At 39.4% G+C, this 144179-nt stretch overlaps 2 protein-coding genes and 1 pseudogene across 2 annotated transcripts; all 3 read left to right on the forward strand.

The window, feature by feature from the left end:
- Nucleotides 1-57166: 57166 nt before the first annotated feature.
- Nucleotides 57167-92317, forward strand: LOC102493883 (sal-like protein 4 pseudogene; annotated as a pseudogene).
- A 21273-nt stretch (nt 92318-113590) lies between these two features.
- LOC102501759 (5-hydroxytryptamine receptor 1E) lies at nt 113591-114870 on the forward strand. The gene has a single exon (XM_027769927.1). The coding sequence runs from the start codon at nt 113766-113768 to the stop codon at nt 114861-114863; it is 1098 nt and encodes a 365-aa protein (XP_027625728.1). The 5' UTR covers nt 113591-113765; the 3' UTR covers nt 114864-114870.
- A 403-nt stretch (nt 114871-115273) lies between these two features.
- On the forward strand, nt 115274-116592 carry HTR1E (5-hydroxytryptamine receptor 1E). Its single transcript, XM_006143384.2, has one exon. The coding sequence runs from the start codon at nt 115446-115448 to the stop codon at nt 116541-116543; it is 1098 nt and encodes a 365-aa protein (XP_006143446.1). The 5' UTR covers nt 115274-115445; the 3' UTR covers nt 116544-116592.
- Nucleotides 116593-144179: the final 27587 nt, after the last annotated feature.

Here is a 144179-nt window from a genome sequence, read left to right on the forward strand (position 1 = left end):
TCAAGTCCCCAGGCCTGGTGGCAGCTCAGCTTGCTTTCTAACTTTCTCTCTATCTCTCTCATGAGTGCACATGCCCTATAGCAAATTAAAGAACAATAATCATAATAATAAATAAAATTAAGTAATTCTTTTTTTAAAAAAAAAAAGGAGGAGAAGGCATGAGAGAAGGTAAAGGAGGGGACAAATTTCCCCTTTTATAATGAACCCACTCCCACAATAATGGCATTAATCCATCCACTTGGCCTTCATCATCTGATCACCTCTTATTAGGCACTACCTCCCAATACTGCTAAACTGGATATTAAATTTCCAGCACATGCTTTTTTAGGGGAAAGGAACAGGTTCGCACTATTGAATCCTTTTATTTGGATTTTCCTTATAAATAACCAATAAAATCTTAGCTGAACAGAAACTGGTACCTGAAAGAGGAGTCCTAGCAGGAACTTAAGTCAATGTGACATGCCCTAGTGTAGGCAAACAAGCTCGGAAAAGCTGGTTATTCTTGTAATGGGGTAGCAAAGTAATCAGACTCTTATTTCTGTACTTCTAAAGAATGTCTACGTGCTAACAGAAATTTCAGTATTAGGGGAGATGGTTAGCATATTCATAATGACCCATATGTTGGCTCTTTCTTACATTTTTGGCAAAACTGACAAGGTAGAAATAGATCAGAGCTGTGAAGTCCGTAAAATACATAGCTTTAAACGTGTTTTTCTGTTTGAGATCTATGATCGAAGTTGAATAAGAGATCTGTTTGGAAGCCTCCAAAGTGTAAGAACAACCACTGCACCATACTCTCACCCAAAGCAATAATAAGAGATTTCTGCAAAACTGCAGGCTTAACACAAAATAAAATAGAAATAAACTTTCCTTTTTTTGAAAAACTATTTTATTTCATTTCACTCATTGACATTATTTTATTTTATCACAGTGGACCAGAGCAAGAAGGAAAGTGAGAAAACAAGCTGCCAGGTCTAGGACTGCAACTGCGATCAGCCATGTGGGAGTCCAGTCACCTCAGCCACCATGCCACCTGCCAGCCTCGAAGTAAACTTTCAAGCAATGGCCAGACTGAGGTTATGGCTTTCCCCTGGAGCCATTATTTCAAATGTCCTTAAGACATCAGCCACAAAGTTGAAAGAAAGAGTTGGAGAGAATGAGAAAGTCAAAACTAAAGAATGAGACTTTTCAGGCCTTATAATTTGTATCTATGGAAGACCAAAAATAGTATCATCCTTTTTGAAAAGTACATAATGCCACTGCAGTAACCCAGAACTGTGACCTTGAAAGATGTCCCTGTCTCTCTAACTTCTATCTTAAAGAGAAAAAAAACAGCTGCTCACTAAAGTTCAACTGTCTACCCTAAAGCAGTTGTATCAGAAGTGCTACAAGAGAGGACATCTGTTATTGTCTTTCTTCCTCCTAAGGAAGTCTAGCTCCTGTTGACTGGACTAATTACAAATTTGCTCAATTAGAACATTCTTCTGCCTGGACCTAGCTGGCCACTACAATGTTATACCAAAATCCTTGATGCTTTTTGAGCCGAAAGACTTGAATGGAGGTCTTTGACTCTTTTCAAAGAAAGAAAAAAGAAATCTACAAAAGGCACCTATACCAAGATTAAATTTTGCTTTTTTATTTAAATCATAATAAAGCTAAATTTATTAGATATCCCTTACAGTCTTCACAAAGGAAATGAAACTTAAAGGATGGGTAGAACTCAAATGTACTGTAAAAGTTTTCAAGGAGGGAACCAGCAGTTAGCGTAATGGCTATGTCGCTGGACTCCCACGTAGTCGACCGCGGTTCATGTCCCGGACCCGGTGGCTTAAAACTCACGCCGGGCGCGTGTGCGTGCGTGCCCAAGATCCCAAGAGGAGAATGGAGGAGAAGGGATCGCGGCGTGACCATCCCCCCTGGGGGGTGATTTCTCGCTTTCTGTCTCTATGTCTCTCTCTGTCTGTCTGGCGAGCGCACACGCCCTACAGTGAAAATCTCTCCAAAAAAAAAAAAGTTTTCAAGGAGAATAAACAGCATACACAATGCATAGGGGAGGAAAGTCTAAGGCCTGTCCATAGAACAACAGACTGGTTTAACGAAGCTTCAGGTACAGGTAGGATACATTTGGATGGGGCCTTGAGGGCAAAGCTTAGACAACAGTATCTTGTCTTATAGGTTACAAGCACAAGCATTCCGAAAAAAAACAGATAACGTTTGTAAATACTGTTTTAATAAGAGTCATATAGCAATACCCAGAACTATGTCTGAAAGTCAGCTAAACCCAAAGATAAAAGCACCAGTTCATCTAAGAGAAGTGGATAGGCAAAGTAGACTAAATCAGGGCCTTAGCCGGTGATGGCTGGGTTAAAATGAGGTCAGCTCTGCTTTTTTGGAAACAACTCTTCCATTCGTATTTTTACATTATTAGATGACAGTATTGGGGAGACTTAGGGAGCAAATGATGGGTCATTTTTGCAAAATGAGAACTTTTTAAATCTTTCTCTTTTTCTCTCCCTGATTATTTGATAGTACGTTGGCATTGAAATGCATCAAGGATCGTCAAGAGTCAGATTTCTGGCTCATCCATCTAGATTAAAATCTATCCAAATGCATGGCAAAGTGATTATCTATTAATGTGATAGAATTTCCAAACATAAATATAAAAACAGAGACTCTTTTAGGCTTGCCAAGCAACTTTAGACTATTTTTCCCCCATGAATTTGTATGGCACACTCTCTAAAAACCTTAAAAAGATAAGACACAAAACAATGGTTTTAACTCAGTCTCATTTAAGCCCATCAGATGTGTTACTTCACAATGAAAATGTACTAGGATTTCTCTGAATTTCACACAGGGTGATTCTAAGATGGGGTATGATCTCAGGACTTAGTGAACAATTAAGTCCAGTTGAGTCATCTAAGACTCTAAACTCTCAGTGCTAGCTTATACCTTCAATCTGCCAGTTCTTGAAGCTGGGTCAAAGAGAAAGATTATCCCTTACTTTGAATATCAAAAAATAGTATTTTGAAATAATGAGGACCAGCTGATAATGTAGTAGGTAAGGAACTGGACTCCCACATGGTCAGCCACAGTTCAAGCCCCAGACCAAGCAGCTTGAAACTCATGCTGGGCATTAATGTATGTATGCCCAAAATCCCAAAGGAAGAATGGAAAAGAAGAAATTGCTGTGTAGCAATCCCCCTTGAAGGGTGATTTCTCAATTTCTGTCTCTCTTTGTCTCTCCCGTGAGCATATGCACCCTATAGCAAAAATCTTCAAATAAAGAAATAAAACTGGAGTCAAGTGGTAGCACAACAGTAACACAAGCAGACCATATGAAAAGGGTCCTAGGCTCATGTCTCAAGGCCTCCCAGGACACACCAGGAATGTGTATGCATGCAGTGATCTAGGCTGGCTGGGGGTGTGTGTATTGCAGGATCAAGGCCCTATTGGGTGCCTCTCTCTCTCTCTCTCTCTCAGAAGAAGAAAAAATAAGCTTTAAAAATAAGAAGAAGAAGAAAAATGTGTATATTATCAATGCCTTGCTAAGCAACAGGCAAGCTATGCTAACATGAATACAGCAGGAAAGTTACTATCTTCTAGAGTTCAACTTTCTCTTTTTATTTTTTTCTCTCTCCTATTTGATAAAGTATATACATTTAAATTGAGTTTTGCCAAGGGCAAAAATAGTCTTTGTTGGTGCCTTCCCACCTCTAGAAAGAAAATGAAGGTGAGTATAATTTGAAGATGGACAGTACCTTATTTGTTCTGTTGGAATCCTTGCACACTGCAGAGACTTATAAAAAGCTTTAACAATAAGGAAGAAGCCTACTTTCAGTGGTACCATCAAGATCAACATCCAAGGTTATACTGAGAACAAACATTTTAACTCTATGATCTCAGTCCTTATGTTCCCATAGATACAGAAAAACTCTTCTGAACTCAGGCACTTGACTAGTATGGTCTAAGCTTTATAAAGCAGAGAATCTCTATTTTCTTTTTTGCCCCACAAAACAATACTTTTTACTCCTTAAAGGAATGACTAGCCATGAATCAGAAATTAATCAGGTATTTTCATTTTAGCTGGGAGGTTTTTTTAATTAACAATTTTATCTAGACTATGGAACGGTTTTCTCAGTGGGTTAACATACTGTATTAACGCGAAGACGAAGACTGGTGCAGAGCTCTAGGACCTATTGCTAGGTTGCCAGATGTTATGGGTTGAATTGTGTGTCCCTTTACATACATAAAGATGTGTTAAAATCCCAGTCCTCAGTATCTGTGAATGCAATGGCATTCAGAAACAGGATAGCCTCAGGTATATTCAAGTTAAGCAAGGTCATTAGAGTGAGTCCTTATCGAACATGACTGATATCCTGATAATAAGAGAAAAATATCCCCTGAAAAAGAAAGAAAGAAAAAGAGGAACATGCCATGTGAAAACAGAGACACGCAGGAAGAATGCCGTGTGACAGCAGAGGTTGAGACTGAAGTGATGCATGCGTAAGCCAAGGAACATCAAGAGTAGCTGACTCCCATCGGTGTCCAGGAAGAAGCAAGGAAAGATTCCACCCGAAATCTCAGAGACAGTATCATTGTATTAACACCTCGATTTGGGGCTTTTGGCCTCAAAGACCACGAGAGGATAAATTTCCATTATTTTAGCCACTCAGTCTGTGGTGCTTTGTTACAACAACAGAGTAAACTAATATCATCATAGCAGTGAGCTAGTTGGGAACAATGGCTTTCCCTTTTCCTGGGTGAAAGAACTACACCTTAACTTGACTTCCCCTGGAATGCATTCCCCATGGTCTCTAGGTGCTGGGCAACTGACATTTCCCAATGTTCCCTAAACAGTCGTTTGTCTCTTGCTTTCCCAGGCTCCTCTGACTCTGACAGGTCAAGGGGAAGTGTTTATTCACTGGGGCACACCCTCACAGTTAAACCAGCTCAGGCCGAGCATGGAATGCTGAGGACACAAGAGAAGTGTGTAGACCACTAATAGCTGGACTCATCCCAAGCCCTTCACAAAACAGACAATGCATTCAACAAAACTTGGCATTTGAGTTCCATGTTAAACGACATCTAGAGAGCACAGAGGTACAGAGTCCGTATTCTAGAGTCAAGATACTTAGCTTGGGATGCTGTCTTCCCTTACAAACAACATGGCCTTCAGCAATGTATTCACTTCCTTGGCCTGATTTCGTCATCACTGAAATGAAGATGATAAAAATTAAGAATTTCCTCTAGGTGCTTACAAAGATTAAATGAAAAATAAAATATATGTAAAGCAACGTGTACACTTAGAATACAAGTGTTAATTGCTTTGGTTGGTACTTCTTTTACCTGCTCTGAAAATTAAGTAGCCATGAAATTATTCCTTGGGGCCAATGGTGATACATCACCAGTCTGCCAGCGTGCCAAGTTTCAGTCTTCTTACAAGCATCACACAAACCGAACTGTCTCATCATTTTCCCTCTCATGAAGTTGTTCTGAAGCTTCATGTTTTGAAAGACTGCTTCAATTATTATTTTTTTTTCTAAATCAGTTAATTACTTAAATTTTTGTGCATAAAACAGAATTGTCTGAAGACCTGCAAACCCTGTCAACTGGATTGGGGATCCAGTAAATATGACCACTACTCAGTCACTGAGTTGCTTTCTCACTCAACTGAGAACAAATAGCTGCCATATTCTAAGAGGGTTTTTAATTGTCTTCAGTTTAAGTCAGACATATAATTTACATCCATCTAACCAAAATCCTTATCATGTCTATAAAGAAATAAAAAAATATTTTTTAAAAAATATTAAATATTGTGATTTAAATTCATTTTGGTTCTTCACTTATGGGGGGGGGAGAATCTCACCAACATTGAGTTATTTGCAAAGAAAAGAATTGCACTTCACAGCCTAAAATCTTCCTTCCTATCTCATTAAGATGTTACACATACACAAACACACACACATGAGCTTATATTTTAAAATACGAATGTAGGAATTTCATTATCAAATCATAAAAGCATTAGGGGTCAATTTTTTTAAATCACAACATATAATTAAATTTTAGTCAATATATTACATCTAGCACAACATAATAGATCATTATAAAATCATTTCAACAAATCATGCTTTTTCTTACATAATTAAGGAATTAAGAAGTGACTCATTAGCTAAATGGAAACAAATGTCACAATTTGTTCTTATCTATGTAAACTTTTATTACACATTTAATAGAGAAAAAGTAGAGGTACTTTCCACTGACCTAAATAAATACATACAAATATAATAAGTTAAAAATACATAGATAAATAAATAGAAGGTGTCTAGAAGAATGGCGCTTTACCTTTATGTTCCAACTTGAAAACCCCCTATAACATTTAGGAGGGATTCCTCTGTATTACTGAACTGTCTGGAAGCTTCTGCATAGGAGGTAAGGAGCTTCAGTTTAGGGTCTCTGGGTCACTTCAAATGACAAACCTTCTTCTTTTCAGTAAAACAACCTATTTCTCTTTGGTCTTCCTGTTTCTCCTCTCCCTTTAATCTCAGAATCTGTTCCCTTTAGTTCACCAATTGCACCCAGGCCAAGTCTTTCTCTTTCTCTTCTTGGCTTTCAAAAAAAGAGTTTGCCCATTGAGCTTCTCTTCTGTACCTCCAGATCTGGCTGAAGTGGGAGGAGTGGGGAAAGGAAGAGGCCTCATTTAAATCTTGCCCAGGTTGTGTTGCATACAAGACAAGATGAGCAACCACACTGCCAAAACAGACCTCACATGACATGTCTACCTGTGTACCATTGTGTTTCAAAACAAAGGGAGTTCTTTGCCTCTTTTAGCACTTTTTAAGTTGCTATGAATAGCATTTTCTTGGTTACCTGTATTTTCTTACATTTCAAGATCCTAAAATAGAGACAGGCAGAAGTAGGGGGAACACAACTCTGCTCCATATATATTATGGCTATTATTTTAAAATAATGTTATAAGACAGTCTTTAGTATATTCTAATTTAAAATAAAATATTTTTACTTGCATTAAAAGTGATTAATTCCTAAGCAAATTATAAAATGATGTAACTATGTTCAAGAATCAAAAGTTAATTGAACAATGTCACTGTTCCAGACTACTAGAACTACTGTCATGTCCTACCAAGCAAATAATCCTTTGACACTTTTCAAAGATCTTTATTTCTTGATGTCATTGCTTTTTTATTAATTCCCCCTTTTTATTTTTTTCTGGTTTTTGTTTTGTTTTGTTTTTACATTTTTGCCAAAGGACATGTGTATATGCTGGGGAGAGACAGAAAGAGGGAAAATGAGAAATCACCCCCCCAGGGGGTATGGCCATACCATAATCTCTTCTCTGCCATTCTCCTCAGAATTTTGGGCACATGTACACATAAGGCTGGTATGATTGTCAATCCACCAGGTGGAGACTCAAATCGTGGTCAGCCATGTGGAAGTCCAGTGTATTAACTACCATACCACCTGCTACTCATCCCCTTTGCAATTTTTAAAACAGTACTAAGAAACAACGCAATGAAGAAAACAGTAATAAATAAGTCTCTAAAAAGTCTGTGTGTTGTGTGTGTAGTATTGCTATTGCTGACAGCCTCATATGTTGACAGTGAAAATGGCTTTGAAGACCACTGCTATGAACTGAATCATGCCCTACCACAAACAGATTTATATTGAAGCCCTAATCCCCCCTGGCTTAGAGATAGGGCCTCTAAGGGAGTAATTAAGATTGACCAAGGCCATAATGATGGAGCTCTGTTCCAATGGAACTGGTATCTTCATAAAGCAGGAAGGAATATCAAAGATCTCTCTCTCTACCATGCGAGGTCACAGAAGACAGCTGTCTAAAAGCCAGGAAGAGAGGCCTCATCAGAAACTGAATCCTGCTAGAATCTTAATCTAGAATTCCCAGCCTCCAGAACTGTGAAGGTAAATGTCTGTTCTGGAAGCCACCCCGACTATGATGTTCTGTTACACTAACCCAAGCAGACTAAGACAACTTACTGATTGTCTGACAGGGTAAACACAGACTGCATCATACAAACAGTTTGAAAAAAAAACCTGTTTTAAGGACCAAATTGCATCTGAGTCTTAAGAAATATTGATATTTTCTTTTTAACATATTGAGGAATCATTTGGGTAAGCTTTAAAAATACAAATTCCTGGGCCACAGCCTCAGAGATTTTGATTCTGTTACAAATGTTTAGGTACTTATATTCAAAATGTCCTTCTGGATTAGTCTGTTTACTTTCTTTTCACCTTTAAGTAACTCAGATCTCTGAATAGAGGCCTACCCTTGGTAAGAAAGAGTATGATAAGATCAAAACCAAGCCTTGAAACCGTGCCTCTGGAACCTGAAATGTAAAACAAACAATCCAGCAAAGCTGTGATGAAGGTAGAAGCTGGTACTTTAAGAGAGGCAGCTCAGCTCTCTGTTTCCCAAGCATCTTCCCATGGACCTTCCCCTCTGTGCTTGAATTATCTCCCAAGGGACAGACCATTTAGCCTATAACACCAGGGGCCCTTCCTCACAAGATGAGGAGGAAGGAAGGAACTATTAATTCACTGAGGAAAAGGTAAAATGCTATAGTATTCCACAGTTGACACTGAAATTATATTTTAAGTTCCTGGAACTAAAATTTTGAGAAAGACTCTTATAGGAAACTCACTCCATCTATTTTCCTCCCAAAGATTCACCTTGGAAAGCACTTGTTGATAATAGTTTCCAGAACCTGATGTAGCTAAATTTTAAAAATTCTTTTTTTTGGGAGAGGTTTTTGCTATAGGGTACGTATGCTCACCAAAAAGAGAGACAGAGAGGTAGAAAGAGAGAAATTACCCCCCAGGGGAATGACCATGCTGCAATCCCTTCTCCTCCATTCTCCTCTCAGGATCTTGGGCACGCACACACACACGCCCAGTGTGAGTTTAAGGCACTGGGTTCAGGATTCGAACCACGGTCAACTACATAGGGGTCCAGCAACATAGCCATTACACCAACTGCTGACCCCTGAAATCTTCTTTTTAAAACTAGTCTTTTCTGAAAAGAGTGCAGCTAATTCTCTCTATACAGACACACGATACACATGGATTTCTGACGTGGGCCTAATGACCTGTGAGTTCAAGAATCTGGTGCAATCGAAGAAGTTTGGGGGCCCTGTCAGACATCCATTCTTTGTACTCCAAACTCAAATAAAATCAATGTCTCCTTCATACTTCTACTTCTTATTTCAATATTTTTTCCTTCAATACAGGCTCATTCTCTGTCTTCCAGAATCCTAAATGTCCTCATTACATCAGCTTTATATAAATCTTAAGGCTAATGAGAAAAGAACTGGGATCTGATCCAGGACCCACCACTGACCAGATGTGTGACTTTGGAAAAGGTGTTACACATTTTTTGTTTTCTCAACTCATACATCTTCATCTGTACTTAAGGACACACACTATATATTAATATCCAAGGCGTCTACTTGCTCTAAAATCCTCTGAGATACGATAAATAAATTTACACATTTTATTTAGGCATAAATAAAGACAGTGAGAGAGAAAAAGAGAAAAATATTTCCATGGCCTTGAGCAAGTCATCACCTGATTTCTCTACATCTCAAGAGCGGTGCCAGGTTGCTGCTTTCAAATCCATTTTCTTCTTACTGTCTGCAAAGATTTAAGAAAGTTACTTTACCTATTTGACCCAGTCTAGCAACCTAAAAAATAGTGATAATAATAGCTCTTTCTCCATAAGGCTGTTACAAGGATTAAATGAGGTAATGTACATATACAATCGGAACACTGCTGCAAATAGTAATACCTTGATAAATGTCAGCTTCTGTTACCATCCTTAACCATCATATAAAATGATAATAATAACTTGCCTTGACTTCTTCTCTGATTCTTAAGAATCAATTAAAATAATGTATGTTAAAGCAACACATAAATTACAAAATGATAGTTAAAGTTAAGGAATTATTCAAATATTCTTCAACAGGTAAATGGATTTTTTCAAATGTAAAAAGGAAGAACCATGGGTATGGGCTACATATAGATGAACCAAAGACATCTTGCTAAGTAAAAGAAACCAGACACTAAAGACTACATATTTACAGGGAATGTCTAGGAAAGGCAAATTTATGGAGACAGAAAACAGACCAATGTTTTCTTAGGACTGGTGGTGGGAGCAGGGATTGGCTGCAAATGGGAATGAGGGAACTTCTCAGGATGATGGTGACCTTCTACAAGTAGATTGTGGCGATAGCTTCACAGTTCTAGAAATTGACTAAAATCATTGAACTGTACATATACAATGGGTGCATTTTATGTTATATAAGCATTTCTCAATAAAGCAATTAAAATAAGTAAGTAAGTAATAAAGGTAAGGTGTTATTATCACCTATGTTACTTTGTAAACTCTGTTTCTTTTCAAAAACTGATTGACTAGGGGGAGTGCCAGCAGGTGGCATAGTGGTTACATTGCTGGACTGGGACTCCCACATGACCAACAATGGTTCCAGCCTGGAACCCAGTGGCTTAAAAATCATGCCAGACACATGTGCATAGTGCCCAAGATCCGGGGAGCAGAATGGAGAAGAAGGGATTGTGGCATGGCATCCCCCTGGAGAGTGATTTCTCATTTTCCCTTTCACCGTGTCCAAAATGACAAACACAAAGGGAAAGAGAAAGAGGAGAGGCACCCGATATATGTTCTCTAGGCCTTTTAGAAAACATGGAGTGGTTCCTTTGAATCTACAAGAAAGGTTATATTGTAGACATCAAGGGAGTGGGTACTGTTCAAAAAGAATGCTCCACAAATGTTACCATGGCAAAACTGAAGAGTCTACAATGTTACCCAACATGCTGTTGACATTGTTGTAAACAAACAAGTTAAGGGCAAGATTCTTGCCAAGAGAATTAACATGCATACTGAGCATATTAAGCATTCGAAGAGCGAAGACTGGGTCCTAAAATGTGTGAAGGAAAATGACCAGCAAAAGGACGCCAAAGAGAAAGGTACCTGGCTTCAACCAAAGTGCCAGCCTGCTCCACCCAGAGAAGCACACTTTGTGAGAACCAATAGAAAGGAGCCTGAGCTACTGGAACCTATTCCTTATGAATTCATGGCATGATAGGTGTTAAAAATAATCTGTGGTCTATAAAAAATTTTTAAAACTAATTGGAGGGTTCAGTCTGTGGGGTAGAAGTTACACAGTTCAAGTCTCAGACCAGGTGGCTTGAGAAACATGCTGGGAAGGTGTGCTTGTGTGCTCAAAATTCCAAAAGGAGAGAGAAAAGGAGAAGAACAATTTGATGTGACCACTCCCCATAAAAGGTGCTTTCTCATTGTTTCTCTCTTAACCCCTGGTGATATTGTTATTATTATTATTATTATTATTAATATTATTATTAGAGAGGTTTTTCCTATAGGTGTATGCACTTGCCGGAAAGACAGAGAGAGACAGAAAGACAGAAAGTGAGAAATCACCTTCCGGGGGGGTGGCCATGCCGCAATCCCTTCTCCTCCATTCTCCTCTCAGGATCTTGGCACACATGCATATGCACCCAGCATAAGTTTAAGCCACCAGGTCAGGACTTGAACTGTGGTCGACCACATGAGAGTCCAATGACATAGCCATTACACCATCTGCTGGTCCCTAAAATAATAATATTATTAATAAAAATAATAAACACATTTTAAGGCACTTGATGTTTGATCCATTCCCACACATACCCACCCTGTTAAGTGACTGTACTTCCAGGTCAGGAATTCCTGCTTTGGTGATTTGAAATCTTTCCTTCTGCACACACAGCCCATTTATTTCTTTGGGTTTTGTTTTGTTTTGTTTTGTTTTGTTTCTTGAAGCTCTGTTAGTCCGTCTCTGGGAACATTGCAATGGAATGGGAGGAGAAAAACAGGCTTTAAAATCAGTTACAGGTTTAAAACTCAGCTCAGCCACATAATATCTGTGTGGCCTTATGTGAAGTGTCCCAGAGCTCTTCCTTTTCCCTGTAAAATGAGGATGAGTATTTATCCCCTAACTTATTTGGATTGTGATGATTAAATATAACACATAAAAAGCATCTAGTATACATTCAACATGGTTTTTCTCCTGTGAAAAAAACTTGCCATTTTTTTCTTAAAATTGAAAATTTATCATATACTAAATGTGTTGAAAAGGTTTAAAAGAAATGGAGTTTTTCAGAAGAAGCCAAGTCTGAAGGATAGCAGGTATGTTTCTTTGGCTTTGGCAAGAAAATGCACTGTGCGTGATCGTCAAAGCTTCTAAACTACTGAACAGGCAAGCCAATAGGTGCATGATCTTAGCAATGCCAAGACTCTAATGCACAAAAAAAAAAAAAACACTTCCAAGACCAAGAACCAGACTGGAGTATTTTCTTCCCTTATGAAAGCTAGTTATAGAAAGCACAGTAGGGATTAAAGATCGAAGAGACATTTTCCTTCTCTGAATTGTGAATAGCCTTGGGTAAGTAATAAATTAAAGAGAAAAAATTGAAGGACAAGAGCAAGGTCTAAAAGAAGAATTGTAAATATCTTAGAGAAAAACAAAGCTCCAGGAAACGAGTAAATGAGTATCCTAGGGTTAAGCACGTTGATGTAAAATGCAGTTTGAGGAACTAACCCAGAAAAGACACACAATTGTCAATTCCTAGTGACCCCTCAAAAATGTTATCTCCAGCTACTGACAAGACACTATGCCAGGTGGCCTACAGTATCCTCAAACTTAACAGATCCAAGCCTTAACTCTACTACTTTTCCTATATGGTTGTCTAAATCAGAAATTATACTTAACTCTATTCATGATTCATGATCTCTGTTACCATTACTTTTAATTCAGCTTTCCATCATTTCATGAATAAAAGAAGGAACAAAAAGAATAACTAAAAAGTACTACTTGAGAACCATTTTTTAAGGAAAATAGTTTAAAATTGTAATTGGGGAACCAGCAGATAGCATAATGGCTATGTCACTGGACTCCCACATAGTTGACCGTGGTTCGCATCCTGGATCCAGTGGCTTAAAACTCATGCCGGGTGAATGTGCGTGCGTGCCCAAGATCCCGAGAGGAAAATGGAGGAGAAGGGATTGCAATGTGGCCATCCCTCTGGGGGGGTGATTTCTCGCTTTCTATCTCTCTCTCTCTCTCTGTCTGTCTGGCAAGTGCATGCGCCCTATAGCAAAAACCTCTAAAAAATAAATAAATAAATAAAATTGTCAATGGAAATGTCTCACTCAATAAACATTGATTGAGCGCCTACTTTATGCCATGTGCTCTGCTGAGTCATGAAGTGTAGAATATGACACAGCGCACTGGAGCATGTGGATGGGGGGAAAGTTAGAGCTTAAGATGAACAGATTTTTTTTTTTTGGAAAGGTTTTGCTATAGGGCACATGCGCTCGCCAGACAGACAAAGAGAGACAGAGAGACAGAAAGCGAGAAATCACCCCACAGGGGGGATGGCCACGCCGCAATCCCTTTTCCTCCATTCTCCTCTCGGGATCTTGGGCATGCATGCACACACGCCCCGTGTGAGATGAAGAGATATTTTAAGGCTAGAAGTGATGAGAAGGAGAAACCTCCAGGATGAGGGTCCAGAAATGACAGGTGATATAAAAAGCACATAAGAATGGCATTTCCTACCTTGCCATCCCAGGAAGACAAAGGAAGCCAACACAATCTATGCTGGAACTTTGGAGGAAGGACAAGAGGTTTATATAAAGAGACAAAAGATTATGGTATTCTTTTTGGCCACGATCATGAAAAACATGATTAAAACTCTATAATTTTGTGGGTTAAGGAAGCAGAGAAGATTACTAATTCAAATGCCCCTTAAACACCAATCTCAGAGAATATTTATCTAATTGGTTCTCTTTTGCTGCCTTGGATTATTTGCATTTGACCATTTAATTTACTTTGGCTTATAATATCTATGAGAATTTCAAAAGGTTTTTTTAATTCTCCTAGTTGATCAATGTTTATATATGTTAAGTTTGCATATACTAAGACCCCTAGTTTTACTAACTTGTCTATTTTTAACTGCATTATTATGGTAGCATTCTCTTCTAAAAAATTAGTTTAGCCTTATAATAGGTTAAACTACATTAGTTAAAACAACTGTCCTCCAATGAGCTTCTTTTTCAAAGTTTTCTTTGTACTTCTACTATTTATTTTTCTGATATTAGAAAAGTGCATATGTATATGCATGCATTTAAGTCATACTGTACCTCACAAAAGATGTACATTTAATGGATTTAAATCAGAAATAACACAAATAATAATAAAGAATATTTCTTTCTTATCCAAATACATAAATACATCTGCATGTACTGAAGCTTGCTTTTGATCTATTAATAGCATTGGCTGGGCCAGAACAATTGTTGATTTTAGAGATCCTAAGTATAAACAGCAATAACTAAAGGGCCCTCAAAGAAAGAAAAGTCAAGGAAAAAAACTTGGACATAATATTAGGTAAAGAGCTGGAAATGTTACCTGAGGTGCATTCTGGAAGCCAAGGTAGAAAATGTTAAAACTGATAAGTGAGCTAAATTGGTTGCATGGTGGTTTGGGCAGCTGGATCTCACATGGCCAACTGCAGTTTGAGTCCCAGACCCAGCAGCTGGAAACACACAGGCATGTGTGCACGTATGCCCAAAATCCTGAAAGGGGAAACAGAGGAGAAGGTATTATGGCAGGACTAGTCCCCATTGGAGGTGCTTTCTCACATTCTTTCTCCATCATGCTCTGTCTTAGCAAGTACATACCTCCTCCAGCAAATGTAAAAAAGAAAAAAAGGAAAAAAAACGAGAAAGCAAATGAGAACTGAAACATAGCTTCAGAATTGGACAATTACAAAGTCGCTTATGGTTTACTCTAGGGAAAGGTCAGAAACATGACAGCATCAGAAGGTATATTCAGCTTATTGAAAAATGAAAGGGGCTTAAGGAAGGCAAAATGCTAAGCATTGATTTTTTTTCTTTTCATTGTAGTAAATGGTAATAATAAATAGAGCTAAAGATGATAGAGATATTAAGATGCAAAGAAAAAAGAGATAAGTGCAAAGAATAATTAGGCTAGAGAATACCTATTAATATATACAGGCTGAAAAAAAGGAGCCAAAAACTATAGGCACAAACATTGAAATTAATCTAAGAAGTGAATCTCCCTCTTAGTAAAGAAAAAGGGAAATATCATAAGAATAACTAACACCAATCCCTTATTATGTGCTAGACATTGTGCCATGCACTATAACACATTGCCCCATGTGAGAAATCATACGTTTGCATTTCCATCCTAGAGATGTAAAAACTGAAACTAATGTAGTACAGGAAATCGGTGCAGTCACTGCGCACTAAATAGCACAGCTGGAATCTGAATGCTCAAGTTTGACTCTAAAATAGAGTGCTTGACAACTAGCCTTCAGATGGTCAAGAGGGTGGTGAAGGAAAGAAGGGGCCAGCCCTAACACAGAGTGACACAGCACCCAAGTCATAAAAATCCTCCTGCAAACAACACAGACTACCATCTTTGACGAGGACTCAGAAGTTCTCCACCATGAGGAGACCCAATGTGGGATGACCTGTGCATGAGTTGAGTCACTTTTACAGATAGGCACTCTCTTCTTCAGACCAGCCTTTAAAATTCAGTCTGCATACTGCCTTTTTGTGCCTTCATAGTTTCCACTGGTGAGTTATTTATTTAATAATACAGGAGCAAAAGAACTTAATTGTTTAGAACACATGGTCATAGCATGTGGTTCCAGCCTGTTATCTGAAGAGGCTCTGTCTGATGAGTTCCCAGATGTACATGCACATCCCCTAGTGAGAACTCCCTGAAGCAGAGACACAGGAAGGCAGCAAGATTAGCCCTACACTGAGAGAGCCTATTCATATTTCACACACCTTTCCAAATCTAGCTTCACCCCGTTTCCTGAGTGGAAAACTTCTCTGCTCCTTCAGCTTCTTCATGTAGTAATTCATGTGTCTTTATCTGCCTTGGACTCTGTGTTCCTTGAAGGCAGGAACCAAGTTCTCTCTCTTCTCTCTCTCTCTCTCTCTCTCTCTCTCTCTCTCTCTCTCTCTCTCTCTCTCTAGGTAAGGGGTATCAGAAAGTACTTACTGAAGGTGTACAAATTATTTCTACTCATCAATGAATGTGTTGCTTCTCATTTGATGAAAAGGTATATATCACAAGCCACTCGTCGAAACCACTAGAGGCTGGGATTTAGTTCCACCTAGTCTGCCTTACTCATTCATTGTGGGAACAAATACATACATGTATCAACATGGAGGAAGAGCCAGTTTGTGGTCAGAGAATGGAGTTTTATCTTAGTGCAAGGTCAACCATTCCCTGTACAGGTTTTGTTTTGTTTTGTTTTTGTTTTGAGAGATTTTTGCCATAGGGCTCATACACTCACCAGAAAGACAGAGAGACAGAGCAACAGAAAGCAAAAAAAATCACTCACCCGGGGTGGGGGGTGGTGGATGGCCACACTGCAATCTCTTCTCCAGTATCCTCTCAGGATCTTGAGTATGCACACACACATGCTCGCTGTGAGTTTAAGCCACTACATCTGGGACTAGAACAGCAGTCAACCACATGGGAGTCCAGCAACATAGCTGTTACACCAACTGCTGGTCCCCCCTGTACAGTTTTAACCCAGATGACATAATTAATCCATTAAATTACTAGTCTCAATTAATTATTTTGCTCCTTATATCCTGAGGTTAGTGAACATAATTAGCCAATAGAGTCATGTCAACAAATAAGTATTTTAAAGAGGAATGCCTTTCTTCAAAAGTATTGCCACAGGGAACCAGCAGTTAGCGTAATGGCTGTCGTTGGACTCCCAAGTAGTCGACCGCGGTTCGTGTCCCGGACCCGGTGGCTTAAAACTCACGCCGGGCGCGTGTGCGTGCGTGCCCAAGATCCCGAGAGGAGAATGGAGGAGAAGGGATTGCGGCGTGACCATCCCCCCTGGGGGGTGATTTCTCTCTTTCTGTCTCTATGTCTCTCTCTGTCTGTCTGGCGAGTGCACGCATCCTACAGTGAAAATCTCTCCAAAAAAAAAAAAGTATTGCCACAGATTGTTCGCAATAATTTATTCCCAATATTTTGTCACTCCCCAGCTTATCTCTAGAGTCCCTCCCTGAGATCCTACCAGTAAAAGAAGTCTTTAAAAAAAAAATCACCTTCAGGTTCAGCCATGTGATTTGTTTTTAGACAGTAGAATGTGAGCAGAAGTAGCTTACCCTATAATTACACAGAAGCTGTAAGAGTCATTGTGCTGATCAAAACCGCAATGATATTCCACTTAACTCCAGTCAGATTAAGGCAAAAAAGTAAAGTATATGGACCAGCAGGTGGCATAATAGTTAAGGTGCTGGACTACCACATGGCCAACCACAATTTGAGTCCTGGACCTGGTGGCTAGAAACTCATGCCAGGTGTGTGTGCATGCATGCTCAAAAATCTTGAGAGGAGAAGGTAAGAGAAGGGATTGTGGCATGGTCATTCCCTTAGGGGATGATTTCTCACTTTCTCTCCCTCTCTGTCTTTGTGTCTCTGGCTCTCTCTGTCCTTGTCTGTGTCTCTGGCGAGCTTATGTGCTCTATAGCAAAAATTTCTTTTAACAAAAGAAAGAAAAAATGGTAAGTGCTGGCAAGGCTGTGGTTAAAAGGGAACTATCCTACACTACTGGTGGCCACATAAATTAGTACATCCACTGTAGAGAACAATATAGAGTTTCCTCTAAAATCTACAAATAGAATTACCATATATGATCCAGCAATTTCACTCCAGAGTATTTACCCAAAGGATAGCAAGCTTTCAGTTGGAAAAAACACTTGCACACTAATATTTATTGCAGGATTATTCACAATTGCTAAAATATGGAATTAACCCAAATGTCCAAGAACACACAAATGGATTGAAAAACTGTGGCACATATATAGAATACTACTCAGCTATAAAAAAATAATGAGACCCTGACATTTGATTCAAAGTAGACGAATATGGAAGATTTAATACTAAGTGAAGCAAGCGAGACTATGAATGACAGGCATTGTGTATCCCTACTTAATATATAGCAATTGTCTGCACTCTATGGCAGAAACTGAGCAATTGGAATATATAATAGCAGGAAGGGCAACTGTAAATACTAAAGGCAAGGGACCAGTGGGTGGCGTGGTGGTTAAGGTGCTGGACACTCTCACATGGCCGACCACGGTTCAAGTCCTGGACCTGGTGGCTTGCTTTCTCACTTCCCCTCTCTCTCTCTCTCTCTCTGTCTCTCTCTGGCCAAATTAAAATAAATAAAATTAAATAAATAATTTTTTTTTTAAAAAAAGAGTTAAGCAAATTTAAAAAAAATACTAAAGGCAATATAAGAGGAGGTGGGTAAACTAAAGTGAGAGAAAAGTGATCAAGATAAAAAAATATAATAGACACAAGAATGAAAAATTACCTTGCTAATGGTAACATATATGATAGTATCTTTGACTTGACTAATATGCACTGTATTCACACTGGGGAAAACATTTTGTATGCTGTAAATGTGTACAGTGATTAAATGTAACACAAAAGAGTAACAAAAAAAGGTATGATGTTATTCCACTATTACTCTTCTCTCTACCATAAGAATGGCCTGGCTCCATCAGCCTGGTCCTGGAACAAACACATGAAATGAAGCTGTAGCCAATCCATACCTAATACAGACTGTGGGAGATCTATAAACTTGTTTGTAATAAGCCACTAAGATTTGGAGATTGTGTTTTCTTATACAGCATAACTTACTAAAAGCTTACTAATGGAGGAATCCACAGGCATTTCATACTCCCCTGGAGTCTGTCACACCATGGGCATAGAATGCAGTTTGAAGCTCAGTCTTTGAAATCAATAGTAAAGTGAGATAAGAACTATGTCCAAGGGTCCCTGGGATTGCTTGATGGAATGATGTATGGAGAGCACCGAGGATGGTGTAAGATCAGTAAATGTGAGCCCCCTCTCCCACCAGGACTCCTTCCCTTCACATTTCACTCCCCACGCCCACCAGGTTTTGACTCTTCTCTGTGCTGGTGGTGTGATGAACAAGTTATATACAATCCTTGTGAAGGTTGCAGTCTAGCTTCTAACAGAGAAATGCAACATGTGCAAGCTTGCTGCCTCGTATTTGAAAGTGAGGTTCCAGGGACCAGCAGATTGCATAATGGTTATGTCGCTGGACTCCCACATAGTTGACTGCAGTACAAGTCTCAAACTTGGTGGCTTCAAATTTATGCCAGGCACATGTGGGTGCATGCCCAAAATTCCAAGAGGAAAATGGAGGAAAGGGCTTGAACCATGGTCAGCCATGTGGGAGTCCAGTACCCTTAAGAGCACGGGGGAGTGGTGATTTCTTGCTTTCAGTCTCTCTGTCTCTCTGATGAGCACATGTGCCCTATATCAAAAGTGCCCCATAAAAAAAAAAACTCCCAAAAAAAAAAAAAAAAAAAAAAAAAAAAAAAGTAAGGTTCCAGCATCCATGGGATTAGAATGTGCCTTGGGGATAGAGGCAATCCACAGTTCATCATTTCTCCCACTTCCCACCACTATCAACCACCCCTCCTACACAATGCACCATCACCACCACCACTGCCACCACCTTCAGCAATTACTCCCCGATCCTACAGGCTGGCTTAAATTGCCCTCTTTGAATCCCATAGTACCCTGTACTTTCCCCCCTTCCCCTGACAGTTACTCTGGAACAGATTTACTAATTTGTCAATCAGTCTTTCTACTGAACTCCAGGGTCTATGAAAGAAGAAACTGTATCTTCCTTATTTTATTCCTAGAAGTAGACTCTTGCATGAAATGTGGTAGGTATTTACCAACATGTTTTTAATTTGTGAATTCAATAAATTGATTCTTTCATAATGACTTGAGTTCCCACCGCAAGTTGATGAATATGTTATATCAGGTGCTCCAGACTCCTCTCAGTACTTAGTTTTTTAACTGACCAGGAATTGTCCATTATGAAATAGAGATATCACTTACATAAATCTAGTCTTCAGGCAGTTACAGAGCCCACTGAAAATTCATATGGGTAACCCACAAATTGAATTGTTAGCTCCTGATCAAATAAATGCTAAAATTTATTCCAGAAGTTAAATAATGATTTGAGAATAACCATGAACCTCATGAAGCTGAAATCTGCCAAAAACAGGTGTGTTCTGAGGAAAGTTCAGGATAATTTCCAAGTATATAACACATATTTCCATTTTTCTTACATTATTGAAGAGTAAGTAAGCTAATTTTAAAAAGAAAAAGAAAAAAGAACAGGATTAACTCAAATTGTCTTTGTCTTTTGGAAGAACTCCAAAACTGTCAGATTAGAACCACGCATCCAGTGATGTTTACTCTTGGAGTATCTAAAATACTTCAGTCCTTAAGAGTCTTTTTAAAATGAAGAATGGCTCTTACTCTATTTTTTTTATAACACCTTTATCATCAAATTTCAAAATGTACTGTATCTCTTGGATAGGGAATTCTGTCCACTGAACTAGGTTCTTGGTCTCCTTAAACCTGTTCTCTTAGATGATGGGATTGACAGAAGCAAACCACAATTCAAGGCTATAATTTACCAACCTTCTTTCTCTTGTTCAGTGAAATTCCCCTTACACCCATAGTTAGCCCCTGCTGATCTGGAGAAGCACTAGGGAAAACTGAAGGACATACAACCTTGTTCTTAAAACTGAAAAAATAAAAGGGCTGGTCGCATGGTGGTTAAGGGCACTGGACTCCCACATGGCTGACCATGGTTCAAGTCCTGGATCTGGCAGTTCAAGTCCTGGATCTGGTGGCTTGCTTTCTCATTTTCTCTTTCTATTTCTCTTTCTCTCTGTGTCTCACTCTAGTAAAATTGAAAAATAACAATAATGATAAATAAAGTAAAGGAAATAATTCTTTAAAAACTGAAGAAAAAGAATTTCATTTGTTTAGGAATTCTAAGCTGCAAAAAAGTTTTAAAACAAATTTTTAAATTTTGTATTTTATTTTTAAAATTTACATTACTGTTTATCTTTACAGTGTACCAAAAAAAAAAAAAAGAAAAAAAGAAAAGAAAGAAAGAAAAAGAAAGCCTTCTCAACTCACCATAAGGTTCCACATAAGAAAAAAAAAAAAAATGTGAGGCAGGTGTTTTTGAGAGCATATGGGTTTTGACATGGCTTCCCAGGTCTTTCCAACTTGAAGATCGTATCAGACTGTCTATAAAGCATATTGTCTACACAAGATTTTCTGATTCGTTTTACGGCTCTCCATCTGCCAGGGTTCTGGTTTAAATTATCTGATTTTTTTTTCAGCCAGAATATCAGGGATCTGTGTAAAGCTTCAAGGTTCAGAGTCACCCAGCCTCCCGACAGAAAATAACTACCCAACCCTATCAAAGTTTCCTTCATCCTAGCCAGGATTCAGCAGAGTCCCTCCCAACATAACTTCTCTGGCCTTGCTGCTGAACGCAGCCCCGCTCCTCAATACTAACAAGAGGACAGCGCCCTCTGCCCACCTGCAATGTCAGCCCTCCGCTCAGGGAGAGTTCCCCCCAGACAAGGCAGTTCTAGCAGGCCTCTCGCTCCAACCACCTAGACCACCTACCTCCTTTCTCTGCTTGGCCGTCTTCCCTACCCACTTCCACTTCAACCCACCCTGCGTCTTCCACATCTCCCTCACCCGTTTTTTCTCATTCCTCTCCTTAACGCATCCTCTGGGTTATGACCTTAATTTTCCCCCTGGAGGAAAGCTAATCCACCTGCAGAGGATTTGCCTGGAGTAGCCACAGAGAGGCAGCACCCAAAGCCATCACCTGCTCCCTTTTCCCCTTTCCTTCTGCTGCCCAGGCTCGCCACAGACCTGCAGAATGGGGTCTGCCTCTCCTTGCACCAATTGGCCCCTTCTGCGTCTGGGCTGCCGCTGGCCAAACGCGCGGGAGGTGGATTCCGAGTCCGCATCTCCAACCCGTAGGTCGGGTTTATAGCCTAGACAGCGCTGCCCTCTAGCGGGTGCAACCAAGAGCCCTGAGGGCGCCATGGGCTCTAGGATTTCTTTACAATCTAAGCAAGACCTGGAGCACCTCAGAGCTCCGACCCCAGTTCTCCATCATCACCCCTCGCATTGCACTTCGCCACAGCTTTTCATTCCACCCACCCCCTTCTCTGTTCAGGGATGTCCTAGGTGGCTGTAACCTGCACGGCTGATTTAATAGAACTGCCCCCTGCTCCTGCTCCTGCTCCTGCTCCTGCTCCTGCTACTGCTACTGCTCCTGCTCCTCCTGCTCCTGCTCCTCCTCTTCCCGGCTCTCCTCGCCTCTTCTTCCAGCTGGGGTGCCCAGACTTGGAGAAGCGCAGCTCCTGCCACGCGCGGCGCAGCGGGACTGCCTGTCACGCCGCGTTCCTAGGTTCCTAGCTTCGGTCTCGCTGCAGCCCAAGGGCCACCGACGCGATCAAGGACGCTGGAGCGGAGAGCGCTCCGGGGCTCAGTGGACCCCAGAGCCCGGTGTTGAGAAGCAGTGCTTTGATAAAGCTCGGAAGAAAAAGGAGCCGGTTCGGAGTGAGACTTCTGGAGCCAGCGGGACGCCCCAGTTCGCCCAGTGCGACGCGGCTGCACGCACCGTCCACAAGGTGAGGGGCGCACACCTTCCCGGGACGACCTTGACTTCCCTCTCACCTCCATCCCAGGCCAGGGGCTCAAGCTCTGGCTTGGGTGGTTTTGCCCTCTCCAAAGCGCAAAGGCGGCTGGAGTTGGGGCTCAGGTTGTCGGGAGGGAGACTACAGGGGTCCTGGGCGCTGCGCCTGCCCCCTGGACTTCGTGGTATGGAACGCGTTTCTCGTTCAAGCAATCCCGAGATGTGTGCCTCTGAGTATCAACACTGTGTTAAGTGTGGTTTAAATATTTAATCCTGCTTTCTTGCAAAAGGATTCAAGGCAGCTTAAAGATTGAATTAATCTAAAGGGGTCCAGAAAAAAAAAAAAAAAAAAAAAAACTTGAGTTGAAACCCCGCGGAGACGGTGTTGCTCTGGAGACTCTAGGAGGACGAGGTGATTTCAAAGCCAATGCTGATTGAAAAGGCTTTGATTAGGAAGGACAACATGGTTGCAATGATGTGCTCTCTCCCTCCTGAGAAACAAAACACCCCGGTGGCTGGCGAGGTGATTGGGCTGACTCCTTTTCTTAAATTACAAAACAAAGCTTGGAAGTGCGATTAAAAAACGGGAAGTTTGGTCTTGAGCTATTTCCATCCTGTACTCTAAGGAGAGATCCAGCCCCCAAGATGGTGAAAATAAAAGAGAATGGAGGCTAAAGGGAAGGTGTTCTTGCTCTTACCATAGGATCTTACATGGTTTTGCACTGTTAGACTAAACGCCCTGTGGTACATTTCTGCCAGCATCCAGTTTGGGAAAGGACCTTGTATTCTGCCCAACGCTGCTTGTCCTTGAGTAAGAAAGAAAAGGCAGAGGTGCCAAGCATCCCATCTTAACCTTCCTTGTTGTCCTCTCCTGACTTCTGCACCAAATCTCTCTAGTGGGAGGGGGACCAGGAGGATGTCCAATGGTCTTGGAGAAGCGTGTTTTTGGCATTTCTATTCTTCTTATGTATTCTACCAACGCTCCAAGCAGAGCGTGTTCCTGGTCTGAACTTGGTATTACTTCAGAATATGTATTTGCCATGGTTACATGTTCAGACATAATGTGCCTAGCCTTAAACGCTAAGGGTGGGCTTGTGAGTCAGGGACTTTCTTGACTTAATCCTATGCATGAGGGAAGGAATCAGAGTCTGGCTTTTTGTTCAGCCCTTTTCATGAAGAGTCTATTTGAACTATCTTTGAAATTCATATTTGGAATACAGAGAGAGGATTAGGAGCCAGTCTTCTCTCGCTGGTGCACTGGTTTCCCTGTTGAATTAAATGAGATGACCCTGTCTCCAACAAATAAACGAGTGGAGGCGTTTGAGGCCCACTTAGCAAATGCACCAAATATGCCTTTCTGCTTTTTTCATCCCTTCAGAACTTTAGCCTTCAGCCCACAGAGCTGTGATGAAGCAGACCTCCTCAGGAGAAGTCAGTTTGGTTTCTGTATATGTTTAAAACAGAGCATGTTACTTATTTCCAAAATGGCATAGCACCTCCCAACTAGCCATTTTGCTGCATAGAGGTGGGAGAAGTACTTCTGCCCAGGTATTTCATCACTGAGAGAGCTATAAAGAGAAACTCATTCAACTCCTGACTCATCATTGTTGAAAGAGTTTAACTGTTATGTCATCAGCACCTGATATGGGCTGTAGATACCCTAAATACTGCTTAAATCTCTCTATAAATTGAAATTTGTAATGGCAGAGTTGGAAAGGAGCCTTTAAAAAATGTAGCCATGACTGTGGTTCTCAGGTATGAGTATGTCTGCATGGTCTTTTAGCTGGTGGTGTTCCTTTCATGAAAATCTCCCAGGATGAACACTTTACAAATTATTTTTATGATAAAAAGTATTCAAATTAACAATGTGTGTCAACCAGGTGACAAATTTTAAATTCCATGTAAATCAACAGCACAAATGTAATAAACCCTAGTTTTCATTCTTGTTGTCTTCGGCCCCTGGTGACTTCACTCAGGACATATTCCCAGACCAAGTGCTACTGAGTACCCTCCTCAACACTCCAGGTCCTGGAACAAGTGTCGAGACACAAGTCACAGCCTCCCTCTCAACTCGCCCTGAGGTCCCTGTTGTTAGCCATTCTGGTGTCTGTCCAAAACATTTGCTCTCATTGTCTGGTCAGCAGCAATCATGTGAATAAATTTCCTTCTTTGAAGATGATCTTAAGTCAGGCATTCTCAGAAATGGTATCTAAGACACAAACTCCAAGACACATTTCTAACAGGGTGATACTACAATACATTCTCATTCCTTCCTCTTTGCTGGGACTCTCTGTGGGAGAGGAAGGTAGGATACATCAGTATTATCCCCACATGGCTCAAGCACTGCCCAATCCAAATTGCCTCCACCCTCATCACCAAGATGCTAGGGCTTCAAACAAGTGGATCCCTTTTTCAGAAAACCTCAGGCCCTGAAGTTTTGGGCAATATTTTTATAACTCAAGCATGCAATTGTCTACACTTTACCTTTACATGGATTTTTTTCTGTTTTATTATTATTATTTATATTACATTTAACCACATATATCTTTACAGTGTATAACATTTCTTTTTCCAGCACAATTACCATACATACACAGCAGCAGCAAATAGCTTTTTTTGAAGATTATTATTATTTATTCTTATTTTTTAAATATTTGATTACTATACATCATTTGACTTGTAAAGAGAATTTACCCAACATGAAATACTTCTCAGATCAGTCCAGTTGAGAATACTACACATGGTATCATTAACAAATAATAAACCATTTCTGTGTCCCACAAATGTCATGCCTCTCTATTTTTTCTCCCTGATTTTCTCCTCTATACTCTTCCCTTCCCCCCCCCCACTCCACACTGTCTTCAGCATTTGTTTGTTTCTATTGCCTTTCTTGGAATTTTAATTTTAATTCCACACCACCCTTTAAAAGCAAAATATCTAAGTCTAATTTTTTTTTTTTTGAGAGGTTTTTGCTATAGGGTGAGTGCACTCGCCAGAAAGAGAGAGACAGAGAGACAGAAAGTGAGAAATCACCCCCGGGGGGGGAATGGTCACACCTCAATCCCTTCTCCTCCATTCTCCTCTTGGGGTCCTGGGCATGCACACACAAGTGCTCAGCGTGAGTCTAAGCCGCCAGGTCCGGGATTCAAACAGTGGTTGACTACGTAGGAGTCCAGTGACATAGCCATTACGCCAATGGCTGATCCCTCTAAGTCTAATATTTTAATATAGTGAAGCCTTCCTTTTATTTCTGAAGACTTATTTGCATGAGAAAAATAAGCTCAAAGCTGTTTGGGAGTTGAATTTCAACCAAATAGGAACTTATTATTCATACCATATGTTAACAAGGTCATCTCAGAGCAGAGATGAGTTTATATTCCATGTTTAAGGCTCCTTTCTTTTCTATTTACCATGTTTTTTATAGTGTGAAATGATCTGAATATTCATTCCATAACACTGAAGATGAGTATAATATATGGGTGAGGAAGGACTGGATGAGAGAGCAGGGAAGAGGATAGAGAGAATCACATTGGGAACAGCACAGCACTCTTGAGCACTCTCTAGAGTGGCTAACTTCTCCCTTATTTTTCCTCCCTGGGTCATTTTCTAGAACCAGTATTGTACTCCCTCAAGTTGAAGGCCCAGATCAATCAATTTACCAAAGCGCATCTTCCTGGGAATGAAAAAACTTTCGTCAATATCCCATCTACATTTCATAATTTGGTATTTTCCCCACATTTTGTGAATTAAAATACTAGAAGTCAGGATGAATAGAGTGCAGTCAACCAATTGGCATACCTGTGGATCACAATTACAACAAATTGATATATCCTTAAAAATTCTATTCCCAATACAGCTCAATTTTAGTTTTATTTTTCATTTTAGTTCTTTTATTTTGTATTACCCACTGTGTATTACCCAGTTCACTATGGATCTTGCATTAATAGAATTCAGTGCTTTTACTTCATGGTTATATTCCCCTAAAACACGTCAAATGAAAAATACATATAGCCAATGGAAACTTCATAATCAGTTGTTTGTTAGAACTGCTCTTGTTGAGCAGTTCTCAACACATGTAGTTGTAAGATTAGGAAGACAAAATTCTTTAGAAGCAAGCTATAAAACCCAATCCCTCTACATCATTTCAAACTAAAGTTGTAAAAGGAATGAACATCTCAAGATTCGAGTTATCAGTACAGACCAGGTGGAAGGTTCTTTATGAATGGAAAGCCTTTTTATGGCAAGAAGATGATATTTTGAGAAATAGCAACTGGCAGCAGCTTGCAGTTCCAAAACTCTCAAAATTGGTCTAGACCCCCTCCCCATCTACCTAAAGTATCCAAATAAAATAAAACCAGACCCTGTGAAATGTCTTTCCATAGATGCAGCTGTTCTTTGTCCCTCTATCAAATAATGAGCATGTGTGGTGATATTTCCAAAGGAAAGATCCAACTTAAACATGAAAGTAAAAATTTTGTTGGGACAGCTTGCCCAAGAACGTCAAATTTATGTCAAGAGTTGCAATCTTGGGAGTTGAAGACTAGCCAGAGTGTTTTGTGGAGCAAATTCCACCAGAAAGTGAAGTTGATAGGCAATCCTTCCTGAAAAAGAGACTTCAGTTACAATATCCTAACAATGTTCAAAGTTATAAGTTCATTCATCTGCTCTAGTGAGGGGGTGGGGAGAAAAAGGAGTTAACATACACTGAGTATCCGTATTTTAGGAACTGGTCTAAGAGCTGCACATATTCTTTCATTTAATGCTCGCAAAACACTGCAAGTTAAGTATTATCAGTCTCACCATTCATTCATTCATGTATTAAACACTGTATTTGTCATGCAGCCTGGCCTGCTGTGCTTTTCAGAGAACTATAAGAAATTCAGAGTGAATAAAGTAAACATGTACAAGGTAGAGAGAAGGTTTGAGAAGTGCACAGATTGAGGAAGGGATCCTATAAATGTGAGCTTTACCCTCTAGACCTGGGGAATTCATTAAAGAATTTTAAAAGGCATATATGTAAAGAATAATATACATACAGACAAGTGTGCAAATCCTAAGTGTTAAGCTCAGTAGCTTTCCTCAGAATGAACATACCCAGGTCACTGACTACCACAAAAATAAGAAATGGAACCTCCTCACTGTACAAGTTCCCTTCCTGTCCCTAGTTAGTCACTCTTCAGCCTCCTGTCCCAGTGTGGCACTACCTGCCTGCCAACAACAGAGATTATTGTAAGCTTTATATACATGTAAATCATACAGAATGATATCTTTGTCACTTGTCTCAACTGTATATTCATGACATTCATTCACAGGCATGGTTATACCAGAAAATTGTTAATGGTTTTCTTTTGTTGTGTAGCATTATATTGTGTGAATATGTCACAATTTAATTATCCAGTGTGCTGTTGATGGACATTTGGGTTGTTTCCAGGTTTTTGCTATAAGTAATGTTTCGTTATTGTATTTTAAGCTGTTGACCAAGATCATTAGTTTGGTGTTATGAAGACCTCACTTTAGCTGCAATACGAAAGGTTTGAGGAAACAGTTGTCACAAGGAGAACCTGAACCGATGCAGTAGCAGTAGACATGGAAGAGGGGGAAGCAGAAGCCAGATAAATTCAGGACATAGGAGAAGGAGGAAATGGTAACTATACAGATTAAATAAATGCAAGGAGTGACAGAAAGTATGGAATACAGAACAACTCCAGGGTTCCATAGCCCAATAAATTATATTTCATTTCACCAAGACTGAAAGCAAAATGAAGTGAACAGAATATTTTTATCGGATCTTAGAAAGCTTAAAAGAATTGCTCAGGGGCCGGCAGGTAGCATAGTGGTTAAGATGATGGATTTCAACATGGCCAACCGAGGTCCAAGTCCTGGACCTGTCAGCTTGCTCTCTCACTGTCTCTCTCTCTCTCTCTCTGGTGAGTGCACATCCCTATAGCAAAATCTTTAAAATAAATAATTTTTTTAAAAAAAGAATTGCCCAAAGTGACCCAAATCTGCGCATCTAGTGCAAAGCACTGCTTTGCTTGTCCTCTGCCTTCTACCATGCTTTTTGTCTTACGGCAACCCCTCACACCCCAAATAGCAGTCACCCAAAAATGAACATGAGCGACTCCATATTTCCTGAACTATTAACCTATGAATCATTTACTTTTCCTTTCGATTTTGTCTCTTTTCAGCAGCACAATTACCAAAAAGGAGATGATGATGAATCAGCTAAATCTGTTTTACCTGTTAGACTAAAAGAACCAGGGCAAGTAAATGGAATAAAGGAATCAGAACGTGGAGGGGCTAATCTTGATCTGAAGAGTTCCAAAGGACAGACTCAGTTACCAAAATGTGCAGGGAGAGCGATTCCAACACTTTATAGAACTTTCTAACACTATCTGAGAATACAGAGACTACCATGAGGTATACACTCTGCATTATTCAGGAATGATTAGGTAATGTCTTTGGGGACATAGCGGAGGTTGGGTTCTTGGAGAAACAGACTCAGAATCAGGATTGAGTGTGCAGGATGTTGATTAGGGAATGCCCTTGAGAATTGCAATAGAGGGAGGGAAGGACACAGAATTGAGCAGAGGAAGAAGTTGAAAGGGCCCAACAACAGTTTCAACTAGTCCCGTGGGGCGCTCTGAGATAAAATGATCCAAGCTGAGTTGGAGTGATCAGGGTTTCTAACCTCTTCCCCCATCACTCAGTTGGTGTGGTCTACTCTAGGAAGGGCAGCTCTTTTTCTGAGATTTTGCAAGACAACTCTTTGCTGCCAAAGACATTCCTACAGGGGCCAAGAGCCAGGTTGTTGTGACAGCGATCCCAGCAGATGAGGCTACAAGCCTTTTGTTGAAGAAGGGATATGGGCAGTGTGTCTCTATGTTCATCTCAGATTGTTTTTTGCTTGTTGGTTGGTTTGTTTTTAAAAAAGACTTCAGTTATAGAGGATTAACCTAGGCACTTTGCCAAACTCCATCCAACTCTGAAATCTGAGTTTATTTATTCTATTATATTCAAGTCCCTTAAGCAACTAAAGAGAGTGCAAATTATTGTAAATAATATGTCATTTCACCTTTAACCTCTCCTCCCTCTCATTGCAATAAGTAAATGTATCACTGAACAACTCAGAGTGGATGAAGAGCAGGAATCCTTATAAATATATGTGACCCTTGGACTAAGAACTTCTATTAAGAAGGTAGAGAAGGTGTATTGCCAATTTCCTTCAATGGAAACTTTTTACATGATCATAAAGGGACTGTGTGTGTGTGTACATGTGCTCACATGTGTATGTGTGTGTGTGTGTGTGTGTGTGGTATTTAATGCTTGAAACAGACTTTACTATAACTGTTCTTTCATGACTAGCCCTGCATGACAACTGAAGTGCAATGGAGAAACTGTTCATGAGAAACCTCTCCTTACTATCACTGCCTTTTTAACTCGTAAACATAGTGTCTTGTCACTGGACTCTATGCTGTGCATTTCTGTAGAGAAGCTGACCTGTTGGGTTGAGCAGTCTCAGAGCAGGCTCTGTTGGGGAAATCCCTTGCCACAGTGTGGTATACAGCCTGCCTTCAGACACCATAGAGTATTTTAAGCTTTCTATAGATGTGAACATACGGAATAATTCATTCCTTATCACTCATGTCGGACTGAGCAGCCCTTTGGCTGGAGCAGGTGCCTCTGACTTCATGATTCATTTTGTCTTTGCCTTCTATGCTAGGGCTGCTGCTCCCACTTTTCTCACAGTTATCTTTAGTCAATTTCTACCAAGAGTCCACAAGGTTTCCATGGCCCAGGAAGGACACAATTACACTCCAATTTCTGCATCCATCCCAGCTCCGTTTTGTATAAATATGCTTTCTCCTTCACTTTGGTCTCCTTTTAGAAAGAAGTGTAGCCCGCAGACCCCACTTTAGGGAATATGGATCCACAGGATAGAACATGAGATAAAAAACTAAATGTGTTAGGCCAGCCCTGTGGCTTAGTGTTTAAAGCGGCTAAATCCCAGTGACTGGCGCAGTGATTTGAATCCCAGACCAGCAGCTTGAAAAACCATCTGGTTCAAGAATCTGACATTTAGTAATCAATAAATACTCTCCTGCCATATAGATGAGCATAGTTTAAAGTAGACATCCTGGTCTTCCTCCTTTATAATGCTTTCATATGCGCTATTTCAATTTTCTGATCATTCTGTTCCTCATTCTATCCTTCTTAGCCTAATTCAGTTCCTTTCACAGATGCTCTAAGATAACAAGCATTTAATAAGTCATTTAATCGGTAATTAGCAAATAAATCATTTAGAAAGTACATTCATATTGGCAAGCATATTTTATTTTGTAGACTATCAACTGGCAAAGTAATGTAATTTCCCTGTCTTTCTGCAACCTAATAAGCCTGATTCTAGGCCACCCGAAGCGTCACTTAAAGCCTAAGGCATTGGAGGACCAAAATGCACTGGCTGTTGACCCTAGGGTTTGGTGACTTACATATAAATGAAGTGACTTACTAAGAAAGGATGAAAAGATGACTTTAGAGAAAGAAAAAGTCTCAGAGCTCTCAAGACTTGATTAGTTTTCAGTTTGGTGGCAGAAGCAACTCCTGTGACAGAAATAGAGCAATTTTCTCCAGCACATCTATGGTCGTCTGTACTTTTATACTGAAAAGGTGTTTAGCCAGGTCTCACTGGCCTTTGAGTCATTTCTCACATGGCATTAAGTGTGCTGAGTGCCCTGTTCTCATATATTTACATTAGCATGCATTTAATAAATAATTGATCAGTTGTTATTATGATTGGTATACATTGCTCTTATACAAAAATAGGTAGCATTTGTAGCATACGTATGGCCTGTTTAATAAAATGAGTATGACTCTAAGGGTGGGGAAGCATGGAACAGAGAATGAGGGTCAAAGGGTCTGAGTTAATGCCCCATCCTCTGGCTGAGGGAGCTACAGTCTGTCATCATAATAATGGGGACAATAACACTGCTCTCCCTACCTCAGTGTCATCATTTTGGAAAGCTTTGCAAATCCAAATGTGCTGTTGGAATTCATTGTTCCTCGGAATAAGTCAATCTGCATCTTGTATCTTACTCCTAGGAGGCCACACAGCACGGGGTGCAAGCCCAAGATCTGGAGTCCAGTGAGTCAGGTTTATACCTCAGCTCTGCCACCTATTAATTGTTGGCTCTTAGGAAAATTATGTCAGCTCCCTAAACTTCAATTTTCTCATTTGGTAGATAGAGCTGGTATAATAGTACTACTTCACAGGACTGTTGGGAGGATTCGATTTATATATTAGTTATCTTTTTTTTTTTTGGAGAGGTTTTTGCTGTAGGGCACTTGCAGTCACCAGAAAGACAGAGAGACAGAAAGCGAGAAATCACCCCCCAGGGGGGATGGCCACGCCGCAATCCCTTCTCCTCCATTCTCCTCTCAGGATCTTGGGCACGCATGCACATGCGCCCGGTGTCAGTTGAAGCCACCGGATCAGGGACTCGAACCATGGTTAACTATGTGGGAGTCCAACGACATAGCCATTACGCTAACTGCTGGTCCCAATATATTAGTTATCTTTTGCCACATAATGAATTACACCAGAACCTAGTGGCTTAAATGAGTGAATTTTTATTATCTCACAGCTTCTATGGGTTAGAAATCTAGGAAAAACTTAGCTGTGTCCTTTGTCCCAGATATCTCACAGGCTGCAATGAAAGTGTTAGCCAGGATGGCAAATATCTTGAAAGTTCGATTAGGTTAAGGTATGCTCCCAGGCTCATTCACGAGGCTATGGACAAGCTTTGGGCCTTGGTTGACTGTTGACTGGAAACCTCAGATCTCTGCCATGTGGACCTCTCTGTAGGACGATTAACCACAATGTGCTTCCCCCAGATGTTGCAGCTTCTTCCAAAACAGGGCTGAGATTAAGGGATTTCAAATAAAATCTGTTTTTTCATAACCGAATCTCAGAGGTGACATGCCATCACTTCTGCTGAACTGCAGTCATTAAAAACAAGTCACCAGTTTCAGCCCACATTTAAGGGGAGAGCATTATATGAGAGCATGAATACCAGGAGGAATCAGATCATTGAGGACCATCTTGGAGGCTGCCTGACACAGTATGAAAATACATGAAGAACTGGTTGATAAGGACTCAATTCAGTATCAGCCAGGGGTCTATATTTCATAGCAATGTCCTTAGACTAAAATTAGGTAATCTATATAAAAAGAATTTGCAAAATAGAAAGCTTCACATGAAGGCAAGTTTTTATTTGTTTTATTAATGTTGAGAGTCTAGTTCCATATTGCAGGTAGTAATATAAGAACAAACTATGGATTAAGAGCTATGAATTCTACACTTTGTTTTGTGTGTGACCTTGGAGAAACGGTGTTTCATGCTTTAGTTTTCTCATAAGAGTGCTGATGATAACACCCTTACCAGGATTTTGTATATATAATATGCTGAAATCTAAAGAAATTGGATAATAACTGTGATGCGAATTATGATGATAATGGGAACCAGCAGTTAGTGTAATGGCTATGTTGCTGGACTCCCACGTAGTCGACCGCAGTTTGCATCCCGGACCCGGTGGCTTAAAACTCACACCAGGCGCGTGTGCGTGTGTGCCCAAGATCCCGAGAGGAGAATGGAGGAGAAGGGATTGCGGCATGACCATCCCCCCTGGGGGGTGATTTCTCGCTTTCTGTCTTTCTGTCTCTCTCTGTCTGTCTGGCGAGCGCACGTGCCCTATAGTGAAAAAAGCTCTCCAAAAAAAAAAAAAAAAAGAATTATGATGATAATAAAGATGGTTATATATTTCAGCTACTGTTCTTTGGTTCTTTATTGACATTAAATGAAACAAATGTGATTTTTATCAATAATATTTTAAATATACATATCACATCCAGCTATTCCCAATTTTTACAATAATTTCAGATGGTTTAATTTGATCTTGCTTGGCACACTAGATACAGTCCCCAAGCAGATAAGATTTTTGAAACCAAGACATTAAAATGCACACAGAGGGTTTCCTTATATATAGCAGAATTTTACAGTGCACATGTAAATTAATTACAGTGCACATGCAATTAAGATTTCCAGAATATAAATAATTGGATTTTCTGGGATTACATCAAGTGGTCTAGACTTGGGCAGCCTTGTGTACTACTCTTCTAGTATATACCAAACCTTGTAGTTATTAAAGAGAGAACTTGCTTTGCCTTTTGAATTACGCAAATGTAACCAACTCTTGGTTATCTCAGAGTGTTTTTTTTTTAATTTGATTCTTGTGATTTCTACATTTCTTCTCCCACTGTAAATTGACACAAATTTAGCAGCTATGAAACAAAGTTCAAATGCCTCTACTCAACTATTTAAGGATTCTTTTTTTTCTGTTTCTAACTATATTACTTATTTTTTGTAAAAAATCTGGAAATGCGGGACCAGCAGTTAGCGTAATGGCTATGTCGCTGAATTCCCATGTAGTCGACCGCTGTTCGAGTCCTGGACCCGGTGGCTTAAACTCATGCCGGGCTTGTGTGCGTGCCAAGATCCTAAGAGTAGAATGGAGGAGAAGAGATTGCAGCGTGGCCAGCCCCTATAGGGGGTGATTTCTCGCTTTCTATCTCTCTGTCTCTCTCTGTCTTTCTGGCAAGTGCATGCGCCCTATAGCAAAAACCTCTCCAAAAAAAAAAAAAAAAACAAAAAAAAAAAAAAAAAAAATCTGGAAATGCAGAAAGAGAAGAGAGTTATAATTACTATTATTGTCACCATCAAAGATAGCCACTATTAATATTTTTATGTCTTTCTGCCCCAGTGCTTTTCCTCTAGTAGTAAACATGTTTCTTTGTCAATAAAATAAGAAACATACATATTTTTATTATATCCTACATCATATCTTTAATATTTTGAAGTGTGATTAAATACTATTTAAAACAACATTTCTAATAAGTATATACTAATCTGTTATATGGATATACCATAACTTATTTGACCACTCATTACTATTGAACTTTTAGGTCGTAAATTTTTTTTTAATTTAAAAAAAAAAAAAACCCAGAACTACAACATAAAAAGACATTTTTTACATAAAGCTTTGCCCTTCGCTATCTACTTATCTCAGTAAAAGTAGCAAAGAAGTCCTTGAAGTCACTCAGGAGAAGTGAGGTTTGGTAATTCAAGTATGGGTAGAATTTGTAAGGGGACTTCAAAAAGTTCATGTGAAAAATGAAAATATAGTATGATTTTATTTGAGTGCACAAAATTTTGAAATCTATACATTGTTTTCTCATAATACCCATTTCCCATGATGTTTTTGAAGACCCTTTGTATACACATACCATAGCTTTCCTTTCCCTCTTCTACCACTTCCTCCCATCCCCACACCCCAGCCTAACGGGCAGAAATGTATAGGCCTTGGTGATGGAAAACACTACAATAACAGTCTAACTGGGGTGAAATTCTGTTAGGTTTTGCCCATACGGTTAAGGTAAAACTGAATGCACCCTTAGTTCCAAGAGTTACATGTGAATGAGGCCAATTGGAACATCTGTTCTCTAAGCCATTGTAATTGGTTGAGGGGTGTCCTATGATCCCAGACAGACCAATCAGAATCAGTGAGACACAGGAGGCTTATAGGTGCCATCATCTATTCTGTCAGTGAAGTAAGAGGAGATTTGCCTAGCAGTGCTAGGCCTCTACATAAGAGGAGAGCCTCCTAAGGATAAAACCTTACATGGAAGAAAGAGGAGCCAACAGATGGAGTAAAATTCTTGGTTATATAGTTTGAGTTTCTGGATCTATTTGTCTTATCCACCCTGAACATTGACTTTTCATGAGTAAATAAATTTCCTTTCTTGCTTAAGCTCATTTAAGAAGATTTCTGTCATTTGTCTTGGGGTCTCTACTGATCAGAGAGCCAACACTCTCAGATGAAGAAGAGGAACTGTGGCAGGATAAACGTATACTTTCTAACTTTAGAAGTTGTGGTTAAAAGTCAGATTCTGGAGCCGAACCTTTGTTGCATCACGTATAGCATGATTAAGGGAAAGTTACATGACTTTTCCCTGAATCAGCTTCCTTACCTGCAAAATAAAAATAACATGAAAACTTGACATATATGCTTTTTGAAGGGTTAAATAAGTTAATATGTGATAAGTGCTTACCACAGTGCCTGACACATCATAAGTACTGTGTACAGGTAGCAGCTGCTGCTGTTCTCTGTTGTTTTGAAGAGAGAAAGTGAAACGCAGAAGAGCAAATGACCTATTTCATCTATGCAGGCTAAGCTGAAATTTAAACGTGTCTTTCCTTTTCTCTGCTCAGTGTTCTTTCTCAAGACATAAGGATATTGTCCTCCTTATGAGAAGGATTTTAACATTAAGCTTTCGAAAAATCTTGTCCACTGTATTTCTGTCAAATAGAACTGTTTGAGGGCCAAGTAGGTAGAGCAGTGATAACACGCTGCTCCATGATCTTGGGTCCATCTGGATAAATCACAGCTTCAGTTCCCCAGTCAACCTGTCCACAAGGGGTGCACATTCACACCCATGACCCCCCCAGCTGGAAGGGCTGTGGATGGGAGAACATGGCATGAGACTCTGTAGAGGCTCAGTAGCAAATGAGTCCTTGCAGTCATAGGGTTCAGAAGCGAGGCTTGGTAATTCCAGTAAGGGTAGAATTGGGGGGGGGGCTTCAAAAAGTTCATGTAAAAATGGAAATAAAATAAGAGTTTATTTTGGTGCACAAGAATTTTTAAATCCATGCATGGTTTTCTCATAATAATCATTTCCCATGAAGTTTTGTAAGACCCTTTCTATACACATACTATAATTTTTCCTTTCCCTTTCTTTTTCTTTTACTCTCATGGAAGAAATTAACTTTCTTAGAAAAGTGTTCGTGGTACAGCTGGTACTCTCAAAATACAATAATGTTACTTGCAATGACTCTATCATTAGAACCATAGGTTACTATAATTTGTGACTGAAAAATTACAATTTTATAATAAATTTTAAAATATTTTCATTAAAATTAATATGCATCTTATTGCAATTTCTATTATAACAAATAACTGAAAAAATATTTGGTACCTTTTGCCTGTTTTCTTTTTTGAATAAAATGTACCTTCCCCCTAAACTAGTTGATCTTTGTAGAATGTTTGAGTCATTCAGCTCTCAGTTAGTAAACTCTCGTTACCTGAAGTGTTTGCTGGGGGAGGCAGCTGGTTTCTCCTAAATGTAAATCAGATTTCATCATGTCTGGCTCAGAAAGAATGTGGCATATGGCAAATGAATACACAGCTGCCTAGTGAATTTTTCCATTGAGAATTAGTCTAATATCTAAATGCACAGTGAATAAAACATGTTCTTAATAAGAATATTAAGTTCAAATTATTTTTACAAGAAATATTTATTTAATTTTATCCATTTTTAAAAAAATTTTATGTAGGGTACACGTGCTTACTAGAGACAAACAGAGAGATAGAGAGAGAGACAGGGAAAATGAGAAAGCAAGTTACCAGCTCCAGGACTCAAACTGTGGTCGGCCATGTGAGAGTCCAACACCTTAACCACCATGTAACCTGCTGGTCCAAATTCAAAATCTTAATTATTTCTAAATATTAAGAGCCAGGGCATTCTCTTGAATTATAACAAAATCCCACTGTCACACTTGAAAAAGTACCTGTTAGCTTTAATGTCATACTATGCAGATTCAGGCTGCCTTTAGCTTCTATTATTAAAAAAAATAAATAAAATAAAATCAGGACTAGCCTGTGGTGTGGTGGTTAAGACATCTGGATACTACATGGCCTACAACATAGTTTGAGTTTTAGACCCTGTGGCTTGAGAAACATTCCAGGAGCTAGTGCATGGATGCCCAAAATCCCAACAGGAGAGAGAAATGGAGGAGGAGGGATTATGATGTGACCATTCCCTATGGAGGCTTTCTCACTCTCTCTCTCTGTCTCTTTCTCTATCATCTCTATCTTTCTGGGCCTTAGTTTTTGTCATTTTTTCAAATGAGTAAATTGGATCATAGTCTGTATAAAGTGCCTACAAATCTATGACAATCCCCATACATATTAGAGTAAACCAAAAATGTGTATCAGGGACAAGCCAAGAGACTATTTCCAAAGTTACTTTTCCACATTTCAGCTGAGCCATATTCCTTCTCCAAGGGCGATCACATCTTCAGCTAATAAAGCAGGGTTCACCTGTTCATGACTTTTCATCCATCCAATGCTCAGGATTTTTCAGCAATCCTTTGGAGAAGAGCTCAGTGGCTCATTGCAGAACTTTGCTTACCCTGACAATTTTAATAATGTTGCTGACATTCTTTCAGATTATGTAGTGAACCCATGTCATGATCAAAGGAATCATGACATTCGTAACACATACAAGAGTAACCAATACAAAGATTACCTTGGTTAATGAGGCTTATTAATAAAGATTATCGTTCCCAACTTTGTTAGCAAGGTACACTGTCTGGTTGCATCATCTACTTTGATCAAACTAACTTTAAATTCCCTTATAAGCCTTAACTATGTACTTTACCAATACAGTCTTTGAAGTATTTATGTTTTTCTTTGTATGAAGGGCTTTCAAATAATTTTATTGTAATTTCTGATTTACATATAATCATTATAATCTTTGTAGGGTACAGTCTGGTTTTTTTTAAGTATGTAAATGGTGTAGAATAAAAAATAAATGAAATAAAAATATTAATCACCTTCAACAGTTAACATTACAATATGTTGCATACATTTAAAATTAGCTCTACTGACTATTTGGGAAGTATATATTGAATTGTCAATGCTGTTCTTCACTGTGAAATACATTTCTAAAGAAAAACAAAGCGTGAGACCAGTAGTTAGCATAATGGCTATGTCGCTGAACTCCCATGTAGTTGACTGTGGTTCGAGTCCCGGACCTTCATATGTTAAATCTATTTGGTGTTCTTTGTATTTCCTGGATTTGGATGTTCATATGCCTCTCTAAATTTGAAAAGTTTTTAGCTAATTTACCACAAAACACACTTTCTATGCCTTTATCTGTCTTCACCTTCTGGAATATCTGTTATGCAGCTCTTCATTTAAAGGTGTCTAGGATTTTCTGTATGTTGTCCTCATTTTTAACGGTTATTCTTCCATTATTTTCAGTTGCTTGGAGTAAATTGGAGGTTTTATCTTCAAGGTCAGAGATTCTTTTTTCTGCATGATCTAATTTGCCGTTGATACTTTTGAGGGAGGTTTTGATTTCCTGCATCATATTCTTTATTTCGAGAAGTTTTGTTTGATTCTTTTTCAGGGTGTCTATCTCTTTCTGGAGCTCCTCCTTCAAGTCGTGGAAGGATTTTCTCATCTTCTGAAATTGGTTGTCTGTTTTCTCTTTCATCTCACTGAGTTTTGTTACGATGACTATCCCGAATTCTTTTTCTGACACTTCTATGATCTCTTGTATTGTGCCCATTGTTGGTGAAGAGTTATTATGTTCCTTTGAGGAAAAGATTTTTTTCTGATCTCCTCCTTCTTGAGACACTACTTGGACTGTTAATCATCTGGTAATATACTCACTTATTCCTACTTCTTTGAAGTATGGTTTTGTATCTGTGTGCCCGTGCACTTTCCTATGGTGTGAGCTACTTCTGTGCCATTTTCGCTACTTTACTGTGAATGAGAGTGTGGAATCCACAGTGGGAGTTTTGACTTCAGGTTTTCAGGAGTGAGTTTCTCTTCTTTTACAACTGGGGGAAGGGATATTGTGGGAAGAGAAGTCCTCCTAAACCTCACTGTCTTCTCCTGTGGCTGGAGGCTGAGCGTTATCTTCTGGGCCACAGGAACCAAATGGTGGTCCTTAAAGCCTGGCGCAGCCTCTCCTCCCACACTGCAGGCTAGTTGGGGAATCTTTGCTAATCAGCTCAAGCTGAAGAGCCTTTGCTACCATATTGTTCCTGGATGCCTGAGGGGCATAATGGCATCAGCACAGGTGGGACAGCAGCTCCTACTTTCTATCTTTGACTTCAGTGTTTTTTAAGTTTTTTGCTTAGATGCCAAAGTAAGAAATTAATTTAAATAACATTTTCAAACTAAATTTCTGAAAGCTTTTGTGCACCATCATTATACCAAAATTAGTACTTTTTTCTTATGTGAATAATTGTATCTCTGGTGATTTGTAAACTTCAAAAAGAATTATCACTAGGGAAAAAAGACAGGATAGTATTAAGACAGCATTAGTATTAAGCAGATAGAACATTTAAACAGATGATAAAACCCCCTTTTTTAGAGAGTTTTGTTATAGGGTATATATACTAGCTGGAGATACAGAGAGGGATAGAATGTGAGAAATCACCACTCAGGGGGATGGCCATGCCACAATCCTTGCTCTTCCATTCTCTTCTTGGGATTTGGGCACACATGCACATGTACCCAGTGTGAATTTTAAGCCACCAGGTCCAGGACTCAAACTGTGGTCTGCTACATGGGAGTCCAGTAACATAACCATTACACTATCTGCTGGTCCCAGTAAAGCTCTTTTTATAACATAAGTTTATTTGTTAAGTGTTATTTATATGCATTTTTTGAAAACTACATTGTGGATTGATGAGAGATATTCAGAACTCAATTCAATGGAGGAATGAACAATAGATATGTCTATTTTAAGTGCCCTGAAAAATTAGAAAATATTTTGTTCTAATAGTATAAATGAAATCACACACATAAAAATGTCACTTGAATTTTAAGTAGCACAGAATATTTTTGGCCCCTAGATTGACTACTGGTATCAGTACCAGAAAATAAACAAGAAATTAAATACAGCCAGGCATTGACAAATATCTTTTCATACTTATTGTAAAGAAGCTTATAATAACTATCTCCTTCCTCGTTGGTGTGAATTTTCCTTAGTTGACTGTCTCTTGATTACAAGTAACAGATGCCTACTTCAAATTAGCCTAATTATGAAGGAAATACACTAGAAGACGCCAAGATATTCAGTGGAACTCAAGAGACAGAACTAGTTACTCAGAAATTTCGAGAATATAGAACTAACTGTCTTTGTATCTCTTTTGTTCTTTTTCTTTCCCTTCCTTTCTCTTTCCGTTTGCTAGGCTGGCATTTGGTGTTTCTGCATACATGTGGCCAAATGCAGGTGTTCCTTCATTTATATATTCAAGTCCAAACAACACACAGAGAAAACCAAGAAGCATGTGTCACTCACAGCTCCAGATTCCTAGAAAATAGGTGGGTTAGCATAGTTATATTTAGCTGTCTACCCCTGGCCCAACAACAATGGCCAGGGGCTGAGGTTCTGATTGCTGGGAATTTAGTCGTAACAGGAAGAGAACAGTATGTGGAAAAAGGATGATCAGAGTTGTACAGATACCCAAAAACAGTTGTCTATCTTCATTTTGACTGACACGCTCATGCACATATACACACGTGCACATTATTTCACATGTATGCACACACACATGCCAACCTTTCTTCCCAATTATTAAAAGGTTTTCCTACCATACATGATTTAACCATCTTACATTGAACCACACCACTTGCTGTCTTCCTAAAGGAAAATAATCCTACCAGTTGTATCTAGCAACTAAGTCCAAAAATGGGTTCTTCTTCTCAAAATGAATGATTTCAAGATTAGTCCTTTTTTCCTACAGAGAAAGCTCCATTTTGTGCCAACAGCATTCCTTCGTATCCTGCAACCCAAAAATTAAATGGTGAAATTTAAAAGGTATCAGTAGAACTGTAAACATTCCCACTCAGAAAACCTTAAAAGAAACCAAAACCATCAATGCAAAGCTATACATTAGTTACCAAATGAGACTATATTGTATTCTGCAGAACAAATATTGCAAGAAAAAAAGATAGAATTGACTGTTTTTTAGAGATATTTTTGTTGTTGTTATATGACACACCCACTCACTAGAGAGACAGAGAAAGACAGAAACAAAAACTGAGAAATCACCCCCAGGGGGATGGTCATACTGCAATCCCTTCTTTTCCATTCTCCTCTTGGGATTTTGGACAAGCACACACACACCCCTGACATGAGTTTCAAGCCTCTGGGTCCAGGACTCAAACTGCGGTTGACCATGTGGGAGCTGAACAACATAACCATTAGGGTATCTGCTGGTCCCAGAATTGATATGTTTTATGGGTATCTGCAGGTGGTGAAGTGGATCTCTTGTCTGATAGAATGTTTTATAGCAACGTAATGCAAATGACACTCATCTTTCTACGTAGTGTCCAGATAACCTCAGCCTACCAATTTCATAGTCTCTCTGTAGCTCTGTCAATTGTAGCCCTCTCTATTGATACCATTTTTATCTTAGTCAAGACTTTTTTATTACCAGTAAAAACATATACAGATACAAAACTACGCACTTGAAGTTGAAAAGATACATCTAGAGGAGTTTATTGGAAGGCTTTGAAGATACATCAGTTGGCTGGTACCTCATAACAAATTATCACTAAATGTAAGGGCATAAAATAACACTTTTTATTTAATTTAGTTTTGGAGTTTGGCTGGGTAGTTTTTTCTGGTCTTGTCCAGCTCAGCTGATCTCTGCTGAGATTATTCATGAGTCTGCAAATAGCTGGCAGGCCAGCTACGAGCCAGACGATCTGGTGTGTCTTACGTGTCTGGGTTTGGCAGGCTATCACCTACTGCAAAGTTAGCTGGTGCTGAGGAGAGAACCCCTTTCTTGGCTGTCATTACTAGACTACGCATATTCATATGATAGTCACAGAGCTCCTAAGAAAGCATTGGAAGAAGCTGAAAAGCTCTTGAAAGCCAGACTCCAAACACTATTTCATTTCTTCCATCCTCTACTTGTCAAAGTAATTCATAAGGTTAGCAGAGCCATATCCAAGGAATAGAGAAACCAAGCTGCCTCTTGATGGAAGTAGCTTAAAAGTATTATGGATACTTTCACAATCTACAACAAGGAGTATTTCAAAAATGTCAAAGATAGGGGCTAGCAGGTGGCATGAGACCATGTCTACATGCAGTAGCACCTCAAAAACAGTGAACCTCCCTGTACATGTAAAGAAATTAAACTTGTCTCACAGATACTTGAGAGATACATTGTCATAGGTCATTTTATGCCCAGTCAGGTATAGACATAAAATCCTACCTTGAAAATGTAAGGGACCCCATGTAGAATTTTAGCTCTGCCTCCTTGTGAGACCCTCTGCAGAGGGGACTCAGCTGAGCCATGCTTGGATTCCCACATGGTCAACTGCAGTTGGAGTCCCAGACCTGGAGGCTTGCTTCCATACTTTCCCTTTCTCTTTTTCTCTGTCTCCTGTCAAATTAAAAACTAATAATAACAAATGGAATTAAATAAATAATTATTTGGGAAAATAAGTCAAAGAGAATGTGTATAGCCAGACACCACAAGGGGCTGAAGCGGGGAACTGTCAAGCTGGCAGAGCCTAGGAGATGTTAGTTTTCATACAGGCTGTCTATCTCTCACATGATCTTAGTGCTTCTTTCGCTAAGACAATTAACTCCATTTTATGACTTTCTTCTCTTTCTTTGGTCTTGTACATAAAACCAGACAAAACTACCCCACAATTCCCCCATGTTCATGTTGTCAATTTAAGTGATCTACAAGGACAACTGAATACAGTCTCAGCACCAATTCCACGTCCCCAGGACAGAGGGTCTGTCTCAGCTTTAGGGCAGTGGTTCACCCAAGTTCGTCCATTATGCGTGGATGAAGCCCTCTCTGTAGAAGGAGCTGGTATGGAATCTTTTTCAGAGTATGAGAGAACCAGGTGTTTTCCATACAATATGTCATGATAAAACCTGTGTGCCATGAAAAATTCAACTCTCCAAGTGAAACAAGTATTCTATTACCAAGTCAGTGCCAGGCAAATGCAAGGAAAATGGAAAACATGTTTGTCATTTTCTTTTATCTCCTCTAAGTCTGGAGCACCTGTAAATGTTCTGTTCCTTTAGAAGATTTGGTCTGCAGCAGAATTGTTTATTGAATTTTTTTTTTCAATCTTGGGAATGTCCCCTAATAAGACAAATATTCCAAAGCACCATCACAAGATGTATCTGAGAAATGAACAAGGCATAAGCCAAATAAAATAGATTATTTGCTCCCTGACAATAAACCTGACAGTAAGTTTTCAGCTGCTCCCCTCATCCTGTCTTATGGCTTCCCCACACTTCATTACACTTCCTAGAGGTCCCTCCAAGGTTCTGCTTCCATGCCAGCCTTGTCAAGGCAGGCAGCTTCTCCTGCCCTCATTTTCTACAGAGTCATAGAGAGAACATGAGTTCCATGCGGATTATCTGTCCACTAACCCTTATCAGTCATGTGACTTCAAGCAGGTCCACTCTTCTGCCAACTTTTCTCCTGAAGGCTTTAGAGCTAAAGCATTTTCTCTCACTGCTACATGAGACCAGTCTATAAGCAGTAGCACTTCAAAAACAGTGAACTTCCCTGTACATATAAAGAAATTAAACTTGTCTCACAGATACTTGAGAGATACATTGTCGTAGGTCATTTTATGTCCAGTCTGGTATAGACATAAAATCCTACCTTGAAAATGTAAGGGACCCCATGTAGAATTTTAGCTCTGCCTCCTTGTGAGACCTTCTGCAGAGGGGACTCAGCTGAGCCATGCTTGGCTTTGATCCACAAAGGCTGGCTTTTAAAAAAGAATGATGTGTTCTATTTTATTTACCATTATTATTATTATTATTTAATTTACTATAGAGCTCACCAAAGAGAAATGGAGAGAGAAAGTAAGAAAGCAAGCCACCAGGTCCAGGATTGCAACCACAGTCTGCTATGTAGGAGTCCAGTGCCTTAACCACCAAGCCACCTGCTAGCCCTGAAACTGTTGTTTTAAGCCGCTAAATTTATAGCAATTTGTTACACAGCAGTAGGTAACTAGTACAGTATTCCATCTCAAATCTAAAATAACAGTTTAAATAACAAATTCCTGATTGTGTATGTGTATGCAACTATGTGTAGGCTTGAGTGAGAAAATTTGTATGTGTAAGTGTCTGTTAAAAATGAAACATTTTTCAGTGCAATAATTTTAAAACATGGTTTTCTAAAATCAGAACCGAGGTACTCCTTGCTTATCATATGACCTTGCAGGTGTTATTTACATTTTGTGTGTGTGTTTAACTTGGTTTTAAGTAAGAATAACTCCACCAACCTTCGAGTCTTATGAGAATAAAATGATAAATATATATGAAAAACCCTTTATGATATGGCATATAAATAAACATGTTATTTGGCCATGCTAAAAGATCATCAAGTTAGTTTTTGCTTATTTGTTTGTTTGACTCTATATCGGTCTTCACTGGGTTCGAGGACTGAGTTCTACTCCATGCCAATCTTGTCATTCAGTATATGTAATGATGTGGGATTTGGCAAGCGAGTTGAAACAACCAGGCTTCAGAAATCTAACATGCCTGTGGCACTGAGAGCTTAGTAAAGCAAACCCAACAAAATTTAAGAAGCTTTGGAAACAGATATTTTGGGACATTTTTAAATAACTAGGCATCAGCCCAGGGGAAAATTTTGCTTAAGTAGAGCTAGCATTGCAGGATTTTGAAAAACAATAAGCAGTCAGCATTGTTCAAAGCTAATTGTTTCCTGCCTTCCAAAGTGACTGCTTGAGCAACATCTTTCAAATAATCCTAATCTATGAAAAAGTTTTCATTTTCATTTTGTTTTGTTTTGTTTGTTTTTGCTATAGGGTATGTGCACTTGCCAGAGAGAGAAAGAAAGTGAGAAAACACCCACTAGGGAACTGGCCACACAACAATCCCTTCTCCTCCTCTGGACTCAACCCCAGTTGGCCATGTGGTTGGATCTAGCTGCTTTAACCTGCGTACCACCCACTGGCCCCATTTTAACCATTTAAAAGAGCAATACAAGAAAATATTCATTTGTCTTCTTTTAAAGGCTCTGCAGAATAGCCTCTGTTTACAAGGACATTTGGAAGGTTATTATTGGAGATGCTGGCCAAGATCATCTGTGTTTTTGTGGAACATTGTTAGAATTAAATAACATAATTTGGGATGAGCTTTTCCTTACACTGTCATCTTTCACTCTACCTCTTAACACTTGAGGGACTATCCAAGGATACCATGGTTAGCTGAGCCCCACCATCTCAGTCATTTAGCATTAGGGAAAAAGCACAGTGGGACTTAGCTCCTCAGTCAGTGTATCTGAGTGCTTTGCTAGTTTCCATTAGCTTCACAATTTCTTATGAAATGAATTATTTTCTCAGTAGGAAAAAGGTAAGATTTATATGTATTTGCATAGAAAGATGTTGAAGATGTATTTTCAAATTGAAAATGTGTGGTAAAATGAAGAATCACATGCACAGCAAGATGTCATATGCATGGAAATGCATGAACAAAGGTCTGCAAATGCACAGTGGTCAGTGCTGGTAACCCACAGATGGGGAGTGGAGTCTGAAAGGAGAAGGGGCCTGTCGCCGTTAGTTATGCATACATCCATCTTAGTACATTTGTTTTGCATTAAATACATATTCAAGCATCGTTTAACTTTTAAAATTATTTTAATGGGGACATGTAATGATTGATCAACTGAGGCATTTTTTACATACAAGCCCACAGGGGAAGCCATGTACAGTTAGCCTGTACTTCAGCATCACCTCCTTGCAATGACCTTGATAATCTATCTACGCTCTCCTTCCAGTCTATCCCTTTCTCCCTTTTTTCCCTTACAACATTTACCATAATCTAAAATTAACTTGTATGCATGCTTACTGGCCACTCCCCCAACTAGAATGCAGGCCTTCTCATGGCAGAAGTCCCATCAGTCTTCTTCTGTTTTGATTTGCCAATGTCTAGAAGAGAAGCTGGCATGAGGTAAACTGCCAATAAAAATTTTAATAACTATTTGAACAAATGAGAAAGATGTCTTTGTACCATTGTTCTCAGCTGTACAACTCCAAAGGGGCAGGGACTACGAATAAAAATATGAGGGGCTGGCAGGTGGCGTGGTGGTTAAGGGCACTGGACTCCCACATGGCCAACTGCAGTTAGGGTGCCAGACCTGGCAGCTTGCTTTCTCACTCTCTCTCTCATCTCTCTTACTCTGTCCCTCTCTGGTTAAATTAACATACATACATACATAAATAAATAAATAAATAAATAAATAAATAAATAAATAAATTTAAATGAAATAATTCTTTTAAAATAAATAAATAAAAACAAAAATATGAGTTTGCTCCACTTAAGCTAAAAATAAAAGAAAATCAGTTTACCCAATTTTTTTCTGTTCAATATTTTTATTATTTATTAATATTTATACATTCTATCACTATACTTCATTTAGATTGTAAAGAGAATTTACCCAGCATGAAATACACCTCAGACCAGTCCAGTTGAGAATATTATACACGTCCTCATCAATAGGTAATAAGCCATCTCTGTGTCCCACAAATGTCTTACCTCTCTATTTTTTTCCCCAAATTTCCTTCCTGACACCACTCCCCTCTCTTGCTCCTATTCCACTTTGTCCCCAGTGTCCATAAAACTTTTCGATGTTTTTATGTCCTCCAGTCTTTCAGTTTCTACCATAGAGTGTGGACAGTCAATATATATGAAGTGGAGACATGCTATGTCTCTCTTTCATAACCTGACTTGCTTCATTCAGCAATAAATCGTCCATGTTCATCCACTTTCTATTAAATGCTGGGGTCTTGTTTTTATGGCTGAATAGTAGTTTTACATCTGCTTCCAAAGTATCCCTTTATTTTTTGTTAGAGAAGATACTTATTTCAAGCACCTCAGAGAAAATTTGTCTAGCAGTCACAAACTCTGAAAAGAAAGTGTCCACCACCCAGACTTTGATCTAGCTCTAACCTGTCAGCATGGTGCATGATGAGGCCATACCTTAATCAAAGTTCTCTAGAAAAACAGAACCCATAGTGTGTGTGTGTGTGTGTGTGTGTGTGTGTGTGCATACAGAAAGATTTATTTTAACAAATAGCTACATGATTGTAGAGGCCGACAAGTCCAAAATCTGTAGGTTAGGCCCACAGCTTAAAGACCCAAAGAGTTCATGTCACAGCATGAGTATGAAGGCAGTCTGGAGGCAGAAATCCCTCTCCCTTGGACAACTACCGAAGTCTTTCTTCTCTTAAAGCTTTCATCTGATTGGATATGGCCTTCCACTTTATGGAAAATAATATGCATTACTCAAAATCCACTGGTTTAAATTTAATTTTTTTTTCTAGAGTGTGTATGTGTTCACTAGAGAGATACAGAGAGACATAAAGAAAGGGAAAGGAGAAAATATCCTCTCACCATCACCCATGGGGCATGGTCACTCTACAACCTCTTCTGCTCCATCTCTTCCTTATGCCAGGATTTTGGACACACATGCACATGCATCTAGCATGTTTCTCAAGCTATCAGGTCCAAGGCTTGAACCATGTGGTATCAGCTATATGAGATCTATCTGCATTAATCACCAGGCCATGGAGCTGGCCAAATCTCATCTAAAAGGGTTAAAAAATATGTTCATAACATTTAGAATTGTGTTTGACCAAATATATGTGTACCGTGACCTAGCCAAGTTGACATTTAAAATTAACATTCCAGCCAAGATGATGGAAGTTCAATTGGTTTAAGTAAAATAGAAAGTTCCTGTGATGGAAAGACTAGAAACAAGGGATGTTCATACAAGAATGGAAAGAGATTGGGAAGGCAGAGCCACTCTCACCAGGGGAGAACCTTGTTTCGCAATGCCATGTTGGCCAAGAGCCTGGATGAAATTCCAGGAAGAGGTGAAGTACCTCTGAATCCCCAGTTTGGTCTGCAGTGACACTTTGTCTTAGTGCCACTGTGTTTCTGTGTACCAGCAAGGGGGTCGACCAACTCTCCCCAGTTTCCAGATGAGTGAAGTGAAATGCGGACTATTTAAACAAGCAAACTTCAGTGGCACCCTGGCACGTTGTGCAGATAAATCAGGACACAGTTAGTCAGGGGTCTTGGTCCATTTTGTGCTACTGTAATGGAATACTACAGAGTGAGTAATTCATAAAGAACCAAAATTTATTTCTCACAGTCTGGAAGCTGAAAAGTCTAAGATGAAGACACCACCATCTGGTCAGGGCCTTCTTGTTGTGTCTTTCCATGGCAGACAGCAGAAGGGCCAAAAAAGGGTTGAACACTATGTCCTCACATGACAGAAGAGCAAAGAGAGAGAACCACAGGCTTTTTTCTGTGGCAGCATTAATCTACTAATAAGGGCCGAATCCTCATAGCTAATACCTCCACAAAGACCCCACCATTTAAGACTGGGGCATTGGGGCTTAAGTTCCACTATGTGGATTTGGGAGAACATGGAAACCATAGCAGCAGGCAAGTTTGAAAAGCTTATATGTGGAGGTTACATCATTCCAGCTGGTAAACTTCCTCAGTTACATTCTCTTTATGATTCAACTCGGGCAGATGTTCTGTCATCACAGGTTTTCAGTCGAGTGCAGTGGAAGCGCAGGTGACTGGAGCAGGCAGTTAGGGACGGTGACTCCAGGAAAGTGGGGCTTAATCAAAGAAGACTGGGCCTGGTGTAAGAGAACCTGAATTCTAGTAGATTTTAACACTGAACTTGGACGTTTGAGATAAGTCACTTAAAACTTGTTTCCTCTGATTCTGCCCTGGTCCTGTAATTCACGGGATTTCTGATATCAGATACTCTTCTGGTCATAGTGGCTGCAGATCCAGCTCCTATGGCCTAATATTGGGTCATCAGGAAAGTCATGATGCATTTTTGCATAGAAAAACATAGAAAAGCATATCAAGACTTTCCCAACGACCTAATAATACATGTTAGCCCCCTGTGTGCCTTCCAACATCCACTACTACTGCTGTTGATTTTATTTTTACCACTTAAGGAATGGAAAACCCATATTAAAAAAAATTATTTTTCCCAGATGGTGAGTCAAAATTCAGGTTCTGAATAACTTTACACATACACTGTATGTTTATCTAATTATAAATAGAAATAGTATGGTGACAGTGATAAAAATGAAGCTAGGAACTAACAAGAAAACCTGGTCCTATTTCCAAATACCATTACATTCTTTAATACCCTGGTTTCAAATCAGCTCCCAATATTTGAGGAGTTTTTTCATTGTTGTTGTTTTTAATATTCTTGCGGTTCAATTGATTCAGAAAATCTCTTGTTGCTATGGAAGTCAAATAGGTTTTTTCATCTCCTTTAAAATCGTCTCTTCATGCCTCCACAATTAAAAGTCATACCTAATTATAATGCAAAACCACCGAATGTGAGATCATGATCATGTATTAAAGAAAAGTGAATCTGTTTTCTATGTTTAGTATTTTACCAGACTTTAACTCTTTCCCAATTGAATGAGACTAAAGTGTGACTAAAATCAATTATATGAGTGTAATTTGTTCAAGCTTGGGGTAAAATTTTATTACTCCTTTCCTGAGCATCTGGTTATTCTAATTAATTTTCTTTTCCTTATCAGTGGATTTAATGATTCACTTCCATGCCCTTCTTTTGCCAAGTGCGTCAGCATGATATTGTTAGCCAGAGATCTCTCCATGGCTGTTAAGAAACTCTGACTCTGGACGAAGAAACGGAAGCAGTGCGTGCTAAACAGGAGAAGAGGAATGAGGTCAGGATTCATTCCTCATTAAATATACCCTTTATTTTGGTCTTAGATTTCATAATGCACACACACTTACCTACAAACATATGTGTCCACATACAAATACAGGCATCATCCTATGCTTCCTTACATCAGAAATGAGCAAAAGAAGATCAGAGCAGACTCCACAGTTTTAGCCTCATCTAAATTCAACTCCTTTGTGTCACATTGAGTAACCCTTTTTAAATCCGTGCCCTCCAATTATTTCAGATCCACTTTCTGCTTGGTTACTTGCATGCCTGTGCTGTCATAGCACAGTCATAGGCTGCCATCTACAGCAAGGGAGACAAGTCACAACATGTGAACTTGTGGCAGAAGATGAGGTTCTGGATGTCCATGCAGATGACTGGCATGCAAGAAAATGGTAGGCCTGCTCTGGGTAAGAATGTGACACTGATGCCTGGAATTAAGAATGGAGGCATATTAAATCTGAAACGACGTCCATGGCACCTATCCACCAAAGGTGTGAAAGGTCGCTGTTCATGACAATTCCTCAGTAGGTTTACTTACTCTTACCCTGCAGTCTGTCTGTGTACCTCGCTCAGCCACCTGTAGTGAAAGTTTGCCAGCACGGAAAAGTGTGTGGGGAACCTGATCCATGAACACGAATACGTTCATGTGGACGGGCATTATCACCATCCGAAACTGTACTGAGGCTAATGTCAATAGTGCAGGAAGAATAAAAGGACAGCCCATGCCGTTTAGCCTCTAATTCCCAAGGCTAGTTTTCTATGTAAGAACTGTCTTTCTGAGGGCATCTTTTACTCGTTCACAGGGAATAGTCAAAGAGGAAGGAGATATAAATCGGGTGAGTTTTTGTTTGCATATTGAAGAGAATCTTTTGGTTACAAATAATGGAACAGTCTTAAAATGTGATAGTGTAATCCCCAACCCTAGAGCACATAAAAGAAGAAAATCAAAAACCACTTGCCCAAAGTTTCTTAGGTCAGAAATGGCACAGAGTGAGTACAAATCATCTTAGCTGGCTATGTGAAACCGGTCCTACATAGATGCGGAGAGATTCATATAATGATTTGTTCTATAAATTCCTACAAACACCTGTTATATGCCAAACACTCTGTTAGGAACCGGAAACACAATGTACAGATCCTCCTCAAGGCTCAGCATTAGGGGTAGGACAAACAGCCCCGAAAATTTGCTCTCTAATTTAGAATTTAATTTTAGCCCTAGAAGGAGAGTCTGCACTAGGAGTTGCGGAGTAGAGCACAGGCGTCTTCCCCTGGGCAAGGTGTGCCAGGAAGGGCTTCCTAACTGTATGCAGCCCTTCGTTTCTAAAACGGAAATGTCTTGTGATTATGAAGGACTCTCCTGTCTCCATCTATAGGAATAAAACAACGTGCACTAGAATCACATGCTGGGGTGTCAGGTGGGTTGTACCACTACCACACGAGACATGCCAAGTATATTTACAATTATTCTTTAAAATCCTGCATGTTGCCTGTAAAGCACTGCGTACATGAATATGTGCATAACCTATGTTACCACTACATTTAGTAATAACTATGCCTAAATATGTAGTCCAAGCCATAACACAAGAACCACAGTCAGTGGCAAGATGCTCTTAAAGTGGGGCCAAACGGTGTCATAGCAGTAAAATACAGCACTCTGTGAGGTTGACCCATGTGGGAAGGTTTTGAGTTCATGTCCCGAGACCTCCCTGCCCATGATCCAGGGCTGGCTGAGGCAAGAAGTGGAGAGTGGCTTTGAGACCCTGTTAGCAGGTTGCATTCTCTCTTTTCTCTCTCACTCCAGAGGAGAGAAATAAATTAATATTTTAAAAAGCTACTCTCAGTATGACAGACATAGGAAAATGTGATGAGAGTGATATACTTAACAGTGATATAGCAGAATTGTTTGTGGTATTTGAATTATTTATCCCTTTCACTGATTTTTCTTAAGTGTAAGTAGTTGGATTTATCTAAGTGAAACTTCTCTTTACACTAAAGTTGTAAACTGTGTCTAATTGTAAACTTCTTTTTATTTTTTTAAGGGAGATTTTTGTTGTAGGGCACATGCACTCGCCAGAGAGACAAAAAGTGAGAAATACCCTGTACGGAGGATAGCCATGCTGCAATCCCTTCTCCATTCTCCTCTTAGGATTTTGGGCAAGCACACGCATGCGCCCAGTGCAAATTTTAAGCCACCGCATCCAGGACTCAACCACGCAGTCAACTATGTGGGAGTTCGGTAACATAGCCATTATGTCATCTTCTGGTGCCATAAGTTGTAAAATTCTTTATCCGGCAGTCATAAATTACACTTCAAACAAAAGTCTTTGATGTTTCTTAACAAATTCCCTTAAAGTAATGACTCACAGTACTGAAGAACTAAATTAAGAATAGAAAAACACCTTTACAAATAGACAATGTTTATTAATATTTTAGAATCCTTATAGTTCTAATGCTTTGTAATAATTATTTTATTTGTAGGAATAACTTTCACATAGAGTTAACAGTAGATCATTTAAAATTAATAAATGAAGCAATATAGCACCTTTGAAAAAATCAAAAGAAACATTATCAGAGGCAGATCCTCCAAATTTACTATGCTTCATCCACCCCCAGATTGTGTTGTTTGGGCTGCTGCTTCAAAAGCAACTCTGCTCAGTTAATATCACCTTCTGCCTCTGTTGGTTCACTTCCCTGTCACTACACCCACTTGATGCCCCGTGAGGTTCCCAGACTAGGTCTGACTTAAAAAACTCAGCATCCAGGGCTTTCCACCCCTTGCAATGGAGCTCCCAGAAGGACCGTTCCTTCAATCCTAATTGTGCTCACTGCTCCTCTGATCAGAGCTAGCCATTGACTCCCGGCAGTTCAAAGTCCCGTCACCCTCTAGTAGTGCTCCCTATGTGAGAACAAGGCCCCCATCCCTGGCGTGAAAACACTGTAACTACTTAGTACTTCTAAAATTTGGTTGTACATTTTATTTATCTGCAAAGTTCTTTATCTTTTTTTCTAATATCAGTGTCTAGTCCTCACCTTCATCAACTCCGCTTTAATAACTCTGGAGTGGGTTGGAATTCATCAGCATGTTTTATTAAGAATTATTTCAGGGACCAGCAGTTAGCGTAATGGTATGTCGCTGAACTCCCATGTAGTCGACTGCGATTCGGGTCCCAGACCCGGTGGCTTAAACTCACGCCATGCACGTGTGCGTGCATGCCCAAAGTCCCAAGAGGAGAATGGAGCAGAAGGGATTGTGGCATGGCCATCCCCCCCTGGGAGGTGATTTCTCACTTTCTGTCTCTCTGTTTCTCGAGTGCACATGCCCTATAGCAAAAATCTCTAAAAAGAAAAAAAAAAAGGAATTATTTTATTTAACTTTATTTATTTATTAATCTATTTTAATTAGACCAAAGAGGGACAGAGAGAGAGAGAAAGTGAGAAAGCAAGCTGCCAGGTCTGGGACTCAAACTACAATCAGTTATGTGGAGTCCAGCGCCCTTATCCACTACGCACCTGCTGCCAGTCCCATCATCAGTATTTTATCCAAGTTTCCCAGGAGAGTTTAGTGTGGAACCAGACTTGAGGACCAGCACCCTAGTATGCTCTACCAAAAATAACAGCCTTGCTTTCCCAGTCAATGCCAAATACCAGACCAGTCCATCTAGAGAACCCAGCACACACACACACACACACACACACACACACACACACCAGACTTGCTATAAGTAAATAGCTCAAAGAATTAAAACAAATGGGTGGTCTTCCCCTATAACTAAGTAGTTCTAAATGATACAGCCTTTTTTTGGAGGGTGATAAGGAATCAAAGGATAGAGTGGCTTTATAGTTTTTCAGACTCTGAAAAAATATTGAATAAAGGAAATGCCTTGTGGAATTTGGAAGGGAAATCATATTACCAAGAAGAGGGAGGAGGAAAAAAAAAAAAACCTGAAAACAAAAGTCAGATGAAGTACCTGAATTCACGGAAACATACATAAAACAAAAAGAAAGGAAAAAACGTGAGAGGGAAATAATTGAGATTTTAAGGACAGTTAGTCTCACATAAATTAACAGATTTGTAAATAAAGGGACTCTCCATCTAGTTATCATTAGCATCATTAAATGACTGAGGCCCTGTGGTATAGTGAAAGGGATGCAGTTCCTGAGCTACAATGAACAAACTGAATACAATCGCCACCTCTTTCCAGCTCTGGAACCTTGTGCCGTTGTCAGGGATTTTCCAAAGCTCCCCACAACATCTCTTATCCCACATGCTCTTCTTGCAGTATGAGGTTAGATCCCCTCTCAGTAGGACGCAGGGTCTGTGTCCCCCTTCCCTCGCATCTGCTAGAGCCCATAACCACATGGACCTGACACTCCATGACTTCTGAAACCAGGTTGTGAGAAGCAATGCAGCCGTTCCTGGCCCCCTTAGTGTGCTCTTTTTGGATCCCGGTCCCCATGGTGTGAAGAAGCAGAGAGGTCATTTGTAGGTATTCTAGTCAACAGCTACAGATGAGGTCCCAGGTGGCATCGGCATTAACCTCCAGAGAAAGCCTTTAAATGATCCTTACCCCAGATATCCAGGCGTTCTCAACTTTCAAGTCCTACAGCTGAAGCCCTGGACAGCATGAGCAGAAACAGAGCAAACATATCATTCTTTATCTCAATTCCTGACCCACAGAAGACAGGAATAAAATGGAGGCTCCATAATATATTACGTATGGAGTATTTTGTATATAGCAATAGGTAATTAATACAGCAAGTTTCATAACTTTTTTTAAGGTTTAGTTCCATCACCTTCCTTGTAAAGTTGTGTTGAGAATGAGAAATAGTGTGTGTAATTGACCTAGTACAAAAAAGGGCTCAATAAAAAATACTAATTACTGATGACAGTTACCATTCATTTCTATTACCTATTGTGTCTTTGACACCTGGCCTCTGCCATCCTTCTGTAATCGCCCTTTATGTTTGATAATGATCAAGGATATAAGTAAAAAGTTCTGTCTGACAGATGCTCTTTAAAAATCAATCGTGCATGGGAACCAGCAGTTAGCGTAATGGCTATGTCACTGGCTTCCCATGTAGCCGACCGTGGTTCGCATCCCGGACCCGGTGGCTTAAATCTCACGCTGGGCACGTGTGCGTGCATGCCCAAGATCCCGAGAGGAGAACGGAGGAGAAGGGATTGCGGCGTGACCATCTCCCCTGGGGGGGGTGATTTCTCACTTTCTGTCTCTATGTCTCTCTCTGTCTGTCTGGTAAGAGCACGTGCCCTATAGCAAAAAAACTCTCAAAAAAAAAAATATATCAATCATGCATGAAGACAAGTCCTTTGGTTTGAGGTGACACCAGTCATTTGGCCAACAACTGAATTATAGACAAGGTTACTTTTTTATATTATGTTCTTCTAAGCAATGTAATAAGCACTGATTAAGCAGTGCGCTTTGCACAATGGTACAAAAGACAGAATCCTTGATGAAGGGAGTGAGTAATCTAGTTAAGAAACCAACACCCTCAAATGGCCTTACGAGAGCTTCTAAACTACCTGTACATTTCATACTTAAGACTAACCCTGAGTTCTTTCTCCCAGTAAAAACTGGACTTATGAGAAAGAAAATTGATGAGAGGAACACCCAGTGACAATGGGTGACATTCAATGTGGAGCGAACACTAACTAGGGACTCAAATACATATTGTGAAACGCACCTGGAAAACATTTGACTCTGGTAAAAATCATTTCAAGGGGAAAAACAGGAACAAAGGAAACTCATCCATACTGTGTGAGAAACTGATCAAGGCATTGAATTATCCTCAGTGGCATTTGCTTTGAAAATACTTCTGAAATGAGAATTCATCAGGGTGACTACAATTCTGTTGAAAACCCTTGTGTTCATAAACCCAGGATTAGAGTGTCCACAGAGGTCAATATACAAATAAATGCCAGGAAGCCCTGCGATGGACAGAAGGTAAAACCTTCCCTCCAGGAGAGCCTAGGGTTACTGGCAGTCATTGGAGGAAGGAACCAAGAGTCCCTGTTGCTGTGTTCCCAAGGCCACTGTAGCCTCTCAGTGTCCTCTTGAAAAAAGCTAATGGCTGAAGCTGAGAGCATTCTGGGGGTGCTCTCCAAGGTCTGGAAGAAAGGTCTCCCTAGAAAAAGTTCTGGGGTAGCCATACTCTGGCCTCCTTGCAATGTACCAGCTCTAGGCTTCTCAGATGCTGCCCAGCGCTAGCACCTTGAGACCCAGGGTCCGGGTTCTCTTGAATCAGGCTATGGAGGGGGCTGCACAGCCCGCTTGATGGCTGGGGTTAGGAGAAGGTTGTTGGAAATAGAGATGGAAAGCCACAGAAATAATTTTTACATATTTACCAAATGATCTTGGGGAGGGGAACTGCAAGAACAGCAGCGATTGCTGACACCTTGCAGGTAGTGGGACTGTGGAGGTGGCCAAGAGCCCCTCTGGTCCTCAAGCACTTCCTGCTCCACCTGCCCTCCCACTGACTGCCTAGTTCCTTCCCTCTTCCCTCCATGCTTCTCCTTTACTAACACAGCCTGCCACGTTTTACAAATGTGGTGGTAAGTGAGAAACAAAAAATTAAAAATAAATTAAAGCGAAGGGAAAAAAAAAGACTATTGGAATATGGAAAAATTAGTCCAATTTCTCAGGACCACATATTCTTAGCAGCAGAGCCAACACTAGAATTCATGACTCCTTATTTCCAATCATTTGTTTATTCATTTATTTGTTGAGTGCTTGTTATGTTCCTGCCAGGGGTTCTTCATAGACAAATATGAAACACTGTTTTTAAAAAGGAGCTCATGGTCTGATGGCAGGTACAGATGCAGAAGCAGATAAGCACAGAGCTCTAGAAAAGTGCTACGAGATGGTGTGGAGCAGAGATAGTGAGTCTCCTTTATTGGAGGATGATTCAGAAAGTAGGTGACCTTTAGGCTGAGTTTAGGATGCTGGGATGGAGCTTGCCAGGCAGAGAAAAGGCATTCCAGGTAAGGATAACCGACATTTGCGAAAGCTTGGAGATATGAATAAGCATTTTTATTACACCAGGGTTTCTGAAACTCAGTTTCATACACATATTCTTAAAGGACCTAGAGATTTTTTTAAAAAATTCTTTTACATTATTCAAGTTCATTAACAGACATAATTCTTTGCAATGGAAGACAATACATGGCACATCAAATATACATCTTTTCCAGAGAAACATAGAACTTCTGAATTGGAGGGATCTCAGAGATCATTTATCTCAATCCCCACATACCTATGTACCATGGCTGAGAAGTGATACAGTATAATGAGCAGGAAAACTGTGAATGCAAAGACATAGCTAAAGAGCAAGAGCAATTAAAGGTTAAAATTAGGTTAGGTTATTATTCCCTTCGATGCCCTTCCCCCATGGCATAGCACGAAATAGAAAAGCAAAGAAGAGGGGCGAACGAATGGGAAGACTGTACCCTCTAGCCAGCCTATCACAATTATAACATGGTACTCGAAAGAAGAAAAGACCTTTCAAAAGGGCACCATTATTAATGCCACAAAGAAGGAATTGGAAAGTTGCCGTTTAAATCATTGGTTTTGTGCCCGTTCTCTTTTTTCATATAAATATCAATTCTCACTGTGAGTTATTGCACCTTAATTTAGTTAGGAATACATTTTTAAAATGACTTGCTAAAAGGTGTGATTCAATGGGGAGAAAGTATTATCAAGTAGTGCAATGAGCCATAAATAGCTATTACTATTTAACATTTGTTACACACCCACAGTGAGCTAAGCACTGTGCTAAACTTTGGAAAGATGTGGTTCTTACTCTGATTAAATACACAGAAGAGAAGAAAGCTGAAGTCTACTTAGGGTAAGAGAAATTTATTTTCCTACTCCACAACATTTTCTTGCTTAATTTGTCAAGTTAACATAATTCAAGATATTAGATGAGCACTAATAATAGTTATCACCTACTTGGGTTTAGTGTTGTACTTTACAAAGAATTTTACATACCTGTCTCACTTGGCATATACGCTCTGGATGATATGAGCATAAGAGAGATGGTTTCGTTTCAAGAGAAGAGTCAGCTGGCTTGTCAGACACTAAGAAAAAGCAGTAGTATTTGGTGGAAGGAGAGAGATTTTTCTGCATATGCAACAAACATTGTCCTTCCCACCTCTTTCAGCCACCAGTTTTCTTCCCTGGAGGCAGCCACAATTTCTCTAGTGTAAGATTCCAGAAATTTTAAGTGAGTGTATTAGCACACACTTTACTCATGTGATATCTTACTATATGCACTGTGCTATACCCTACTTTCCCTGATATTTTGAAGATTACTTCATGCTGCATTATTATTTTTAATGAGTACATCTTATTCCAGGTGTAGGTATACCATAAATTTATATTAGTCTGCTATTTTTTAAAGAATTATTTATTTAATTTTAATTATTTATTCATTTTATTTTTTAAATTGACCAGAGAGAGAGAGTGAGAGAGGCAAAGTGAGAAAGCAAGCCACCAGGTCCAAGACTCAAACCGTGGTCGGCCATGTGGGAATCCAGCGCCCTTATCCACTACGGCACCTGCCGGCCCCAAGTCTGCTATTTTTTGAAAGATATTTAGAAGGTTTTGGTGGGATTTTTTTGTTTGTTTATTTTTATAAATCTCTGCTATTACAAACAATAATTCAATAGATACCCTTGTAGAAATATACCTGCGAGGATACATATAAAATTATTTCCTATAAGCAGAATTGCCAGGCCAAATTTTGCACTAACTGGTACTTTTGATAGCTGTTGCCAAATTCCCTCTGGAAGACATATATTGATTGAAATTCCCAGCAGCAATATATAAACATCTGTTTCCCCACACAGTAACCAACACATTATGTTACAAAATTTGGGGTCTTTGATAATCTGGTAAGTGAAAAATAGATTCCATGGTAGTTTCATTCGCATTCCTTTTAATGATGAGATAGCTTGAACACTTGTTCATAATATTTTTTGTTTGTTTGTTTTCAAAAATGTTAGTATTTCCATTTCTGTTGCTTCTTTATATCCTGTCATTTTTTTCTTATGGGTGATTGTCATTTTCTGATAGGTTTTTTGAAACACTTTTAATATTAATAGAATTAGTCCTTAGCACATAATCTGAATTGCAAATATTTTTTTCTGCTTGTGGTGTTTGTCTTTTGACTTTGTTCATGGTGTTTTAATGATAGAATTGTCTAGTTTTAATAATTATGTATTGATCCATTTTTCCTATAGCTTCTAAGTTCTATTTTTATTTATAAGGGTCTTTATTAATGCAAAGTTATTTTTAAAAGGGGGCCAGCAGATGGCATGGAGGTTAAGGCACTGGATCCCACTAAGTGATTGAGTCCCAGACTCAACAGCTTTAAATTATGCTGTGTACGTGTGTGTGCATACCCAAAGGCCTAAGAGGATATTGAAGGAAACGGGACTGCAGCATGGCCATCCTCCCCTGGTGGGTGGTTTCTTACTTTCTCTTTCTGGCAAGTGCACACACCCTATAGCAAAAACTAAAAAATACAAAAAAGAAAAGAAAAGAAAGAAACTCCATAGTTTATATCTAATACTATGACTTTATGTATTACTAATCCCTTTGGTATGTATTTTGATGTGAGACGGGGTTGTAACTTTATTATATTATTGATGACTACTAAAAGGTCTCAATTCTATTCATGAATAATTCACCTTTTCCCCAGATTTGAAATTCCAATGCTTTAATACACTAAATTCTCTTATAGGGAGTATTGCTTTGTTAGGACCATCATTATTCAGTTTTAAGACTGAGAATTTGACCTGGATCAATTCATCAGATTTGATTCTCTGTGTAACCTACTGAATCCAAGTAGATTTGTGTAGGAAGAAATGTTAAAAAGTAATATCCAGAAAAAAGGTAGAGTACTCAGCTGGAATAAAGAGAACAAGTAGAAACCAAAAAAAATTAAGATAAAAATATGAGGCAAAAGTAGAGAAGATTAAAAAAAAAAAAAAAACTTTAATGACATAGAAGGCAATGCAAAGACAGCTATTCTAATTGCCCCCATTAAAAATCCCAACTCCATTACAAAAACATTAGGACATTTTCATCTGGCTTCTACCTACCTCTCTAGCCCAATGTAGATTTCTCAGTAATTGCCTTTTGGATTTCTACTTGAGCATTATTTCTTCAGGACTATATCCCTATCCTGGTCAAGACAGAGTCAGGAACTCCTCTCATTCTGTACATTACACTGTCTAATGGTCTAGTCTCTTAATGCCCTCATCTTGGTTATGGGCATTTTCCTTCCCTCCAAGCTCCTATTCATCTTTCCTATGTAACTAAATTTCTCTCTGAGTAACTGCCCCCTCTCCTACAGGAAGTTCATGTGCTTCTGCTGGTGTTGACTTATCTCCAGCACTGAGGTCCCACGCATATAGTAGTACAAAGCCATTCTGCACAAGTCACTTTCTAAGACCCAGTGGGGTTGGCTTAGAATGGGCATGTGTCCAAACGGAGCTAATGGGACACAGTGAAACTCAGGCTGGGGAACCTAAACAAACACTCAGTCCACAAGTCGTCTTACAGCAGGAGACTGCAGAATGGACCTATCATTGAAAAAGTGGAACTAAGAAAGAGAGAAACTGAAAAAATTATTTGAAGCCCTGTATCAAACCAAAACTTCACCTAATAAATTCCCTATTTTTTTTCAGTCATTTTAGGTTGGATTTTCTATAGCTCCTAACTGAAACTTAACAGCTCCTCAAGGTTACGCTTCTTAAAGGCAGAAATTGTCTTAATACTGTTTATTTCTAGAGTGCCATGGTTGAGGCACAGCAGTATTCAATAATTGTACAAAGACAGAGGGAATAAATAGTCGGACAAAATTATTTTAAATTTTCAAGTACCAACTGTTCTCATGTACATTTGCAAAAGATCATTGAACCAGTTTATGGCAGACTCTGGATTCAAATTCAAGATACAACCTTTTATTTTCTCACCTGCTAAAGTGGCAATGGGCATATAGACTTTGAAGTTTGACATAAAACTGAGGAGGCCAGACTGCTATGCAGTGAAGATGCATGGAACCACATAGGAAGATCCTGGGTTCATGGTCTGAGACACCCTTCTACATGTGGGGCATTTACAGAGACTCAGGGATGGACCATGACATGAGGACCCTGATGGGGGTGACTCTCTCTTTTTCTCTCTCACAGAAAAAAAAAAAAGAAACTTTTAAAAAATGATGATAATAACCACACAGATCAAATATTGATCCTATGTTGGAACTGATTATCACACTCTTTTTCTCCTATAGCCTTATTGTTCTTCAGAATCTTTGTGGATTATAAAAACCACATAGAACTCTCTAAAGTAAAAGGAAGACACCATGGGCATGAGCAATTACTCTGATTTCTGCAAATAAATTCATTTTTACTCAGCTTAAAATAGTCTCTGCTAACAAGAGAATGCAAAGTAGTAGATAATCAAGTCATTGGTATATGTTCAGGGACCTTGTGCTATGATGGACCCAGTAGTAAATTTTCCTTCCTAATTGCATTTTGCCTACTGTGACACCAAAATGAGTTTGGATTGTCTGAGCATATGTTGGCTGGGTGAGAAAGAAGAAAATCATTATGCTGGACAAGAACAGAACACATTTTTCAATATCCTCAACATTTTCTTCATCTAATCCGCAAAGCAGATCATCTACAAAGCAGATAATTGAGTGGTGAATATTAACAGAATTTAAGAAAGTTTTCCGTTCTATTGTATCATTATAGTTTTTATCATAGCATTAAAGTGTCTTTATTTTGCAGTGTAATTAAAAGCATTCTTAGCTACTTTAGTTAGAACTTTTATTAACTGCAAAATTTTAGAGAGTTCTATGTATGAATATTTCAAGTTTCAATTACCATCTTAAAATAACACAAATGATGGCTCAAGCATTGTTCATTCTGTCTGTTCATATTTTAATGCTAGTTACATTCAGTTAGTAAAATGTATTACAAATTGTTTATGCATGTTTTCGACCACCACCCCACTGTCATCACCACCACAAATACACACACACACACACACATTCACACTTATTCTTAGTTGTACAGACGTTAAAGGCCAAATGGAACATTTAAAGATATACTTTAGGTACTTTATTTTTTAAAAAATTACTTTAACTGGGTGTAGTAACCAAGACTTTTTTGGGGGGGAAGGGATATTTTTGCTATAGTGCGCATGTGCTCACCAGAAAGACTGAGAGAGACAGAGAGACAGAAAGTGAAAAATCACCCCCCAGGGGAGTTGACCATACAGCAGTCCCTTCTCCTCCATTCTCCTCTCGGGATCTTGGGCACATACGCACACGTGCCGGGCATGAGTTTAAGGCACCAGTTCGGGGACTCAAACCACGGTCGACTACATGGGAGTCCAGCAACATAGCCATTACCATTGCGCCAACTGCTGGTCCCAGTAACCAAGATTTTAAAGAAGCTTGCACACTTTTTATCAGAGTTGGTCTAATTAAGGGCTACACATTAAGGGCCACAAATGGGAGCTGGTCCCCACATACCCCACTGTAATTTGTAATCTCAAGCCCCAGGTGCTTGAAAAACACCCAGGCACATGTGCATATATGCCCAAAATCCAGATAGGATAGATAAATGAAGGAAAACTGTGGTGGTACAACCATGCCCCATTAGGGGGAGTTTTCTCTTTCTCCCCGCTGTCTCTAGTAAGTGAATGTCCCAAATGCACCCTCTGAAAATTTTAAAAAAAAGAAAAGAAAACAGACACATAAAATAGATATCTCATTGTGGCACTGTTTCATATAGAAAAAATATCTGAATTTCTAACAATAATGGCATATCTGTGATTTTTAAAAATTGTATTTTCAAAGATTATTTTATAGCCAGACAAGACAATTAACAATGTAACTATTAGTAAGTATGACAGCCCAGTTATGGCGGTCAAGGCAGTAGGACACTGCTGTATGATACTCAAGGCATATCGAAGGCCCTCATGGATCCCAAGTCAGCCTGCACATGCCAAGCATACCCATGCATGCTGTGACCCTGGCTGGCTATGAGGTTGAGAAAGGACTGAGATGGGGCTAGACCCTGCCCAAGTTCTCTCTTTCTCTCTGTGTTTCTCACCTCCCTCATGAAAGAGAGAAAAAAGTAAACTTTTTAAAAAAGCAAGTATCTATGTGATTGTGTATGCGAGGGTAAATTAATTTTCACTTTGCATTCAACTTGCTGTAACATCATGAATTTCTTTAATAAATCTGTAAAATGTTTATAAGAATGAATTTTGTTTTAATAACTAGATTGCAATTTCCAGAGCAGGCAGATTAGGTACACAGTCCTCTTTACATGATGCTTTCTAAAAAGAGACTAGGAGACTGGAGCTAGTTTTACAGCTGCTGTTTCCAATTAACTAATTCTTTATCATAGTTGTGCTTCACAGCTTTGTCTATCATGTAGAAATTCTCCAGCATGGTTGAGTACCCGTTTGCAATTCAGCAAAAAGGATTTACTTTCCTAGGGGGTAAAAATGCCTTCCGTTCTACCTTCCACCTGCTCTTCTTAAATCTTCAACTTGAAATACACAGCAGGTCTTATGTTCCTTGGTGGAAGGAGGCTGTTGCAATAGTCTGAGCAAGAAATAATGAGCCTGAACCAAGATTGTGCGTGTGTGTGTGTGTGTGTGTGTGTGTAGTGGAGTGGGAGATTTAACAAGTCCAAGTAGCCCACATATATTCCCTGCCCGGCGTGCATTCTCTTCTGTGCTTGGCCAGATCCTCCTATCCTCCAAGCTCCCATTTGAACAATTCTACTACACAAAAGCTTTCTCTCACGTATAGCTGGATAATATTTCCCTTCCCTTGATTTTTTTTCTTTACCATTTTCGAATATAGTTTCACTTGAAACTATCAATCTTAAAGAAAAGTTGCAAGTACAATACAATGCACTTTTTCTTTTTTAAAAAAAGTTTTTATTTTAACTTTATTTGTTATTATTACTTTCCAATTTGATCAGAGAAAGAGAGAGGGAAAGTGAGAAAGCAAGTCACCAGGTCCGGGACTTGAACCAAGGTCGGCCATGTGGGAGTCCAGAGCTTTTAACCATCATGCCACCAGCTGGCCCTAAAGGTTGTCAAACTAATACCTCACCATTCCTGAGTACTTTAGTGTGTATTCCTGACAAAAATGGAAACATTATCTACATAACCTCAGTAAAACCATTGAAATCAGAAATTAATATTGAAATAGTATTCTAGTCCAGTAATATTGTGATCATAAAAGGATCCTTTTCAGAATCAAGTGTTATGTTTAATTATCATGTCTCTTTAGTCTCATTCCATCTGGAACAGTGTCTTAGTCTTAACTTTCACGACCTCGACACCTAAGAAAATTATAACCAATAGGATATTCATTCATTTGGGTTTGTCCAGTGTTTCTTCATGACTAGATCTGGGTCATACATCTTTAGTAAAAATATCACAGAAATGATGCTGTGTTTTCTTTGAATGGTGCGTAGTTGTGATTTGTTCTGTTATTGGTTGTGTTTACTCTTTTATCATAAAGAGCACATGTACACATAAGAGAGAGAAAGACAGAGAGAGAGAAAGCACTTGCAGCAGGATTCCTTTCCCCAGCCCTTTCCCCGGCCCTCTCCCCAGCCCTTTCTCCCAGCCCTCCTGCATTTCAGGAGTTCATGTGCCCATGCACACACCTGGCATGTTTTCAAGCCAACCTGGGGATCCAAACCTGCAGTCAGCCTCGTCCCTTCTAACTCACCAGTCCAGTGCAGCAGGGACTGCACCACCTAGACTGGGCCATTTATATTCACTTTGATTATTTGATTAAGATGATGTCTGCCTCTTCTCAACGCTGAAATTACTCTTCTCTCCTATGCAATTAATAATATTTTGTGATGACATAATTTGTAACTTTGAACTGTTTCATTCATTTACTTTTTGTCAGTATGAACTCACCATTCATTTTATTCTATGAGCTACCATCTTACTATCATTATTTATTTCAAAGCTCAAATTGACAATATTTAGCCTGTGGGAACCCATTCAAAAGGACTTCTATGCCTGTTGACATATTCTCATCATTCTTTGAGCATCTTCTTGCTTTGCGGCATGAGATGTTCCAAGTTCATAATATTTTCCTTGCCCTAGATATGAGATAATCCATTTCTACAAGGACTCTTAGTTCCTTAAGAATGGCACATCAGGAACCAGCAGATAGCATAATGGGTTACATCGCTGGACTCCCACTTAGTTGACCGTGGTTCAAGTCCTAGACCGGCAGCTTAAAACTCACGAGAGGTGGGGGGGTCAGTGGGGGGAGGGGACACATGTGCATGCATGCCCAAAATCCTGAGACGAGAATGGAGAAGGGCTTGCAGTGTGGCCATCCACCCCAGAGGGTGACTTCTCTCACTTTCTATCTCTCTGACTCTCTCTGACTCTCTCTGGCAAGCACAAGCACCCTATAGCAAAATCTCTCTAAAAAATAATAATAATGCCACATCATGGCCATCCCCACTATGGGGTAATTTCTCATGTTCCCTCTTACTGTCACTCTCTAGAGAGCACACACGCCTAATGTCAAAAGCCTTTTTAAAAAAATTTAAAAGGGCACTTCGCAAAGCTCATGGAAAAAAATAAGAGTTTTCTATGAACTTTTGGATGACTCTTTGTGCTTAGAAGTCAATGACTGAGGTGTAGATGTTCTTATTGTTTCAGGGATGGCACTGCTCTGAAGGTCATTTAATGACAGAACTTAGGAGTCTTGAGAATACATGTATGCACACAAACACATAAATTCACGTGTATTTGCAGCTATACTTAGATACCTAGTGCTGTTTTTTTTTTGGGGGGGGGGAGAGATTTTCACTGTAGGGCGCGTGCGCTCGCCAGACAGACAGAGAGAGACATAGAGACAGAAAGCGAGAAATCACCCCCCAGAGGGGATGGCCACGCTGCAATTCCTTCTCCTCCATTCTCCTCTCAGGATCTGGGGCACGCATGCACATGCACCCGGCGTGAGGTTTAAGCCACCAGGTCTGGGACTCGAACCTTGGTTGACTACGTGGGAGTCCAGCGACATAGCCATTACGCTAACTGCTGGTTCCCGATACCTAGTGCTGTTAAATATTGATTTGTCGGGAACCAGCAGTTAGCGTAATGGCTATGTCGCTGGACTCCCACGTAGTCAACCAAGGTTCGAGTCCCAGACCTGGTGGCTTAAACCTCACGCCGGGTGCATGTGCATGCGTGCCCCAGATCCTGAGAGGAGAATGGAGGAGAAGGAATTGCAGCGTGGCCATCCCCTCTGGGGGGTGATTTCTCGCTTTCTGTCTCTCTGTCTCTCTCTGGCTGGTTGGTGAGTGCACGCGCCCTATAGCAAAAACCTCTCAAAAGAAAAAAAAATATATTGATTTGTCAGGAGACCAGCAGATGGTGCAATGGTTACATCACAGGACTCCCACAGTCAACCACGGCATGAGTCCTGGACTTGGTGGCTGAAAACTCATGCCTAGCATACGTGTTTGCATGCTCAAAATCCTGAGGGGAGAATGGAGAAAAGGGGATTGTGGTGTGGTCATCCTCCCTAAGGAGTAATTTCTCACTTTCTGTCTTTCTATCTCTCTCTGTCAACCGCACATGCCCTATAGCAAAATTCTCTCTCCCCCCCCAAAAAAATATATATACATATATATGTATATATTGGGTTGTTGAAAAAGCCATGATGCATTTTTGCATAGAAAAATATGTCATGATTTTCCCAATGACCTAATAGCAACCTAACAGGTAAGCTGAGAAAAAAATAAGAATTTAAAGTTTATTTGGGCGAACAATTTATAAATAGGGAAACTGCAAACAAGAAGTGTTTGGGGGCTCCACCAAGGAAGCCCAGAGGGAAAGCTTTTATAGGGCAAGCACAAAAATAAAGCAAAGACAATATTTACTTGGTTACAGTTGTAAAGTTCAGTTGGTCCCACTGTAAATTTTAATTGATGACTTCAAATTGGTTAGCCTCAAATTCCTTTCTTTAATGTAGGTATTTCCAAGAAAGGTAAGTTTTTCTCATATCAAGAAATCAAGTAAAGTTAAGGCCACTTGTGAAGGCTAACTGACTTGTTTGTCTGCTCAGGGACCCTCGAGGCCAAACACTATGGATAAGGAAAACCATGTGAGTTTATTCCAGCTCATTTCCTTTCCATGTTTACAATCCCCTTTTTCAATGATAAGATACCTAGTTCCCATTAACCATAATATAGTTTCTTAAACACTTCCTCTATATGTAACTGGTCTCCCATCTTTAAAACTAGTAACTCCGCTGCATTGAAGTCCTTGTTACCGCTTTCAGGGAACACATGGAAGTCCTCCCTACTCTGTTCAGTATCTACAACTATGTGTCAAGTCACTCTTCCCTTCCCCTCTATGCGTATATTTCCTAACTTGTTCATTCTCTGAATACCCTGTACCAGGCCACCTGATGCCATTTGGATGCCCTCTGTACCCTGCTTGGGTGACAATCCACTCCAGGCCATCTTGTATATATGCCCTCCTCCCTGCACAAAGTTGTCCCATATATGAACATCCTCTCACTCAGTTTACAAATAATAAAATTTGTAAATTAAGGGAAAATTTTTAGCCTGGAAACATTCTGATATTTGAAAGTCCTTGGCCAAACCCTAAACGTATTAATGAAATTGAAACACACTCAAAGAAGAGGGATTCCTTTTTTCCTATGCACCAGATTGGCAATCAATATACTCATTATTTAAAAGAGAAAATATGTCAGTTTCTCATTATTACATCTCTTCTTTATCATGAGGATTTCTTTAACTATTGTTCATTCCTCTGTGGATCAAAGAATGAGAAAAGAAAAGCTCACTATTAATATTTGGATGGAAAACACAGCCTAACATATCTGGTTGCTGGAAAGAGTCTTCTGCTGCAACCAGAATGATGGCAGGAACAAAGGAAGTACAAGGAAAGGTTTTTATGGAAGGCAGGAGGGAGAAAGATGAGAAAAATGAGAAAGCAAAGGTGAGAATGAGGAAGGTGGTAAGGAGGGATTGAAAGGGGAGATTTAGGAGGGAATGACAGATATGGAATGACATTATCAGAGAAAAGTGAAAAGGGAGCAGTGGAGTGCTGTTCAGGAGAGTCTGACTTCGCCACCAAATCCCATGACAAAGCGCTCCCGTCTCATTCGCAGTCCCATAGCAGTTCTCTGGCCAAAACTAAGGGGGGATAAAGTATGTGAGTGTGCATGTGTGTATATGTGTGTCTGTGTGTGTGTCTGTGTGTGTGTGTGTGTGTGTGTGTGTGTGTGTGTATCATCTATTCCAAAATCACTGACATGTCTAAGCAGGAAATGGAGAAACTGTTAGTTCATACACTTCCTTCCAAAGTTTCTTGGTTGGTCAAAATGCTAATGAGTAAACTCTGGATTATGTATGAACAAATGGAACACCCACACCATTGAGCATCGCATCTGACTTTTCTGCATTCCACATATCTTGTAACTCATAATATCAGCGCATCTGACTCAGTCACCTACCATCCATCCAGAAGGATGTCTTGCCTAGTGATTGGGTCTTATCAAAACCAGAGTATTAGGCTATGATATTTTTAACAGTTTTGGTTCAAAAACTGTAAGAAACTATGAAGTTATTCTCTACCACTCCTAAGTTTATGGATCTCCAAAATGTAATTCTTGAAACACGGTAGAACTTTGGGCAAAATTTTTGTTCCTTTTAGAGAAAAAAAGAATATCCATTCTCAAAACAACCTAATGGAGATTTATTTCATGGTTTGGTTTAATTAGCAAATATTTAGAACTGAGATAGATGCTTTTGGATCCATCGGGGGAGCGTTAGTTACTCTCCCAGCATTCATTTGTCTTCCTTCCTTCCTAATGTCAATAGAACCCTGATTTTATTTAGCTATATCTTCCCTCACCACCACCCACTCACCAGACTAATGACTAAGGAAAAACAGACCTCATTAACAAATTGTCCCTGCTGAGTTGAAGCCAGTCAGCACATGGCATTGCTCTGACTGTTATAGGGACAGGAAACGTCATGTGGCCTACATTGGTCCGATTATACTTGGGAGAAAGCTTTTCCTTTTAGAATATGAAGACAAAAATCTATGTTGATCAGTTACTGTGGGTAGGTATCTGGCAACCATAAGAGAACCCATCTGAATTCCAAGCTGCCTAGCTGAAGATAACAGAGCAGAAATATGGGAAGAATTTAGGCTCTTGATGACCTTGCATCTGTGAGTCATCAACCTGACCAAAGCTGATTCTACTTCTGGACTCTAATGTGAGATAATAAACTTCCTTACTGTATGATTCTTCATTGAATTTGGCTATTGTACTTTCAGCAAGAGTATCCTAATTGAGCCAACCAAGTTCAAGCTCCAGTCAGAAAGCTAAAATTGCAAGTAGACGTCCATATCAACCTCCTGGTGCTTGGGAAAGTGTTCCTGCAGGTTAGATTCGAGAGTCACAAGGCTTTCTCAATTTCCCTGTAAAGAGAAATCTGAAGACAACTGGAAACACGGCAGAATTTCCTTTCAGATTTTCTGTTCAGACAACTTTAAAATGTAACTATGGACTCCTAATCCTCTCTTTTCTTACATAAGAGAGTATTGATAATGCCAGTTTTGCAGAGGTAACTTCACTGATTTGAGGACAAAGGAAATGATACTAATATTCAACCCAAAAAAGTCTTGAACAGGGACCAGCAGATGATGTAATGGCTACATTGCTGGACTCCCACATGGCCAAACATGGTTGGAGTCTCATGCCCAGGGACTTGAAACTCATGCTAGGCGTGCATGCTCAAAATACCAAAAAGAGAATGGAGGAGAACGAATGCAGTGTGGTCATCCCCCCAGGGGGTGATTTCTCTCTTTCTATCTCTCTCTCTCTCTCTGTGTCTCTACAGCGAGGACACAAGCCCTAAAGCAAAACTCTCTCTAAAAATAAGAGTGTTGGAGAATTCTGACAGTCTTTGACAGTACCTAACCTTTGAATCAAAGTTTGTAGCCCTTACTGATACCAAAATTACGTGTCAAAATCAATTAAGTGTCCAAGATAACATTCATGTTGCTATGTCAACCTCTTTTTTAAGTTAACAGTGGAAGGCTTAAATTGGGAAGTTAATGTTTACCTTTAGCATTTTTTAGTACAATTTAGATTTATCTTAATTTTTTTCTAGAAAATCACCACTAATTTTACAAGATTTTTTTTTTCTGAGAGGTTTTCACTATAGGGCGCGTGCACTCACCAGACAGACAGAGAGAGACAGAGAGACAGAAAGTGAGAAATCAGCCCCCCAGGGGGGGATGGCCATGCCGCAATCCCTTCTCCTCCATGCTCCTCTTGGGATCTTGGGCACGCACACACATGCACCCAGCTTGAGTTTTAAGCCACCGGGTCCGGGACGTGAACCGCGGTCAACTACGTGGGAGTCCAGCGACATAGCCATTACGCTAACTGATATTTTTTCATGAGTAAAACATTCTGTGGTCAAAATCAATTTCCAATTTAATAAGGCAAATCATATGTAAATTTGTTGTATATATGTTCTATGCACTTTTCTGGGAAAGGGAATTATGTTTTCATCTGATTCACAAGAGTCCTAGATTCAAGAGACCAGCAATTGGAATAATGGCTATGTCTCTGAACTCCCATGTAGTCGACCGTGGTTCGAGTCCCAGGCCCAGTGGCTTAAACCCACACCGGACATGTGTGTGTGCGTGCCCAAGATCCCAAGAGGAAAATGGAAGAGAAGGGATTGCAGCGTGGCCACTCCCCCGGGGGGGGGGGCGGTTTCTTGCTTTCTGTCTCTCTGTCTCTCTCTGTCTTCCTGGAGATTGCATGTGCCCTATAGCAAAAACAAAAGAGTCCTTAATTCAAAAAAGTTAAAACTATTTCTGGAGACAAAATAATAACTATATGTGGTCAAAGAAATTACCACAATGGAAGAAAGGAAATAGAATAAAATAAGATGTGCTTTAAAAGTTCTGAAACAGCTGGATATGGCTAAGTGTTTGTATTAATATATGTATTTGAGTCTCTTATAATGTAGTTTGGGAACACAACAAGTATAAAACAAGCTACTAGAGATTTTAAAGTATTTCATCGCAATCTATTGCTGTATGTGAACCAATTAGGCGCATGTCTGTATCAGTCAAAGTCCTGGCAGAAATTCAAGGTACGATCCTAAAGAGCAATTGAAGTTTTTTAAAATGCAAGGACTATTCACAAAAATTGGACATGACTTAGCTGTGCCATAAGAAATGGTGAGGATACCTAGGATTGACAATAGAAGCCAAGCTCCTATGCTCAAAGAGGCGAGAGGAGAGAGGTTCCTTAGATGCCAGTCTAGTGAGTCATCGCTGTAGGAACAGTGCACCAGGCAGGGTATACTACCTCAGGAGAGGGATGCAGAACCTGCCAACCGACAGCTCCTACAGAGGAACCGATGAGCTACATACCTGAGCTCACTCTCTCGCCATCCTACTGACTTTCTGCCAGTGCCTCTCCAAATCCACACCAGATGAGGAGGGGAGGTCAGTTATGCTGTCTGGTGAGGTCTGTCCTTGAGGATCAAGGCTACAGAGGGACCTGGCAGGGTAAACAGACACCACCCAACACAGACCACCCAAATAACAGTACAGGAGCAACTCTCATTAAGAAATGGATGTATTTGGTCCCACAACTCAGGTACTTTTGGCAAAGATGGATATTTAAGAATCCTTTCCATTGGTTAGTGATAGAGTTTAGTCATCGTAATTCATGTTGACAACTGTATGAATATAAACAAATGCATATTTTATAATCACTAGCTTTCTGACAGTAAAAACTAATCCTTTCCCCTCAGACAGAAATATTCTTGTTTTGGCCGGACTTTATTACTGTTAAAGAGTGAAGTGTTTATATAAACTTGAGACAATTACTTTCATTGCATCTCCAAACTAAATTAATTCATATTAGATTCAATTTCTCTTTTCAGTTGTTATGAACATAAAGTGTGTGTGGATGTAAGTGTATAATTTACTGGACAGATTGTCTGTGCACACAGGCAGTCTGAAATGTTACCATGATCCATCACGTCTACGTCTTTTCAGGAATGGATGGTATAGGTTGTGTGGTACACTGGGAAGAGCTTGGGAGTTTTGGTTTCGAGACACCGACTAGGGAAGGGAGAGGGTCCGAGATGAGTCAGCCCTGAAGACAGGTCTGGGGCAAGCGTCAGAGTAGGCATTGTACTCACTCAGACTTGGTGGACCTATCTTATGTCTTCAATTTCATTACCTGTGATTCTTCCACGTAAAATAATTTTAAGTTCTAAAGACCAGTCTGGAAGCTATGCAGAATTTAAAAGATCCTGAGCTAGCTCCCCAGAGGATCTAAATGGAACAAAGAAAGGTTATAAAATAGGAAAGTTCTAAAAATAATAAAATGAGACTGAGTAAATTTGAATGAAAGTCAGTCAAATCTAGGTGGAATATAACATCTTACTGATTCATTATCAGACCACATAATTTAATTACATTCCACTTACCATGTAAATTTTATATTCTAAACCATTCAGGATGAAGTCTACGTTATCTAATTAGAGAAAGATGAAAGAAAGAACAGAGAGAGGACATTTCTCAAGACATTCAAAAGAGGACTTTAGTTGAGGATGGCAGAATGGATTGCAAATTCAGAAACATCTTTAACACAGAAAAGAAAAGAAAGAAATTCCTCTTCTGTTTTCTATAAATGAGTCAAGTTTGATTATCTTAAACTATTAGTATAAATATTTTTCTTTCTTCTTTCTGAACTTGAGCCATTCACAATTTGTGAAACAGAAAGCTATTTTTCAGATATAACTTAACATGTAACTTTTCATTGTTTCAACTGAATTTAGCAAATCATAGACAGAAAATTCTTCCCTAAAAACTTGTTTATACAGTGAATTTAAAATGTGATCTAGAGCCAGCCAGTGGCATATTGAATAAGGAGGCTGGATCTCACATGTTCAAGAGTGTGGTTCAAATCCCAGACCCAGTGGCTTGAAAACATGCCTGGTTGCATGTGCATACATGCCCAAAATCCTGAAAAGAGGAAGAAATGGAGAAGAGACTATGGTGTGACCATTCACCATGGAAAGGGTACTTGTTCCTTTCTCGCTCTTTCTCTCTCTCTGTTTCTTTCCATAGCACACATGTGCCCTATGGTGAATTTGTGTGTGTGTGTGTGTGTGTGTGTGTGTGTGTGTGTGTGTGTGTGTGTGTTTCAAGTGGTATATATGCACAATGCAATACTATTTAGCCTTAAGAAATAAAGTCATTTGGAACAACATAGTTGAACCAAGAGGCCATTAAGTTAAGTGAAACAAGCCAGGTACAGAGAGAGATGAATGCCATATGATCTCCCTTATCTAAAAAAGCCATACTCATTAACGTACAGTGGTGGTACCAGATGTTAGAGAGACAGGGCTGATGAGGAAAAGGGAGACATGAGTCAATACGAACTAAGTTACAGTTGGATAGAAGGAATGAGTTCCAATGTCCCACTGCACAGTGTAATGACTGTTTAAAATAATGTGTGTGTGTGTGTGTGTGTGTGTGTGTTTCAAGTGGTATATATGCACAATGCAATACTATTTAGCCTTAAGAAATAAAGTCATTTGGAACAACATAGTTGAACCAAGAGGCCATTAAGTTAAGTGAAACAAGCCAGGTACAGAGAGAGATGAATGCCATATGATCTCCCTTATCTAAAAAAGCCATACTCATTAACGTACAGTGGTGGTACCAGATGTTAGAGAGACAGGGCTGATGAGGAAAAGGGAGACATGAGTCAATACGAACTAAGTTACAGTTGGATAGAAGGAATGAGTTCCAATGTCCCACTGCACAGTGTAATGACTGTTTAAAATAATGTATGTTTCAAAAGGGCCAAATAAGAGAATTTTAAATGTCTCACCACAAAGAATTAACATATATTTGAGGTAACAGATATGCTAGTCTACTTTAATTATTTTGTAACATATACATGTATCAAAACATCATGCTGTGCCTCATAAATATATACAATTATTATTTGTAGATTAAAAATAAAATTTAAAAAAAGAAATAACTTCTACAAATTGATGATTTAAGAGCCTAAATTAGAAACATATCACTAAAAACTCTTCTGAACAAAATTTAAAGATAACTTTTTCAAAAAATATATACCTCAAGTTCTAGGATAAGGTGGTTTGAGTGACTGAAAGATATTGAGGAAAACATAAAGCTTTTAACTTCAAATATCAAGTCAAACTCATCAGTTTGGTATCTATGCTGAAAACAACTATTTAATTTAGTTCTAACAAATTACATAATAAACATACAAATAATACCCTTAGGTTAATTCTGATGAAATAAATTAACAAGTCAATAAGCACTCAGAAGTTTTGTATTTCTTATAAAGATTAAAGAGTATGTGTTTTTATATGAATGTATGTATTTAAAGCATTTGAAATAATTTATAATGCCCTAGGAATTTTACTAAATGTCCTTTAAAACTGTCTCCAGAGGAGCCACAATTAGTATTTTATTTTAAATCAATTATGCTGTGAACAGAATATAATCTTGTGGAAGGAATTTTTTATTTGTTTTGTTTATACCTCATTCCCAACAACTGAAAGCGTAACTGGTATAAAGTAGGTATTCAGAAAAAAATCAGTTTAAATTAACAAATTAGGGCAAGGTTAATGAGGACAATAAGACAGTAATAAGAACAAGAAGTGGCCCTGGCCATTCAATAAATGTACTTTGTCTCAGAAAGAGAATTAGCAGATGTCTGAGCAAAGGAGTTCAATTCAGGTTTGGGTTGACACTAAAACACTCTGTTGACAACTGTCCAAATTCTGTTCACAATTTTAGATTCTCACATAAATGTTCTGAAATACTGTAGAATTGCTCAACCAGCGTAAGCCCAGAGCCACAACAGCTTTGTTTCAATAGAGAGTTAAGAGATGGCCTATTTATGAAATTTCTTTGTTATAAATTATTCATATGGAGAAATCAACAAAATAATTTCTAATTTAACTGTATTGCTGAACTGCATGATTTGAACAAGAGATTGAATTAATCTTGGAAAATCCAGGAAAAGCGAGAGAATTTGTCAAAGAATAGCACCTCATGGAGTCAGGAGTCTTTTCATAAAAACCCTAAATATTACAAAATCATCAGTATTATATAACATGCCTTAGAACTTACAAAGCACATTGATAGATATTATCTAATTTGATCCTCACAACAACCTGGTGAATCAAGCAATAGTACACAAATATGTTGACTGTTTGGAAGTACTAAACACAAACTTTTGCAAATTAACCAATCAAAATAATAGTAACAATAATCATAATCATAGCTAACTCCAAAATAGTTCCTACTTTGTACCAAATATTATCTATGTGCTTTTACATTTGTTAAAGTGTTTATTCCTCACAAAAAAAAATTGCACTTTTTTCATGTCTCTCCCGAATTGATAATCAAGGAATGATCGCTCTGACATTTCCACTCACTGTCGTGCTGTAAAGCCGAAACAGAGAATTGAGATCTGGAAGAAAGGTTTGCATTATGTGGGATCTTCTTCAGCAGAGCCTGAATGTGTGAACTCTGGGCTCATCTGGGCCCAGGCAGGTCTATGAGCTGAGGAGAAGGAGGGAAGGAAGTGAACGTCAGGCTTGGAGAATCCCACCAACCTCTCACAAGTTTTTGCCATGGTGGGAAATTTTCTGAAAATGCAACTGCTCTCTCTGGAAAATGAGGAAGGTATCTCCATGCTTCTGTGAGAAACTGAAGGGGAAAAAAAATGAATGTTCTAGTCCTCCAATGTCCCAGCATCTTCATTAGCAGGAGGAGGAAAGCTGAGGCTCTGGTCAGTTTAGGATCTTCTTCAGTATCTAAGAACTGGCAAGGAGAGAGGAGAGGACTTCAGCCCCATACTCTGAATACAGAGTCCATGTCATGGTCATTCCACACCACATTGGAAATCTTCCACTCAGGCCCATTTGATGAAAGCTCAAAGGGAAAAATTCTAAAAGCCAAAACTCTGGAACAGTTTTTATTTTAAAATTTACATGCCCTAGCTAGTTCTATTTTCCCATAATTTCTTGTCAAACATGCTGAAAACATCATTCAAATCATTTACTTCTGAGCCAAGCCAAGTGATGGAGGGAACAATATATTTTTTAAAAGACTGTAATTATACATCAGGACATTTAACATTTTATTTAGTTTAACTATGGTATATTTTTGTTACTCAATAAAGAACTCATTATATAGTAGCATGGTGGTTAGGTTAAGGTACTAGATAGCGCATGGCCTACTCCATGGTTCAAGTCCCAGATCGAGTGGCTTGAAAAACATGTCAGGCTTGAAAAACATACCAGGCACATGCTTTCTCACTTTTCCTCTCTCTCTGTCTCTGGCACACATGTCCTATGGCAAAAATCAAAAAAAAAAAAAGAGTACTTATTATAATGAGTAACTGGTTAATATATCTTAGATTCCTAGCATTAACAGTTCTACCAAGAGTACTGATATTTTCTTGGGTGACTGTCAGACTTGGGAGCAGATGCGATGCTACATTATTCTCTTATTTGTATTTTCATCAGTCCTCATTCAACAAATATCAGAATAGGAAAATGCTCATGAATTTACTTTCCACTAAATACATACACACACTTCAAATGTGCTGGTTCATACAGTATTTGCCTTACTGTTTGTTAACAGGCTCAAATTGCAACGTGTATTTGCCCTACTGTTTGTTAACAGGCTCAAATTGCAACGTATGAATAAACGTGACTAATGGTTTCCAGGATAAAGTTCTACCAAACTAGTACAATTAGGAGAAGTTTTTCCTCTAACTTATTTGAGAGTGAGGTGAGTTAATGACTAGCTTAAATGATTCACTGTATTTCTAAAGTTCTTTTTAAGAATTATGCTATGGAGAGGCTGGCAGGCAGGGTGATGGTTAAGGCACTGGACTCCCACATGGCTAACCATGGGTCAAGTCCCAGACCTAGCGACTTCCTTTCTAACTCTCTCTCTCTCGCTCTCTCTCTCTCCCTCTCTTTCTCCCTCTCTCTCTCTCTTTCCCCCTCTCTGGTCAAATTAAAATAAGCAAATAAATAAATAAAGTTAAATAAAATAATTCTTAAAAAAAATACTATGCTATGGAAATTAAAAGTTTACCAGCTAACTCCTCATGTGACCTCTAATCTCTTGAATTATTCTCTCACCAGCAAACTCCCTAACTGATATGTAAATTGTTACAGGAGAACCTGAGGTGTGGTGTGGAATGGAAATTAAGATGATCCCATGAGCCTGCCAATCCTAGACATTATTATCGTGTCCGTGGGAGCAGAGTATTTTTGTTTTGGGATAATGCTCCTTAGTCGAGTAAAAAAAAAAAAAAAAAAAAAAAATAAATGTAGCATAATTTCAAGAGGAGCAGAGTATTTTTGTTTTGGGATAATGCCCTTAGTCGGAAAAAAAAAAAAAAAAAAAAAAAAAATTAAATGTAGCATAATTTCAAGAAGTCATAAAACTATGAGAAAAATCATTTTGATTTTGAAAAAGTCTATACTTACTTGAGATAACATCATCTATTTCATCTGTCTTCTACTTCTTATGGACAAACTTTCATGAACACCCCTTGAAATGTTTCCTGTTTCTAAGTTTATTTGTCCAGGAACCAAATGTGAGTGTGTAATTTTTCTTTTTAAAAGTTCATGAAATGGGGCCAACAGTTGGCGTAATGACTGTCGCTGGATTCCCATGTAGTCGATCACAGTTTGAGTCCCGGAATAGGTGGCTTAAAACTCACACAGAGTGTGTGTGCATGTCTGCCCAAGATCCCAAGAGGAGAATGGAGGAGAAGGGATTGTGGCATGGCTATCTCCCCTCGGGGGAGATTTCTCACTTTCTGTCTCTCAGTCTCTCTGGTGAGCGCACATGCCCTGTAGCAAAAACCTCTACAAAAAAAAAAAAAAAAAAATCCATGAAAGCAGTCCCAAATAACATTCCTAGAACCAGAACAACCCTTTCAGCTAACCCATCTTAATTTTATTTTCCAATGAGTTTGATTAGTTTTACAGTTGCATCTGTTATTGGATTGGTATAGTTTTTCAAATGATTTCATTACACATGAAAATAGAACCAGAACATAGTAAAAGCTTACTAGTCATCAAAAAAATATATTTCAATTGTCTTAGAATGTTTTGAACCAAATTTTCACTCTCTTTCTAACTGATTGCATAAACCTATCCATCTCACTAAGTAATTATCCTTCAAAATAACCAATATGAAGCCCAGCTGCAGGGGCATACCTTGCTAACATGGTGTGCTTTTCAGGGTGGGATCACATGGTGACCCAGGTTCAATTCCTGGTCCAACCTAAAGGACAGACATAGTGAGAGGTTCTTATAAATTCCAGCAACTTGGTAGGCTGAGGTAGGAAGATCAGATCATGGCACACTCTGTCTTTTAAAATAAGTTAATTAATCAAATAACCAATACATAAAACTGAAAAAAGATCAGAGGTTACACCTTTAATTGCAATAATAGTATAGTTATTTTCAAACACATGTACCTGTAGAGTTTTACTTAATAACTCTTTTTTTCCTGATCAATCCCCCTGATTAAATTCAAATTTATATTAACCTATTTATTTTGAGGGTTACTAGAGAAAAGTTTTCCAAGTTAGACTTTTTCTTTCTTTTTTTTTCTTTTAGGTTTTTGCCATAGGACACATGTGCTTACTGGAGAAAGACAGAGAGAGAGAAAGTGAGAAATCACTCACCAAGGGGATTAGCCATGCTATAATTCCTTCTCTTCCATTCTTTCTGAGGATTTTGAACAAAAATACATATGTACCTGTGGTGATTTTCAAGTCACCTAGCTGAGGGCAGTTGAGAGGTTGAACTACAGTCAGTCATGTGGGAGTCTAGCGCCTAAAAACCATGCCACCTGCTGGCCCCAAATTGGACTTTTTAGCATAGTTATCTGTCTTATTGATGTAAGAAATTCCAGTATGATGTTTCCTGGAGGAACCGTATCTTAGTTTCTGAGGCCTTTGCTTCAATCACTTTCAAGTTTAATTTAAAGCTTTACTTCCCTGATACGTTTAATGACTAGTCATATGTATTTACAAATAAAAACAGTAGTTGTTTCAAAATGCACATATGTAAATATAATAACAAAATAGACAATGGGTTTGAACTGATCGATCTACATTCTATCAACCTCCCCTAAAACCAAAGCACAGTTCTCTGAGCTTCAGTCTTTAGAGCAACTTTCTATGGTCTACACAGAAGTCCACCCAGGACTTCAGTGTCTGTATTAGGGTCTAGCAGATGACAAGAATGAGACGCCAACAACAACAAAAAACATACACACACACACACACACACACACACACACACACACACACAAGGGGCACCAAATTTAAAGATGTGATTACAGTTCTTTATTAGTTGAAGTAACTCTATGTTTTAAAACAAATAAGCCCTGAAATGTCAGTGTCTTAACACAGTAGAAGTTTATTTCTTTCTCAGAAATGGTCCAATTTAGTAAATCCTGATTGGGAGGAAGCTTTTCTCTACGTGGTAATTCAGACACAGTTTCTACCATTCAGGGCCTCCTCATCTGCTTTCAGCCAGTGGAAGAAAAGATCACGGAGAAACAGCCTTGCCTATTAAAAGCCATGGCCTAGAAGTAACATTTATCACTTTGCTCACATTTCATTGACATGAAATAATCACAAAACCAAACCTAGATTCAAGTAGAGTGGAGAGGACAGGTGGAATGCACAGTTAAACAGACTATGGAATGGGAAGCACATTGGTGCATAATGAACCATCATTACCAGAAACATCATCAAACAAGAATTTATCAACACCTGTTTTCTCTGAATACTATATTAATAATCAAATAACTTATGCCAAGTGATATTAAAGAACACTTATTCACCCAGTCATACCAAATGCTTATTAAACATCTACTGTCTGCCACTTGCTGGGCTGTGAACTAATGAAATAGAGGTGACGCTTTCGGTCCATAGTGGAGTACAGGCCTGAACAGTGCTAGGTTCCCCAAAGCAGACTGAGTATATATTTATGATGCCAATGCAAGAACAGCTAAAATAGAGACAAAGGTAAAAGAAACCTTTTGAAACAATTTGATGATCAATGTGCAATTAAATGGTCATCAAAGCAACAGTGAAAATGTTGTGAGATTTCTTTGTACTTACAATTGCTTTTCATTTTTTAATCACATATACAGGAAACATCAAAATAGTTTTAGAATGCCTGAGCCCTTTAAAGCCTCAACCTACTTCTGTATATTTAAACAAATAACTGTAAAACCTCACAAATGGGATGGAGTTTGGGTCACTTAAGAATAGGGCTCTCTCCCACTACAAGATGGCAGGTGAAAAAGCTGCAAAGCAGGACAGTAAGGAGAAGAAACCTGAAGCCAAGAAGGCTGATTCCAGTGGCAAGGTTAAAAAGGGTCACCCAAGGCCAAAAAGCCCAATAAGGGGAAGCCCCATTGCAGTGGAAACCCTGTCCTAGTTCAGGGCATTGACAGATACTCCCGGTCTGCCATGTATTCCAGGAAGGTCGTGTACAAGAGGAAATACTCAGCCATCAAATCCAGGATCAAAAAGAAAAAGAAGGAGAAGATTCTTGCAACTGTCACAAAACCACTTGGTGGAGACAAGAATGGTGGTACCCAGGTGGTTAAACTGCGCAAAATGCCTAGGTATTATCCTACTGAAGATGTGCCTCAAAAGCTGTTGAGTCACAGCAAAAAAACCTTCGGTCAGCATGTGAGAAAGCTGAGAGCTAGCATCACTCCTGGGACCATTCTGATCATCTTCACTGGACTCCACGAGGCAAGAGAGTGGTTTTCCTGAAGCAGCTGAGCAGTGGCTTGCTACTTGTAACTGGACCACTGGTTCTCAATCAAGTTTCACTGCATAGAACACACCAGAAATTTGTCATTGCCACTTCCACGAACATTGATATTAGCAAAGTAAAAATCCCAAAGCACCTTACTGATGCTTACCTCAAGAAAAAGAAACTGCGGAAGCCCAGACACCAGGAAGGTGAGATCTTCAACACAGAGAAGGAGAAATACGAGATTTCAGAGCAGCGCAAGGTTGGTCAGAAAGCTGTGGACTCACACATTTTACCAAAAATCAAAGCTGTTCCTCAGCTCCAGGGCTACCTGCAATCCGTGTTTGCCCTTACAAATGGAGCTTATCCTCATGAATTGGTGTTCTAAATTTTTTGCCAAGAACCTAATTAAATAGCTAATCATATATTTAAAAAACAAAAGAAAAGAATAGGGATCAAATGAACAAAAGAAATGAGGGAGATATCCAGATTAAAGAAACTTCATCAAAGTGGTAGTCAACAGATGAATAGTCAGGACTGCCCTCATGGCTCAGAATGGTTGATTAACATGGGGTGAGGGTCTCTTTTTCAGCCCAGTGTCACTCAGGTCTGCCCTCCCTGTGAAACTATGAGCACCTCAAGAACAAAGACCACAGTTATCCTTATCACCAGTAGTGTCTGTCCCATTATAGGTATCTACCAAGGTTTCGAGAATTGAACAAAATTAAATGTAGGCATTCACTTGCTGCTTATAAACTCTACAGTGTGCATTACAATCAGGGGGACTTAAAAATATATGTTGAGTCAGAAAACCATGTGTTGTTAGATATTGGGATAGGAGGGATATAATGCTCTAATCTATCTGGTATTTTAATGCTTCTGACCTTTATCACGTATGATATTTCCTGGAATCTTTTCTCCTCTGCACATTTCTAATTCTGTCTCCCTTCTTACTTTGTGTGGTAAATATGAGAATTTTTTTCTCCACCTAACCTTTTCCTCAGAAAATTGTTATTCTATCAGTCCTAAACATCTCAAGAATTGGCAAAGCTATTGGTTAAAAATTTATGGTAGAATTCTTCACATTTTGCAAAAAAATATCTAGTAATGTTTCCTCTTACTCTTTAGGAATTATTTATTTAACTTTATTTATTATTATTATTTTAATTTGATCATAGAGAGAAAGTCAAAGTAAGAAAGCAAGCCATCAGGTCCAGGACTTGAACTGCTGCTGGCCATGTGGGAGTCCAGCATCTTAACCGCCATGCCACCTGCTGGCCCTATAATGTTTATTCTTTCCAGTATCTAGAGATTTACTATTTACCATTTATGCTATTTGAGGAGAAAAAGTTATATCAATACCTTGTTATGCTTCTTATAAACATTTTAAAAGTATCACAAAGGGTCACAATTCCATCAGATTTCTCATGAGAGCTTGAATCCATAACATGGGGGTTGAAAAAAAAATGTATTTCTCTATAGCCAGAGCTGGGATTGAAATTAGATTAAGGGCCAGCCTCAGAGCCTAGTGGTTAAGGGAGACAGATCCCATATGTCTGGCTGCAGTTTCAATCCTGGCACTGACAGCTTGAAAAACATGCCGGGCTCATTTGCATGCATGCCTAAAGTTTCAACAGCATGGAGAAGTGGAGGACAAAGAATTGCGGTGTGACCACACCCTCTTGGGAAGTGCTTTCTCCCTCTGTCTCTCAGTCTCTGTATCTGGTGAGTGACACACCTTCCAGCAATTAAAAAAAAAAAAAACTAAGACTAGACTAAATCGGATGACACTCCTCAAGAACTTTGTTGTCTTTTGGAAGAATAACGGTTTTTATTACCATTCATTTTTCATGCTAAATAAATAAAACTATTTTGGCTCCTCAAATTACAGTCAAGGATAGTTACTAGTGATTGGTAACCATCCAATCATACCTCTTTCTTGTTGAGTTTAGACACCACCTGTAGATCCTCAGCCCAGCACTCTAGCAGCAAACACTTTTTTTTTTTTTGCTAGTGTGTACTCGCCAGAAAGACAGAGACAGAGAGATAGAGAGGTAGAAAGCGAGAAATCACCCCCCCCCAGGGGGGATGGCCATGCTGCAATCCCTTCTCCTCTATTCTCCTCTCAGGATCTTGAGCACGCACGCACACGCACCCAGTGTGAGTTTAAGCCACCAGGTCTGGGACTCCAACCACGGTCGACTACATGGGAGTTCAGCGACATAGCCATTACGCTAACTGCCGGTCCCTCCAGCAGCAAATACTTTTGAATGGGAATTTATAGGAGGTGAAACTATTTGCCTTTACTATTATATCTGAAATGCCTCACTTGTAGCAGTTTAAGAAACAAAAATAAATCTAACCCCATAATATTTACAGAGATATTAGTGCCCTTTCAAATTCCAATTAATGCTCCTAATCCCTGAAGACCCTTTCAAAATTTTGCTGAAAATAGTGGAATCTAATTAACTATATTCTAGAAGGGACTGGGGCTAATAGTAACTTAGCAACAAAGAACGCTCACCAGGAGTAAGAAGAACCATAACAAAGTCCCTTTGGCCTCCTTAATAACCATAATATTGAGGAAGGGAAAATAAAAGAAGGCCAAAAGTAACAAACTAAATACAGTAAATTTGGGAGGCAGACAATATAACCATGTCTAAACAAAGAAAAGACAAACCGCATGAGCTTTTTGAAGCAAGACAGTGAAATACAACGTAAGCAAATATAGGACAAAAATGACAACTATATAGGATGCATGCTCCAAAAGCCCTTCCCACACCCATGACGAATACCAGATCACAGCACTACCATGCTGAATTCAAATGCAGCTGCAGAAAGTTCAACACAGCAGTCAGTATAACCACTGATATCTGACATGAGTGTAGTTGTGTCTCCAGTCGTGTCTCCATTACCAAACTCCTCTTAGGTTTTTTCCTGTATATAGAAAGCTGGGGGTCTCCATGTCCCACATGAGTCTTAAAATTTGCCATAAGCTAGCAGTAAGACCAATGAGCTAAGATTATCCAACCTCACAATAATAGCAGAGGAATGAGAAAACTGTCTTATAGTTCTGCACTTTATAATGTATAAAAAGCTTTCTCAGCCCTGTCTAATAGAATTTTGAGCAGTAACAGAAATGTTTTATGCTTATTCTATTTAATATGATAGCCATTAATTACATGTGCCCATTAAGCATTTGAAAAGTGGCACTAGTAGGACCAGCAGGTGGTATGGAGTTAAAAGTTCTGGATCCTACATGGCCAATTGCACAGTTCGAGTCCCTGATCTGGGCTTGAAAATGACACCAGGTGCATTTGCTTGCATCACCAAAATCCTGAAAGGAGACCAGAGGAGGGATTGTGGTGTGGCCATCGCCTCTGGGTGGGGGAAGCGATTTCTCACTTTCCCTCTCTATCTCTGTCATTTTCTGATAAGTGCACATGCTATATAGCAAAAATGAGAGAAAGAAAAAAAAGAATAAAGAAGGAAGAAAGAATAAGAAAGAGAGAAGAGAGAAAGAAAGAAAAATGAAATGAAAGAAAGAAGAGAGAGAAAGAAAAAAGAGAGATAGAGAAAAGAGAATAAAGAAAGAAGAGAGAGAAAGAAAAAAGAAGAGGAGAGAAAGAAAGAAAAAAGAGAGATAGAGAAAAGAGAATGAACAAACAAAAGACGGAAAGAAGGAAGAGAAGAAATAAAGAGAAAGAAGAAAGAAAGGAAGGAAGGAAGAAAGGAAGGAAGAAAGAAAAACAAGGAAGCACTAGTATAACTGAGGAAATTTAATTTAATTTATATGTAAACAATCACGTATGGCTGCCATATTGGATAACAGAGGTATATATTGTCTTATTTGATCTTCACAACAACCTTGTTAAGCAGGCCATTCCATTAAAAAGAGAAGGAAAAGAGGCACAGAGATATTAACTTGCCAGTATTACAAACTGGAAACAATTTTCATTAGCATTTTTTAAATCCCTTTGTTTTGTTTTCTGGTTTTTTTTTTTTGTTTTGGGGTTTTTTTTTTGTTTCTTGTTTTTTAGAGGTTGTGCTATAGGGCACTTGCACTCACTAGAAAGACAGAGAGAGACAGAGAGACAGAAAGTGAGAAATCACCCCCCGGGGTTGATGGTCATGCTGCAATTCCCTCTCCTCCATTCTCCTCTTAGGATCTTAGGCACACACGCACACGCGCCCAGCATGAGTTTACGCCACTGGGTCCAGGACTCGAGCCACAGTCAACTACATGGGAGTTCAGCAACATAGCCATTACGCTAACTGCTGGTCCCTGTTTGTGTAAGATAACAAATTCGCATACTATTTTTATGAAAACCAATAGAACACAGATGACTCCTAGATCAGAGAGTAAGCACTTTATTACTGACAGAAAATACAGTGATCAAAGTATCAGCATTTTCTTGCACCAATTTCCCAAGTCTGAATTCTCGCAGAGTGATACAAAGAGGGCTAGATGAATTCTGCACGTGGGTTGCATTACAGGTTGCATACCAAGCTAAGGAAACCCAAATCTTTTATAATGGACAGTAAATATGTCTGCCCCTTCCACCAAAGGGAGGTGTTGTCTTTATCATATTAGGTAGTAAGCACGGCTTCGTTTCCCCATCTCTATCTTCCAGGGATGTTTTTGATCCAAACATCTTTGGAATGATAGGCTGAATCAAAGGCAATCTCAAGACATGTGTAAATGTGACAGACCACCCACCACCCAGGACAAATAATAAGCCAGGAGAAAATCAGCAAGAAAAGAGAGCAATGACTATCAGCACAAAAGACAAAGTATAGGTATAACTGGGTGTCTTTGACTTTTAAAATATCTGTATTTTCGGGAGCAGTAGTTAGCATAATGGCTATGTCACTGGACTCCCATGTAGTCAATCCCATGTAGTCCGGCATTTTGAGTCCCAGACCCAGTGGTTTAAATTCACTCCAGGCACGTGTGCGTGCATGCCCAAAATCCCAAGAGGAGAAAGGAGGAGAAGGGATTGTGGTGTGGCCATTCCCCCCCAGGGGGGGGAGAGGTTCTCACTTTCTGTCTCTCTATCTCTCTCTGTCTTTCTGGTGAGTGCACATGCCCCATACCAAAAACCTCTCCAAAAAAAAGAAGATTAAAAATCTGTATTTTCAAAGCTAAAACCAAAAAGTAAATGTTAAGCCATAAAACAAACATGAACAAAAATTTGAAAATAATTGTACTATATACATGTGAGGTATCATTGACTTATTTATTGGGTGACAATAGTACATTAATAACTGTAATTTACCGAAAACCCATTCACGAGAATGTTTATTCCTGGGAAGCCCCATAGCCTAGTGGTTAAGGGAGCTGAGCCCACATGGCCAATTGCAGCTCAAATCCCAGTCCAGCAGCTTGACAAACACACTGGCTGTGTGTGCGTGTGCTCTCAAAATCTTAACAAGATGTTGCAATGAAGAAGGGACTGCAGCATGGCCACACCTGCTAGGGAATTATTTCTCCCTCTCTCTCTCTATCTCTGTGTCTCTCTCTGGCAAGTATGTGCACTCTCTGGCATTTTTTAAAATATACTCACTCCCTTGTGTCTGCCCCAAAGTCACAGTGTTCTTTCAAAGATTTTTTTTAAATGTGTGCATATACAGAAAAGAGCTCTGTATGAGGAACTGAGGAATTTAGTGCTTCAGCGGTGTCAAGCTGGGTCCAAAAAAAAGTCACTTCATTTTTTAAAAAATATGCTCATACAATCGCAAACACCAGCCGTCTGAAATGACAGGCACTTTATAAAGTTCATTTTTATTATTCTCAACTCAAAGGTAAATACCACTCCTACAGGTGTCCTTCATATCAAAAGGCTTTATTTGCCTGCAATAGAGACTCTCTATTGACTAAAGCCTTATCTGTATTTCACAAGACAGATTGTTTTTCCCCATCACCTTTTAGAAAGATGTTGTCAGTCCACATAAGACAAAGGGAAGCAATCTGATAAAAGAGATGGAGCAATAAGAGCTGGCTGAAAGAGCTCTCAATGACCAAGCTGGGCCAATTTAAGCAAAAACAAACAAACAAACAAAATGACCTACTATTGGACTGTAATCCAAAGGATTAAACGAATAAATACTCATTAGTTTATATCTATATAAGTATGACAAGTATTACAGTTTGTTCGTTTGGTTTTTTTTTTTTTTTGAGAGGTTTTCGCTATAGGGCGTGTGCGCTCGCCAGACAGACAGAGACATAGAGACAGAAAGCGAGAAATCACACCCCAGGGGGAATGGTCACGCCACAATCCCTCCTCCTCCATTCTCCTCTCGGGATCTTGGGCACGCACGCACATGCGCCCGGCGTGAGTTTTAAGCCACTGGGTCCGGGACGCAAACTGCGGTCGACTACGTGGGAGTCCAGCAACATAGCCATTACGCTAACTGCTGGTTCCCTACAGTTTTATTTATATAAAAGTAAATAGGCATTACTAACACATTTATCAACATACTTCCCATGGTGGTTAAGGTGCTGAATCCCACATGGCTGACTCTGTGGTTCAAGTCCTGAAAAACTTGCTGGGCAGATGTGTGTACATGGCCAAAATCCCAAGAGGAGACTGGAGAAGAAGGGATTGCAGTGTGGCCCTCTGGAAGGTGATTTCTCACATTCCCTCGCTCTGTCTCTCCAGCAAACACTTGCACCCTATGGCAAAAAATTAAACAACAACAACAACAACAACCAAAACGCCTCTCTCTCGTGCATGTTCTAATTTAAAAAAAAAAAAAAGCAGTTTCCAATTCCAGCATAAATTTCCTCCAAAATGGTATTACTGAACTATAAAACAACATTATCTAGTTTCTTAAAATAATTAATAGATGTGACAAAGTCCAAGAATTGTTACATAAGATGGTAGTTAAAAATTCTGTTGTTTCTGAATACAGAAATTACAGTGGACTCTGTCAAATTAAGGATGATCTGACTTTAGTCTTGGATGTATGGGCTGAAAACTAAAGGCTACAGAAAGGTTTATTTTTTTGGAGCTTGGTATAGGGTATGTGTACTCATTGAGACAACAGAGAGAGAAGTGAGAAAGTACCCCCACTCCCCTGAGGATGACACTGACATAATCCTTTTTCTTCCACTCTCTTATATTTTGGGAATGCAAGCATTCAATTTTAACATTTTTTTGTTTTGTTTTTTTTTTTTTTTGAGAGGTTTTCGCTATAGGGCGTGTGCGCTCGCCAGACAGACAGAGACATAGAGACAGAAAGCGAGAAATCACACCCCAGGGGGAATGGTCACGCCACAATCCCTCCTCCTCCATTCTCCTCTCGGGATCTTGGGCACGCACGCACATGCGCCCGGCGTGAGTTTTAAGCCACTGGGTCCGGGACGCAAACTGCGGTCGACTACGTGGGAGTCCAGCAACATAGCCATTACGCTAACTGCTGGTTCCCTACAGTTTTATTTATATAAAAGTAAATAGGCATTACTAACACATTTATCAACATACTTCCCCGAAACTATAGACTACTGCCCCTGTGGGCCTGAATTATAAATAACGCACAATAAATATCTATATAAGTAACTGAATAAATGAAGCAGGGAAGAAGAGATACATCTCCTTCACAAAAGAATACCAAACAATATGTGTACATATTCCTCCCCCTTGCAGGAACTGGAGCCTAATTCTTTACCTTTGAAGTAGGCTAGACTTAGTGGCTCTCTTCTAAAAACAGAACAGAGAAAGGGGAAAACGGGGGCTTTATAGAGGAGAATCCTGGCAGGTGCTACCGTAACCAAGGGATGAAGGCTAACATCACCAATGATGTGACGTGAGCAGCATGTTCTCTGATATGATGTAATGAAAAGGACTTTCTCCCTCTGAAGTGTTTTTACAAAAATCCTAACTCCAGCCTAATCATGAGAAAAACATCAGATAAACCCAAACCAGGGTAAATCGATTTTACAGGTTACCTGGTCAGTGATCTTCAAGACCATGAAAGTCAAGAAAAACACACAAAAAAAGGATTGGAAACTGTCACACCAAAGGAGACCAGGGAGATCTGACAGCTAAATACAGTGTGGAGCCCTAGACTGGGGAAGAAAGAGGTTATTCGTGGAAAAACTGGTTAAATACAAGTAAAGTCTGGACTCGATTAATATTAATAAACCAATGTCATTTAGGTAACTTCAATAAATATACTAGGGTAACGTAAGGTGCTACTGGGCAAAACGAGGAGAGAGGTATAGGAACTGTGTACTATCTTTACAAATTTCCAATAAAAATTAAATTATGCCAAAATAAAAAGTTATTTTTAAAAATATATGGCTAAGTACTGGGACATGCCCATTCTGGCCAAAGGGAGTAAATTCCCCAACTTCAGGAATTATGGAAGAGAGGACAAACAGCCATGACTCTCTGGGCGCCCGGGTGCTGGCAGCAAACAGGCATAACTCATCAGTACATCTACCCAGAGGTCAAGTGAGCAGCCGCTGCAGCAGCCAACCCCAGAGGCAGCCCCAGCCACGGCAGGAGCAGGCGAGCCGGTTGCTGCAATGAACCGGCCCAAGGAATAACGTTGAAAGGGATCCAGACCAAGCAAAGGTAAAGCGACTTCTCTGAGAGGAGATTCACAACTGTAAGAAATGCCGGGCAGTGTTCTCTAGCATCTCGGAATTCTGGGAATATAAAAAAACTGCACTAAAACATCACCTGTCATCGTGAACAAAAGCAAAGGGCCAGTGCCTTAAGATGTCTTCTTTGGGCTGTACTGACACACCAGCCTCCAGTCCCTACGAGAAGGACGGTGACAGGCAGAATAGTCGTAGCTCAGGGGACATGAAGGAAAATCCAGATGTGGGGTCTGTCGTGTATTTAAAGACAGAGACGTCCCTGCCACCTGCACCTGAAGATATAAGCTATTAATCCAAGGCAAAGTGGCCAACACTGATGTGGCCCATCTGACACTATGAGGCACCAAGGTAGCAGTGACCCAGAGGAGTGGGGATGGGCTGCCAACCCGCATGCCCAGCACAAAAGCATCCCATGGATCCTTGGACAGTCTTGCTTGCAGCAGCAGCTGCTCCAACAGATCTAGCTCATGGAGCAGATCCGCATTCAAGTGAACATGTAGCCCTCTCATGCCCTTCCCTCAGTGTTGCTGGGGCAGATTCCCTGAAGACCTTTGGCAGCTGTGTGTCCCAGCAGGTTTCTGTGGCTGTGGGTCTGCTCAGAAGCCAAAGTCTGTCTTTGGACACTTTGATGCCCATCTAGCTACCTCATGCCAACATCCCTTCCACCATCACCTATCTGTCCTCAGGCTGATGAGCTGCACCATGCCCAGATGGGACAAGGGTCCCATGGCATGTCATGGCTTGCTTCCCAAATACTTTGCTCCTTCTGGACCTGGGTTTTGTGCTCTTCCTGAGTCCTTTCTCCCAGGTGGTATCAGACCCATCCAAGAAATGGAAGGAGAAGCTACCCAACATCTCCAGTAGACATCAAACCCAAAGATGAGACTGCTCTCTGCAAGCCCAAATGCAAGTACTGTAAAGGTTTTTGGGACAGATAGCTCCTTCTCTGCTCACACACTGGAGAGAAGTCCTTCGTCTGCTCTGTCTGTGGCTATTACTTCACCACCATGGACAACCTCAAGGAGCCCTTTCATCAACTCCCTCAGATGAAGACCCATATCCCTTGGTTTGCAGTTCCTGGACAACATGGCAACAGGCAGAGGCATCCCTTGTGTGCTTTTCTCTGTGCCTGTCCCCCATGGAGGAATTGAATCTCTCTTCAGACAGAATACTTTTCCTTATAACCAGGATTCTCTCCATAGGTTACCTCAAAACCCACCTCCTGGGTCTAACCCCAAGGATCTCATGGATGGCCCATTACCCAGTGGTCTATAGTCCAGGCCTTCTCCAGAAAGTGAGGGTGGGTCACAATTTCCGGGCTAAGACCAAACCATAATTCTCTAAGGGTTGGTGGCTTCCATCCCCAAAGCCAGGATCAGAGACCCTGAAATTGCAGCTAGCGAAGAACATTGACAAGGCTTCCACCAACCCCAACAAATGACTCGTTTGCGTAGGCATCACCCACCCTAGGTTTACCATGATGGCTGCCCAACATGCCCCAGGGAGGCAAGTCCTGCCCCTTTTGGCCCTGCAATGGCTCAGGGGAAAGCAGTGACTTGACTAACAACTCATCCTCACTGATCAGAGACCAGACATATCAGAGCCAAAGTCTCGACACCACAATAACCTCGTCCCTCTGCAGTCTACCCAACTGATAGCCAAGCAAAAAACATCAAGTCTAAGTCTCCAGATGCTGGAGCAAAGCAGAGAGCTCTCAGAACAGCATCAGTGGAGGGTCTGTTCTGAACGTGTACCTGAGCTCTCAGCCAGCCTAGATTAAAGTTGAAGTTCCTGGCACATTTGTCCTTAGATATGACACTGCTGTTTATCAGCCACCTCAGTGAGCCAAGCAACACCACCATACGTGGTATGGGAGGAACTCCACTAGGGCTCTGCGAATTCCCGAGCTGGCTCATGCTGGAGAGAAGCCTGTGTGTGCAACGTCTGCAGGCTGTTAGTATCAACAACCACTTGACGGTTCACTCCATGAATCCAGCAAACAATAAATAACTTGGCAAACTGGCCATGGAGAACACCATGGCTCTGTTAGGCACAGATGGAAAGGGAGTCTCAGGAATGTTTCCCAAGGATCCCTGGGCCCTTCCGTGAATGTGGGTCCTGTCCGCTGGAGCCAGTACACCAGCATGCTCAATGGTGGGCTGCCAGATGAATGAGATGAGAGCTCCAATATCCAGAGTGTAGATCTTGTGCTCCCAGTTTTCCTGGGGCCAGTTCATGGGTGAATAACACCACAGTCTCCACCGTGGATAGCTCCCAATCAGGCATTAGTGTCAAAGTGGAAAAACTGAGGGCTGGATGGTGTTCCCAAATACTAGTTTCTTGCTTCTTGGAAGAAAACAAGACTGCAGTCAGTTGACCTGTGAGAACTGGCATGAAAGGAGAAAGGCAGGTGGAATTAATGCAATCTCCAGATCTGTGGGGGGTCTTGTTGTTATTGGTTTCTTAAAGAACCCATCTCCTCTTCTGTTTTCTTTTGTCTTACAGATATACAAATGGTGTTTACAGTTTTGAGCTCAACCTCAGGCAGTCCTACAGCCACGATTGTTGCTATGCTGCTTTGCAAAAAAAAAAAAAAAAGAAAGAAAGAAAGAAAGAAAGAAAGAAATTCAATTTAAAACAAATAGACTACACTATTTTGGAAAGAAGTGGGTCTTACAAAGTAGCTTTGTTACTTGCAACAAGCTGTATACTTAGAAACTGTGTATAAGCAACAGTGACTATTTCCAAAAACTTGCTTATTTCAGTTACAAACAGTTGGAATTTAACCGAACACAAAGGAAAAGACAACTAAGTAGCCTAGTTGAGGATGCTATTTGCTTGCATGGTAACTCTAAATGGACCAGGTCTGTCATCCACTTAGGGACCTGTTTTTAATACCTCCCAACCCAGCTTTCTTTTTTTTTTTTTTTTAATTTTTGAATGTTCTTTTTAAAAAATAACAGCAAACTCAAAAGTTGTGGAATTATAAAATTCTTTCAACCTTAGATCCACAAATGGACATTAGTCCTCAAGGACTAATATGTGTGTGTCGCTTCTTACTTAAACACAGTCCAGGTGGAATCCCAGCAGTGCCACTGTACCTCCTGCTCCCCGATGGCTTCATCTTCTGGAACACCTGAAGTGCTGAGTACCTGAGCAGGGAATGTCAAGTGACTTTAGTTCACCAGTGCCTACTCTATTGAAAAACTGAATTTTTATTCTTAAGAAGAAACTCATGAAAGGGCATGTTTCCTATCACAGGTTAACATATTAACTTTTTTTCAGTTTCCTTGGTGAAACCTATGCCAAGTAATTATCACATTTTTTTTTTCTCTCTTGCATGAGTATTGCATGAAGCCTTCAAAGTTAAAATAGACAAGTCCTGGGTATGAAAGATTTATTTTATCTACCTCAGTATCTTTTAAATTTGTATAGTTGTTATCTCTATTTTTCTATTTTATAACCACTAAAGTATTCTTGGGCCCTATCTTAAAGAGATAACATATTGATGAGGATGGCTAGACATTCAAGATAATTCTGTGATTTTTTTTAAAAATTCCTTTTTTATATATGTAATACAATCAAAATGTTACCCAAATGTCTTAACAAGAAGGGAGAAAGAAAGACCCTAACTTCTGAGCAGAGAAGTCTGTCCCTTCTATGTGGAAGGCCCTTACAGAAATGTCGGTCAAGACTGTTCCTTGTCTGCATAGTCATCACACCTGACTTTAGGATCCAAAACTTATTTTTGCCAAGTCGTACCTTTTCTTCTGGAAGTGTAAGTGGACACAGAATAATACTTGTGTACTCTGTGAAGCAGGGATTATCAGCGATAACACACCAGGCCCTTCTTGCTTTTGAGTTAAAACCACTTTGTGAATGTATGATCAAAAGAGAAACTCCTAGAGTTGTACCTGCTGATCCTGTCTGTTGGAAAATAAATTTTGAATGTTTGATTTTTTCCCCTAAATAAACAAATGGTAGTCCAGCCAAGATAGTGCCCACTGGACTTCACTACTCTTCAGACTGAGGCCACATGGAAGGCCCAAATTCAGTTCCCAACCCAATGTAAAAAGCTGAGCATCGCATGCATGTAGTTCCAGCCACGAGGAAAGCTGAAGCAAAACGATATCTAGATTAAAGCCAACCTGAACACCTTCGCAATACCTTGTCTAAAAGAGCTCATCATGGGGACCAGCAGTTAGTGTAATGGCTATGTTGCTGGACTCCCACAAAGTTGACCGCGGTTTGAGTCCCGGACCCAGTGGCTTAAACTCACACTGGTGTGTGTGCGTGCGTGCCCAAGATCCTGAGAGGAGAATGGAGGAAAAGGGCTTGCAGAGTGGCCATCCTCCCTGGGGGTGATTTCTTGCTTTTTGTCTCTCTGTCTCTGTCTTTCTGGTGAGCACACGCATCGTAAAGCAAAAAAAAAACTCTAAAAATAGAAGAGTGAAATAAAAGAAAAGAAAAGAAGAGAGCTCATCGTGGTGGTACACACATGTGGTCCCAGTTGGTCCAACTCAGGAGGCTGAGGCAGGAGGATCATATATAGCAAGACTCTGTGGGGAAACAAAACAAAACAAAAAACACCTATTCACGTGCACACACAAAACAGATGGAACTAAATTATCATAGTGCATACTCCTGCCTGGAGCATGGCGGAGTTTCATAACTAAACAAATGATCACATCCAAGAAGGACAGTTAAAGACAGCTCAGGAAAATTAGCGTTCATGAGGCAGGGGTGGAGCAGGGACAGCAAACTGTGGAATGAAAGGAAAGGCAACGTTTGCTCTCTACTGGATAAAGCATTATGTAGTGGTCTGAGAAACAGAATATGTTCTGAACATAAAGAATTGAGGAAAGTAAAAGCCCACACCAACAAACTGAGCAGATTTTCACAGAAGCATAAATGTGTTCTGGCTAGTCAATAATTAGTAAGTTTAATACTAGGAAAGACTCCAATTACAAATTAAGTTTTAGACAAACTCTCTTCAAAGCTAGAAAATGTCTCTAATTTTTTTTGTAAATTATTTAGGATACCCCAGCCATATCTGATATTTTATATTTTTATCTCAGTAAAATAATTTTGCCAATAAATGTTATCACCGTCTTACCAGCCGGTCCTCTAAATGACTACTTTTCCCCCTCATGCCATCCTCTGCTTTCAGCTCTGAGAATTTCAGTCTTTATTCAAATCATTCCTCTCTACTTATTCTCTCCACATCTTCTAGCCTTAGGAAAGAAATTGCAACCACCCTCTTGCCTTTGATCCCTGTTTTTAGATTTTTCTTCTAAGTAATTCTATAAATAAATGGAAACTAACTTAATGCAGAAGGGGACATCTATCTGCCTTCCACATAAACTTTACATAGATGGGGGAAATTATCTATATAACTTTTCCTTTTCTCCTCATCTTTTCATGTGTGTTTTTAAAAAATACTAAAGGATGTCTAGACAGAGCTTGAGATACATGTGGTACAGAATTTATTAAGAATAGTTCTTAAATTCAAATCCACAAGCCCACTATGAATGTTTACTAAGAAACTATGCTGAGTGAACTAACAAATGCATACAATTTTGATCAATATATATTTGGTTTACATTTTGTTTTATCACTTCAGATAAAGAATACATTTTCGAAGGATGGAATTAAACATTCAAAGATATAAACACAAGTAAATGCCTCTTAGTTCAAATGCGTGGAGATAACAAATCCATTAATATATCACTATGAACATGTTCACAAATGATAGATGGAACAAATGTTTATTGAGTACCTGTCAGGTGACAGGAATTGTGCAAGCGCGTTGGCATATGTCTCACTCAATTCTCTCTATAAACAGGTAAGGTAGATATAATTATCCTCCTTTTTCAAATAGTGAAACTGAGCTTCCAAAGACGAGTACTGTACCAAAGAATACTTGATGTGTTTCTTAAGATAAATAATATTAGCTCCAAATATCAGTGACTTAACACAATAAAACATTATTTCTTGCTCATATCACCCTCTAATGCAAGTCAGTGGTAGGGATGACAGAGTATTTTGCTCCACCTGGTCCCTCAGGGATCCAGCATACTTCCATCCCATGCCCTCTTCTAGGTTTGTGGGATATCATTGTCCAGCTGCTAACTGGAGATTAAAAGCAAGGATAGAACATTAGAAGTTTTGGAGACAAGGCTTGAAAGCAATACATACCATTTCTGCTCAAATTCAATTTCCCAAAACAAGGACAAGAAAAAGGGCAGCCTAGAAAGAAAGAAAACTTTTATACAATAATCACTGCATTCCACCAAAATGTTCAAAAGAAAAGAAAAGAAAAGAAAAAAAGAAGTGTGACTCAATCATCTCCCCTGTCATCAAAGGCCAAATGTGCTGGCCTTCCAGCCCTCCTTAGCAGTACTTAGGCAGTAATCAAGCTGCACCCCTCTTCCATCCGTTGAGTCATGCCAGAGAAGAAATGCCAGCTAAGAAGACTTAAAGATCTCAAAATGTATTACTTCAAATGTCCGGGTTTGAATAAAAAGACCCTCATCATATGCAAAGCCAGGACAATATCAACCTGAATAAGCAAAAATAATTCACAAATGAGAAGAGTTTTAAAAAATAAAAAAAGTTAGTAAAAGGCCAGCAGGTAGCATAGTGGTTAAGGCACCAGAATCCTACATGACCAACCATGGTTCATGTCTCAGACCTGGCAACTTGAAAATCATAACAAATAAATAGATAAATAAATAGCAGAGGAAAATAAAAACAACCTTAGTTGCTGAGACCAGCTCAGCTGAACGTTTATTTCAGAGTAGGGAAGGCTGCAGAGTAGAAATAGACACAATAACAAACGGAGAGGAAAATAAAAACAACCTTAGTTGCTGGGACCAGCTCAGCTGAACATTTATTTCGGAGTAGGGAAGGCTGCGGAGTAGAAATAGACACAATAACAAACACAGAAAGACACGTAAGTATAGAAATGCGGGGATCGGGTGGGCTGAGCTTCTATCTCTTTTTTTTTTTTTTTTTTTTTAAAGGTTTTTTCTTTAGGGGAAAAGGGGGCCAACAGAGAGACAGAAAGCAAGAAATCACCCGCTAGGGGGGATGGCCACACCTCAATCCCTTCTCCTCCATTCTCCTCTCAGGATCTTGGGCACGCAGGCACACACGCCTGGTGTGAGTTTAAGCCACCGGGTCCGGGACTCAAACCGCAGTCGACTACATGGGAATCCAGTGACATAGCCATTACATCAACTGCTGGTTCTCGGCTCAGCTTCTCTGATGAAGTTGTGACCTGGAACAGGCCTCAGGTTTATTCTTTTTAAGGGCAGAAAATGGGGGAAGAGGAAATGGGATGCAAAGCTAGTTGGTTTTGGATGTAAATCGTCTGAAGATGCGAAATGACTGGTGCCTTTTAACTTCTCAGATCATTTTGGGGGACAATCTGATAAACACATGTAGCTTCCTTTAGCCTCATAATACCAGGCAGTATTGGGTATCAACAACAACAGGAAGATAGCCCTATAACAACAGGCAGGTAGCACTTTCGTATGTAAATACTTCTCAATAGCCATTGCTAGAGTAGCTCACAGAAGCGCATTTCTGCATGTGTCTAAAGGTCGCATGTTTTCTCAGACTGGCTGCTCTCCACACTTAGTAAAATGCTTCAATGAGCAATTATGAGCATACTTGGGGCAAATGAAATAGCAGAAAGTCTTAGAAAAAGAATAGTAGATATAAAGAAGAACCAGGTAAAAATTTTGGAATAGAAGAAAAAATAACTAAAATTTTAAAACACAATTTATAAGACCACCAGAAGGCATAATGGTTATGGTGCTTAACTCATGCATGGTCAATTGCGGTTCCTGCCTGGACCCAGGGGCTTGAAAATCACAACAGGCACATGTGTATGTGTGGCCAAAATCCCAGGAGGAGAATGGAGGAGAAGGGATTGCAGCATGGCCAACACCCTGGGGGACTGGAGGTGAAGGCTGCTTTCTCACTTTCTCTCTCATTGTCTGTTTCTCTCTGGAGAGTGCACATGTCTTATGGCAAAAACCTTTTAAAAAACATTTATAAATAATAGCAAAATAGCAGATAAAGAATAGAGGAAATGATCTGTTACCTTAAAAATAGAACAATAGAAATTACCCAACAGAGGGACCAACAGATTCCGTAATGTTTACATCGCTGGACTCCCACATAGTCAAGTGCAGTCTGAGTCCCAGACTCAATGGCTTAAAACTCACACCATGTGTATGTGTGTGCATTTCCAAAATCTCAAGAGAAGAATGGAGGAGGAGGGACTGCAGTGTGCCCATCTCCCTCCTCCCCCCCACCAACCGAGGGGAGATTTCTCTCTTTCTGTCTCTCTCTGTCTCTCTGTTGAGTGCACACACCCTATAGCAAAAGTCTCTCAAAAAAAAATGTAATTACGCAACAGAGATAAAATAGGGGAAAAAAAGAATGAAAAGTCTTAAGGACTTGTGGGACTGTAACAAAAGAGCGAACATGCACATACACAGAGTCACATAAGAAGAGGAATGAAAGTAGAGCTGGGAAAGTATTGAAAAATAATGACTGAAATCTTTCCATTTTGGCAAAAGATATAAAAACAGATTCACAAAGAACAAATATGATAAGCCCAAAGAAATTCACACCAAGACACATCGAAGGCAAACTTCTGAAAATTAAAGACAAACAAAATCATCGTGTAGCAGTCAAAGAAAAACAGCATGATAGCTATGAGGGAAAAAAATGGAATGACAGAGGATTTCTCATCAGAAAGTACGAGACCAGAAAGAAGTAGTATAACATTTTTCAAATGTGAAAGCAAAACTGTCACCCCAGAATTCTACATGCACTGAAAATATCCTTCAAGAATGAAGGGTGAATTAAGAGATTCTTAGATGCAGGGACACTAAGAAGACATTCTTGAATTCTAAGAGATTTTCCAACTTTTCCAGCATGTCTACTATGAAAGAATAGCTAGACAGAAATAAAGTGATAAAAGAAGAAATATTGGAATGTCAGGAAGGAAGAAAGAGCAAAGGAAGAGTAAAAAATATGAGTAAGTGAAGTATACTATCCATCTCCTGTTACAGTCTACATTATGTTTGATTGTTGAAGCTACATTTTAACAGTCTGATAGGGTTCTCAATGGATGTAGAGGAAATATTTAAGACAATTTTATTCTAAATAGGAGAGAGTGAAATGATGTAAAGGAAGGTCAGGTCTCTACCCATCACATGAACTGGAAAACGGTAACAACAATAGGCTGGGATAAATTATGTATATACAATACAATATCTACAGCAACCACTAAAAATGCTTTATGATATATAAACCCTTAACACTATAGATAAATTAAAATGAATTCTTAAAAAATAAGCCCAAATAATCCACAGGAAGGCAGAAAATAAAATGGAGAACTACACACAGACAGAGCAAATAAAAAATAAATAAATAAAATAGCAGAATTGAGGACTAACATATCAATAATTACATTAAGTTTTAAAAGGTCTAAATATATTAATAAGGGACAGAAATTGACACACATACACACACCATAATCCAACTATATATGCTATAAATATATGCTATCTGTAAGAAACTCCGAATGTAATTATATAGGTTGAAGGTAAAAAGGTAGAAAAGGTGTTCCATTGAAAGCTTAATCAAAAACAACAGAAGTGTCTATACGATTAATTTCAGATAAATTACACTTCAGAACAAAGAAAATTGCCAGGGGCAGAGAGTGACATTCTTGACCAGAAGTCAATACAAAAAGACAACAAGAAAGAGAAAAAAATAAATAAATTTTAAAAACCTCCAAACACTTAAACACTTAGAAATTACACAGCACACTTCCTGTAATATACCGGTCAAAGATAAAACTCAAGGAAAAATCAGAAGATACACCAAACTGAATGAAAATGAAAATACAACCTATATAGGATACAGCACAAGCAGTGTTGAAAGATAAATTTATAACACTAAAATGCTTACATTGAAAGGGGGAGAAAAACTCAAACCAATAATCTAAGCTCTAATTTCAAGAAATTAGGAAAAGAAGAATAAAATAAACCCAACACAAGAAGGGAAGAAATAATAAAGATAAAGCCAAGCCACTGATATCAAAAGCAAAATAAATAGAAAATAATCAACAAAATTAAAAGTTTGTTCTTTGAAAAGGTCAGTAAAATCGATACAACTCATAAGCTTATAAAGGAAAATAAAAGCGAAAACAAATTACCAATATCTGTAGTGAAACTGGGAATATTCTATTATGTGCCTATTAACATATAAAGGATAATAAAAGAATATTAAGGACAGCTCTGTAAACATAAATATTATTATTTAGATGAAATAAAACAATACACAAAAAGTGCAAACTGCCACAAATCATCCAACAGAAAATAGCTTGAATAGCCATAAAACTGTTAAGAAAATTGATTTCATAATTTTAAAACTCCTGAAAAAGCCCAGATGATTTCACTGAAGAATTCTTCCAAAGGGTTAAAGAATTAACAGCAAGTCTACACAATCTAGTTCCCCCCCAAAAAATAAACAGAAAATGAATGCTTTCCAATTCATATTATAAAGCCAGTATACCCTGATATCAAAACCAAACAAAGACAGTTTTAAAATCTATGTATATCCTTCATGAATATAGAATAGAAATCCTTAACAAGATATTATTAAATCGTTTCAGGAGCATATGAAAAGAATCATACACCACAGAGAAGAGGGATTTCTCCTCAGAATGGCAGGGCTATATAACCCACTAGATGAGCAACCTATAGAAGAAAATATAACATAATTACATCAACTGATGCAGAAAATGCATTTGACAATTTTCAACTTTCCATGTCTGATAAAAGCTCTCAGAAAAATAGCAGTAGAGAGGAAATTTTTTTAACTTGATAAGGAACATTTACACAAAACTGAATGCTAATATATTTAATAGGAAAGGACTGAAGCTTTCTATCTATGACAGGAAATAAGATTAAATGTCTGCTCTAACTACTTATATTTAACATTGTACTTCAAGGCTTAACCACTGCAGTATGGCAAAAAAAAAAAAAAAAAAAAAAAAAAAAAAAAAAAGAAAGAAAGAAAGAAAGAAAAGAAAAGGCAAACAGGAGAAAGAAGAAATAAAAATCTTTCTATTTCCACATGAAATAATCATTTATGTAGAAAACTCCAGATAGTGTACAAAAAGAAAAACCTACTGTAACTAATGAGTGAGTCTAGGAAGGTAGGATAACACTAGATCAATACACAAAATCAATAACTTTTCTATACTCTAAAAATGTACGTGTGGAAACTGAAATTAGAAACACAATGACATTTATAGTTGCTCTAAAGAAAACAAAACATTTAGGTGTAAATCAAACATAACATGTGTCGAATTTATATATTTCCAATTACAAAATACCAGGGAAATAAATCAAAGAGACTCAGATACGCAAAGATGGTAGAATTAAATTCAAGCATGTCAAGCCAGTCCCATAGCCTAGTGGTTAAGGAAGCCAGATCCCACATGATTTACTGCAATTGGAATTCTGGTCTGACAGTTTGAAAAACACAGTAGGCATATGTGTGTGCATGCCCAAAATCTCAACAAGATAGAAAAATGGAGGAAAAGGGATTGCAGCATGATCACACCCAGTAGAGAGTGCTTTTTTTTTTTTTTTTTTTCCTGTAAGGTGCATGTGCTTGCCAGAGAGACAGAGGAGAGACAGAGAGACAGAAAGCAAGAAATCACCCCCCAGGGGGGATGACCACGCCACAATCCCTTCTCCTCCATTCTCCTCTCAGGATCTTGGGCATGCATGCACATGCGCCTGGCATGAATTTAAGCCACCGGGTCTGGTACTCGAACTGCTGTCGATTACATGAGAGTCCAGTGACATAGCCATTATGCTAACTGCTGGTTCCAAGACAGTGCTTTCTTCTTCTTTAATCTCTGTCTTTCTCTGGCAAGCATATGCATCCTCTGGCAATTAAAAAAAAAAAAAAATGTCCAAGTGGGCCTGCAGCTAGTGTGGAGGTTAAGGCACTGGATCCAATATGGCTGGATATGTGGCTCAAGTCCAGGACCTGGCAGCTTGAAAATCACACCAGGCACATGTACATGCATGCCCAAAATCCCTAGGAGAGACTAGATGAGAAGAGATTTGTGGCATGGCAATCCCTCCTAGGGAGTGATTCCTTACTTTCCATCTGTCAGTGTTTCTCTCCATGCACCCTATAGCAAAAAAAACTTGAGGGAAAAAAAGCATATTATTAGTTATTATTAGTTACTCTAAGTATAAATTGTCTAAATATTCCAATTAAAAATCAGAGAAGGTCGGGACCAGCAGATAGCATAATGGTTATGTTGCTGGACTCCCGTGTAGTCTACCACTCTTTGAATCCTGGACCTGATGGCTTAACCTCACACCAGGCATGTGTGTGTGTGTGTGTCCAAGATCTCACGAAAAGAATGGAGGAGAAGGGATTACAGCGTGGCCATCCCCCCTGGGGGGTGATTCTCGCTTTCTCTCTCTTTGTCTCTCCCTCTCTTTCTGGCGAGTGCACACATCCCATAGCAAAAACCTCTCCAAAAAAAAAAAAAATTAGAGGGGGTCAAACTGGTTATAAAAATGTGAAATTCAACTAGAGGCTATCTACAAGAAACCTACTTAATATAAAGACATAGAAAGTTTAAAAGTAAAAGAATAGAAAAAAGATATTCCATACAAATAGCAATCAATAGAAAGTTATAGTGGCTATGTTATCATACAAACTAAACATCAGAACAAAGAATATTATCCAGGATAAATGGAAATATTGCAGAATGCTAAAAGGGTCAATTCCTCCAGAAAACGGAAATCCTGAGTATATACACCTAGTGACAGAGTTTCAAAATACGTGACTCAAGTTGACCCTGTAGCACAATAGGTTAAACACTGTGCAAAGAAAACCAGATCCCACATGACTTGCCGTGGTTTGAGTTTTAGCCTCGGTGGCTTGAAAAACATGCCAGGTTCATGTGCGTGTAGGCCCAAAATCCTAAAAGGATGGAGAAATGGGATAAAAAGAATAGCATAGTGACCATGTCCCGCTGAAGGTACTTGCTCTCTCTCTCTCTCTGCCACCCCCCATCTTTCTTTTTTTCTCTTTCTCTCATGTGCTCTCTGGCAATAAATAAATAAATAAATAAATGTGTGTGTGTATATATACACACATATATACTCGTATGTATAAATATATACATATATAATACAAACATAAATATACATATATAAATAAGATATAAATTATAAATATATACATATATTTGAAGATATACATATAGTCATATATATATATGACTCCAAAATTGAAAGAACTGAAGAAATAAGCATATATACAATTAAAATAGATTTTAACAATCTTCTCTCAATAATGAAAAGAAATCGACAAAATATTGGTTAAAGTATGTAAGATTTGAACAATACTATGAAGTAAATAAGCTTATATGACACCACATTGAATAATCATGGAATACTCTTTTTGAATTTAATTTTATTTATTATTATCTTAATCTTGTTTATATTATACTGAATCACATATAACTTAACAATGTATTACATTTCTTTTTCCAGCATGAATACCATGCATATCAGTCAAGACAAAGACATTACTATCCACATCATTGTCAAATAGCTTTTTATCCTTTTTTTTTCAGATTATTATTATCCTCATTATTTTTTTAAACATTCAATCACTATATATCATTTGACTTGTATAAAGAATTTACCCAACATGAAATTGGGTTAATTCAGACCAGTCCAGTTGAGAATACTATACATGTTATCATCAACAGATAATAAACCATTTCTGTGTACCACTAATGTCATGCCTCTCTATTTGTTCTCTTGGTATCCTTCTCTATACTCTTCCCTTCTCCTGCCCCATTCCACACTGTCTTCAGCATCCATAACTATTTTCACTGCTTTTATGCCCTCCAATATTTTAATCTCTACCATAGAGTGCAGATCGTTGGTGTATTTTAAGTGGATACATACAATATCTTTCTTTCATATCTTGGCTTGCTTCACTCAGCAATATAGCCTCTATATTTAACCACTTTCTATCAAATGCCAGGGTCTCATTGTTTTTCATGGCTGGATAGTATTTCATAGAAAATATGTGCCACAATTTTTCAATCCATTCATCTCTGGACATTTGGGTCGGTTCCATGTCTTAGCAATTGTGAATAATGCTGCAATAAACACTAATGTGCAAGCGCTTTTACAACTGAGCATTCTCCTGTCCTTTGGATAGATATCCAGAAGTAGGACTGCTGGATCAAATGGTGGTTCTATTTGTAGATCTTTGAGGAACCTCCATACTGTTTTCTACAGTGGCTGAACCAGTTTGCAGTTCCACCAACAGTGTAGGAGAGCTCTCCTTTCACCACGACCCCACCAACATGTATTACTTCTTGCATTTTTAATCTTTGCCATTCTGACAGGGGATAGGTGGTATCTCACTGTGGTTTTAATCTGCATCTCCCTTTTGATGAGGGATGTTGAGCATTTCCTCTTATGTTTTTTGGCTGTTCATATGTTTGGCTTCCTTATTTTGTTCAGCTCATTTTCCCATCTTTTAATTGGGTTAATCTTTCTTTTTCTTTTCTTTTTTTTCCCATAAACTGCTTGAGTTCCCTGTGTATTCTGGTTATCAGTCCCTTGTCTGACTCATAATTTACAAAAATATTCTCCCATTCTGAGGGTCATCAATTCACTCTAGTTACTGTGTCCCTTACTGTGCAGAAACATCTTAATATGATATAGTCCCACTTGTCTATTTTAGGGATTATTACACTGAAAGTGTAAACAATAGATAACAACATAGATAATCGAGTCACTCAAAAGCTGGTTGGAGCCAGCTAACTCAGCAGTGAAATGCAGTGTTCTGTGAGAGTGACCCATATGGGAGGTTTCTAGGTTTACATCCTCCCTGAGTATGCTAGATACACACATGCCCATGATTCAGGGGTGGCTGAAGCTGGGGGTGCATTCTGGCATCAAGAACCTACTGGGGTGCACGCTCTCTCTCTGTCTCTCTTGGAAGAAATAAGTAAATACTATATTTAAAAGCTATTATTATTTTTTTTTTTTGAGATGTGTTTGCTATAGGATTCACGGGCTCGTCAGAAAGACAGAGAGACAGAAAGCGAGAGATTACCCCCAGGGGGGATGGCCACACCTCAGTCCCTTCTCCTCCATTCTCCTCTTGGGATCTTGAGCACACATGCACACATGCCTGGCGTGAGTTTAAGTCACTGAGTCTGGTACTCGAACCACAGTTGATTACATGGGAGTCCAGCGACGTAGCCATTATGCCAACTGCTGGTCCCTTAAAGTTATTTTTTGAAAGAGTTGGTTTGTAGGACCAGCAGACGGCATAATGGTTACATCACTGGACTCCCACATAGTCGACCATAGTTCAAGTCTCTGACCCAGCAGCTTAAAACTCACACTGGGCACATGTGTGTGCACACCCAAATCCTGAGGAGAATGGAGGAGAAAGAAGTGTGATGTGTCTATCCCCTTGGAGGGGAAGGGGTGATTTCTTGCTTTCTGTCTCTCTCTCTTTCTCTCCAGTGAGTGCACGTGCCCTATAGCAAAAATACCTCTTAAAAAACAGAGCTGGTTTGCAAAGATCAATAAAACTGAGAAAACTCCTTACCTAAACTGATCAAGAAAAAAAAAATGAGAAACTGAAATTTTATGTAACTGAACATCTGTTTTTTATAACAAACTATTGGCAATTTAAAAATAGAAGAATATTTCCTCAAACCAATAGTTGTATCTAGAAAAAAAAACTATAGCTAACATCATATTAATGGTAAATGATGAACATTTCTCCTCTAAAATGGAGCACAAAATAAGAATGTCTGCTTTTACCGTTCTTACTTAGAATTTTACTTGTCTTCTAATCAGTGTGATAAGGTAAGACCAAAAAAAATGAGAGCGCTAAAACTGAGAATGAAATAGAAGTATCTATTTGCAAATGACATTATCGTTTTCAGACAGAAATCATGAATCTACTAAATATCAACTAGAGTTCCTGAAAGCATTTAGCGAGATCATAGATTCAAATTTTAAATGTAAAAATTCATTGTATTTCTCTATTGAGCAGTAAAAATGGAAATTAAAACACAAATATTTACAATAATGTAAAAATATTAAAACAATTGAGGGTAAATTATTTCAATATATGTAAACTCTCCACATCTAAAACTACAAATATCACTGAAAGAAATTAAGAATGCCAAATAACCTTTTGGAATTGGAGGGCACACAATACAGGTAATCTTTCATTCTACTTTAACTAGTCTATAATTTCAATACAATCCCAACCAAAATTCCAGCAGAGCTCTTTTTGTGGAAATTCATAAGGATTTTTATAGGACTTAGCATAGCCAAAACAATCTTGTAAAGAACAAAGTTGGAGAACATACACCACCTGACCTTGGGTCTGAGGAAACGGCAATGATAAAGACTGTCGCACTGGCATAAAGGCAAATCAGCAGAATAGAAGAGTCTGGAAATAGACTGACACATATATGGTCAATTGATTTCTTTTTTTTCATATATATTTATATATATTTTCCCCCTATTTCTTACCCTCTGCCATTTCCCACCCTTCTCTCAAACTGTCTCTGGTGTCTACGGTTACTTTCCATCCCTTTTTTCCCCCACATTTTGTTGATTCACAAAATATCTTAATAAATCTAACTACTTTCAATAGCAAGTTCAGCTGATACATACATGTCTGTGAACACATGTCTGATTTTAGGCGTGAAGTTCTGAGTAGAATGAATATACTATAAAGTAGCACCTAGCTGATGCTATGTAGCTCACTGTGGACTTAAATAGGTATTTTAATTTCAAGAAAAGCAGTTTTAGCTTTATTTTTTTTAAAAAAATAAAGAAAATATTTATGGTGAATTATTAATACTTATTGAAAAGCTATGGATTAAATAAACTGGTGAAGTTAAAAATGAGTTGAGTATGTCACACACATCAGGGTCCAGAAGCAGCCATTCTCTGTTGGTGTTGATGCTTTTCCTAGAGTCAGGAGATCCTTCATGACTAAAGCTCACAGGTGCTGATCCATAGTATGAAATGGGGTGAAGCATTTACAGCCTGTGAATGAGCGAGGAAAAGAGAGTTTCCAGAAAGTGGTAGAGAGGCTTAGGAGAAAGTGGAGGAAAGCGAACGCCTTCTCCCATAGTCTACATACCATTACTCCAAAGTAGAAGGACAGAAAAAGTCCTGGGCATCCAAGACCTATGCCCAAAGTTCCAGCAGCCTCTGGAGTGTCTATGATATCCAGAGTGGAATAAACTTAGGGTGTGGCTAAAAGCACAAGGTCCTAGGTATGGAGTTCCCAATTTTAGGAAATTCCCTAAGCTTCTTAGGGACACAGTCTCTATCTGAAAGTAGGACTGAGGTGTAGTAGGACTGAGGTGTTAGAAAAATCCAATCAAGGACTTCTCTGCACAGGTGACCTGCCTGCCAAACTCCACAATCCCTCAGAGACTTGGGCTTGGGCAAAAGACAGTGAAAGTCCAACTCATGAGAAATGAGAAGCTTAGAGGCAGAAATTAGATTAATAAAAATACAGTACTCTGTTACATATCAGAGTTTGTGGGATGGAATTTATCTCCACTATCCAGTGCAGAAATCCCTGGGAAAATTTATAAAATCACGGCAAACCTAATATAGCACTTCCTAAATATCAGACATTTTTCTAAGCATTCTACATGTATTAACTCAACTAGTATTCAAGTTTCCCTATCTCTTGTGAGGAATGTACCATTATCTGCAATTGAAAAAGGAGGAAATTGGAGCAGGGCAATGTTAAAAATCTGGCTGAAAGCTACACTACCACTGATGAGTGACAGAGCTCATCCTCAAAATCTAAGCTTTCTCTCCAAAACCTTTGACTCGGGCACACTTTTTTACAGTAAAGTAAAACAACACTTAGAAAATGAATGTCAATTTTCTAATTGAGGAACCTCTCTAAGAGAATTTTTATGATGAGCAGGTATTAGCTGACCTATCCTTCTTCATAATGCTGGATGATTAGAAGCCCCCTCCTAGGCACGAAAGTCACCTTCTTGTTTGTTTATGTCTTCTAGAAGAAAGTAGGAAGTGCTGTGATCCATTCTCAATCTCAGCCTGCTCAGAGCATGCTCACACACACCTGGTAGAGGAGGGACACAAACTGGATCCCTTCCAATGTGGGTCCAGTCATGTTACCACTGTGCTTGATCCTTGAGGAAGACATTCTTGTCCCTCTCCATAATCCTGAAAAGGATGAAGTCCCTGAAGAAAGGCATGTCAAAGTCTGCCTTAAAATATCTATTGTCCTTATGCTGTCATCTGCCTGGTACTCAGCCTTTGCCAGGATAATATAAATGAGAGGCCCTGGGATACCCCAGTAAATGGGGAGAAGCATACACTGGCCAGTTAGGTTTAGAGTGATTCTCTCCTGTTTATCATCTTAATAGAAAGCCATTTCAATATAACCTGGGGCTACACTGTATTTTCTATGTCATAATTAAGCAGGAACTGAATGTTACAAATTCCAAGAAGTTGCTGTATCACATCCAGATTGGATGTATTCATTTAAATTATGATTATTGCAATTATTAATAATATTCTATTCCAGTGCACTAATAAAGATTTATGTGTTGATATTAATATTTGGATTGATTCTGCAGAAAAATAATAATAACACATAACTGTATGTGTTATTATAGTCCCTCCTCTCCTATTATGTGAAAAGCTGAGACTTGAGATTTCCAGGTTCCATTTAGCCAGCACTGTTCTAATTAGAATTCTTACTACCTACTAGGAAGCTGATAATGGTTATAAAACTATGCATATTTTCTTAAGAAGCTACAAGGAACCCAAGACAATTGAGTTGACTCATTTTCTAAGTATGGCTGCTTTTTTTGACCTTTTTGTTGCCACATCCGGATTCACTAAATCTCTCGAGGAATTCTACTTACCTAACGCACTCTTGGGCCCACTGACTCCCCCCAGCCTCTTCCATTTTATTGCTTTTCTTCTTCCTCTTTCACGTTTTACTCACTCCAGAAACATTCTCTGTTCCCATATGAAATACATAGAGCATAGTAGCAAAGAAAATTGCAAACAGCCTAGTTTAAAAAAAATCAAAAAACAAAAACTTATACCACTTCACATTCCCCTCTACAGCTACTACATTATTTCTCTACTCTCCTTTTCAGAAAAAAACTCTTGAAATAATTATTCTTAATCTTTGTCTCTATCGTGTTTTCCCTCCTCACATTCTTCTTGAAACCACTACACTCAGCTATTCATCTCCACTGTTTCACAAATCTGCTCTTGTTGAGGTCAATGATGTCATCTCAATGCCTAGCTCACCAGTCGGGTCCCCACCACTCTTGGCTCATCAGCAGCACTTAAACAGTTGATCATCTCTCTTCGTCGATACCCTTCCCTGACATGGTCTTGGAACAAAATCATCCCTCATCATTCTCTTCCACTTCAATAGTTCTTCCTCTTCATCTGCTTTACCAATTCCTTCTTACTGTCCAACCTTTGAATGGTCAAGAGCTTCAGGATCCAATTCTCAGACTTATGCAATCTATAGACTCTCCCCAGTTAGGTCTTCCTGGACCTAATCTCATCAAGGCATTCAAAAGAACGTGGCCCATGTATTGTTATGAAACATACTTCATGATAGATCATTAAGTAAAAAACAAAACAAAGATGAGCCACCTGTGGTAACAGAGCAATATTAACAACACTCTGTGATGCTGAAAATCACCTGAGAAGGTTTGAGGTTAGTGTCCCAAGGAATTCCCAGACAAAATCCTAGACAAACACATGACCATGATCCTGGCTGGCAGAGACTGGGGTAGATTGTGGTCTGAAGACCCTGTAAGGTCTCTTTACTTCTGTCTTTCTTTGTCATGGAAAAATATATAAAATATATTTTATTTATTATTATAAATAAATAAACCTTTTAAAAATGAAAGATGGCAAGCTGGGTATATCCAGGAGTTTGGGGTGACAGAGGACACAGGCATTCATAGTATAACTCTCATTCTGAAAGGCACAAGCACAAAATAAATTAAGAAGTTTTGTTAAAAGCTGAGAATGCAGCTACCCAACCTACTGTGTGTTTGCTAATTTAACTAGAAGTAGTTTTAAAAATGAATCAGGTATATATTCTACCCACTAGAAAAGTATAGCCTGCTGGGAAAAGTGAAAAATATATAGTTACAAAGAAGACAGACCATCTACCTTGAGTTCCCCAAAAAGATTTATGAGGATCATGCCCCACAATGAGGCAAGAGAAACTAGCAAAGGGAATTAGGTAAGAGGGCTGGAGCATCTGCCCATGTGGCTAGATAGAAAAATCCAATCAGGGCAGAAAATCCCCCACCCAAGGTAGTGTAGGCAAAAGATTAATGGGAGATGTCTAGCTGATTATACTACTTTTGACGTAGCCAATGAGAGGAATCAGTGAGTCCAGCCACATTTGCCAGTGAGAAACCAGTGGGCAGCCACATTTGATAAAACCAATGAAATGAGAACAACCAGTGGGCCAAGCCAATGATCAACCCACATGACTTAGATTACAACATTATAAATCTCGCAGAATGCAACTGTTGGGGCCTTTTGAACCACTCTTACTCTGTCAGCTCAGGCCCACTCTTACCTCTCAGGAGTGTACTTCACTTTTACTTAATAAACTACCTTTTCCTTTCAAAACAAAATAAGACAAAATAAAAAAGAAATGGTGTCACCAGAGAAAGGGCAATGGGGATTATGGGAGCTCAAATAAATAGTGAAGCTTTTAATGGATCAATAAAACTGAAGTATGACCCAGCTATAATAGTGCACAGCTAGCGCCATCATTTGGGAGGCTGGAAGCTGTGTGGGAGCCCCAGGTTCTGTTCCCAGGCCAATCTGTACATGCGAGGCACAATTGTGCATACTCATAGTCCTAGCTAACTGGGGATGGGGCAGGAGGATCATGAAACAACAAGACCTTGTCAGAAATACCCATGTCTGTCCCTTGCTCTCTCCTCCTTGGCATTTCATAAAAAGGGTTGGGGGGGGGGAGGCTGAATTATTTCTGGTTTTGTTTGGTGTGTTTTACTACATCTTATCAAAATAACTACATTTCATAATTGCTTTTGCTAACATTTTCTGTCTCCTATCCATGCTATTCTCTATACTTTCCATTTTACACTAAGAATGGAAAAGCCTCTTACTGAGAACTGCTCTACCCTACAAACCTCCATAACCCAAGAAAAACACAATCAAGGATCAATAGGCACACAGAAAATCTTCATTAAATATTATTAAGGACAAAGGGGTCAATGGAGAAATAAATGCTTGAGACACAGGGAGAAATTTAGAAAAACTGGCCCGGGAGCTAGTAGATTACCCACGTTGTGTCTGAATTGAGGTATGATTCCAAAGACCATATACTCTTTTCATTCTACAGCCTGTCTCAAATATAAATACAAATTTACATTTTTATATACTGTTCATAAACGAAGGGAAAGGTGCCAGTGTAGAAGAAAACATTCAACGTACAAGTGAGATGAAGCAATCTCTAAAATGAGGGAAACACATTAAGTATGCAAAAGTAGGTATAGGGAAATAGAGAGGCAGAAAAAGTGTCATTCAAGGGGACCAACAGGTGGCGTGGTGGATAAGGCACTGGACACTCCCACATGGCTAACCACTGGCGGGCCTAGTCCCAGACCTTGTGGCTTTAGTTCTCTCTCTCTCTCTCTCCCTCTCCTGCGCCCTCTGTGTGTGTGTGTGTGTCTCTCTCTTGTCAAATTAAAAAATAAATGAATGAATAAATAAAATTAAATAAATAAATCTTAAAAAAAGAAAAAGTATCATATCATTCAAATACAGAAAGATACAGACAACTTAAAAACCATTGTCCCATATGTGGTCTTTAATTAAATTATCATTTTCTTTTACTTTCTATATCTAAAGGATAACTGGTACCCATATCCCTCTCTTTTTGCTCTTTGCTCTGTTATAGAGGAGAAATTAAATCCAGGGCTAGATCTCACCCACGGGCTGGAGATTTTTATTACTGTCCCTTTACTTCTAGCCCCCAATTCGCCCAAAGACTCCCATCTCATTCACTTCTTTCACACATACCCTACCCCTGCTCCTATTCTTGACTAAAATCATTGTGTCTATTAAGCCTCATGCACATCAATTTATATCCCCTCTTAAAACTACTGAACCACTGGGGCCAGCAGGTAACATGATGGTTAAGGCACTGGACTCCCACACAGCCAGCCGTGGTTTGAGTACCAGACCTGGTGGCTTGCTTTTTCACTCTCTCTCTCTCTGGCAAGCACATGTGCCCTATGGCAAACTAAAAATAGTAATAAATAAATTTAAATTAAAAACACTTATTTTTCTTTGAATCTTCCTGAACCTAATCCCAAGAAGTCAAGCCAGAGGATTTAATCAATCTTCCACCCAGCAGCCATTAGTCATGAATATTCTCATGTGGACTTTGATCATCTTATTCTCATAAATGTACATTTATATTTGACTTTTCTTTTAAAATGTCACTGACTGGGAACCAGCAGTTAGCGTAATGGCTATGTTGCTGGACTCCCACATAGTCGACCGTGGTTCGTGTCCCGGACCCGGTGGCTTAAAACTCACGCTGGGCACGTGTGCGTGCGTGCCCAAGATCCCGAGAGGAGAATGGAGGAGAAGGGATTGCGGCGTGACCATCCCCCCTGGGGCGTGATTTCTCGCTTTCTGTCTCTATGTCTCTCTCTGTCTGGCTGGCGAGCGCACGCGCCCTACAGTGAAAATCTCTCAAAAAAAAAAATGTCACTGACTATCTCATTGACAGACCACCTTAATCACAGCTATCTTGGAGATAGACAGATAGATAGAGAGAACACAAATGTTAACCAAAACTAAACACATTTTTTTAAATGTGGAGGACCTTGAGCTTAGCAATGAAGCTGTTTCACATTTGATTTATTGTGTTACTCTGAGAACAATTTGCCACAGACATCGAAGTAATGTTATATGCTTTTCTCCAAAGAAATACACAGTGGGATATGTAAAATGTCAGAAATAATTAAACAAAATTGTACAATCCATTGTGACACTAATATTCCTTTAGAGTTGAAAATTTGCTGTGTAGCTTTAAATTTTGGTTTGAAAACTGCTTATTATAAACAACATAATTTTTTCTTGAATGTAATGGTCTCAAATTTTCTGATTTATCATACAATGTGAATGATGTCTTCAGCTGTATAAATATATATATATATATATAATATTAATAAGAGACTGATTGAGGTAGGAAAGCAGACTTAAATGTGGTAATGTATTCATTGTGAAGATTTGGAAACTCACTTCAGAGGAGAAAAAATGGTAGCTTTTGAGGAATAAGTAAAGATAAATTTAAATCACAGAGAGGAAATATAAAATTATATCTGAAATATGCAATGATTTGATGAATACCAAAATATTATCATGTTTTCTAGGGAAAAAATGTCTTTCTCATTCATTAACCAGTAGCATAATGTTTTCCAGGAATAGTCCATTAAGAAGAAATGCTGTGTCCCTTCCCATTACTCAGAGAAAATAGAACACACGAGACTACGTAGCTGAAGAAATTACAGCCTCCTGGCCAATGAGAGATATTCAAGTCTATGCAGTTTCCACCTGAAGGAAAATAACCAACAGCTTCTCCACAGTGTCGACTGGGACCAGGGAAACATGAACAGCACAAACTGCACCACAGAAGCCAGCATGGCTGTGAGACCCAAGACTGTCACCGAGAAGATGCTCATTTGCATGGCTCTGGTGGTCATCACCACCCTGACCATGTTGCTGAATTCAGCTGTGATCATGGCCATTGGCACCACCAAGAAGCTCCACCAGCCTGCTAACTACCTGATCTGCTCACTGGCCGTAACTGACCTCCTGGTGGCAGTGCTGGTCATGCCACTGAGCATCATGTACATTGTCATGGACAGCTGGAAGCTTGGGTACTTCATCTGTGAAGTGTGGCTAAGTGTGGATATGACTTGTTGCACCTGCTCCATCTTGCACCTCTGTGTGATTGCCCTGGACAGGTATTGGGCCATCACCAATGCTATTGAATATGCCAGGAAGAGGACAGCCAAGAGGGCTGGCCTGATGATCCTCACGGTCTGGACCATCTCCATCTTCATCTCCATGCCCCCTCTGTTCTGGAGAAGCCACCGCCGGCTCAGCCCACCCCCCAGTCAGTGCACCATTCAGCATGATCATGTCATCTACACCATCTACTCCACACTTGGAGCATTTTATATACCTTTGACTTTGATACTGATTCTCTATTACCGGATTTACCATGCGGCCAAGAGCCTTTACCAGAAAAGAGGGTCAAGCCGACACTTAAGCAACAGAAGCACAGACAGCCAAAATTCTTTTGCAAGTTGTAAACTTACACAGACTTTCTGCGTGTCTGACTTCTCCACCTCAGACCCTACCACGGAGTTCGAAAAGATCCACAGCTCTATCAGGATCCCTCCCTTCGACAATGATCTGGACCACCCAGGAGAACGGCAGCAGATTTCGAGTACCAGAGAGCGCAAGGCAGCACGCATCCTGGGATTGATTTTGGGTGCATTCATTTTGTCTTGGCTGCCATTTTTCATCAAAGAGTTGATTGTGGGTCTGAGCATCTATACTGTGTCCTCTGAAGTGGCTGATTTCTTGACATGGCTTGGTTATATTAATTCTCTAATCAATCCTCTACTTTACACAAGTTTTAACGAAGACTTTAAGCTGGCTTTTAAAAAGCTCATTAGATGCCGAGAGCATACTTAGATTGTAAAAAGCCAAAATACGTGACTTTTGCCAGAGCCTCATGAGTGGATGAATATATATATATATATATAATATTAATAAGAGACTGATTGAGGTAGGAAAGCAGACTTAAATGTGGTAATGTATTCATTGTGAAGATTTGGAAACTCACTGACTGAGGAAGGAAAGCAGACTTAAATGTGGTAATGTATTCATTGTGAAGATTTGGAAACTCACTTCAGAGGAGAAAAAATGGTAGCTTTTGAGGAATAAGTAAAGATAAATTTAAATCACAGAGAGGAAATATAAAATTATATCTGAAATATGCAATGATTTGATGAATACCAAAATATTATCATGTTTTCTAGGGAAAAAATGTCTTTCTCATTCATTAACCAGTAGCATAATGTTTTCCAGGAATAGTCCATTAAGAAGAAATGCTGTGTCCCTTCCCATTACTCAGAGAAAATAGAACACACGAGACTACGTAGCTGAAGAAATTACAGCCTCCTGGCCAATGAGAGATATTCAAGTCTATGCAGTTTCCACCTGAAGGAAAATAACCAACAGCTTCTCCACAGTGTCGACTGGGACCAGGGAAACATGAACAGCACAAACTGCACCACAGAAGCCAGCATGGCTGTGAGACCCAAGACTGTCACCGAGAAGATGCTCATTTGCATGGCTCTGGTGGTCATCACCACCCTGACCATGTTGCTGAATTCAGCTGTGATCATGGCCATTGGCACCACCAAGAAGCTCCACCAGCCTGCTAACTACCTGATCTGCTCACTGGCCGTAACTGACCTCCTGGTGGCAGTGCTGGTCATGCCACTGAGCATCATGTACATTGTCATGGACAGCTGGAAGCTTGGGTACTTCATCTGTGAAGTGTGGCTAAGTGTGGATATGACTTGTTGCACCTGCTCCATCTTGCACCTCTGTGTGATTGCCCTGGACAGGTATTGGGCCATCACCAATGCTATTGAATATGCCAGGAAGAGGACAGCCAAGAGGGCTGGCCTGATGATCCTCACGGTCTGGACCATCTCCATCTTCATCTCCATGCCCCCTCTGTTCTGGAGAAGCCACCGCCGGCTCAGCCCACCCCCCAGTCAGTGCACCATTCAGCATGATCATGTCATCTACACCATCTACTCCACACTTGGAGCATTTTATATACCTTTGACTTTGATACTGATTCTCTATTACCGGATTTACCATGCGGCCAAGAGCCTTTACCAGAAAAGAGGGTCAAGCCGACACTTAAGCAACAGAAGCACAGACAGCCAAAATTCTTTTGCAAGTTGTAAACTTACACAGACTTTCTGCGTGTCTGACTTCTCCACCTCAGACCCTACCACGGAGTTCGAAAAGATCCACAGCTCTATCAGGATCCCTCCCTTCGACAATGATCTGGACCACCCAGGAGAACGGCAGCAGATTTCGAGTACCAGAGAGCGCAAGGCAGCACGCATCCTGGGATTGATTTTGGGTGCATTCATTTTGTCTTGGCTGCCATTTTTCATCAAAGAGTTGATTGTGGGTCTGAGCATCTATACTGTGTCCTCTGAAGTGGCTGATTTCTTGACATGGCTTGGTTATATTAATTCTCTAATCAATCCTCTACTTTACACAAGTTTTAACGAAGACTTTAAGCTGGCTTTTAAAAAGCTCATTAGATGCCGAGAGCATACTTAGATTGTAAAAAGCCAAAATACGTGACTTTTGCCAGAGCCTCATGAGTGGATGGGGGTAAGGGGTGCAACTTATTAATTCTTGAACATACTTGGTTCAGGAAAGTTTGTAAGTATGTGTGGTCTTGTTTTTTCTTTTTTGTTGTTGTTGTTGTTGTTCTGTTTTGTTTGTTATTCAGCGTGTTGTTTTCTACCTCCAGTCTTATCTGTGGTACGTAATTTCAAATAAACATTATCATACAAAAACAGAAATTTCATGGAGGTGATAATAAGATGAAACAGTAAATAAATTTTTGAGTTTTTAGCCATTTCAGTTAGCCTTGCGATTGGAGAATGTAAAAGAAGAAAAATCTTTATTTGCAACTTTTCTCATTATTTATAAATCAAATATCTGATAACTTGCCCTTATGTGGTGTTAAGTCCGAGGTTATAGCTTTATATGCATAAATTCTCTAGTGGGAATTGCATGACTACATAAAGAACAAAGAGAAAGTAGTATCCTATCATTTACTGCTTCCAGACCTGAGCTGGAAAAATCACTTATTGTAGCACTGTGACTACAAAGATTATTCCTTTCAGGCACAAACACCACTGGACTTTTGGTGCATGATTAAATGAAGTTTCTCCTTTCTTTCTTTCTTTCTTTCTTGCTTTCTTTCTTTTTTTGGAGAGGTTTTTACTATAGGGTACCTGCACTAGCCGGAAAGACAGAGAGAGACAGAAAGCAAGAAATCACCCCCCGGGAGGATGGCCACGCCACAATCCCTTCTCCTCCTTTCTCCTTTCGGGATCTTGGGCACGCACGCACACACGCCCGGCATGAGTTTAAGCCACCAGGTCTGGGACTCAAACCACGGTTGACTACATGGGAGTCCAGCGACATAGCCGTTATACTAAGTGCTGGTCCCAAAGTTCCTCATTTCTAAGAAAGAATCTGCAGTCAGCCCCATAGCCTTCTGGTTAAGAGAACCAGAGCCCACAGAGCCACCTGTGAGGTTTGCATCTTGGCTCTTGCAGTTTGAAAAACATGTTGGATATGTGTGCGTGTGTGTCCAAAATCCCAACGGGCTGGAGAAATAGAGGAGAAGGGATTGTGGTGTGTCCACATTCCATTAAGGATTATTTTCTCCCTCTCCTCTCTCTCTCTGCTGAGCACATGCACACTCTGACAATTAAATTTTTTAATTAAATTTTAAAATAGAAGAGAATCTGCAGTGAATGCACTGGCACTTTCCCACATCTTTTACTATGAATAAAACATGGAAATAAAATGATCCAGCAGTTGGCATAATGGCTATGTTGCTGGACTCCCATGGAGTCGACCGTGGTTAGAGTTGGACCCAGTGGCTTAAACTCAAGCCAGGCACGTGTGTGCGTGTGCGTGCATGCCCAAGATCCTGAGAGGAGAATGGAGGAGAAGGGATTGTGGCATGGCCATGCCCCCGGGGGGGGGTGATTTTCCACTTTTGGTCTTTCTGCTTTGTCTTGCCAGCGAGCACACATGCCCTATAGCAAAAACCTCTCAAAAAAAATAAATAAAATAAAGATCTAAGGATACTTCAATCAATGTGGTGCTGCATGATCTGATAGATACATTGGACCTCTTCTCATTCTAAAAAGTATTCCAGCTAAGCTTTCCCATGTACCCTCTCACTCTAGCAGGACTAAAGTGGAAACACATGATCAAATTTGGGGAACTGGTGGGGGGGGGCAGCTTAGTGATCTCTAGTGACCAAGTTAGGAAAGATAGTCTAAAATTTTTTAGGAGACTGCTATTCATTGAAATACCAGTTGTGCACTTGGAAAGAAATAAAAAGTTGAAAATCTATGTTTATAGCAAAGGCCAACCATCAGGAAATGAATATGAAATCATTTCTCCTGGAATCCCTGTGGCTTCCATGCCAGAACTGCATCCTGGGGCCAGGAGGCTACAAAGTGGGACCCAAGACCACATAGTGTGGCCTGACTCATCCACGCCTGAAGTGACTGCTCTAGTCACATGAAGGAGCTCACCACTACAAAGCCAAGAGTGAAGACAGAAAGAACTAAAAGTTTGTGAATTCTTGTATACGCCTAAGGAAGTGGCTGCTCTAAACCTCTGCTCCTTGTCCGTCAGTCAGTCTCTCCACATCTCCTCACTCTTCTTTGTTTACCGAGAAGGTATTGGTCTACCTCCTCTCTGCCTCCATGTTTTTAGCCCTTCAATATATCCCATGTCAACTTTTCTGAAATCTCATTTCTTTCTTCTGTCTCTCTCTTTTGTACTTCTTATTTAACCTCTTTTTCTTCCCAATCTGCTTTGATCTCAACAATTAATTAGCTCAAGTTTCTTGGACACTAAAATCAACTTCCTCCAGCTCTCCCTTCCTATCAAGTTTCTGCTCCTTCTCTCCACTAACTCTCCAATCATTAATCTGTTCATTCTTCCCTCACTTCTCACCTTCACTGACTTTTCTATCCTATGTCATTTGAGTATGCCTTCCCAGTTTTCCCAATTGCCACTGGTGGTTCGATAGTAGGTAATCCAGTGGCTTCTTTGGGTTCTTATCTAATTCTCACTCTCTCATCAATTAAAACAGCTAGCCATCCATTTCTTCTTCAATCTTTCCAGGATATTTTACTCTCCTGGTTCTTTAGCTACCTCCTATCTCCTCATTCTTTGTTTCCTTTTTTTCATCCTGGGACTTTGTTCGCAGTAATTACTTCCTGATCTCTATATTCCATCCCAACCTCTGTCATTTCAACAATTAGTTCCATGTCTGTGACTCTTAAATTTATGACTTTGGTTTTGATCTCTTTCTCAAACTTCAGATCTATGAATTATATTGACAAATATATCCCTGTGAATATTCCATTGGTACTTCAAATGCAGCCTTTCTAAACTGAATTCATCATTTTTCCATACTCGAGCCTCTCTCTCTGCCACCTTCTCAATCTCAAATAAGTTTACCATTCTTTTTTTATCCTATTCTTACCTGTCCTTACCATTCTTTTTTATTCCGATTAGATAAATATGACTCTCTCTCTCTCTCTCTCTGTTGCATGCCTCTCACATCCAAACTGTCTTAAAGTTACACATTTATCTCTACAAAAATATTTGTATATGGGGACCAGCAGCTAGTGTAATGGCTATGTCACTGGACTCCCATGTAGTCGACCATGGTTTGAGTCCCATACCCGGTGGCTTAAACTCACACCGGGTGCTTATGCATGTGTGCCCAAGATCCCAAGAGGAGAATGGAAGAGAAGGGATTGCGGTGTGGCCATCCCCCCAGCGGGTGATTTCTTGCTTTCTGTCTCTGTCTTTCTGGTGAGCGCACTCACCCTATAGGAAAAAAAAAAAAAAAAAGAAAAAAAAACTCTCAAAAAAAAAAAAAAAGAAATATTTGCATATGCCACCTTCTTTTCCAAAAATATGGTCCTCTCACCTGGAACAAATCTCATCGTATCCACCTGCTTCTGGATTCCTCCCACTCTGCCACCATATACCTGCCAGAAATATCTTCCTAGAATAGTGTAAAGTTCTCAGAATGACAACTCCAAACCAGAGTCATTAGCATCACCTGGGAACTTGTTACAAATGCAGTCTAGGGCCCCACTCAAGACCAACTGACTCAGAAATTCTGAAAGTGGAGTCCATTAATCCCTCTTTAACAAGCCCTCCAGGAGATTCTGATAACATGTGAACTATCGTAGCACATACCATTGATTTTTACTTATTTTTACTTGAGGTATTCAAAATCCTCTATTTCTCCATCAGTATAAAATAAACTAATATTCCTTAGTTTATCCTTTAAGGACCCTTCACTTTGTGGCCCCAAACTACCTTTCCAGAGTTATGTTTCACCACTTCTTCTCAGACTTCTCTTTCCTCAAAAGTCTGAATATTACCTGTGCTTTCTAAGTTCACCCTAACATTTGTTCCCACTGGTTTTCAGAACCTGATCCCAACAGCATCCCCTCTTTCTTCTACCAATCTTTCAATTTGCAGTTCAAATTCTATAAATTCTATCTTTGGTTTTTATCTGTTTTTTTTATGGAGGGGGGAGAAATTTTTGCTGTAGGGAGCATGCACTCACCAAAGAGACAGAGAGACAGAGAAGCAGAAAGTGAGAAATCATCTCCCAGGGGATGGACACTCCACAGTCCCTTCACCATTGTCCTCTTGGAATCTTGGGCATGCACACACATGCACCAGTGTAGTTTAGGACTCGAACCACGGTTGACTACATGGGAGTCCAGCAGCATAACGATTACGCCATCTGCTGGCCCCTCAAATTCCTTTTATAAAGCCTTCTTGAGCTTCTTCTTCCTTGCCTGTCCCTATAGAAGTCCCCTCTCCTAGTTTCAAGCTCCCTTAGAGCTTCACTCGTACCTATATTATGATATGATCCTGTCTTCTAGTGCATTTGTTTGCATATTTGTGCTTTCCTCCCTAGTAGATTGTAAGCTCCTCAAGAGCAGGGACTATGTCTGTTTCACCTCTGTATTTCTGGAAACTCCTAGAGTGGCCACTCAATAAATATCTGCTAATGTGATTGGAATTAAGCCCCTAGAAGAGAAAATGTGAATGTGACATCTTCTCTCAGTGAGAAAACCAAACTTTTTAAATGTCATGGTGCAACACTGACCTCCTTTTTTCCCAAAACTCACTGGCTTTCTTCCCAAAAATGTTGGGAAATATTTTTTCAAAGAGAAACAATACTTTCTTATTGAATGTAAGTGGATATCCCTTATTAGTTAGGATCCTAGCTAAGCTGTTCTAAAAAAGAGAATCCGTTTCAATCACAGTAGCTGTTAAAAGACAAATATTTCTTTCTCTCTTACTTGGTAGTTAAAAGGTAGAGGGGCAACCCAACTGCCCCACAGTGAGGTGGGGATTCAGGTTCCTTCCATCTTGTGGCTTGCCTTCCCCTCAAGGCTTTTGCTCATCTGCATGGCAGGAGAGAAAGACATGGAGAATGATCTCCATTTCAGGAAGTTTCATGGAAATCATACACATCACTTCTGTATATCTTCTATTTTCAATAACTGTCCATGGCCACACCAAGTTGTAAGAGAGACAAGAAGAGTAAGGCTCTAGCTGCTAGCCATATTTCTTGCTAAAAAAATTGAAGGTGGGAACCAGCAGTTAGCGTAATGGCTATGTCACTGGACTCCCACATAGTCGACCATGGTTCGCGTCCTGGACCCAGTGGCTTAGAACTCACGCCGGGTGTGTGTGCGTGCATGCTCAAGATCCCAAGAGGAGAATGGAGGAGAAGGGATTGCGGCGTGACCATCCCCCCTGGGGGATGATTTCTTGCTTTCTGTCTCTATGTCTCTGTCTGGCAAGCACAAACGCCCTATAGCGAAAACCTCTAAAAAAATTTAAAAATTAAAAAATAAAATAAAATAAAATAAATAAGTAAATTTTAAAAATGGAAGGTAAGACCTTACAATTAAAAGGAGAGAATGGATATGGGGCACAATAAGCAGCTTCTGACATGAGGGGATAGTGGTTTCTCTATGAACAATTCAAAAACCACTAAGGAAGTCACATGATGGCCCAGCTAGTGGTGACTTACATATAAGAATGCTGACACTTAATTACAAGTGATTTAACAGAGAATATCCATATGCTAAAAATCCAGTATTGATCGTGACTATTAATTATATCTAGAAAGTACATGAGCAACTCACATTGCTTCTCCAAAGCTCTTGATGGATCATCCTTGAAAATTCTTGACAATTACAAGTTTCAAATTTTTAAGCATTAGTAAATAAAATGCAAAAAGCATATGTATAACTAATTTTAACTTGCTCATTTTCACTAACTCATTTACACTTACTATGTAAGACTTAATTAAATGCATTTCTCTCATAACTACCTCTGCCCTCAGCAAAGACTGTTTATATATTTCTTGGTATATACCAAACCTGTGCAGGGAAAATATCTGTTGTTTGGTTTGCTCATTTAATCAATAGTGCCAGTTGCTTTCAATTACTATTACCCTTTTAAATTAAAGCTTGAGTGAAGTAACAGTACCTGCTAATATGGTCAGTATTTCTAGTACGAACAATAGCATGTTATAAGTAAGCCTCGGGGTAGCCAGTGGTGTACTGGTTAGGTGGCTGGATACCATATTCTCTCTGGACTCTCACTTTCTCTCTTTCTCTCTCTCTCTCTTCTCACAAATTTCAAAATAAAAGAAAGGAAGGAGGGGAGGAAGGAAGGAAAGGAGAGAGAGAAACATTTAGGCAGCCCATGGCCTGGTGGTTAATGTTGTCAGGTCCCACATAGGTGACCACATGATTTGAGTCCCAGACCCTGAAGCTTAGTCGGGGAAAAAAAAGAAGTAAGCCTCAAAGGTGGCATTTCAATAGCCTCAATTAGAAATTAATACTTCCCATTTTTATTATCGAAAGAATTCTAGGATATAAGTCACTCCCTTGCACACCTGGGAGTCTAGTTATAATTGGTGGCAATAAGAACCCCTGCTAGCATTGCTACCACTGTCTGCTTCAGATAATAGTATAGACCTCTTAAACTTATAGATTTCAGTTTGCAGAGTTTGATAATTATGAATGAGGTGAGTTCCTGAAAGAGGTCCAATAACTGTGCTGGTCTCCAGCAAAAGACATGATAGCTTCAGCCATCACATTGGTCTTAGTCTGCTCATGTGCGTTTATTGTGTTTTCTTAGTTTTTAAGGTCTACTACACACAACTTTTAACCCCATTATGTGCAACATTTGCAAAAGCAGGGAGACTACCAGAAAGTTGATAAAAACCAGCCCTTGATGGTACACTGGCAATGCAGTGCCCCACAATGCTGAAGTCACATGGAAAGGTCTGGATTCATGTCATAAGGTCTTTCTGTGCACACTGGGTATACACACAAGTGTTTGTGACCTTGGCTGGCTTAGACTGAGGTGTGTATCACGGCATAATCCTGGTTTGCTCATTTAATCAATAGTGCCAGCTGGCACCCTGTTTGGGGTGCCTGTCTTTCTCTCTTTCTGTTTCCATCAGAGCAGAAATCAATAAATAAACTTTTAAAAAAGAAAAGTCAGTGAAAAGAGACACATATGACTACAATAAAAAGTAAAGGCAATTTTTAAATTAAAATGCTAAGAATGTAACAATCATTGCATATAATAATGGGATCAAACCTTATTCTATATTTAAGGACCATCACATGCAACATGTGAAAAGCACTGTACCGGGACCAGCAGTTAGTATAATGGCTATGTTGTTGGACTCCCATGTAGTCAACCGCGGTTCTCGTCCTGGACCTGGTGACTTAAAACTCACGCCGGGCGCATGTGCGTGCATGCCCAAGATCCCGAGAGAAGAACAGAGGAGAAGGGATTGTGGCGTGGCCATCCCCCCTGGGGGGTGATTTTTCACTTTCTGTCTCTCTGTCTCTCTCTGTCTGTCTGGCGAGCGCACGCGCCCTATAGCGAAAAACCTCTCCAAAAAAAAAAAAAGAAAAAGAAAAACACACTGTACCTAAATTATCAACTATAATCAGTAGGAAAGATGGAAAAGTGGTTAATGAGATGGAAATGTCAGTGTACCACACAGAAGTGTTAAAAGGTGTTTGGGAATGTGTGCAGACATTGTAGGTATCTGAGAACAACAGTAGCATTGTGTAATAGCATTTAGGGAGTCAAATTCCTGCAATTTGTAAGCCAGTTCCATTCAATAAGGATTTGCCCCACTCAAAGTACCAATACTGCCACCTGCCAAGAGCATCAAGAGTATCAGCATCAACACAGGATGGTCAAAAGCCTGCTATTAATTCAGGAGTTGACTGAATGTTACTTGAATTTAGAATTTAACAGCTAATCAATGTGAATGTGATCCTTATTAAATTTTATTGCAAGCCATGGATGGTTTCAAAGGTTCAAGGCCAATTTGAATTTGCCCAGCATCAAAGTGAAGGTCATGTCAGCAAATATAAACACTAGATCAGTTAATAATGAGTTTCCATTATCTGACAGAGATCATTAAGAAAAGGAGACCAATAAAATGTCTATCAGTGAAGACGAGTATATGCATGGTATTAATGTTTCAGAAGATTGACTTGTATCCTCATTTAATGGAAAGGTTTCCAAAGACGCGCCTAAGTCACCTAGAATTAAAAGGCAATTGTAGTCAAGCTTTCAGATCTTAACTAGTTTGTAAATTGAAAATTTTCTTATTGGGGAAGCCAGAATGTTATTTATTGCACATGTCCTGAATTAATATCAGGCTTTTGACCATCCTATGTTGATGCCGATACTCTTGATTTTCTTGGCAGATGGCAGTACTGGTATTTTGGGTGGGGCAATTCCTTACTGAATGGGACTGGCTTACATACTGCAGGAAGTAGACTCCCTAAATGCTATTACACAATGCTGTTGGTGTTCTCTATGGAGATAACAACAATGACCACACATATCCCCAAACACCCTCTAACACTACTATGTGGTACACTGACATTTTTCCATCTCATTAACCACTTTCCCACCCTCAAGCACTGATGCTATGAGATGGAATCTCAGTAAAAGGAGATGGCATTTCTATTTTTATTTCTATTTCTATTCCAATGATAGGAAGATATTGGATGTTCCTGGGACCCTTAAATTAGCCAGGGAACCTCCTCTCTCCCCCAAAACCACACCCTGAAATATACGAAGCAAGTTTCAGTCATACCACAGAAATGACTTGAAATTATTTCCATCAGAATGGTTGGAATTCCTCTGAGGTGGGACCAGCAGTTAGCGTAATGGCTATGTCGCTGAACTCCCACATAGTCGACCGCGGTGCGAGTTCCAGACCCGGCGGCTTAAACTCACTCCGGGCGCGTGTGTGTGCGTGCCCAAGATCCCAAGAGGAGAGTGAAGGAGAAGGGATTGCGGCATGGCCATCCCCCCTGGGGGTGATTTCTCACTTTCTGTCTCTCTGTCTCTCTCTGTCTGGCGAGTGCACGCACCCTATAGCAAAAACCTCTCAAAAAAAAAAAAAAAAGGAATTCCTCTGAGGAAAGAATTTCTTCAGAAAAGTCAACTACTGTCTCCTTGAAAGCACCTAGCACAGAATATGGTGGTAGTGGCATCTGGTATTCAGTTTATATAACGTATACGCTTGATGAATTTAACTGAAATGGACACCCTGATTATAGACTTCCAGAAATGTAGAAGCAAAATTTAGACCCCCCAAAGCTCCCTCTAGACAGAAGGTTAGTTGTGGTGATGACCCTCCTACTCTCTCAAGAATTTGAACTAAATATTCATGAAGAGACATTCCATTGTTAGTGGAAGCAGAAGGATACACAGAAGCTGAAGCCAAAAAGCAGCTAACTCATGTCCAAAACTCAGCACAAGAATGAAGCTTAATTAATTCCTGTTACTGATAAATTAACAATTTTATTGGCTCACCAGAGATGCCACTCCCAATCCCAAACAGCCTTGCAGTTCCAAAACTATGCTCCAGATCCTTGAGATTTAGCTGTAAGAGTATTCTAAAGATTCCTTTTTCTCATATTGTAACACTAACCGTTATGATAAAATACCACTATTTGAAGTGACCTGTATTATTCTCCCCCTGTCAAACGAAGAAGCTCTAAAGCATAGTATTCCTAGACTCCTGAGCCACGATATTCTGGAATGGGCACCCTGGCTCCATTTGGACAATAAGTACAGTTGGACCAAGTCACGTCTTTCATTTCCATTGACTTTTTTTTTTTTTTTCTGGAGAGATTTTCGCTATAGGGCATGTACGCTCGCCAGACAGACAGAGAGAGACATTAGAGACAGAAAGCGAGAAATCATCCTGCAGGGGAGATGGTCACGCTGCAATCCCTTCTCCTCCATTCTCCTCGCAGGATCTTGGGCATGCACGCACATGCGCCCGACGTGAGTTTTAAGCCACCGGGTCCAGGACGTGAACCGCGGTCGACTACATGGGAGTCCAGCGACATAGCCATTATGCTAGCTGCTGGTTCCCCAAGAATTATTTGTTCAATTTTATTTATTAACTTATTCATTTTAATTTGACCAGAGAGAGACAGAGGAGGTAAAGTGGGAAAACAAGTCCATTGACTTTTCCATTGTGGAAATGTACATAGTTTCTATTCCCTGATATCTTTTGGTTCCTTCCATGAAACTTAATTTCTCCTTTTAGTTTTTACTACATGCATGCTAATTCTAGTTATCAGATGGTTTTTAAATTATTTAATATGACTTTTTTCCTTGTTTTTGTTTGGGTCTTTAGGATAAAGTGATCTACACTTTATCAGAGGAGCAACTAAATTTGATCATCCTTAAGTCTTGGCCTTGGGATGAAAAAAAGTAGTGAAGGGCAATGTAGGAAGAACAGCAGATATGGAGAAGAAAGTACTAAAAGTTGTCTCTGAAGACTTTGGGGACTAGGTTTTACAACACCACTTGCTTTCTCTCCTGGCTTTTCAAGGGCATTGGGAAGCAGATATGTGACATTAACAGCTACGAGGTGTTCAGCCAAGTTTAGCTCAGTCACAACCACCCTGGGGGACAGAATCACCTACCTTCATCTTATAAAAATATTATAGATTCGAATACACTCTAACAAATGAAATGAGCATATTTTGAGTGAGGGGAGCCCTTTCTTAATTAAGATAACCAAGAGAAATTAGTACAATCCACCAAAAGTGGGGTGGTAGAGTAGAATTCTGTCTACTAAAGAATAATTTAAATATAAAGTTCACTCAGTCAACAAATATTTATTAGCATCTGTGTGTCCAGCTTTGCAGCACATTGAATTGTGAATAAGATACAGCACCAACCCTTTTGGACGATATGGTCTATTGGAAGAGAAAGTCAAGTAAACAAGTGAGCTATTTGCAAGAGAGCATAATACGTTTCATAATAGGGATATGTGCATGTGTCATGTGAGTACAGATGAAGAAATAAACAGTGCTGTGGGAGATAAAGGAGAGGAACCTGAAATAATCCCATTTTAAACTAGAACATGAGATGAGAGTTCACTAGGCTGACAATTTATTCCTGTAATCAGCATAAATAATGACCTGGAGATACAGAGATACAGGGAATAAGAAATGGCCTGTCGTGTCCAGAGTATGGGGTAAGAAAGATATTGGCAGAAAAGGCCAACTCGACAGGAATGTCCATGAAAGATCTCAGATGACTTGCTAAGGGCATCTTAATCTGTCAACAGTAGAAAATCCCTCAAGGTTTTTAACCAAAGAAGTTGATTAGACCTGCAGTTTTGAAAGCATCCTTAAATGAAAGACAAAAGATGGAAGAATGAATACTGAGTACATAGACGTTGGGAAAAGCTAGCGAGAAATAAATAGGAGTGGTGCTTAAAACTAAAGAAGAGAAAGAAAATGAGGGGAAGGAGAGGGTGGGAAGAGGGTGAGAAAATGCAGGAGAGATTTTAGAAATGAAATTGGAAGACAGAGAAATCAGTAGATTTAACCAGAGGGTGACTTTTTAATTGAAACAGAACAAAGTTTCAAACTGCGGATGAAGTCATGTAGTAATTTCAGCAGCGGAACATAAATCTCACAATTTGAGGAGACAGTAGGATAGTGCTAGTCATTTTCTTTACCGAATAAACCAATCCTTTTTTGTCGACCCTTGCTTAATCACAGGCAACTGGGCAGAAAATCTTTTCTAGGAAATAACAATGGGACCAGAGGTGTCATTACACACCTCATTTGCCTGTACTATTAGCACTGCTCTTTCACTGAGCCCTTTAAACACATTGGTTACTTGACAACTCCGTTAAGCAAACAACCTTCACCCAAGCAAAGATCCAGTCATTATTTAGCAAACATTTACTGAACACCTACTATGTGTCAGGAATTATGCTAGGTCTTAGATATCTGACAGGCAACTAGGCAATACAAATTCCTTCCTTGGCTTAAAGTTCAGTCTAATGAAAAAGACCATTTAAACAGTATTTTCATTACAGTACATAAAAGTACAGTGAAGGGCAATATTTCTCATACTTACAACTCTGCACATCTGCAGTAGAATTGGAGATAGCGTATTTCTAACAAATTCCCAGGAGTTGTTGATATTTCTGTTCTAGAGATCACACTCTGAATGGCATAGACTCACATAACCCAAACTAGGGCATTCTCATCACAGCCATTTACAGAGAAATTGGTAGGAGAATGAAATCCCCTGCATTTTGAGTAATAGCAATTAAGAACAGAAAAAGAAGTAACAAATCATAAGACAAGCATATTTGCAGAGCTATGATGGGACTACAGCAAGAAATATGGACAGATATTTGAGCAAGTTGGGACAGAAAGGCAGTAGGGGATCAGAGTACCCACACTGGGGACCTCAAGTACACATGTGGAAGCAGAGTTATGAAAGTGGATGGTAGTAGACAGTGATGAAGCATTCGCCTCATCACTCGTTTTGGCCATGTCCCAGGGCAAAGGAGTTATTATGTAATACCTAATCCAAAATTAAGTAATACCAATACTTTTAAATAACTTGTCATGTTTATGCTTAAATGAACTATTCTATAAACAAGTGTCTTTTATCTCATTGGGTCTTATTTTTTCAGCTAATCCCTTTGTGGCCCTAATAAAACCCCTAGATCTTAAAGATCCTCTTCAGGCAAGATTGAAGAGAGTATCTGAGCTAGGAGAATTTAACTGATTAGGAGCCTAAAACCATATACTTCATCTTTATAAAGAAATTAAAAACTCAAAGAAACAAAAAGGAAATGGAAAAAGGAGGGTGTTCCTCTTATTTATTTTATTTGACCTCTTTTTATACTTGACTATATTGCAAACCCAGAGTTCTAACAGATGCAACAGCAAGACACAGAAACAAAATAGGCAATATGAGGACATCAATAGCACATTCTTCCCACCCCCACCAAAAGAAAACGCTTTCTACTTTGCTTTTAATACAGTATAAATATTCTAATATATGCTTAAGTTCAAAAATGTATGCCTATATCATTAACATAAGCTTATTTAAAGGTAAACTTAAATCAGTATCTGAAAAATGGCTCACCTGGCTTCCAGAACCGCATCAGACCATGCCCCAGGCATACATCTTGTTGCCCTCCACGGAGCTATAATCTCAGCCCTATGGTTCAACACAGAGTGACTCCAGGTGAGAAGCCTCATCATGTCTCCTCATATGGAGGATGAGCCCTACACTATTCCAAGCCAGGAATCATAGTTTTGTGTTCCCTGTCTTTTGTTATATTGGTACAATAAGTATCTGACAGGGTATTTCTGAAGTTCGACCCTTAACTGTGTTATACTGTTTGGGCCTTTCCTGCACTTGCTTTTAGTTGTTGGTCCCTATTAAAGGAGTTCGAAAATGAAATTTGTTTTCTGTGCTTTTCATTCATTTGCCAATGTTCTGATATCAGGGTTCTCCTGTTGCTTCCAGCTGCCCACAGATATTCCCTATAGCACAGATATTCCCTATAGCACCTACCCTGGACCACCAACCCACACTCAGAAATCGTACTCTTCCTCTGTTCTAAAAACAGCTCCCTCAATAGCTTAGGAAATTTATCCCTAGACCCATTTCAAGAAGGATATGAACCATGGGATCCTAAACCCTTTAAGGAGTGGGTATGTTACCACAGCCTGGTCAATCAAAGCCCTTTCCTGAAGTTACACATAGTGCTTGAGAATTGTAAAAACAGGAGCCCAGAGCTGCCAGCAGCCACATTCTCTGTGATTCTAAGGAACCTAAGCTAATGAGATCAACACAGAGACAGAAGATGAAATGAGAGTTGGAGACAGAGAAAGCTATAAGCGATTTTGCTAATGGAGAATTATAACAGCTAATTCCTCCCACCTCTAAAATCTTATGATTCTTAAAAATATATTCATGAGTAATCATAGTTTAATAAGTTACTTCTCTCAAGTAACATATTCAGAATTTAGTCAAAACTTACTCTGGCAAACTGAAAAGAATATTGAATATGGAGTAAGACAATCTATATTTAAGTTTTCATTTCAAAATTGCCAGCTGAGTAACATTGGAAAAGTTGTTTAATCTCTCAGAGCCTTTGTTTCTTCACCTATAAAAATAAGGGTGAAAATATTTATTTCCCCAGTTGTTTTGAGAGTTAAATGATAATACTCAAATAAGTTCTTTTGGTGAACTACAAAGCCATAGAGAAAGAGAAAGGAAAAAAGAAAGAGTAAGTGAGAGATCGATAGAGAAAGAGATTAAATAGAGTGGGAAGTAGAATCAGAAAATCTCTAAAATTGCCTAAAATAGTGCAAAGAGGGAACCAGCAGTTAGTGTAACGGCTATGTTGCTGGACTCCCATGTAGCCGACCGCGGTTCGAGTACCAGACCTGGTGGCTTACACTCATGCCGGGCGCGTGTGCATGCGTGCCCAAGATCCCAAGAGGAGAATGGAGGAAAAGGGATTGCGGCGTGGCCATCCCCTCTGGCGGGTGACTTCTCGCTTTCTGTCTCTCTTTCAGGGAGCGCACGTACCCTATAGCAAAAACCTCTCCCAAAAATAAATAAATAAATAGTGCAAAGATACGCAAAGTGTTCCATTTTGGTAAATAATGCAAAGAAATAAGATATCCAATGTCCATCTGAAAACTGCATGCTATGATTTGAATGTGTCCTCCTAAAAACTCATGTGTTGAGATTTGATTGTGACAAGATTAAGAATGTGAAAACTAGAAGATGACATAATGGTTTCATCACTGGATTCCCACATGGCCCACCACAGTTCAAGTCCTAGAGCCAGTGGCTTGAAACTCAGGCTGGGTGTGTATGCTTGCATGCCCAAAATCCCGAGAGAAGAATGGAAGAGAAGAGGTTGTGGCAATAGCCATCCCTACCAGGGGATGATTTCTCATTTTCTATCTCGCTGTCTCTCTCTGTCTCTCCAGCCAGCACACATGCCCTTTGGCAAAAAGTCTCTCTTAAAATAAATAAATAAATAAGTAACAGGAAAACTTAATCTGACTACGTTGTTGAAAGTGGGGTCTTTCAGAAATTTGAATTAAGATCATCAGGGTAGGGCCCTCATGACTGACTCTTAGTGGGTTTACACGAACAAGCAATAAGACAAGAACACGAACACACAGTCACATGTGCTCCTGCCCTCCACCATACTGTAGTGCAGCCAGAGGCCCTCACTTTGGACCACCAAACCATGAGCTGAATAAGCCTTTATTTTTATAAATTAGCCAGACTCGGGTATTTTCTGTTATTAGCAGCAGAACAAACTAGAACACTGAATGACCTTTTTTAAAAGAATTATTTATTTTATTTTATTTATCTTTTTTTTTTTTTTTCACTAGATGGCACACACAGTGTCAGAGAGTCAGAGAGAGAAAGCCTTCACGTCTGGGACTTGTACCATGGTCAGAAATGTGAGACCAGCTCCTCAACTACCACACCACTTGCTGGTCCCCTGAATGACCATTTTAATCCAAGTTTTGATTTAATCACCAGGGTCCACCAGTGTCTAATTTAGGATGCATTCATATCCTCCTGTTTGCAGTGGTTTTCCCAAGATAAATGAGTAAAGAGTCATATTCTTATTGTGTTATAATGAGAAAAGACCTTGGAGAGCAAGCTATGTACATTTAATTTGAACGTTTTATATTTTCCCCAGGAGTATCACAATTCAACAGTTATCATTTCTTAAAAATTTCCAAAGGTCACATACATTTGCTGGAGAGAGACAGAGAAAGAAATAGAGGGAAAGAGAAAGAAATAGAGTGAAAGAGAGAGATATCCTCCATGGGATATCACACCACTATCCTTCTCCTCCATTTCTCCCTCCTGTTGGAACTTAGGCATACATGCACACGTGCCTGGCATATTTTCAAGCCACCAAGTCTGAGACTAGAACTGCCTCATCAACCATGTGGGACCTAGGATCTTAACCACCACACCACCAGCTGGCCTATTAACATTTTGATATAAATTAAATGAGACCTACTCATTTAAAATATATAGTTAAGACTTGTCTACTTTGGTTGAGATCCAAAATCATCACTAAGTAATGTAAACATGCCACTTTCAACACATTAACATCATGGCATTATTTTAGTATGTATCCTTTGACTGAAATTGCCTTATAGTTAAAACACCAATATTTTTGTCTTATCAAAACTTATTACAATTCCATGATGCCCTCTACTGGTCATAATGTTATACTCCAGTCTACAATATGAATTGTTTCTGCATGGCCGTCTAATCTACTTCGCAGTGTTCCTGAACACTAGGAAGGTTGACTTTGAGGATAAAATAAGTAAATAAAAGGTTAGGGAATATACAAAATACAGAATTGCATCAAAAACATTTAGCAATGTGGGTGGGAAAGGAATGAAGGACAATTGTGGACACCGGAGGTGATATGAGAGGAGGGTGAGAAGGGACAGAGGGTCAGAAAGAGGGGTGGAAATAATTCTAGGAACTAGAAATGGAAGATTTTTTGTAATGTGCATGATTGAGTCACTATGCAGTGTATACTGGATGGGAGATCACATTTTGTGTGCTGTGATGATGCTTAGGGAAGGAATGTAAATTGAGTTACAAAAAAAAAAAAGTTTCAGAAAATATATATCTATCTATTCAATGACTGCAGTAGGATATGTAGCCCCAGCTAGGCGCTCCTTTATAGGATGCGTAAAGTTAGACTTGTGTTCATGGAAATGTGTGGGTCACCTGTGTTTGCTATGAGGGTATTTGGATTGATTAGGTGATTCAATAAAATGTGGGGGGAGGGACCAGCAGCTAGCATAATGGCTATGTCACTGGACTCCCACGTAGTCGACCGTGGTTCGAGTCCCGGACCCGGTGGCTTAAACTCACGCCGGGTGCGTGTGCGTGCATGCCCAAGATCCTGAGAGGAGAATGGAGGAGAAGGGATTGGGCGTGGCCATCCCCCCTGGGGGGTGATTTCTCACTTTCTGTCTCTATGCCTCTCTCTGTCTGTCTGGCGAATGTACATGGGGGGGGAGCAAAACATACAGAAAACAAGAAATGGAAGATCGTTTGCTGACAATAACATGTTTGTTGATGTACTTGATTGAGACAATATACAGTGTACTCTGGATGGAAAATCTCATTTTGTATGCTGTAATGATGTACAGTGAATGAATGCAAATAAATAAATTGAAATAAAAAAATGTTTAAAAATAAATAAATAAAGTTTAGGCAATGAAATTAAACCCAAATCAAATCATCACTGGATAAATTTTCTATAGGTAAATAATTGTGATATCAAGTAGTTTCACTTAATATTTCATCTACAAAATTTAATTATACTGTAAATTTTCTTAATTTAATAATTTCTAACTGTACCAGATTCTTTAAGAATTTTCTATTAAGAAGTACTGACAGGACCAGCAGATGGCATAATGGCTATGTCACTGGACTCCCATGTAGTCGACCCCAGTTTGAGTCCCAGACCCAGAGGCTTAAACTCACACCAGGTGCATGTGTGTGCATGCCCAAAATCCTTAGAGGAGAATGAAGAAGGGATTGTGGTGTGGCCTACCCCCAGCGGGGGTGACTTCTCACTTTCTGTCTCTGTTTCTTTCTGGCTAGCACACATGCTCTATAGCAAAAACCTATCAAAAAAAGAAAAAAAGAAAAACTGCTGGCAATATAAAAATATGAGTAAATGTACTAACCACTCAAATAACCTCGACTAAAATGAACTTAATTAAAATATATTCTTAGTTCTCATAAAATTTTACATACATACATACGCTCATGCATACTTATATGCACATCTTACACAGTATATAAAATCATACTTTTGACACAAAGAAAAATCAGAACTCCTAAAATAAACCAAAGTATGGTCAACCTAATGCCATAGCAATTAAATCACTGTCGACCCCTATGACCCACTCTCATCACCAGCAACTCCTCATCTCTAGGCCTCTGCCATCCCCAGCCACTCAAGTAAGTCTATTGATACATTCTTCATGGGAAGGTCCGGCAGACTGTCCTTCCCCAACAGCCATTTTTGAGTCCCACCGTCTGATCTCTTCAGAACCTTAAAGGCGGTCTGTGTTGCTCCATTGGTTGACCTTGTAATCAATCAAACCCAAGGCCTTATACTCCCTTTACTATATCTCTTGTCTCTGCAGACCTGGGTTCCAGTCCTAGACTTTTCTTTAGATTCTTACCTCCCCCTTTATTCTACCCATGCTTCATATTCTAGACCAACGTCTTTATTAGTTTCTAGGACTGCCATAAAAAATGCCAAAGACTTGGTGGCTTAAACAACAAAAAATTTTCTAGAGGCTAGCAGGTGGCATGGTGGTTGAGGCTCTGTACACTCCCACATGGCCAACCATGGTTCAAGTCCTGGATCTGATGGCATGCTTTCTCTCTCTCTCTCTCTTTCTCTGTGTGTGTGTGTGCGTGTGTGCGTGTGTGTGTGTGTGTGTGTGTGTGTGTGTCTCTGGCAAATTAAAATAAATTAATGAATAAATAAAATTAAAAATAAGTAATTCTTTTTAAAAAATGTTTATTTTCTCATGGTTCTGCAGAGCAGAAATCCAAGATCAAGGTGTCAGCAGGTTTGGTTTCCCCTGAGGCCTCTCTCTCCAGCTTGCAGATATCTGCCTTCCCATTATATCTTACTATGGTCTTTCCTCTGGGTGCACACACTTCTGGTATCTTTCTGTGTTTCTTCTCCTTTTAAGAACACCCAGGCAGTTGGATTAGGGCCCACCTGAAGAGTCTCATTTTAACTTTAAAGGTCTCATCTTCATATACAGTTATATTCTGAGGTACTGGGAGTTATGACTTCAGTATATGACTTTTGGATGGACACAATTCAGCCCATAGTACTAATGAACACCTAATAGGCAGGCTTCATGCCTATGTAATAAGTGGGGATCCTACATCTCCATGCTCAACCCATAGGTTGATCCCCTCCTATCTGCCCACAGATGATGAGGTTCTAATTATTGCTTGACTCTACTCAAAATTTCTTCTTCCTTAACACAGAACCTTATCAGCTTTGGGTACATCTCCATAGTTCATGATGGTCATTACATATATTGCTTTAGTCTACTCAGTTCAACTACCTCCTTACCTACAATATGTTGACAAAATATTACCGCTACTATTTGTGGGGTCAGCTAGTGATAAGATGATTAAGGCAGCTGGAACTCATGTGGCCAACTGCATGGCTCAAGTCTGGGCCCCACAGGGTCATGCACGGTGTGAAAGACACACTGGGCATGTGTGCATGTGTGACCAAAATCCCAGGGAATGGATAAGAAGAGACTGCAGCATGGCCAACCCTCTAGGGAGTGCATTCTCATTATACCTCTTTCTGTTTCTCTCAGACAAGCACATGCACCCCAGCAATTTTTTAAAATTACTACTATTGTGATAAAAATAGTTAAAATATTTATTGAATTCTAGCCATGTTTCAAGTACTTTGGCAAGTACTTCTCATGCATAATCCTCAGTGTAATCCTAAAATTTTGCTACACAATACATGCTTAATAATTGTAGGAATGAATTAGTGAATGAATGCTATGCTATTATTGTCCTTGTTTCACAGTTGAGAAGACATAGATTAATGAAAACTAAGTAGCTTTCTCATAGTTGTATAGGTAGTAAGTGGCAGATCTAGAGCTCAGAACTTTCTAACACCAAGGCCCATGCTATTTTCCATGCCTCGCACACGGCGATGCCTTGTGCACACCTCCAGAATGTAACTGCCTAGCTCTCTACTGTCTTGTCTCCCTTAGGGCTCAACCTTGAATATCAATTTATACTCCCAAGATTTGGGACAAGTAAAAATTGCTTTATGACATTCAAAATCAAAAGTCAAGGGCTAAACAAACTCACTTACACAGACAAGGATGAGAAATATATTTAAGACTGAAACCACTTTATTGCTTGTGGCAGTTTTAAGACATACTCCCTAAACTCTATAATTATTAACACTTCCATCCTGAGATGATGTCTGTGTCTCCTTTCACTGAATCTAGACGGTTTTATAATTGCCTGGAGAAGGACTTCTGAAGCTAGGTCTGAAAAGATCATCTATGTTATTAGAAATCTAATAAGATTTCTGCCTGATTCTTTTGCAATGCTTGCTCTAGAAGAAACCAATATCACATAAGAAGTCACCTATCCTGAGACCAACATGCTGAAGAGATCAGACATAAGTTCTGAATGTCAGCCGCAGATGAACTCTCAGCTGACAGCCAGCATCAGCTGCCATGAGACTGAGGCATCTTTTACATCCAGTCAAACTGAGCCTTCAGAAGACTGCAACCCTAACTGACACCTGATGACAAATGTGTGAGACAGCCCAAGCAAAAACTGCCTGTTTAAACCCTTCTTGAAGTGTTGGCCCACAAATTTGTGAGGAAATAAATGTTTGTTTTGAGCCAGTACATTTTAAAGTAATTTCTTTTTTAAAAAAAATTTTTGTTCATGCAATAACTGTATATCATAGCAGCTTGCAAAATGAATTTTCCCAGCATGAGTTACAATGTATATTAGTCCAGTTATGTAGCTATAATAACCAGAACATTATTCCACCAAATTTAATTTCTCTTGTTACTCTAAGCTTGTAGTCTTGTCTCAGCCTCCTAAACACTGGAAAGCTCTAGCAATTATATCCAACTGTGGTTTAGATATTCATTAAATAAGTTTCCAACAAGGGCATGTAGAAAACAAGAAACTCATGAAGTTGAAATACAAGAAGCATATAGACAAATTTCTGAAAATTTAAGCTGAATGATTTTTTTAAGAAGAAATAAATAAAATGCAATTGTTTGAAATAAACTTAGAAACATAAATGAACCCAAAGCTTGTGTGTACCAGACTGTGGGGACCATTTGGATGTGTCTTATACCACTATTATTATAGTTCTCTTGTGCTAAACTCTGCTGTGGGACTTCCGAGATACTCGAGGCCAGCACCTTTTGTAGGGTATCCATCCAGGTGTTCATCCAAGTCTTGTCACTTCTGGGTTGTTACACACAAGTAGGACACAAGACCCTATTATTCACAGAAGCAACCATTTCTATACCCTCCCAGTCTCAGGAAATTCAACTGTTGATATTATGAAGATTTCTCACTTCTTCTCAAAGCAAAGTCTGCAGCTCCAATCCAAAAGCATGCCCCAGATTCCAAGAGGAGAATGGGAGAGACGAGATTGTAGCATTGTCATCTTCCTGGGGTGGGGAGGGAAGGGTGGTGCATTCTCACTTCCTTTCTCTCTATCTCTGGTGATTGCACACATCCTATAGCAAATTTAAAATTTAAAAAAAAAAAGGTTTTGGAAAAATGGAATTAAATCATGAGCTTATTTTGGTACAAAAAGAAGAAAATTTGAAATTCGTGCATAGTTGGTTTTTTTTTTTTTTTGGAGAGGTTTTTTTGCTATAGGGTACGTGCGTTTGCCAGACCAACAGAAAGAGACAGAGAGATAGAAAGCGAGAAATCACCCCCCAGAGGGGATGGCCATGCCGCAATCCCTTCTCCTCCATTCTCCTCTTGGGATCTTGGGCACACACGCACACGCACCCGGCGTTCTGCTGGGACCATGCAGTTAATACAAGCTGAGTATGAAAGAACTGCCCCTCGTGCCTAGAGCAAGGACTGGGCTGAGGAGAACTGTTTCCTAGGTCAACAGTTTTACGAGTTCTGGACCTCACCTCTATTGTGTTACTGTACTGGCCTGCACTCAGTTTCTCTGCCATGGGCCTTATTGCCATACTCCGGTACCCCATACTCCGGTACCCCTTACTATAACTTTTACAATAATCCTAAAAAAATGCAAATCCACTAAGGCAGCAGCTGCGTAAGGCAGCGGCTGCGAACAGGAGTTACTCCCATTAGACTCATCCTACCCTCCTGGAAAATGTCAATAAAGAATGCTACATTCACTTCTCCTACTGGGGATTACATAGATAAGCATTAGAAAAGTTTAGGTTAAAGCTACTAATGGGCGAAGGATCTCAGTAGCCAGGAGGGGCTCAGGGACTCATCCACGAGATGCTGTTACCCCAAAGACCATAAGCCACCCTTACTCGCAGGACAAGGGAAGATTGCCATTCCCCAAGCCACAGTCATTGTATAGAGCAGCATGTAGAGGGTCCCAAGTACACAGTAACCTTTAGCTACTCACAAGACCACATTCCTTTCCTATGTAGACTCACCCTCTTAGCTATAGACTACCCCAGAAATAACATAAGTATTTCACTTTAGTATATACTAACCTTGTCTTTACTAAACCAGACAGAATTTATTTCTAGGCTCTTGTAATTACTGCCACCCTAGCCTGAAGCTGAAGTTCTCAAAAGCTGACCTGAGGTTCAAAATTCTCAAGCCAATCTGGGACTAAAGTAATCAAGTTGGTCTGGGACTGAAAATTCCTGGAGACCCTCTCATCCAAAGACCCTCCCTGGTAATCAAGATCTAAGAAGAAGATGCACCCAAAAAATGGACTTCCTCGTTCTAAAAATTATGACTGTTTATACCTAAACAAAACGGCTAAGAACATGCTAAAGGGCATGAGGTCTTATTATGATTCCTGTTCACCCTTGTCGCCTTCCTGTGCACCCACCCTGGCTGGGGTACGGCTCCCAGCAGGGTTCTGGACTCGAACCGTAGTCGACTACATGAGAGTCCAGCGACATAGCCATTATGCTAACTGCTGGTCCCTATGCAGAGTTTTTTAATAATATGCATTTCCCGTGAACTTTTTGAAGATCCCCTCATGTAAGATGAACCTGATGCATAGTTCCAGAAAGAAATAACGTGCTAAACGCACACACACACACACACACACACACACACACACACACAAATGATGAGATTGTGTCAAAAGGACACAGGAACTAATTAACGAAGCTCCCAATAGCTGAAAGTAGAACAATTTGAGCAACAAAGTAAATAATACAAAAAAATATATAATTATAGATTATAATGCAAAGTAAATATAATGTTAGATTATATTATTCTAAAGTATAAAATAAATATCCATGAGTTCATAAGGATAACAAATAATGAAATACATGGTATAGAATAGAAATATTTCCCATTCAGAATTCCAAATAACCTATGTATTAGATCATCAGTAAAGTCCTGATGTATTTTCCTGTGTTTTCTATGCAAAAATGCATCATGACTTTCCCAATGACTCTATAGATATTGCCCCTTCAAAGAGGCTCTTCTTAGGTTGGGCTGTAAAGACTGACTTCCTGTACAGTATGGAAAGTGTGGGAATGAAGGGACTAACTGTACCAGTAGAGAAACCTAACAATACTACCTCACCCAGGTAATCAAAGTTAATATCAACAGTGATAAGTCATGATGACAGCATCTACCTTTAACATTATGTGATCAAAATAGCACTTTGCCTCACTGGTCTTCTTCCCCCAGAATCATATTCCCAGTCTAATCATGAGAAAAATGTTAGGGAAATCCAAACTAAGTGTTACTTTACAAAATACCTAACTCAGTGCTTCCTAAAACTGTCATGATGATCAAAAAACAAAAGCCTGAGAAGGTGTCAGGTCTAGAGGAGCTTGAGAAGAAATGATGACTAAATACAATGTGGTATCCTGGATGGGCTCCTGGGACAGAAAGAAAACATCATATTAAAAACAAGTTATCTCCTTACTCTAATTATTGTTTCTCTTGCTGGACAAAAGCTTTTTAGCCTGATGAAGTCTCATTTGTCTATTTTGGGGATTATTGCCTATGCTTTGGGTGTCTTATTTAAGAAGTCTTTGTCTACTCTGATGTCTCCAAGAGTTTCCCCTGTGTTTTCTGCCAGTAGTTTTATAATTTGAGATTTCACATTTAGATCTTTGATTTGTTTTGAGGTGATTTTTGCTAGTGGTAAGAGGTAGGAGTCCAGTTTCTTCTTTCTGCAGGTGAATATCCAGTTTTTCCAGCCTCATTTGCTGAAGAGATTTTCTTTTCTCCACTGTACTGTTGTGTCCCCATTGTGAAAAATTAATTGCCTGTATGTTTGGTGGTTTATTTCTGGGTTCTCTATTCTGTTCCATTGGCCTACATGCCTACTTTTGTGCCAATACCATGCTGTTTTGATTACCACAGCTTTGTAATGTATTTTAAGGTCAGAAAGTAAAAATGGGAGAATATATTTGCAATCTAGGCTTCAAATAGAGACTAATAACCAGAACATACAAGGAACTCAAGCAGTTTACCTGCCATGTCCCACAATGCACAGCTAAATGAACGCATGTTCTGGGGATGGGGGTGGATTAGAGAAGAAATGTAAAATTAAACACATAAAGACACACAGTAGAGAAAAGCAGGGATCAGGTGATCTCAACCTGATGGAGATAGCTATGGCCTCAAAGCGTACCCAGATTTATTCTTTTAAAGGACAGAAGTGGGGGAAAGGGAAGTGGAACACAAAGCTAGTTTTTTTCAGATGTTAATCGAACATGTGAAGACACCTGGCACCATGTAGTCTTATGTAAGTTTTTTTCAATTTTCTTGGGCAAATTTTGACTAACACATGTGACTTCTTTTAAACTGATACTGTTCTATGGTTTGGGAAACACAGGAAGCTAGTGTACTCACATGTTAATGGCATTAATTGCCCTGCAAATTACTGCCCAATAGCACCACGTTTCTGCATGTGTCTAAAGGTCATCATGATTATTCAGATTGACTGCTCTCTATACTTATACACATACAAAAAAAATTCAATTTTAAAATGGGCAAATGAGCTGAATAGACATCTCTCCAAAGAAAACATAAAAATGACCAAAGGCATATAAAAAAAAAGTTTATTGTTCCTTATCATAAGGGCAATGTAAATTAAAAACACAATGCAATACCATTTAACCCCAGTCAGAATGGCTAAGATTAAAAATAAATAAATAAAGAATAATAAGTGCTGATGAGTCTGCAACTAAAAGGGACCCCTCCTACACTATTGGTGGGAATGTAAATTAGTACAGCCATTGTGAACAACAATATGAAGGTTCCTCAAAAACCTACAGATAGAGCTACCACATGACCCAGCAATTCCACTCCTGGGTAATGACCCAAAGGATAGAAAAACCCTGGGACCAGCAGTTAGTGTAATGGCTATGTCGCTGGCATCCCATGTAGTCGACCACAGTTCCCGTCCTGGACCCGGTGGCTTAAAACTCACGCCGGGCGCGTATGCGTGCATACCCACGATCCCGAGAAGAGAATGGAGGAGAACAGATTGCAGCGTGGCCATCCCCCTGGGGGGTGATTTCTTGCTTTCTGTCTCTCTGTCTCTCTCTGTCTGGAGAGCGCACATGCCCTATAGCATAAACCTCTCCAAAAAAAAAAAAAAGGATAGAAAAACCCTCAGTCAGAAAAACACTTGCACAGCCATGTTTACTGCAGCATTATTCACACTTACTAACAAGGAAACAATCAAAAATGTCCAAGAAAAATTGAATGAATTTTTAAAATGTGGCACACATACACTATGGAATACTACTCAGTCATAAGAAAAAAAAAGATACCCTAATATTTGATAGAAAGTGGGCAAATATGAAATATTTAATGCTAAGTGAAGCAAGCCAGACTAAGAAAGACAGGCATCGTATGTCTCTGTTTAATATATGCCAAATGTCTGTACTCTGTAGCAGAAATGGAAAGATCAGAAGGTATAATAGCAGAAAAGTCAACTGAAGATACTAAAGACAGTACAGGGGTAGTGGGCAATAGGGTATAGGGAAGAGGATCAGGAAGGAAAACACATTTAACAGACACAAAAGTGAAAAGTTAGCTATTGTTGATAATGTACATGGTAATATCTATAACGTGACTAATATGCAGTTTTCATACTGAGAAAAATAATTTTGTATGCTCTAAAGATGTACAGTGACTAAATGTTTTTTTTTTTTTTGAGAGAGAGAGATTTTTGCTATAGGACACATGCGTGTGCTAGAGAGATGGAGAGACAGAAAACAAGAAATCAGCCCCCTAAGGAGGTGGCCACGCCTCAGTCCCTTCTCCTCCATTCTCTTGGGATTCGGGGCACACGTTAACATGCACCTGGTGTGAGTTTTAAGCTTCCATTCCAGGTACTCAAACCACAGTAGACTACATGGGAGTCCAGCAACGTAACCATTCCACCATCTGCTGGTCTCTAAGTATAAATTTTTTTTAAGATTTTTTTTAAAAGTTAAAAATAAGAAAATCTGAGTTAAGTATTAGCTTTATTACTAATAATTTATCATTGTTATCATACAGAATAAACTTAATATGGGGTACATGGGAACTCTTATTTTTGCAGCTCAAGTAAATATGAAACTATTTTAAAAGTTAAAATTTATCTAAAAATAATAAAACAAATACCTTCTGCTGTTCCACCAAATTTTTACAATTATTTACAAAATTTTAGTGGGATTTATTTATTTATTTATTTATTTATATTTCATTGTAAACTCAATTAACGATCTCATTATTCTTAAACATGGTACTTAGTAAACCCAAGAATTAAATGCTGCATTATGGATGTAAACACTTTGTTAAATTGCACTCTCTAATAATGTTTCTTGTAGTTTGTCATTTCATATACTCCCCTATAAAGAGCTCTCAATAAAATATGTGCCTAAGACAGCGTATAGTGTATTTATTATACCTGTGTTTAACTATCAACAATATCTCATATTGCAATGCCTGCAATTATATAACATGTTTTTCTCTGTTATGCTTTCTAACTTGATGGTAAGTTGTTGATGACTTAAATTTAAATTTTATATTGATAAATCCTGGGACATGTCTCTCCTTTTTGTAGTTCCAATCATTCTTATTATACTAGAACATGTACCAGGATATTTCCTGATCTTGCCCAAAACAAATGACTACAGGTATTCCTACATTCTAAAGAGAGGGGTCAGATACAAAACTGGCTAGAAAACATCCCAAAAATCAAAACTACAATCACCAGAGGAGGCTGGACAGTGACACGAGGAGAGACAGAAAACAAAGGCTGACCCACATGGGAAGGTTTCTGGTTTGGAACAGGAGGCCTCCCGAAGTGTGCCCAGGAGGCTGGGGTAGATCATAGCATCGGGACCCTGTTGAGGGTCTCTCTCTCTCTCTCTCTCTCTCTCTCTCTCCTCTTTTCTTCTCCTTTTTCAGAAGTGTCTCTCTCTCACTCAAGGAAGAATTTTTTTTAATTTAACATTATTTTTATAAATTGCAATCACCAGGACATAAGAGACACATCACCAGAACATAGAAGAGAAAGCTAAGAAATTACGGAAGTAATTTGGTGAGTCCTTAAAACAGAAATGGCAGCATTATCATTCCAACCCCAACTCTCACTAGAGGAACATCTCCCTACCATAAGCCCAAAGACAGAGCTTACAGGAAACTGCTCAGAGAGAAAGCTATATTTGCTGGGAGGATGTAAGACAAACAGTGTGGAAGGGAGCCCTAGATGAAAGTCTACTGAGTGGAAGGGCATGTTAGCACATGGAAGTGCTGCCTCAGGAGAAAGTATAACCTCTGTTCCCTGGAGGAGCAGAGCAAAGATAACTGGGGCTTTCTTTTTATCCAGAAAATCTTAAGGCAAGAGACTGATTAGAATGGCCTTTACAAGGGTCAGAAAAGAAGCCTGGGCTGCAAGACAGCTGCACTATATCCATCATGGCCAAAGAGCATGTTCCT

The sequence above is a fragment of the Tupaia chinensis genome, unplaced genomic scaffold (assembly GCF_000334495.1).
Source record: "Tupaia chinensis unplaced genomic scaffold, TupChi_1.0 Scaffold000097_1, whole genome shotgun sequence".
In the NCBI taxonomy this organism is placed as follows: Eukaryota; Metazoa; Chordata; class Mammalia; order Scandentia; family Tupaiidae; genus Tupaia; species Tupaia belangeri.

What these genes read in the sequence shown, in the direction of transcription:
- HTR1E (XM_006143384.2), top strand. Translation starts at nt 115,446, where the DNA reads ATGAACAGCACAAACTGCACCACAGAAGCCAGCATGGCTGTGAGACCC.
- LOC102501759 (XM_027769927.1), top strand. Translation starts at nt 113,766, where the DNA reads ATGAACAGCACAAACTGCACCACAGAAGCCAGCATGGCTGTGAGACCC.